A 144,179-nucleotide genomic window follows, 5' to 3' on the forward strand; every position below is an offset into this window, starting at 1 on the left:
TTCTCATCGCGGTGGTTTCTCTCATTGCAGAGCACAGGCTCCAGGCACACAGCTTCAGGAGCTGCAACTTGCTGGCTCCGGGGCATGCGGGCCTCAGCATCTGCAGCACAGGGACTCTGGAGAACGTGCTCAGTAGCTGCGGTGCACGGACTCAGTTGCCCCACAGCACGGGGAATCTTCCTGGACTAGGGATCAAACCTGTGTCCCATGTACTGGCAAGTGGAATCCTATCCACTGCACCACAAGGGAAGTCCTGGAAACCTTTTAATGAAAGCTTCATGCTCTAAAAGTCACCACAGCTAGCCAGTGTCGTCTGTCTCCTCAGAGAGCAATCTTGACAACTTCGATCCTTAAGGATTTATTATCAAGTGTTTACTCATTGGAAAAGACTCTGATGCTGGGAGGGATTGGGGGCAGGAGGAGAAGGGGACGACCGAGGATGAGATGGCTGGATGGCATCACTGACTCGATGGATGTGAGTCTGAGTGAACTCTGGGAGTTGGTGATGGACAGGGAGGCCTGGCGTGCTGCAATTCATGGGGTCGCAAAGAGTCGGACACGACTGAGCGACAACTGAACTGAACTGTGGACCAAAGGAAGGGAAAATTGCCTAATTGCTGTAAACTTGTCATTAGTGAAAACACACACAAAAAACCCTAACAAATTAATTCTATATTCTATTTGTCAGTTCTGTTTTATGAGTTTTAAAACTTTGTCAGTATTTTGGTTTAAAATGTTCTGGACTTTGGTTATAAATCAGTAAGACATATTGGTCTAAATTTCATGGTATTGGGTTATATAGGATAACAACGGAAGAGTCATCCAAGTTTATTGTCTGTTTATTTATTTCTCGATGATTTATGATAGCTTAATACAATCTTCTTTAGATCTTGAACCTTTTAAGTATTAATAAATTAAAAAATCAAGAATTATTAATTGAGCAAAATAATGATAGCATTAATTTGAACTTGAAGGTGGGAATGCATGGACAAAGTCTTAACACATGAGCATAAATCAGAGACACCAGAAACAAGAAAACTGTATGATTGTGACAGTGTTAAATTTTGATATTACTGTTGCTCAGCAATTTAGAATTGTTCATTTTGATTCATTAATCATCCCAGAAATGTTGGATTAAAGATGGCAAGAAATGCTTCAAAAAACTCCAGAAGTAGTGTCTTTGCAGCCTGTGTCTTCATTAAAATTTTCCATATAGTTAAAGATAGTGAACCTGGAAAGGATATAAAATAATTACAAGTAAATTAAAATGTATACTCATTTGCTAAAATGTTTATTTTAAATAAAATTCTATGCATTTTGGACATAAGTATATGTGTATATTACATGATAGTTATACACATAGATCTTTAAATTTGAAACTAATTGACTAGATTTTTACACAAAAAATTAATAAGAAATATAAGTAATTAACCAGAAAACTGGGAAAAGAACACATATTCAAGAAATTGTAAATTCATATAAGAGTGAAGTAGCACTTTCTACATTACACACAAGTTTTAGAAATTGCTATATGATAGTAGGTTGGAGAAAAAAGGAAACTCAATTCATTTATAACAAAAATGTAAACTTCTGAAAAATCTTTGAACACCGTTTAGCAATATATGACCTACCAACTTGAATACATTTCCTTTATGTATATTTTTTGGTAAAATAACAAATTATGGCAAGAAATGCATACATGAAGTGTCACTGTTATAGTATTTCCTGTTATATAACTTATAACAGAAAACAATGTCCACAGTTATGATGTATTCATTAACACTACATATAATTTAAACTGAATGGGTTAGATAGATCTTTCCTGATACTGCAAAACCTCCATGTAGATTTTCCAGTAAAAAGTGTGTGCAGAGCAGTGAGTATAATTTCATTTGTAGTAGCAGCATGGGTTTTATTTATTCAATTATTTGCACTGTTTTAAGTATATTTCAAATTCTATAAATTTGTACCAAGGACTGATTTTTTAAAATTGGGTGATGACCCAGGCATTCAGTTGAGTATATCTTTCCCTTTTCCCCTTGTCTTTCACTTCTCTTCTTCCCTCAGCTATCTGCAGTCTCCTCAGACAACCACTTTGCCTTCTTGCATTTCTTTTTCTTTAGGATGATTTTGGTGACTGCCTCCTGTGCAATGTTACAAACCTCAGTCCATAGTTCTTCAGGCACTCTGTCTACCAGATCTAATCCCTTGAATCTATTTGTCACCTCCACTGTATAATCATAAGGGATATGATTTAGGTCATATCACCTGAATGGCCACCTGAATGGCCTAGTGGTTTTCCCTATTTTCTTCAGTTTAACACTGAATTTTGCAATAAGGAGCTCATGATCTGAGCCACAGTCAGCTCCAGGTCTTATTTTTGCTGACTGTATAGAGCTTCTCCATCTTTGACTGCAAAGAACATAATCAATCCGATTTTGGTATTGATCATCCGGTGATGTCCATGAGTAAAGTCATCTCTTGATTTTTTGGGAAAAGGTGTTTGCTATGATCAGCATTTTCTCTTGACAAAACTCTGTTAACCTTTGTTCTGCTTCATTTTGTACTCTAAGGCCAAACTTGCCTGTTACTCCAGTATAACAGATACTCCAGTTATCTCTTGACTTTGTACTTTTGCATTCCCAATCTCCAATGATGAAAAGGACATCCTTTCTTGTTTGTTTGTTTGTTTTAGTCCTAGAAGGTAGGTCTTCATAAAATCAGTAAACTTCAGCTTCTTGGGAATCAGTGATTGGGGCATAGATTTGGATTACTCTGATGGTGAATGATTTGCTTAGGAAATGAACTGAGAACATTGTGTCATTTTTGAGGTTGGACCCAAGTACTGCATTTCCAGTTTTGTGGTTGACCATGAGGGCTACTCCATTTCTTCTAAAGGATTTTTACCCACAGTAGTATATATAATGGTCACCTGAAATAAATTCACTCGTTCACATCCAATTTAGTTCACTGATTCCTATGATATCAATGTTCAGTCTTGCCATTGCCTGTTGACCACATACAATTTACCTTAATTCATGGACCTAACATTCCAGGTTCCTATGCAATATTGTTCTTTACAGTATCGGACGTTACTTTCACCACCAGACACATCCACAACTGAACACCATTTCTGCTTTGGCCCAACCACTTCATACTTTCTGGAGCTATTAGTAATTGCCTTCCGCTCTTCTGCAGTAACATATTGGACATCTTCCTACCTGGGGAACTCATCTTCCAGTGTCATATGTTTTTGCTTTTTCATGCTGTTCATAGGGCTCTTGTGGCAAGAATATTTGAGTGGGTTGCCATTTCCTCCTCCAGTGGACCCTGTTTTATCAGAACTCTTCACTATGACCCATCTGTCTTGGGTAGCCCTGCCTGACATGGCTTCACTGAGTTATAGAAGCCCCTTCACCATGGCAAGGCTGTGATCCAGGAAGGGGAAAATATGTGTAGTCAAGGATTAAAAGCTGATGCCATTGCAGATAGACAGGTGCTTGAGAATTTCACATAATTAAAAAAATGTTTAAAACTACATGACAATTCTTAGAATTGATTACATTCTTCATCAGTGAAATGTTAACGAGCTAATTGGAAGTCTGAAAAGTCTGCTGTTACTTATTTATGCAGTGAATTTAACTCAGATTCCTTGTGAAGAGCATCATAAAGTATCTCTGGAGACTAAAAGTTACTTAAATGATATTTTGAGAGGATTTTTGTGAATGGAAATATTTGTCTCTGTTTAATTAATTTAAGTGCTCATTTTTTAATATCACTATTTGTATTTTACTAATGCTTTGCTTTTAACATATCTGTTTTCCCTATTCTTTGCTCATTTGGAGATCCCAAGGTCTTTGGTGCTGTTACTGAATTTTGACTGTCAGTGGGAATGTGAAGCTATGACAACAGTGGATAGACAATAGTAAATACCTTGTTATGTGATATCTAAACAATTATGATATCAAGGTTTGTTTTTTTAACCATTAGTATTCCATATTTAATCTCTAAATTTTTTTTCTGGTGAAAGCAACTCAAAACCACATATTAAATTCAAAGCTAAATTTTGGTAAAATCAAATCTTGTCAAAATATTGCCGTATAGGCCTTCCCAGCTTTCAGGGACCTTCAATTCTTGATTCAGTTCTTTACCCTTTCATCTTAGGAAGATTAAGGAAGAGCCAGTTTATATGATCCAGGCCTAGAATACAATTATGCTATGTGATAATTTGACAGAGATGGCTGGGCAGATCCTAAAACACATGCATCTCCTTTCATGGAGTAGATTTGTCACACAAAACTGTTCTTAGGCAGCAATTTAATTCCTTCCCCCTGCTTGCATCCAAATATGGGATAATGTGACTAGGTCACACCAGTAGAGTATGAGATGAAGTGAAGGAATTGTCAAGACTTTCTCCAATACAGTATCTTTCTGTTGGTGAGTTGTGAATCATGTAGAGGTTGGGGGTTGGAAGAGCTAGAGATGAAAGCGTCTTCAGTCAGCATTGTACGAAGGAAAGCTGCCACTGACTGAGAACATTGCCCTGGGACCATTACTGGAGGATGCAAGAAGAGGCTTCAGTTGCAGAAGCTCATAAGGTTTGGGTTTGTTATTCTACCTAATGCAAATAAGATTTCAGAAACATATAGTTTAACATTTAGTTTGCTTTTATATCTTTTAAATCTTTCAGATTCATTTTGTTGTGTTTTAAAAATACTAATATTGGGGACTTCTGTGGCAGTCCAGTGGTTAAGACTTTGCCTTCCAATGAATGGAGTGTGGGTTTGATCCCCAGTCGGGGAGGTAGGATCCCACATGCTTCATGGCCAAAACATAAAATAGAAGCAATATTGTAACACATTCAATAAAGACTTTAAAAATGGTCTGCTCAAAAAAAAAAAGCTTTAATTTTTTTTTTAGTTTTTAAAAGTACTAATATCTTAATTACATTTTAAGTTTGGTACACTGCATAAGTGCATGTCTGGAAAACTGGGATGATGTAGTAATTCAAACTTGCAATTACAGATTTCTTTTTTTCACTCTGCTAAGAAACTCTGCAACTGAGGGGCTAAAGCAGAATACTTCTGCCATGACTAGTAAGGCTGGTGGGAGGGAACTCACATAAGTCAGTTTGCTAGTTTTGCCATGATAAGTTTTTCTTTTTTTCTAAATTTAAAAGTGACATTAAGGCTTTAAAAAAAAAATACTGTTTAACAACAACAGAAAGAATATATCTGGGTTTGTAGATGAAAAAAGTACACGAGATAGTCTGGTAGCTTCATGGGTCAGTAAGGACCTATATGGTCAGGGCCTGTAAGATGACTGCTCTCTTTCTGTCTGAGCATTGCTTGCCCTGCTCCACACTGCCTTACCCTTGTTTTACATGCATGATTGCCTCCCCTTCCTAAGCTGAAAGTTTAAACAGTAACTACATGCATGATCAGCCCAACCCTCAGTTAATGACTGTTGTAGTCCTCGGGCCAGAATGGTTCTGGTTTCTTTAAGAGTATGTGTTATGGCAACATATATCTCTGATCATCATTATTTCTTCCTTGCTCTATTCAATGCGATATTGATTAAAGGTATTGTTTATAAGCCTTTACCTGTCATGCTATCCACTTCATGAAGAAGATTTAGACCAAGCAGGACTATGTTCTGAAGGTCAGTAAAGTCGCTGATGAAGGGGGCTCTGTCCCCATCCACAAGCACTCGTGGTGGCAGGGCCTTCTGGAACTCAGATACTGTACTAAAGGTCGTGGGAAAGCTGGCTACAGCTAGATAGTCCAAAACCACGTACCAATCTTTCCCAAATCCTGCTTCTGGTTTAGAATAATATTCTAACCTAAAAGACAAGCAGAAACACGGTACAGTTATCATTTGTCACTCAGAACAGCACCCTCGTCATTTTCTTAAAAAGATCACTTTCTGTTAACAAACTAAGAATGTAATTTTTAGTTTTAGAATGCGATGGCTTGAGTGCCTGCCTTAGATGATATAGGGAACCAATTCCCAAAGATTAAATATAATATTTAATAAGAAGACGGATATTAGGAAATAAAAAGGTATAGATAAGACCAAAAATTATTTGCCATATTAAGTAGAGGTAACTTGGGATCCATGCTTACCTGTCTTCAAAAATTTTGTAACCATCTTTCAAGCTTGAGACATGAGCCTCCCACAAGTACTTCAGTAAGTCCTCGAAGCTACTAGAAGGTGACTGCAGGTGCTACAGTAAAGGAGAGAAATGTATTCATGTTTGCTCAACTGGAACAACTATTCTCACTACAAGTTCACTTTGTCCACATTTCCAATTTAGCAATAGTCTACATCACAGGTGAATTTTATTTCTATGGATCAATTTTCACAAGCCATGAGTGACGGACAATCTGTAAAGACTATAATAATGATTAGGAGCAGTTAGGAGCAGATTAAGAGTAATATTGCATATATCTATAAGAGATGAACCTCATTTTCCCCCCAAAGTCAGTATCATTTTTAATTTATTTTTTATTGAAGGATAATTACCTTACAGAATTTTGTTGTTTTCTATCAAACCCCAAGAGAATTTTATTTTTTGTTTATCAGCTGTTTTTCTGCTGCCATAGTTGAAATTTATCACAAAAGTTTAAGAAAAGGTGGAAATTACAAGAATACATAACTTAATAAAATCTTTAAAAATGAGCTAATAGTCTATAGAACTAGTAAATATCTCTTTTTGCATTGGTTTTGGTCCATGACTATGCTTAACCAATGTATTTTAGTTTGGTCATTGAATATGTGATTTTGATCGCCACGTAATAGTTTAGTTATACCTATTTGTGACCACTTATCAAATCATTTGAAAGAAGTTAACTAACTATTCTAAAACCGACCCCATAATCATATTTTTCCCAAGTGTTCTTGCTCACTTGATCTGAAGGTTCAATTTACCAGAATAATTTTTCCATTCAGTATGTGCTCTTGCATTTATGTATGGCTTGTTTAGAGTGGGATGAGTGGAGAGATTTGCTGTGAATGCTGTAAGGCTGTTAATGCTGTATTGGTTCAGAGGATGTAAATGACATGTAATGCCTTGATGTCATGGAATGAAAATGAAAGAAAGTGAAATTGGTAGTCGCTTAGTCGTGTCCAACTCTTTGCAACACCATGGACTGTAGCCTGCCAGGCTCCTCTTTCCATGGGATTCTCCAGGCAAGAATACTGGAGTGGGTAGCCATTCTCTTCTCCAGGGGATCTTCCTGACCCAGGGACAGAATCCATGTCTCTTGCATCGCAGGCAGATTCTTTACTGTGAGCCACAAGGGAAGCCCATAAAGTAATGATATTAATATAACTTGCATAAAAACTTATATTTTTATACCATATAATACACACAAAAACCTAAACAAAACATCACACATATATGTGGAATCTAGAAAAATGGCACTGATGAACCTATTTACAAGGCAGGAATAGAGGTGCAGGTGTAGAGAACGGGCTTGTAGACACAGCAGAGGATGGAGAAAGGGGGACAAATTGAGAGAACACATTGGCATTATTCACTATCGGGTGTAAAAATGTGTAGTTAGTGGGAAACTGCTGTATAGCACAAGGAGCTCAGCTCAGTGCTCTGTAATGATCTGCAAGAGTGGAATGGGGGAGGGGGGCTCAAGAGGAAGAGGATGTGTGCATAGCACGTGCATGTGCGTGAATGCTCACTTGTGTCCTTCTCTTTGTGACGCCACGGACTGTAGCCCGCCAGGCTATGACAGAGGCTCCTTTGTCCATTGAATTCCCCAGGCAGTAATACTGAAGTGGGTTGCCACTTCCTCCTCCAGGGGATCTGGAGCAGCCCAGGGACTGAACCCATGTCTCCTGTGCCTCCTGCATTGCAGGCAGATTCTTTACTCTCTGAGCCACCAGGAAAGCCTGTGTATGTATATATGTATGTGTGTATGTGTGTGTGTGTGTGTGTGTGTGTGTGTACATATGGCTGATTCACAGTGTTGTGCAGCAGAAACTAACAGAACATTGTAAAGCAATTATATTCCAATAAAAAAAGAAATTCTCTTACCACCTCCTGAGAAATTAAATAATAAAACTTGAAAAAGGCACCTTGTAAAGGGCATTCCACTTCCTCATCGTTGAAGGAAAGGAGGACTGGCAACTAGAAACACTAAGACAAAACTTTGTCTGGTCCTTGGGTGGTGGCAAAAGCAGCACCTGGTCTGATGATATCCCCATTATGCCGGAATCAACCGCAGCCAGGAAGGGCAGGGCACACAGAAAGTAATTCATATCTGTCAAAGAAGACACCTGTCATTAACACAAGCGCTGACAAATATGATAGAGGATATTTTTAAGTAATCTGTAAGCCTTTAAGCAAAAAGTCACAGATCCAGAAACATGAAAAAAAAGTCACCGCAAAATGTTGAAAATCTCCCTAAGGATCATATGCACAACTCTATCGTGTTTCTGTTAATAACCCTGCAATTAGAAATGAAGATGGGCTAAAATAGTTGAGCACTGCTGCTGCTGCCGCTCAGTGGTGTCTGACTCTCTGTGACCTTTTGGACCGTAGCCCGCCAGGCTCCTCTGTCCGTGGGATTTCCCAGGCAAGAATCTATTTCCTTCTCCAGAGGATCTTCCCAACCCAGGGATCAAACCCGTGCCTCCTGTTGTCTTTTGCACTGCAGGCACACTCTTTACCCACCGAGCCATCAGGGAAGGAAATAGTTGTCTACAACATTTTAACACACAAAAAGTAATTTTAATGAATTTGGTATCATTCATTTTTTCAAAGCATTATGTAAAAATGGAAGAAAGATATCTACTTGTGCGTAGAATGATACACTTCTGAGGTTTTACCATGAAATGTGACTTTTTTCTAAATTATCTTAATATGCTATAATAGTGTGGATATTTTGTATTTTATGTTTAATGTACAACCATGACATTGTGAAGGGCTTGTCTCACATTAAGTCTTTGAAGCAAAAATGTTGGCTAAGTGTTGGCAACAAATCTTTGGATAACTAAATTAACACTGAATTAAGATTTTTAAATTGCTCTCTAAATAGAACCCATACCAACAAATGTAGACGTACCAATCTAGTTGACTCTAAAACTTGTTGTACTGATTACCACTGGTGATGCAGAACACTTTTCAGCATAGACATGCATTCTGAATGCAGTCCTCCGCCCCAGGGTAGCAGGCTGATGTTCCAAACTATTGGAGTCCATGTGAGAAAAAAGAAGCCTAAATTCTAGATCTGTGGCCATGACAATTTCTGAGTCTTTGGAAAGACTCAATTAGGATCATACAAGAAAAATAAGTAAAGATGTATATGATGCATGTCAGTCTGCTGCTAAGTCACTTCAGTCGTGTCTGACTCTGTGCTACCCCATAGACGGCAGCCCACCAGGCTCCCCCACCCCTGGGATTCTCCAGGCAAGAACACTGGAGTGGGTTGCCATTTCCTTCTCCAGCATGTCACTCTAAGAAAGTGAAATTAACTGTGACCTTGTTTCTAATTAGTGGGAAAGATCTCAAAGAAATTGTGTGTAAATTAATTTCACCACTAACGCACAAGATAAAATTAAAGAATTAGAAAATACCTTCTGAATATTTAACTATTAAATATCTGACAGAAGCCTTACATTACTAACTGATAGAATGATTTGTGATACATTAATCTCTGACATTTTTACAAGTTTTCTAGTTAAATATATTTGGTCTGAGCAAAATGAAGAAAGAAACAAGTATTATTTTCGTGTTCTCTCCTTTTTCATCCTTCCTGGTCCTGGAGACTTCTCTGTTTAGTGGGACCTCCCATCTATCACCAGTGCTGGTCATTCAAAAGCCATTGTCCTTTGCAACCCCTTGTGCCAGTCCCTGGCTAAAATATGTCCTAAGGAATCGTTATTGAAATTGTGGCCATTAAATCCTAGAATGTGACATAAAGGCCACGAGATACATGATGAAGTGGATTCATTTTTACGGAGCAATAGTGCTGGTTTTGTTTTGTGTCCGTCCCTAAGATTTTAACTTGAATATTTTCTTTGGGGGAAGGTTATTAACCTATTTCGCTATTAAATGAACATACCAGCCCACCAACTGTCTACAGAGATGCACAAACGATCTCCAGATTCATAGCCACAGTCTGTTGTTCGGGTGGGATCAATCAATCTGCCTAGAAGAGAGAGGATACACAGATTATTTACTATGCACATTTTGAAACTTGTTATAATCATCCCTGGCCTAATTCATTTTGTTTGCAAAGAAGCACAAACATTTATCTTCTCATGGTTTGTGTTTCTCTTCCTATCACTCTTTACCTTCATTTCCCATATCAGGACCAATTTCTTTTCCTTCTTCTAACATCACAATATTCCACTTTAGAATTATCTGTTTTGAATATTATTTGCTTTTGTATTTACTCTTTTTCCTAACCTGATTGTTATTGAACAATGATCATTAAAGAACTTGCTAATCTATTCACCTGCATGAATATTAGAAGTGTGAACTTTCCTGATTGTTCCTCAGACTGCAAGGCACACACACACACACACACACACACTGCACCCAGTCACATACACTTGTGCCATGCTATTGTTCTTTACCTTACTTTTTCATACTATTGAGATAAGAGTCAAATTTCTGCTGGTGGACCTAAATTGATATTTTTGAAAATTAGGTAGTTGTTTTCAATGTGCAGCCACTCCTGAGAACCACTGTTTTTGTTCATACTTTTATTCCCTAGTAGATTTCATTTCTTTTTTCCCCAATGAAATTCGTTCACATTTCAAATTTCAATTCAGATCCATTTTTTTTTCTGATTACTCCATCTGACTCCACCGTGTCCCTTTATTTTGCACTTTAGCTTTTAACCAAGAGTTGTTATTTATTGCTCATTGTTTCATTTCTGATATCTTTTCTGTTTTAATTGCGTTGTAAGGTCTTGGATGGCAAGGAAACTGTCTGAAACACTCCCACCCCACAGCTGCTTTTAGCAAATGCTGGAGACATATAAGCCCATTATTAGGTAAGGTTAGTCAGGCTTGATCATAATATGTAAGTGTAATGAAAGAATAAGAAAAACACTAATCTACCAGCCCATTCAGCCTTCATCTACTACTGGCCCCTAGGCCCCTGAGACTGGCGTGCCTCCCATAGTGCTAATGATTTCTCCTAGATCTCCATCTTTTTGATTCTAGGAAAAGCCTGATAAAGAGCTGGTTTGAGTCTCAAGACATCACCTGACAAAAGTGGGTGAACAGCCAACTTCAGTAGCTCCACCATGTGACTCCTCCTTAGATCTCAGATAAACTATAATCTTCTCCCTATATATATATTTTTTTCATCAGAACAGAACAAATTTCCTTATCGGTAGTGTTATAGTATGGAGTGAAAGAGACACCACTCTCTTTCATAAGACTTTCTGCCAGCCAAATATCTTATAATTTAGGAATCTTTGGCCCAAACATATCTGCCTACTAAACACTAGAATGAACTTTATTTTTGAAAGGAATTGATCTTTTGCAGAGAAACATCCTCATGAACAAGGTCCCTTTCTTGCCTCTCTCCATCTACATGTATAGGTAATCATAGTTAGAACTTCAAGAAATTCAAAGTAATTTAACATCATCTGTTTTAATGCAATATCTTCTTGACTGTTTTGTTCATCACAGTGCTTAAAATAGAATCTGGCATCTAGTAGGAGTTCAAGTAGAATGCCCAATATGTTGGAAATGAAGTCTTTTTGTGTTTGGCAACTATGCTCTATGCCCCAATGCAGTTTCAAATCAAAACAGGCAACCCAGAAAGATTTATGGAGGAGAAGAGTAGAAAACTAATGGTTATAGGGGGAAAAGAGGAAAAGGAAAGAAATCGATTTTCAAAAATTGGTTTATACAGAGTTCCATTTCCCAATTACCACATGGGTAGATTGGAAAAATCATACAAGTAAAGACAAATCATTCTTACCTGTCATATACTGCCAGCTGTGCTGCAAAGGTAATCCCCATAAAAAATTTTGTTCATTATCTGGTGCGAATTTTTCAAAATAACTGGCTGTCTTGTTCAGGAGGATTTTATACATGCCCATTCTCTTAGGGTATACCCAGGGATCAATAATGTACTTTCCATTCTCCATACTGTAGTCACTGAACTGACCAGGACTCTCATTCCACAGTAGGAGATACTGATCTGAGAGACTGAAAACTTCTGCTGAAGAAACAAAAATGCAACAAGCTAGCACACAGGCCCAAGGAGCAAGAAGAGACGGCATGCTGGAGCTGGGGTCTGAGACTATGGCAGGGCTTTTGTTGGAAAGTGCAGGAAGAAGGCATGGTATTTCCTCATATCAGAGCATATCACCTTTGTTCATTTCCTTGAGATGGTAGGAAAGTCTTACCAAGGAAAATAGGCTGCTTCCTCAGATATACAGAACAAACTAATGGACACCAGAAGAGAGAGGGGAGAAGAGCGGGGGGCGTTAAACTTGCATGAGATAAATAATCAGCAATATTGCATAGCACAATTTATAAATACACATGCAAATATGGGCTTCCCCTGTGGCTCAATGGTAAAGAATCCGCCTGCAGTGCAAGAGCCCCAGGAGATGTGGGTTCAATCCCTGGGTTGGGTTAGCCCTCCTGCCTTGCATTCTTGCCCATGTTTACACAGTTTCTAATCTTACCTTCTCCCAGTGTCCTAAGAACAGCAGTTTGTTGCCATGCTATTCCCATATGCAGAGATTAGGGCTTCTCATAAAGGAACAAGAAATGCTGCTTCTTAAAGGAACAGAAGGGGCCAGAAGGAGTTTTGGCCCCCTCCTTCAGTAGCACTCTTTCCCACACCCTGCTTGCATCATAGAAATTTTCTCAGATCTACTGAGATACTGTCTCCTGGGTTCAGAGTGCTCAACATTCCCAAAGAATGTTACCAAAGAAGATAACTCTCTACTTGCAGGTTGTGACCATATTTTTCAGTCGATAGCCCTCTTGCCTTGCATTCTTGCCCTTTCCCCATGTTTACACACTTTCTAATCTTACTTTGCTTCTATCACCAGTCAACCCACAACTGGGTATTGTTTTTGCTTTGGCTCCATCCCTTCATTCTTTCTGGAGTTATTTCTCCACTGATCTCCAGTAGCATATTGGGCATGTACTGACCTGGGGAGTTCCTCTTTCAGTATCCTATCATTCTGCCTTTACATACTGTTCATGGGGTTCTCAAGGCAAGAACACTGAAGTGGTTTGCCATTCCCTTCTCTGCCGGGGTCCAGCCCCTGTGGATCCAGGGTAATTCGAAGGTGGGGACGGAGTCGGCGTCCTGGAAAAAACTTATTTAATTACAGATATAGAGGGAAATTAGAAACAGATAGTGTAGTAGAATTAGTGGAGAAAAGAGGCTGAATAACTGGTTTACATGGAATACCAATCACCACCTACGTAGGCCACAGGCGTCTTTCCATTCTCCCGAAGGAGAGGAGGCACTGAGGCCTCCTCGGTCCGATCTCAGAAGCCCAGGCAGAATGAGCAGGCTTGGGGAGTCCCCACATTCCAGAAGGGAATTCAGCCAGGAAAGCCGGGAGCAAGAAAGAAATGACACGGGGGGGTCAGTCTTTCCAGAAACTGATCCCATTTCTTTATTTTTCAGGTTTGTTTATACACCTTTTTATTATACATAGGGATGAATACAGAGTCATGCGGGGGTCAGCAGACCTGACCCTTGTCACAATCAGGTGCTTCATATAAAATTATACAAAGGTCTTATGAGTTTCATCATCTTCTAGCCATGAGGTCTGCTGACATTTTATGGCCCTTTCTGATACCGGTCAGTTAACCAGAAAACTTATTTTTCCGGGGTGATTTTTTTCTTAAATCAGGCGCCACCCTCCAAATAAAGTTGCATTCCTATAGGGTCAGGGTGTAGTGAGTTACAATCAAGAAAGGAATTTACTTAACCTAAGGTTTAACATGATTAATCTTAAAGGTTAATACTTATTTCTCCTATATGCTAGTTATATTCATTATAAGGGCAGGAATATGGAGATTTAGCAGCAAATATTGGCTCAACAAATGTAAACTATTCACCAATGTTCCCCTTAAGATCTATTTTGTCCTAAGATAGTGATAAAGTTACATTTTTACATAGCATAGTGATTTATAGTGATTTATAACAAAGTACAGTGATCTATAACAAAAGAGAAGATTCATTAATTCAAAAGTCTAGTATTGCTAACATCAAAACCCACTATATTTCCTTTTCTATATTCCAAATACATTGATTAATATATTCCCAGGTGCCTAAGGATATGGAGGCCTGATGGCAATCATTGACTCATCAATGAAAAAAGCCCTATGCTAATACTCCAAACTCTCTGTGCTGTTTATGGTTGAGAGGTTGTCACACAAGCTAGTTTGTCAGCAGAGAGGTTTGACCTGAGACATCCTTGTCACACCCAGGGCAGGGAATTAGCAGTAATTATTGGCACGACAAATGAAAAAACCCTTCACCAATATAATTTCTGATCAACCCACTATACTATACTAATGATCTTCTAACTTCTCAAAAGAGTCTGTATTTAGAACGTTTTAAAACATCCCGTGCCTCTCACAATTGGGAGGCTGTAAACAATCACCTGCAGCCGGTCGAGCCTGATCAGGCAGGCCAGAGAACCTTCAGAGTTCGTAAGTTGGAACACTCTTGTCATGCCCAGGAATTTTTATTAACTGGAGCTGCAAGTTAACTCCTTCTCTGAGAGAAATGGTTATGGGGGAGAGCTCCCTGTAAAGTACTCTGGTTTTGGGGGTAGATGCTTGGGAACAGGGGGTTTCCTGAGGCTTGATCACGCCTTTGCGTATGCCAAACTTCCTTCCTCATGACCTTTGCCATGGGCGGAGTTCCTCACGCTGGCCCCCAACACTTCTCCAGTGGACCACATTCTGTCAGACCTCTCCACCATGACCCGCCCATCTTGGGTGGCCCCACAGGCATGGCTTAGTTTCATTGAGTTAGACAAGGCTGTGATCCTAGTGTGATTAGATTGACTAGTTTTCTGTGAGTATGGTTTCAGTGTGTCTGCCCTCTGGTGCCCTCTTGCAACACCTACCATCTTACTTAGGTTTCTCTTACCTTGGACGTGGGGTATCTCTTCACGGCTGCTCCAGCAAAGCGCAGCTGCTGCTCCTTATCTTGGACAAGGGGTATCTCCTCAACGCCGCCCTTTCTGACCTTGAATGTAGAATAGCTCCTCTAGGCCCTCCTGCACCCACACAGCCTAGGAACCTGGAATGTCAGGTCCATGAATCAAGGCAAATTGGAAGTGGTCAAACAGGCGATGGCAAGAGTGAACGTCGACATTCTAGGAATCAGCGAACTAAAATGGACTAGAACGGGTGAATTTAACTCAGATGACCACTGTATCTGCTACTGTGGGCAGGAATCCCTTAGAGGAAATGGAGTAGCCATGGTCAACAAAAGAGTCCAAAATGCAGTACTTGGATGCAATCTCAAAAACAACAGAATGATCTCTGTTCGTTTCCAAGGCAAACCATTGAATATCACAGTAATCTAAGTCTATGCCCTGACCAGTAACACTGAAGAAGCTGAAGTTGAACAGTTCTATGAAGACCTCCAAGACCTTTTAGAGCTAACACCCCAAAAAGATGTCCTTTTCGTTATAGGGGACTGGAATGCAAAAGTAGGAAGTCAAGAAACACCTGGAGTAACAGGCAAATTTGGCCTTGGAGTACAGAATGAAGCAGGGCAAAAGCTAATAGAGTTTTGCCAAGAGAACGCACTGGTCATAGCAAACACCCTCTTCCAACAACACAAGAGAAGACTCTACACATGAACATCACCAGATGGTCAACACCGAAATCAGATTCATTATATTCTTTGCAGCCAAAGATGGAGAAGCTCTATACAGTCAGCAAAAACAAGACCAGGAGCTGACTGTGGCTCAGATCATGAACTCCTTATTGCCAAATTCAGACTGAAATTGAAGAAAGTAGGGAAAACCACTAGACCATTCAGGTATGACCTAAATCAAATCTCTTATGATTATACAGTGGAAGTGAGAAATAGATTTAAAGGCCTAGATCTGATAGATAGAGTGCCTGATGAACTATGGACTGAGGTTCGTGACATTGTACAGAAGACAGGGATCAAGACCAACCCCATGGGAAAGAAATGCAATAAAGCAAAATGGCTGTTTGGAGAGGCCTTACAAATAGCTGTGAAAAGAAGAGAAGTAAAAAGCAAAGGAGAAAAGGAAAGATATAAGCATCTGAATGCAGAGTTCCAAAGAACAGCAAGAAGAGATAAGAAAGCCTTCCTCAGCGATCAACACAAAGAAATAGAGGAAAACAACAGATTGGGAAAGACTAGAGATCTCTTCAAGAAAATTAGAGATACCAAGGGAACATTTCATACAAAGACGGGCTCGATAAAGGACAGAAATGGTCTGGACCTAACAGAAGCAGAAGATATTAAGAAGAGGTGGCAAGAATACACAGAAGAACTGTATAAAAAAGTTCTTCATGACCCAGGTAATCACGATGGTGTGATCACTCATCTAGAGCCAGACATCCTGGAATGTGAAGTCAAGTGGGCCTTAGAAAGCATCACTACAAACAAAACTAGTGGAGGTGATGGAATTCCAGTTGAGCTGTTTCAAATCCTGAAAAATGATGCTGTGAAAGTGCTACACTCAATATGCCAGCAAATGTGGAAAACTCAGCAGTGGCCACAAGACTGGAAAAGGTCAGTTTTCATTCCAATCCCAAAGAAAGGCAATGCCAAAGAATGCTCAAACTACCACACAATTGCATTCATCTAACACGCTAGTAAAGTAATGCTCAAAATTCTCCAAGCCGGGCTTCAGCAATACGTGAACCGTGAACTCCCATATATTCAAGATGGTTTTCAAAAAGGCAGAGGAACCAGAGATCAAATTGCCAACATCCACTAGATCATGGAAAAACCAAGAGAGTTCCAGAAAAACATATATTTCTGCTCTATTGACTAGGCCAAAGCCTTTGACTGTGTGGATCAGAATAAACTGTGGAAAATTCTGAAAGAGATGGGAATACCAGAACACCTGACCTGTCTCTTGAGAAACCTATATGCAGGTCGTGAAGAACTGGACATGGAACAACAGACTGGTTCCAAATAGCAAAAGGAGTATATCAAGGCTGTATATTGTCACCCTGCTTTTCATAAAGGAACAGGAAGGAAGGGACCAGAAGGAGTTTTGGCTCCCTCCTCTAGTAACATGACTGCCTACAACCTGCTTGCATCATGTAAGAAATTTTCTCAAGACTCTTTGTGGTCTTCTCTGTAAGAAACAATATTAAACAATATTATTTCTTGCTGTCATGCATGGCAGGTGAATGGAAAGAGGAACCTGAAAGGTGGCTCCCAGGTATTTGACTTGGCCTGAGATACATGTGGGTAGAGTCCCCAAGGTTACATTCATCCAGTCATGGAGGAAAGGTTTAACTCTTTGAGACTCATCCTTGGAATGGCAGCCACCTCCCCCTTTCCTCTTGAACTTAAGTCTTTCTCCAGCTTCACTGTCTTTTGCCTTGGGATAACAATAACTCAGAATTCAATGCAACTCATCTTTGCATAAAGGTGGATTCATACTTTTATTGTCATTATACTGTATATTGTCACACTGCTTATGATGTATGAGTACATCATACAAAATGCCAGGCTGGATGAAACATAAGCTGGAATCAAGGTTGCCAGGAGACATATCAATAACCTCAGATATGCAGATGATAACAACCCTTATGGCAGAAAGCGAAGGAGAACTAAAGAGTCTCTTGATGAAAGTGAAAGAGGAGAGTGAAAAAGTTGGCTTAAAACTCAACATTCAGAAAACTAAGATCATGGCATCCAGTCCTGTCTGGTGAGTGTATATGCCTCGGATCTGTCTCGTCACAACAAAGATTTGGAGTGATGGACATTAAAGCTCTCGGCGTGTCACAGCTCTGAACTGAACTGACTGAACAAGCTGGAGTAAAGGTCTGTTTTTACCTGAGGCAAGGATAGAATTGTAGTCAGGGGTTCCGGATGCAGATGGTGGAGTGTAGTTTATTACACTGGCGGCCCAAGGCAGAGTCTCCTCTTAGCCAAGGATCCTGATCAGTTTTTGTCAAAAGCTTATACACCCTAAGTGTAGGTGCCCAAACCCACCTCCCCAAATTACCTGAAACTAGTCTGAACAAAGGAAAAGAAAGGTACAATCTAAGTTAACCCATGATTCGTATGCCTTAAGCCTAGGTAGTTAACAGTGGACAATTATCAATAGGCCTGTGGTCATACCCCTATAAGCATAATAGAATTTATGATTTTATTCGGTTACACAGACACTTAGGATATTCTTTTAGGTGATGGAGAGTCTAGGTACGAGCCCTGGGGCTCTTCCTTCTGGGGGGTCTGGTTTTCCAGTTGGTATGTCATTTCCATAGATACTGGGCATATAGCTCAACGTCCACAGTCCAGCCCAAGATGGAGCCCTGCTTTTAAGATCAAGCCTGTTCTGTCTGCTTCCTCCTTCAGAATATTTCCATCTATCATGAAATCTAGTTGCCTGAAGAGAAGAAAATATCATGTTCAGGTGAGCTGTTTTCTCAGGATTTCTTTTCTTTTCTCCTTGTGCAGCGAACACATACACACTAAAATCTTCTGAAAGGAAAGAGGGGTGTCTATTTTAACGTTTAACCACTGTGGGGGGGGGTTTAAATTATAAGGTCTACAGAAGAGAAAAATAAAACATTTGGGGGCTAGGATTTAGTTTTCTAGCAATCTTGAATTGACAGGTAGGACATCTGCCTCATTTCTCCTCCCAGGAGACAGTGGATCATGATAGTAAGATAAGAATAGTAAGATATAAATATAAATACTTGAGATGAATGAGTTTTAAATTTTAGAACAGGAAGAAACATGAAAAAGTCATATAATCCAAAACACTGATTTTACTGGCTTAAGAAACTGAGGTCCAGTCCAGAGACATTGATTTGCCCCAAATCATATATTGCATCAAGAATAGAAATAGGCCTTTCTGCAGGGGAGGAATGGAGACGCAGATGTGCGTCAAGTCTTCATATCAAGATTTGAATGACCTCATGAAGTAACTGGAGGGTCATAAATATTAGCCTGCTTCCAGTGTTATAGAGCATGGTATGCTGAATTCTCTAAAGATATGTAAAATTTCTTCTTACACATCTAGTGCTCCAGGAACAGATTTATTGATTACCTGCACCATGAAATATCATTTCTGTAATAGAAGTTTAAGTTTATATTTAAAAGTTATCAAACGATGCTGAATTAAATATAATCTTAAAATAGTCAAGAGGTCAGTATTTTCGTGTAAGCTTTCCCTTTCCTAGAAATTTTACTGTAGTATGTAAAAATAATAAATGCTAGAATCATCCTGTTGTAAGTTTCACGTTTATAAAGTAAAGCAGCATGACTGATTGTATTAATATAGTTGGTGGCATCAGAGTGGTCACAAAGAGTAGGACACGATGTGGCTGTTGAACAAGACGATATTCAATAGGTTATAAAGCGCCATCTCGTGGTCCTCTGGAGAATTTAGCATTTAGGATCAAGCTGTCCAACCAGCTCTGTCCCCTGCGTGCGGCTCCCTCTTTCCTCTTGAAGCAAACTGTAGAGCAGCGCCTATTCCGTCCTGTCCTTTCGGGATAAAAGGCCCCTAGGACTTGTATATACCTTTTACTTAATTCATAGTAGCAACAATTTGTTTCCCAGAAACAAGACTGTCTCCTGCAAACCTTGAAGTCTGGCTCATTCTATATTGCATTTGAGAATAAATGGCTATTTTTCACAAGAGGATTTATTCCAGGTTTTCTTTTTTTTTTCGATTCAAAGTTATTGTCAACATCAGCACTAAGAAACTGGTCCAGTAAATATTAGTTGAAATGACCCTTTAGATGTGCACTGTTTTATGACTGGGCCCATAAAATACACAGATTTCTGAATGTAAATCTATGTTTCTGGCTTATGATACCTTATTAAAAATAGACAAAACTTCCTCAGTTATTAATATCACAGTGAAAAGTGAATAAAATTAAATTCTCTAGATGACCACTAGATGGTGCTATATAACCTACTGAATATTTTCTTGTGACCACCCCACTCCACCGTCTCCGGGGGGCGCCCCCCCCCCCCCCGCCCGCCACGGATTGCAGCACTCCAGGCCTCCCTGTCCCTCACCATCTCCCAGAGTTTGCCCAAGTTCATTTCCACTGAATTGGTGATGCCATCCAATCATCTTATCCTCTGTTGCCTTCTTCTGCCTTCAATCTTTCCCAGCTTCAGGGGCTTTTCCAATGAGTGGGCTCTTCGCATCAGGTAGCCAAAGTATTGGAGCTTCAGCTTCAGCATCAGTCTTTCCAATGAATACTCAGGGTTGATGTCCTTTAGGATTGACTGGCTTGATCTCCTTGCAGTCCAAGGGACTCTTAAGAGTCTTCTCCAGCACCACAGTTCAAATACCATCTACCATCTTGTTTTTACTGCCCTGTTTCAGGCTCGTTCCAGATGGTTTTTTAATGATTGCAGGTCCAATTTGAATTAATATTTATTAATGATGTGTATAGATAGTGATCAAATAGTATTGCTATTAGTTGAATGATCTGGGACCAGTCAGCTAGCCTCCTTGTGCCTCAGTTTCCTCATCTATGAGATGAGCAGAAGGCTCCTTGCTCATGTAGGACCTCACGACATGGCCTCTTGGCCTTGGCAGAATACACCAAGGATGAGCCTGTGACCTAAAAGCAGTGACTCCAAATCCTTCTCTGCGCTTTTTTCAAAATAGAATTGGGAAAGCCAGCCAGGGCTTCCCTGAAGTGGGAGGGTCACAATGTGGGATGCAGGTACCGGGGAAGAAGGGCGGGAGCTGGCCTGAAGTAGGAAAAACTGACATTGAAAAAGCAGAGACACAGAGATAAGAGGCTGAGAGAGTCCTGCAGGGCCCATGTCCCAAGGGTCGATGAGTCCAGTTTTTTTCTCACATTTGGCAAGAGGATGTCCCTCCAATAAATACTCTTTTTTCACCCCAGCTAGTTTGACTTGGGTTATCATCACTTTAACCAAAAGAATTCTTACTAATCCAGGGACTCACTCATTCTGTTCATTCAAAAATATAGCCAAGCAGTTTAAGTCTTTACCCCATAATCCCTTCAAGTCTAACTCCCTTCGTATTTAATAATACCCAAAGAGGAAAAAGCACAAAGACAGCAAAAGACAAAATAAGGGGAAACAGTTTCAAGCTTGTGACTCATTAGAAGTAAGTTGAACCTTGAAAGGAAGTGCCTCCTCAGAAATGCTAAGCACTTTATAAATGGTTGTTACTTCTTACAACCATCAGTTCAGTTCTAAAAATCTGGATGGCTCAGCCTTCCTAAACATTCTCTTGCTGGGCAGTCCATTATCTTTTGGATGGTAAGTAAGTGGCATAAATTTATCCTGGTCCTGATTCTACCCTTTAAAACTAATGGGATAAGCATGTATTTCCCAGTACTTATATTCTCAGAAACTCAAGACTAAAGGAAACAGCAGAAGATAGTGCAGTTTCAGTGCAGAATCTCAAGGCAATAAACCAGCGTAAATCTTGACCTCTCTTTCTCGCTCTCCCTTTTTCTCCTGCTTTCTCTGCCTCAGTAGAAACATGTAGAATCTTGAGTTCTGTTATGCTCTGTGCTGCCTATGAAAGCAGAATCCTAAAGTGAGCACACGGCTCGGGGATAGGGACATGGAGGATCTGGCGACCCCTCTATTGTTTCATGGCTCTTTTAGACCCAGCAGGAACACACTCTAAATCAACCTGGAGAAGTAGAGAATCACTCCTCTCCTGATTAGTATGCAGGTCAAATACAGCTGTCTGATGTGTGGAGGAGCAGTATAAAACATAAAAAATAAAAACATGCTTTATAGTCTTTTATAACTATAAAAAAGTTCATTTTCATTCATCCTCTACATCATTGCAATGAAGAGCATTATGGGAACAGAATGATTTTTTTTAGAAAAATCTCAATAAATCATTACTCTTCCTCCATAATAGCAGTGTCATCTCTTCCAAACCTTCCCACCTTCTTTCTTGTTGAAAGTGGCCCAACAGTTTCCAGCTCTCTAAGATCACAGTATTATTGAGAATATCTGTGAAATGTCACTTCTCTCCACCCATGGTCATTAATTCAGCCAATTCACATTTGTCCCTTTGGAATTCATTACTTTTCCTCCATTTCTGTAACTGTTTTTCCCGATGCAAACAGCCAACTCATCTGAAAAGTCCCTGATGCTGGGAAAGATTGAAGGCAGAAGGAGAAGAGGGCATCAGAGGATGAGATGGTTGGATGGCATCACTGATGCAATGGACATGAACTTGAGCCAACTTTGAGAGATGATAAGGGACAGGGAGGCCTGGCGTGCTGCAGTCCATGAGGTCGCAAAGAGCTGGACATGACTGGGTGACTGAACAAAAGCTTAACTATTTTCCTAAACCGGATTCCAATGATCTCAGATTGGATTAGACAAATCCGTGTTTTACTCTCTTTGTCTTCCTTGGATTTATCCTTTCTGACCATGGGCAACCTCTCTCTACTCTCTTCTGCAAGTATCCTGAGTCTCTGTTGCTTTTTTGATCAAAGCAAAACTCTGTTTCGACATCTGAAATCTTCATGAATACTTATTTACTTACATGTTTTGTTTTTTTTTAATCTATTCAAAAAGTAAAAACATTTTTGAGTGCTTACAAAGGTCTTTTGTCCTGGGTCCTAGAGCTAGAGAAGTGAAAAAAACGAAAGCTCTACCGTCTTGGAGATTCGAAAGTGGGGAAGCAGACAGGAAAAATTCAATTTATGTGGAGTATGTTAAGTGGAGATAAGTGCTATGAAGGTGCAAAAAAGTATGGCAAGGAGGGTAGAAATTGTTGACTGGGCACAAGCTTGTATAAAGAAATCAGAATATTGTGACAGTCAAAGTAGGTGACATTTGAAAAAAGAGGAGAGGATGTGTGGAGGTGCATGAGGCAAATGGCAAGAGGGTAGAGAGTTCTTAGCAGAAGGGAAACAATGTTTCCAAAATCCGGAGTCCTGAGTGTGCAGGAAGCATTGGAGGAAAAAGCCAGACCAGGGTGTAAGGGTACAGCAAGGTGGAGACAGTAAGGGAGCCTCCTTGAACCATACGCAAACCAGGGGCTTTGCCCTTGGGAGAGCTGGCAAGCTGCTTTACGGGTTGAGCAGAGGAGCAGTGTGTTCTGACTTGAAACTATCACTCTAGTCTCCATGCGGACATTGCTACACAGGAGAGAGAGGAAGAGTATGCGCAGGGCGATCCTCTCAGGGAAGTGGTCATTTTCCTTTGGACTGTGTGTTAGTCACTCAGTCGTGTCTGACTCTCATCGATGCTATGGGCTGTAGCCCACCAGGCTCCTCCGTCCATGGGATTCTCCACGAAAGAATACTGGAGTGGGTTGCCATTCCCTTCTCCAGGGGATCTTCCCAACCCAGGGATGGAACCTGGGTCTCCTGCATTGCAGGTGGATTCTTTACCATCTGAGCCACGAGGGAAGGCCTTGGACTGTGGTAGTAGCAGTGAAAGTAGTGAGAAATGAATCTATTTGGAAATTATTTTGTATTCACAGCTAATAAGACTACCTGAATGCTTAAGGAGGTGTGCAGGGAGAAAGAAAGGAGTGAAGAAGTTTGAATTAACTAACCAGAAAGTTGGTATTATTAACTGGTCTTGAGAGTCCCTTGGACTGCAAGGAGATCCAACCAGTCCATTCTGAAGGAGCTCAGCCCTGGGATTTCTTTGGAAGGAATGATGCTAAAGCTGAAACTCCAGTACTTTGGCCACCTCATGAGAAGAGTTGACTCACTGGAAGACTCTGATGCTGGGAGGGATTGGGGGCAGGAGGAGAAGGGGACGACCGAGGATGAGATGGCTGGATGGCATCACTGACTCGATGGACGTGAGTCTGAGTGAACTCCGGGAGTTGGTGATGGACAGGGAGGCCTGGCGTGCTGCGATTCATGGGGTCACAGAGAGTCGGACACGACTGAGCGACTGAACTGAACTGAACTGGAAAACTACTGAAGATACCCGACTACTCGTTAACAGAAAGATTCTACATCTTTCACTTCAAACTCTTCGTGACCCCATGGACGGTAGTCCGCCAGGCTCCTCTGTCTATGGGATTTTCCAGGCAAGAATACTGGAGTGGATCCCCATTCCCTTCTCCAGGGGATCTCTCACCCAGCGATCCAACACAGGTCTCCCGTGTCTCCTTCATTGCAGGCGGTTCTTTACCCACTGAGCCATTGAGGAAGCCTTTCCTTGCCTTAGGCTGTAGCTTTCATTTCCTTTGCTTAAATCCCCCTTCTCTTTTGCAATATCCCCATTCAATTGAGAATATTTATGAAGTACTTATAATTTGCAAAACCCTGTTCTAAAAACTGGGAAGGATATAAAATAAGTAAGATGTGGCCCCACATATCCCAAACAATCTATTTGAGAAGAATATTACATGCATTTGTGACAATAAAGCAATACAATACAAATGTGCATATTTTGATGGCTAAATAATCATTTGTGAGCAAAGAATAGTGAATAGGTACAGAAACAGTGGAAATGTAACTGTGAACAAGACATGGCCCCTGTTCTTTATATGCTAAAAGTTCGATGAACGTCCAGTGCAAAAAAAAGGAAAGAATGACACAGAATTAAGGCAGAAATAGATCACTGTCAACCAGGGGGATTCAATAAATGGGTCAAACCTGTAATTTTTTTCAAGGCCAGCTTGAATTTTATCCTTCCATGAGATTTTCCCTGACTAAATTACCCTCTGGTAAGTTTCCTTAACGCCTACATAAAATCAGCACTCGGATTTTTGCTTAGGTTTATATTTTCTCAAAAGTATCCATTAGTTATACTATGGAACATAAACATGAGAGCAGGAACTTCATCTTATTTAATTTCCTTTAAACTTTATAAACACTAAATTTGTTAAAAAATTAGAAAATATACAAATTACTCATACTATAAAAAAATCTTATATTACTGTAAAATGCTTTTGGAAGAGGAGTGTGGAAGGGTAGGAGAGTCTTCCCGAAAGTCCAGAAAACTTCCTTTTTTGAATATATGTGTGTGTGTGTGTGTATGTGTGTATGGCATCCCAAATAGGAATAAATTAAATGCTGAAAGAATTAGTCAAATGCTTGTCCCCTAATTTTAGTTCGGAGACTTTACATCAGGCAACAGTACTATTTCCACATATTCTGAACAACTGCTGTCATCATGATGTGTGATTTTCCTTTTATCAGGCAGTGCATGTTACTTTAATTTCCTTTTTCATATTTCTGATTTAAAGCACTATCACTTTGTGAGAAAGATTAAAAGAAACAATGTATGGAAATACTATCAAGTTTGAAACATTCTGTAAAGGTAGCTTGTTTTTTAAACTTCTAATATCTGCTTTTATGGTAGTTCTGTCCATTCATGGCAAGATGATTTTGGTCAAAATGGGGAATTTCATATAGAATGGCTGACGCTAGCTTGTTGTTTTGCTAACCTTTTTTCACATTTCAGAGGTATATATTAATGTGATGTGTGTGTGTGTTCTTTAAACAAAATACTCCTTAGGTTGTCTCAGATCCTCAGTGACACTCATAGTATGAAGTTTTCGCCATTTAAAAGTGCTGAAGTTGATAAAACACAGTGAAAGAAGTCACTGCACAATGCTATTTTCACTTTGTCATGTGAAATAAAAAAGCAAAAGAAAAAAACAGCCAAGGAAAAATCATTCAAGTGAAGAAACTTGGTTCGCACACATAGTCTAGCTCAAAATCCATAAAATGTGGTGACTGTAATGGATAGTTTCAAGAAATGTTTTTGCACTTGTGTAACAATTTTATATTCTTCATTTCTAAAAGAAATTCAAAAGGCTTTCATATTCTTCATTTCTATAAAAAAAGAAAAATAGTGTATGAAAAACAATATTTACAATATCATTCAGCTACAAGGCAGAGACAAAAATCAACTAATTATAGTTTTCATACATAGCAACAAATAACTGAAAATATAGTTGAGATATACTGTTTACAATTGAAACAAATATTTTGGAATACCTGAAAATAAGGCCAAACCACAAGTGCAAGATTATAACCACAACACAAAAGAAACATTGTTAAGGAACATTTAAAATAATTCAAATCAATGGGTAGATTACATTCCCATGCAAAAATACTCTAATATTACAAAGATATGAATTTTCCCAAGTAGATGTATAAAGTTAGATAATCAGTGCAGGATTTCCAGAAAGCATGATAAACTAAAGTTCACATGAGAGAAAAATGGACATAAGGAAACAGAGAAGATTTAAATGAATAAAAGGGGACATGCCCTATCAGATGTCAATGTGGTCTATGAATTTTTTATAATTAAAGTAGCATGTGTCAGCATAGGAATAGATCAATGAAAAGAGTGGGTAATGCAGAAAAGACACCATTATTATTGGAATATGGAATACTATAAAAAAAAACCAGCATGATAATTAAGAGCATGCGCTCTGGAGCTAGCGTGCTTGGTTCAAGTCTGAGTCTGACACTAAATTGTCACTTTGGGAAAATTATTTACTCTCACTGAACGTTGATAACCGATTGTATACAATGGAGATAATAACAGTACCTACCTATTTTTAGGATTAAATTTTTAAATAATATAAATACTTGAAAAGTTGTGCTGGCTTCCTAGGTGGCTGACTGGGTAAAGAATCCACCTACAATTCAGGAGACACCAGAGATGAGGGTCCGATCCCTAGGTCAGGAAGATTCCCTGGAGAAGAGAATGGCAACTCACTCTAGCATTCTTGCCTGAAGAATCCCAGGGACAGAGGAGCCTGGCGGTCTACAGTCCATGGGGTCACAAAGAGTCAGACACAACTGAAGCATCTTCATCAGCAATCAAAAGATATTATTTATAATTATAATCATCTCAGTAAGACAAAGAACAACTACTGCTATTGATTTTAAGCCAGGGGAGAAAGGATAACTGGTTACTTGCTGAAACCACACTTAAATTACTATGGCTCATCGTTCATAAAAATAATTTCCAGATTTATTCAAAGCAGCTAATTTTTAAATTTCTAAAAATTATATTGAATTAAAACTATGCATGAAAACATATTATAACTTTGTAATGGGAAGACCTTTCTAAGCCCAAGTCTGCTGCTGCTGCTGCTAAGTCGCTTCAGTTGTGTTCGACTCTGTGCGACCCTATAGACAGCAGCCCACCAGGCTCCCCCGTCCCTGGGATTCTCCAGGCAAGAACACTGGAGTGGATTGCCATTTCCTCCTCCAATGCATGAAAGTGAAAAGTGAAAGTGAAGTCGCTCAGTCGTCTCCAACTCTAGCGACCCCATGGACTGCAGCCTACCAGGCTCCTCCGTCCATGGGATTTTCCAGGCAAGAGTACCGGAGTGGGGTGCCATTGCCTTCTCTGAAGCCAAAGTCTAACAGCTATAAGTATAATTATCGAAAAATGCATATGTGCTTTCCGCACCACCAAGACAGGAGCTCATACAGCATTGTTCTGGATTCCCGTCATAAATTAAAGGGACACTTTCACAATGTCCAAAGTCCTTGCTGTCCTGCAAATGAAGGAGAAGGATGTCCTCAAATACCTTGCTGCAGGAACCCACTTAGGTGGCCCCAACCTTGACTTCAGATGAAACGGTACATCTGCCAAAGGAAAGCTCGTGGCATGTACATCATAAGTATGACGAGAACCTGGGAGAAGCTTCTGTTGGCAGCGTGTCACTGGTGCCATTGAAAACCCAGCTGACATCAGTGTCACATTCTCCAGGAATGCCAGCCAGTCAGCTGTGCTGGAGCCCACTGCTGCCCCCGGAGCCACTCCTATTGCTGGCTGCTTTACTTCTGGGAACTTCACTAACCAGATCCAGGCAGCCTTCCAAGACTTCTGGTGGTTACTGATCCCAGGGCTGGCCACTGGCCTCGTACAGAAGCCTCTTACATTAACTCATTTAGCATTGCTCTGTGTAACACAGACTCTCCCCTGTGCTGTGTGGATATCACCATTCTGTGCAACAAGGGAGCTCACTCAGTGGGTCTGATGTAGTGGAAGTTCTGCACCTGTGTGGCACCATCTCCTGTGAACACCCATTGAAGGTCATATCTGATCTCTGCTTCTACAAAAACCCTGAAGAGACTGACAAAGAAAAGCAGGAGGCAGCTGAGAAGGCTGTGACCAGGGAGGAATTTCCAGGTGACTGGACCGCTCTAGCTCCAAAGTTCACTGCTTCCTAAGCTAAGGTGATGGGCTGGTCTGAAGGTGTATGGGTGCTTTCTGTGTCTATTCAGCTGTTCCCCACTCAAGCCTGTCAATGAAGACTGGTCTGCAGCTCCAACTGCTCAGACCACTGAATAGGTAGGAACAACCCTGGAGTGGTCTTAAGTTGTTCTTCCACAAACTCAAAATGGAAATAGGTTGACAGAAAATAAAGTTTCTTTAAAAAAAAAAAAGAAAGAAAGAATAAGAGAAATATATCCACATATTAATTAAGAATTTTGTGCAAAACACCACAAATCAGAGGGCAAAAGACAGTCTAGAGAAAATATTTACAAATATTGAAAAAGCTGTTCTAAGGGTTCACAGTGAAGTATGGGTTCAGCTCAGTTCAGTTCAGTCCTTCAGTCGTGTCTGACTCCTTGCGACCCCATGAATCACAGCATGCCAGACCTCCCTGTCCATCACCAACTCCCAGAGTTCATTCAAACTCATGTGCATCGAGTCAGTGATGCCATCCAGCCATCTCATCCTCTGTTGTCCCCTTCTCCTCCTGCCCTCAATCCCTCCCAGCATCAGGGTCTTTTCCAATGAGTCAGCTCTTTGCATGAGGTAGCCAAAGTATTGGAGTTTCAGCCTCAGCATCAGTCCTTCCAATCAACACCCAGGACTGATCTCCTTTAGAATGGACTGGTTGGATCTCCTTGCAGTCCAAGGGACTCTCAAGTCTTCTCCAACACCACAGTTCAGAAGCATCAATTCTTTGGCGCTCAACTTTCTTCACAGTCCAACTCTCGCATCCATACATGACCATAGGAAAAACCATAGCCTCGACTAGACAGACCTTTGTTGGCAAAGTAATATCTCTGCTTTTTATATGCTGTCTAGGTTGGTCATAACTTTCCTTCCAAGGAGTAAACGTCTTTTAATTTCATGGCTGCAATCACCATCTGCAGTGATTTTAGAGCCCCCAAAAATAAAGTCTGACACTGTTTCCACTGTTTCCCCATCTATTTCCCATGAAGTGATGGGACCAGATGCCATAATCTTAGTTTTCTGAATGTTGAACTTTAAGTATGGGTTGCTGCTGCTGCTGCTGCTAAGTCACTTCAGTCGTGTCTGACTCTGTGCAACCCCATAGACTCTATCCTAAATTACTTTAGGATGCCTACTATACTCACATTGAAGTGAAGTGAAGTGAAGTGAAGTCGCTCAGTCGTGTCCAACTCTTTGTGACCCCATGGACTGTAGCCTACAAAGCTCCTCTGTCCATGGAATTTTCCAGGCAAGAGTACTGGAGTGGGTTGCCATTTCCTTCTTCAGGGATCTTCCCAGTCCAGGGATTGAACCTGAATCTGCCACATTGCAGGCAGACGCTTTACCATCTGAGCCACCAGGGATGAACGAGGATTTAGGGTAGGAAGATAAAAAATTCTTAAAGCACTGATATATAAAAATTGAGAATTCTGAGCTGTTAAACTAGTAAGATTAGGGAAAATTTAATAACTTAATTAAATTTATGTATATGGAATGTATATAGAATTTAAATGTGCATAGAATCTTAAATGTATATAGAATTTATGTAATAACTACTAGACTTGTTAAAAATCTTCACTAAGATTATGATTGAAAACGAAATGGTATTAAAATCAGATGCTTGATAATATTTTGGCTATAATGAGTGGCTAGACATTGAATTATCAAGAGTAGATATTCATGAACATTTACAGAAATAGTACAACAGAAGTTTGGTATGCAATACGCAATTGCAAACTTACACAACAGCAAAAAACAAGAGTAAATAAAATACCTGTGGTAGAGTAGCAATTTCTGCCATTCACAAGTAGCAGCCTTATCCAGTATATGAATTAACCATCAGTTTTTGGTCCTCATGTTAAGTTATAACATGTGTTCACTTGGTCCAGGAGATTGTAGAACAGACCTTATTGAGATGGCTGAAATTAGGCTAAACCAAAGTATAATGTGGTTTGTAACCTGCTTAGAGATTAAAAAGATAAATGATGATGTTTACAACCCAAAGAGTCTATGATTCATCAACTATTATCTAAAATGTAATTCAGATAACATGTTTTTTTTACAGCATACATATGTCAGTCGTGGTCAAGACAATGGTACATATCCAAGCTAAATTATTCTCCAAAAACAGAGGATGGATCTGAAAACATCAGCTTTTCTCTGTCACTAGCAAATAAAATAACAAGCCAGATAAATTTCCAATTCAAAAGTTCTTGTTATGGCACGTTTACATGAGTAAAGAAGCATCTTAAACACTGCTTGCACTTAATCTTTATTATTAGCTTTAAACCCTGAATTGCATAATACTATATTATAAAATGACATGTTTAAGCACATTGGCTGTTTGATTTAAGATGCATGATAATCAATTCTTGATTTTTATTAGATGTTTTTAAAGTGACTAGTTGCATTGAAATAAATAATATCGACTAAGGAAATACTGAAATATAGATACCTAAACAGAGTACAAATTCTTCAAGAAGCAGGATGAGGTAGATTTTGTGTTCACAGACTGTGTTTATAATATCATTATTTGATTGGTAAAGATTAATCTGAAAAATGTTTTTATCCATTTTAAATCAATCTTAGTATTTCTGAAGGAAATCAAGCAAATTCCAGATAAATTGTGATTACATTTTACCTTTCTGTTTTCCCTTTATTTTTGGTATGTAGGTCAAAGTATGAACTATTCATGGTAGATATCATAGACATCCCATTTCCACCTTCCAGAGGTATTTAAAGGATTATATGGAAATCATCCCATTTCTCATCAACATGCTTGAGCCTACCCAAACAGTAACTATTTCTTGATTTTTCTTTGCACACCCAGCACCTTGGACAGTGCCGAGCATAAACCAGGCATTGATCTATTTTGGAGCAGATAAACAGACTTTGTCCTGATGCTATATTTGTCTTATATATTGCTGGAGATACTAATCACCAGGGCTTGAGCATCTTTATGTTTCACTGTAATGATACTGCTTGTATGCAAACCACTCCTAAAATGTGTTATCTCATTTTTAATGCAAGGTGTTACACTTGGAAAACAAAATGTTACACTAAAATTCATGTCAATATAAAAATTATTATTTCCAGATATCGATCCTCTTTTACATGCAAAACCAGAATATTAATGTTAGAGGAATTTAAAATAAAAATACTCTTTGTAAAGCAGCGCTTATTTTCATTCTCATCTTCAAGTTCACCAAGGAATTCCTAAGGGTAAGAAAGAGAACTTCTACTTCCCTCCACCCACTTCACCCCACCAAAACAAACAAACAAAAAAAGGAAGGAAAAAGAGAATTTTCCAGTCTTATTTTTAAATACTGTTATTTAAATACTGTTATTGTGCATCGTCAAGACATATATTCAGAAGTCCCTCCCCCCGCTCCTTTAAACTCGTATCTTATAGTAAATACACTCTTGATTCTTGTTACCCACATGCACTACTATGAAGATTATGGACCACGGTAATTGTTCCTTGTGTTCACAGTGGACACTGGAACTCAATAAAGAAGAGAATAAAATGGAGCGAAGGCAAACCCGTCTGTAAGGGATCGCTGCAAACCGGTTTTTACTCGGTTTGTACTAAATGAGTCGAGGCATAACAAGAACCCTTTGTCTGCGGGACGACGTATCTGGCGACCATTATCTCCTCGTGGAGACGACGTCTGAAGACTCCGCCCGGGCTGGGGGTGGGGAGGGTGCACCGCGTGGAGAGCTCAACCGAGAATTAAAGTGAGGGAACAAAGAGACCTCCCAGCTGCCGCCAGCCAGCGCCGCGCAGCTGCATCGAGAGACGCGGATCACACCCGGAAGGCTCTTGGAATCCGCCTCCCCGAGACCAGAGCTCAAGTAAATAATTGATGGCGATTGATCCGGCCCAGAACAAAGCTCTGCGGAAAACCAGCGCATCCAATTCCGAGCGGCTTTGGAAGCTTCTGCCAAGGAAGGGATATGCGAGTGCAGCGGGACCTGTGAGCGCCGCTCCGGGTCTTCCATCTCGGGCGTGGCTCCGGCCCTTTTTTGTCTGCCTGCCACCCGCCCCTCCGCCTTCTCTTCCCTTTTGAAAATAGCCTCTCTTTGGTTACTTCTGCCCTGTCCTCCCTTGCAATCCCGCCTCCTCCCCTGCCCAGGCCGGTGAGGTCAGCTCATGAATATCAGTGCACTTCCCGGGGAGCGTCTGGCACGGCGTGGTACCTCGCGGGTTCGCCGGCTCAGAGCCGCAGCTCCAGCACGGCCGCTGACGCCGGAGTCATTCGCTCTCCCGGCCGCTAAGTCTCCGCGTTCACTCCATTGTTTGGAGAAAGCGAGTGGGTGTGGAACTGGTGCGAACCGGCCCAGAGTGAAAGTGCTTAGCCAGACGGTCGCATATACAATACTGCGAAGTGAAACTTTCCTCGTCTCCTGAAGACACAGTAATAAATCCTGAAGTCCCCGGAAGATCAGAAGGAAAGAGCTGTCGATTGACTTCGAAAAGCATCGCCTCTGCTAAGAAGTGAGCAGTTCTGGATTTTCTAAAGGGATGGGGATGAGATACGGGGTTGGATGGGTCAGTGGGCAGATAAAGCTTGAGAGTAAAATTGTTGGTCTAGGCCGTTGCTGGGGTGCTTGCTTAGCGATTTTCGTAAGGGAAGCCTCCAAGAGAGAAAGCATCTTGTCACTTAGTGAGAACCACGTGACAGCAGCCAGGTACCTTTGATTGTGGGAGTCGAGTTCCTGGAACTCGAACTTCCTAACCTGGGTTAGAACTATATGGGGGTGAATTAAGCGTTCTCTGGTGGCTTTCAGCTTCAGAGTGGTTATGCCTAATTCAAAATAAAAATAAGGTTGCGTTGGCAGTATAACTCATCCGGGTGATCCGCCTTAGTGTGACCTGCCAAATAGCTAGACCAGGTATTCAGATATTCTGGGAGCACGTTGCTCTGGGAGAAGATGTAGAAAATAAGTTGATGGATGACTTCCTTCACCCTTCCACCATCTCTTCTTTGTTCAGTATTATTTTCCAAACCGAGTTGGTAGGAGATTCCTAAAAGAGAATGGGAAATGGAGGAGCCTTCCCAGTAATATTTCTTTATAAATTGAGGTATTACTATACATTGACTAAGTTATGGTACTTAGACAATATCAGGAATAATGCTAGTACAGTAACTAGCAAATATCTTCTCTTATAATAGGAGCTTTTTTTTTTTTTTAAAGCAGAACTTTCTGCCTAGTCATGCCCTTTTCAGTGCTTTAGGGAGAAATTATATTTCTAAGGAAAAAGCACCTAATTGAATAGCTGAGTAAGCTGAATCAGTAGGGAGAAGAACCCAGGAGGCAATGGGTTTTGAGTTGCTGTTTTCCAGATTTTAAAAGCCAGTAATGGATTTATCTTGAAAAAACAAAAAAACAAACAAACAAAAAAAAAACACAGTAGGAGTTAATTGTACCACAGTGAGGATGCCCCAGGCTTCTTGGGTGTAGGGTCATTGTCTTAATTTGACTTCATGGAAAGGACTGGGCACTTTAAAAGTATAACTTTGCCTGTTAGGTGCCATCTGAGAAGATGCTTAATAATGAAAATGCTTTCTATCTAGCAATTACCCTTAAAACTAAAACGATTCACAAAACAATGAAATTTGGATAGGTGTAGAAAAGTTACCACTTGTAATTTAAGAAATCTTGCACATTCACAATAAATTATTCAAAAAGTATTTTTAATTTATTTCTCAAAGCTAAAAATAAATAAATTAAAAGAAAAAAATCCCTTTAGGGTTGCTAATGATGAAAGCATATAGATGATTTTAATGCCGTATTTTCTTGAAACTGAATTTGATTTGAAGCCATTCATTATTTCTACTTTCTTTCAGTTCTAGTCTACAGGAAGGAAAATGGGTGCATTTCTCTAATTAAAAGCAACAATAAGGGTTAGATCAGTTTGAGAAGAGTATCTACTTATCCATAACAAATTTTCTAGGGGAAAACCTTTTTCATCTAATTGACATTTGAGAATATTAATTAAAACTTTCTCCACAAAACTAGGATTTGAAATGCAGATATGATAGTGAAGAAACCAAAGTTGAAAAATTAGGGTATTGACAATTCTAGCATATGGACATCTTTCCCTTCTGAAGCTTCTTCTTGACCTTATCTTCTTAAAAAAAAAAAGAAGAAGAAGAAGAAGAAACAAAAAAACATCCTTCCCATCAATTCCTTTTGACTCCATGCTTGCCATAACCTGCTACCGTGAGAATGTTAGGTTCAGCAGCTTTCAGATCTTCGTTTTACCGCGGTAGAGTGGGGGTGGTGATAGCGCCTCCCCGGGCGAAATGAGAATTGACAATTCTGCATCCTATTTGTAAAGTCAAGGCTTCTATAAAGCGCCTTTCAAATCTCATTTTCTAGGGCTTCTCCTGTTGAGGGGAATCAGCCTTTGCTCTGTAACAACGCAGATATGCTGTGTGCTTTCCTTCTTTTGTTTCCGTCTCAGATTATAAAGGAAGGTTGGTGGCAGTGAAGAGGGAAGCGAATGATCTGGTGATGGACTATTGTAAATTACGTCCCTTAGATTCTTCCTAGACCGCCATGAGTCAGCCACCGACGGGGGGCGCTGCCCCTGTCACAGCCGCGGCTCCTGCCGCTACCGGTGCCACTGAAGCTCGCTTGCACCCGGAGGGCAGCAGCAGAAAGCAGCAGCGTGCTCAGTCACCCGCTAGACTGAGGGACAATTCTGTCCGACAGGCAACCTCGACCACCCGGGCCCCAGTAGGGGCTGGCACTAAACTCAATTCTAGTCGACAGCAGCAGCTACAGCAGCAGCAGGGCAACAAGACCGGGAGCCGCTCAGCGCCTCCGGCCAGCGCCCGGGGAAGCGGAGGCGGAGCGGAGAAGGCCGCGCCCCCGGCGCCCAAGGGGGCGGCCTCGGGAGCTGTCCAGCCTGTAGCTGGTGCTGAAGCAGCCCTAGTGGCGACGGTGGCCCCGGTGGGTGTCAGGAGGCCTGGCCTGTCCGAGGAGCCGCTCCGGGAGCTAGAGCCCGCGTCCTCTAAACTCGGGGAACCCCCTCCGCTAGGAGAAGGAGGAGGAGGGGGTGGGGAAGGAGGAGGAGCCGTCAGTGGCTCCGGGGAAAGGGAGGGGGGCGCTCCGCTGCCACCGCCGCCGCCCAGGGGCTGGCGAGGGAAAAGCGTCCGCGCTCAGCAGAGGGGCGGCAGCGGCGGGGAGGGGGCCTCCCCTTCGCTATCCTCCTCCTCCTCTGCGGGCAAAACCCCAGGCCCCGGCAGCAGAAATTCCGGGCTTGGCGTGGTGGCGGGTGGCGGCGGTGCTGGAGGGAGCTACTGGAAGGAAGGATGTCTGCAGTCTGAGCTCATCCAATTCCATCTGAAGAAAGAGCGGGCAGCGGCGGCGGCCGCGGCTCAGATGCACGCTAAGAACGGCGGCGGCGGCAGCAGCAGCCACCGCAGCTCTCCGGTCGCCGGCGCCCCTGCTGTTTGTGAGCCCCTGGCGGTCCCTCCCGCCTCCCCAATGGCGGCGGCGGCAGAGGGCCCCCAACAGAGCGCAGAGGGCAGCGCGAGCGGCGGGGGCATGCAGGCGGCTGCGCCCCCTTCGTCGCAGCCGCACCCGCAGCAGCTCCAGGAGCAGGAAGAAATGCAGGAGGAGATGGAGAAGCTGAGGGAGGAGAACGAGACTCTCAAGGTGAGTTGGGGCGGGGGGTGGGGGGTGGACCGATTGGGGGAGGGGAGGCGTGGGCCTCGGAGGATTAGGGCGTGTCCTGGCAAAGTGAGAGGCGGCTAACCCTCTCTCACTTAAAGAAGAAGGGAAGGGGGACAGGAAACGAGAGGAGGGGGTTCCTAGGCCCTTTCCGGATCTCAGAGGGCTCGAGATCAGTAGCGTTAGGTTTTTATTTGGCTGCAAATCTGGGCCTTCGTTTCTCTGGTTATTATGGTTTGTCTCACTTTTTCATGGAGAGCACTCGAGTTAGGAGAGCGAGGGAAGGCCAAGGGCCCGTTTTCTTAGTTTCTTGTCGTTCGTTCAGCTCCGTGTCATCCCTGTCCCATGGAGAGGGGCCGCTAAAGCTGAGGATTTGGAGTTGGAATGGGGTGTACGTGCTGTGTGTCCGAGGGGTGGGGTGGTGTGGTGGGGCGAGGCCAGTTTTGATCCGCGGCCTGTCCCCGCCTCAGAACGAGATCGATGAGCTGAGAACCGAGATGGACGAAATGAGGGACACTTTCTTCGAGGAGGACGCCTGTCAACTGCAGGAAATGCGCCACGAGTTGGAGAGAGCCAACAAAAACTGCCGGATCCTGCAGTACCGCCTCCGCAAAGCAGAGCGCAAGCGGCTCCGCTACGCGCAGACGGGCGAGATCGACGGGGAGCTGCTGCGCAGCCTGGAGCAAGACCTCAAGGTCTGCGGCGGGCGCGGGGGACGGGGCGGGGGTGGGGACGCGGATCCAGGGCTCTTTGCGTCGAAAGGCCTTCAGTGGGGAGAGGCCAAGAGCTTTAGGGAAGCGGGAGTTTTCGCAGCGCCCATGACAGCAATTCAAGGTCCGGGAAGGGGAGGAGGAGAAACAGACAGGTGGATGTGAGAGTCCCGTGTGTACGAAAGGTCTTCCGGAGGGCGAGCTCGGGGTGCTCTCCTGGGAAGGAACCGTGACTCTTACCGAGGTGGGAGGAGGGCGCCTCCCTCCCCAGCGGAACATGGGCGTGGCAGAGCGCCGGCTTGGGCCTGGATCCGGCTTCCAGAGAGCCTCCTGAAGTGCAGGCCGAGTGGATGGATTCAGGCACCAGGAGCAGCGCGGTGAAGACTCCTCCGGGGGAGTTGAAGCCCAGAATAGGGACAGCTCCCGGGAAGATACTAGAGTTGAGATTTCTCTCTGAAAGCCGCCACCCCTCCCCCGCATCCCCGCCTTCTTCCAGAAGTCCTTCCTTTCTGTACTTAACCATTTCAACCACTCCCAGAAAGGAACACTATCTCGTGTGTGGTTCCTTTGGCAAAAGTAATGGGAGAGTGAGCTAAATGAAAGAACCTTGTTCTTAGTGAAGTAGCTCCTTCAGAATCTCTGCCAGTGGAGAAATTTCAGCTTGGAAACGCCAGAGTGTGGTCTGTTCATTGGGTTTGACTGTAGGCAGATTCATGGACAATGCAAATCAGATGTTATCTTGACTGTCTTGGACAACAAATGAAATGCAATTTCAGTTGTATTAATTTCATCAAGATATCAAAACTGAGTGTAATTATCTTTTGTTTAAGCTATGGGAAAACATTTTACGCAAGCTGTGTTATTTCTTTTTCCTTTTTCTGACACTTGTGGAATGTGGGTCGTGCACCAGGCACTATGGCAAGCCTTATTCCGTATATGATTATTTCACTTAGTTCTCAAGGGGGAAAAAAAAAAAACTGTAAGGTGGAGATGATTAATAACGTCATTTCATAGGTGACAAGATGACCCCTTTACAGAAGTTAAGCGCCAGCCCCTAGCCCTGGAACTTGGCTAGTAAGTGGTCAGCCTGGCTCCCTACCTAGTCTAGCTTCACTGTCTGTGTCCTAAGTCACTGAACCAAACTACTTCACTTTTGTTCCAAACCCTAAAATTTCTGAGGTAATCTTTAAACAGGAGGCAAAAAAATGCACACACTAATTTTTTTAACTTAATCTCAAAGATTAAAATGTGTCATAAAACTAAGCACCTAGAATGATAGGGTCAAAATTCAAGCCCCAGACTCTACTTGGAAAAATTGTATTTTCAAGTGTTTTAAAATAAGTGATAATGGGGGCACCTGGAATGAGAGGAGATTTGTGAAATTTCTCTACAGATAGTAAAACACAATTGCACATTTATAACCATGATATCATGTAGACATTAAGGGAACAGAGTGTAGAACCAGACTACCTGGCTGCTTGTTAGCTCTGTTACCTTGAGCATATTACTTTACCTTGATAAGCCTCAGTTTTCCTTGTCTATAAAATAGGAATAACACTCAAACCTATTTTGTGGGATTGCTGTGTGGTTAAATGGTTTATATGTGTGAATGGTTTATATGTAAAGCATCTGGAAGGATGCCTGGCATATGGTGGATACTATATACGTATTGGCTCTAATACTTTTAATGTAACTAGTCCATTTATCGTATTGTGTTTAATTATATTTTACTGGTAAAAACACTTTAATTTAGGTTGCAAAGGATGTATCTGTGAGACTTCACCATGAACTGGAAAATGTGGAAGAAAAGCGAACAACAACAGAGGATGAAAATGAGAAACTGAGGCAACAGCTTATAGAAGTTGAGATAGCAAAGCAAGCATTACAGAATGAACTGGAAAAAATGAAGGAGGTTAGTAATTGATTATCTCATGGCATGTCTAATATATATTTAGCTCTTCATAGAGAGTGCCAAAGACTAATATGACTGTTAATTCCATTTTCATGATTGTAGGACAGTTTGTTGTTCTCATCCAATATAGTAACAGATACAAGCTTTCATACTAATAAATAAGTAGCAAAGAAATAATTCTGACCTCTGCCCTGCTTCTGACTTGACATATATGAACCGTGACTGATGCTTTCTTTGTGTGTGTCATCTAAATGGATGTTAGTGAAATAAATTACACAGCTATGCCAAACACAAAGGGCATCACAAGTATGAAGGCTTGAGCCTTCAGTTAGTTGAGGGGGAAGGGCTAATCCTGTGAGATTTCTACAGAATTCATAGAACCACAGACTTTTAGGATGAAAAAGACCATCGAGGCCATTCAATCTGATCTAATTGTTGCTTGACTCCTCCTTATAACACAATCCCCAAATGGTCTAATACTTAGAGGACCACCAGCACCTAGCCCTTAAGATCTCTGGTGGTTTAGTTGCTAAGTCGTGTCCAACTCTTACAACCCCATGGACTGTAGCCTGCTAGGCAACTCTGTCCATGGGATTTTCCAGGCAGGAATACTGGAGTAGGTTTCCATTTCTTAATTTTGTCACAGCATAACTCTGTTTAAGATTTTCTTTCGAGTTGAAATTTATTTACTAGTAAGTTTAATACATTCATCTTAGTCCTTCTCGTTTAAGTAGAAGAATCAGAGTTCTCTTCCACATTAGCTGCTAGAGGATTCCTAGCAAGTTTCCCCTGAATCTTCTCAAAGAACAAAATCAGTAATAAGAAAATAACTAGAGAGTAAAAGAAACAGAAAAGATGTATCAAGAAATAATTAGCTTTGTGGTAACAATTTGAAATAAAATAATATTCTTCCTTGAAAGCTTCCTGAAAACGTATGGTGCAACTTGTGAAAAGCATTATTGAAAATTAGCAAATGCATATGTGGTTCTCTGAACATGTAAATGAAAATCCTGATCTTTCCATAGACTAATTGAGATATTGCACTTTCCATTACTGTGCTTATCTCGAAGTGGTATAAAAATGTAACTACACCCAGGTAAGTGTGTTATTTGCTCGGTTGAGTCTGGCTCTTTGTGACCCTGTGGATGGTAACCGGTTGGGCTCCTCTGTCTGTGGAATTCTTCAAGTGGAAATGCTGAAGTGGGTGGTCATTCCCTTCTCCAGGCCATCTTCCTGACCCAGGGATCGAACCTGGGTCTCCCTCATTGCAGGCAGATTCTTTACCATCTGAGCCACCAGGGGAAGCCCTGAGGGACCCAGAGTGAAGAAAAAACTGACATTCTTTAACAATGTACAGCTCATTCCCTAGATGTTTACAGTGAAATTCCTTTGGAATGTACATGGTGTGTAGTATCTTCCCAATAAAACTTCTCATTTAGCTTTTACTAGAATTTCTTTTAGAAACAAAGGATGGATAGCAAAGATTAAATAACATAGAACCTCCTTTCCAAATAAAACCAATACTTTAAGAAAAGCCCAAGTCTGTTTCAGGATTAAAACCCTTAAATGTTTCTTGCTCTGATATCATTCAAAGTGAGTCTTATTGGTGAGTGAATAGCTTCCATGAGGCAACCATTTTCCACACAGATCACCAACTCCCAATTTCCTTAGCAGTGACCTCAACTTGCCTCCAAATTTAACTGTACATGTCTAACCTCGAGGGCAGCTTCTCCAGCAAAACCCAGGTTGTCCTTATTTTGCTTTCTAAAGCAATGTATGTATTGTAACTGGTTCATGATGATGGTGATTATTATATTAATAAAGCTATTGTTCCCTGGGGGAAATAAATGCAAATACAATATAACAATGAAAATATCAGTAGTCAAGAATATGTGGCAGGAATTTGTAGAAACTGTTTCAGTGGGATAAACTATTTTATGGTCAAAGTTTCTACTTATTTTATATTATCATGTAAGCACTTTTAACATGACAAATTAGAGCAAAATCATTGTATTGATACGTGATTTTTAGCTAATACCTGAGGGTGGCTTTGTGCTACGGTAGAGAAACTGGGAGCCACAGGGCTGTCTTCATCAATAACTAATTGGGTGACTTAAAAGTTCTCCAACTTCTATTTGCCTCAGTGCATTCAGTTGTAAAATGTTATTTTCAGGGATTTCAGTGAGTCTCAGCACCTTCTACAGTGATCAAGCCTTTTATTGTAAAATCTGGGACATTGTCATTTAATATTTTTTTTCTAAATTTGAGAGATCAAATATTAACATAGGTATAAAGATGTTTCTTTGATAATAATCTACAGGTGAAGTTTGAGAAAAATGGAAAGTTTGATTGCCAGGAAAATGGAAAGCTTGATTTCCTTACTTTTAAAATTAAGGAAGTAGCCGGGGCTGTCGTAACAGAATACTGCAGAGTGGCTTAAATATATTTTCTAAATAAATAGGTCCAAAAATCAAGGTGCTAGCAGGGCTGGTTTCTTCTGAGGGCTGTGAAGGAAGGATCTATTCCAAGCCTCTCTCCTTGGCTCATAAATTGGATCTTCATGTAGACAAGGCATTCACTTTGTCTGTGATCAAATTTCCCCTTCTTATAAGACACGAGTCAAAATAGATTAGGACCTATTGCAATGACTTTTTAAAGGCTTGATTGTCTCAGTAAAGACCCTCTCCGAATGTCGCATTCTGAGATACTTGCTTGGGCTAGGATTTCAACATGTAAATTGGGGCAAGGGGTACAATCCAGCCCATAAGAGTAGCTATTAAATATCTTCTTAGTGACAAGCAAAAAGAAAGCTCATTGTCACATACATAAGGCTTCATTCCTTATTCAGACCTCACTTGCATTCTTCTGTATTCTTTGTCTAGGCAATTAAAAATTTTCAAGTCAAAACAAACTTCACTAATTACAAGGGATGCAAAAGAAATGCCTTGTGATTTGGTATTATATGAATGTTTTTCAAGTGACTATCTGAAAAGTTGGGTTTAAGAATGGCATAAGAGCTTTATGATTTTCATCCTGTGTCTGGGAAGGGGGAAGATTCCTGTAAACTGGCCATAAGCCAGAGAGATGGGCCCTCTTCTGTCTTAAAAGTCAAAATAATCTTACTGCCAACAACAGAAAAATGACAGAAACCTGAAGATATCCTCATTGTAAAAATGCATTTCATTGATTCTGTTTCCCATACTTTTTTCTTATAACCATTTCTTCCTTCAGGATTCTAACTCTGTGTTGGGAAAATACTCTTGCCGCCTTAGGCAGTGTGGGTATATGTTCCTGCCAAAAAGGAAATTCTCATGCACCTGGGACGAATAAAAGCCAAACCCAACCTGGGTTCGCTCCCTGGGTTGGGAAGATCCCCTGGAGAACAGAATGGCAACCCACATCAGTATTCTTGCCTGGAGAATCCCATGGACAGAGGAGCCTGGTGGGCTATAATCCATGAGGTCGCAAAAAGTTGGGCACAACCAAGCAACACTTTCACTTTCATCAGGACATCAGCTTTTAAAGTAACCTTTTATTTTTAAAATGGGCTCTAAAATAGCATTCAGTTTGGGAATTTGAGTGGTGGTAGGGAAAAGAAATGGAAATAAAGAGGAAGGGAGAGAAAGCAGAAAAATATCTGAAGGATTCTAAATATTGTTCTAAAGAGGAAATGAAAAATATTCTGGCAGGAAAGTTTTGTAGTCATATGAAGGTTAGTTGAGGTTGACCTTCATAATGTTGTAAAGTATCAAAAATAGAAAAAGTAGTTTTAAAATATGTTTAAAAATCAGAAATGTTTCATTAAAATAAGATTTTTGTAATGGCGATTTTGTTAGCTTCTTAAAAGATAAATATAAAAACTGAGGTGCAATCATAACTGGCTTACTTTGTGTGGTAGAGGTCATGAGTTTGGAGCTGACTTGTCCCCCATCTGATTGCAACAACTTCAGTTAATTATCTGCTTTTTTGGGTGTAAAACAGAAACATTTTTCAAGTCTTTGGTGAGTGTTAATCACGCAATTGTTATCCCTTTGTGGTGTCCTACCAGTGGAGTAAATAGAACCAGGCCAAGCTTTCCATTATGAAGGAAATGTACTAGTTATGGAGTAAAATCATAAAATGTCAAACAGAATATACTAGAGAGAAGCAGTCTTCCAACTCACAGAGTTTGGTTACTTGTATGGAGTCATATAGATGTTGAACAGCACAGCAGGGACCAATAGGCCATCTGCCAGAGTTTGCAAACCATTTACTGAGAGTTTAACTGGCTTCGAGGGTGCTGACCGATTCCTCTCAGGGTTGGTGGCTGTACAAGGTCCCATGCACCTGCTCACATCCATCTGCTTATCTTCTTCCCCTGAGAACACAGAGTAGGCACCAGGGGTTAAGAAGAGTTGAGTAGAGGCAGGATGGAGGTAATTAGCTGATTTTACTGCTACTCGTTGCCTGTATTGAAACAGCTGATGTTCTGCCAACTGCAAACAAGAGAGACCTCTCAGGATGCTGGCTTGAAATCTTAATTGCATTCTCATCGCAATTATAAAACATTGATAGAGACTGGCAATATGCTTTCTTGCAGCAGAAAAATGCCATTACCTTTATGTAACTTACTAAAACTGATATTCTGTCTTTCAGCTTCACAATCAGTGAGATAGAGGATTTTTTAAAAGTTATTTTATGGAACCAACAATCAACCTTTGGAATTCCGGGTTGGGTTACTGCACCTATAGCATGAAAGGAGAATATAGAGGGATCAGGGACTTCCCTGGTGGTCCAGTGGTTGAGACTCTGTGTTTCTGATGCAGGGGGTGCTGGTTCCATCCCTGGTCAGGGAAGTAAGACCCCACATGCCAAGCATTGTGGCAGGAAAGGAAAAAAAAATAAAAAAGAATATAGAGGAGGCTATTTATAGTATGGAGAAGGCTCTGTGAGGCGTGAGTCTCTGCTACAGTTAAGTGAAGGTCACTGACCTTCATGAAGTCTTACTTCTGTAGAAACCACCTTGATTTTCAAAGCTTTGAAAGCCCTGTGCTCTTCAGAATGAAGGGGTCTTCTCATGTCACCTGTAAAGTCTGGCACTTGGAAAAGCATTGGTGATAGATGTTTGAGAAATGAATGAACCAAGAGAAGTTCTTTAAAGACCTTTTGTCTTTGAACATAAAAAAGGAGAAAAAGAGTAAATAAGATGATGATGATGAGAATGTTTATTAGATCTTTTTAATTTCAAAATCTGTACTCTTTGTATTGTCTCATCCCCAATCCCAACCCAAAAATCTTAAAATAAATTAATTTTCTTAACTTTTTCTGGCTGTTGCTCTAGGGAGCTCTAAACTGGCCTACTGCAATAGCACCATCTATCTTGGGACTTTTTATTTTCTGTGCACTTGGTTAATATATCCTACCTGTTGCCGTGAACTTTCACTTTAGAACACAACAATAATTAGTACTATAAATTTCAACAGTAGTGTCTTTTTAAAATTTTTATAGGGTACGTAGAGATTATAGCTCTTTACTCAGACTCTCTGTACAGACAGAACACTTTAATAAACAAATGCTTTTCCTGTATGTTTACAGTTACCTACTTATTTTCTTATAAAAGATAAAGAGCTGATGGTAACCATGTTTGGTTTTGATTGGGCATGTTTAAGTTATAAGGTGCCACAAGAAATTCTGAGTGATAAATCAGCAAAGAAACAGCCCTAAAGACGTTAAGTGGGGAATTTCTTTGGCATCCAAGTTATTTCCCCCTGGTCCTGGTAGTTAACTTATGATCTGAAAAATGGAATAGTAGTCATTGATCTTTATGGTGAAATTACCATAAATATTTTGAAATGCATCAATTAAATACATGGCTGTAGTCTCATCTCAGAGGCCTTAGTTTGTTGAGTAACATAGGCAGGAATAAAAGAAACTAAAGTAAAAGCAAAGCATATTGTGGCACCTAAGCATAGGAAAGCTTGTCTTCAAGGTTACCAATCATTGGATTTGTAAAGATGTATTAATTTATGAATTGTAAGCTTTGTTGGATTTTTTTAAAAAATGAAATCACATTTGCAGTTGTCTGCACTTTGAAGTGATTCCCAAGGCTCATTTGGGTAAATGGCCCTTTTCTTTTACCCACATGCCAAGCTCTCAGTAAAAGCAAAGTGGTTCACAGATCAGAACATGCCTATTGGTGAAACATACTGATTTTTTTATTATAAATTTCAAATTTATGTTTTTCTCCACATCAGCAGTACACACCCTATATAATGGATCAGATTACAGTTCCTTTCTTGGCTGGAATTTCGAACTTTATATTCTTGAAACAGTAAGGCACTGAACAGATGATGAATTCTTAAATAATGGACTAAGCCTCTGCCCCTTGAGTACACATGCAGTTCCCAAGGCTTCATAGAAATTGTTCAATAAATGTATGTTGAAACATTTATTGGAATATTCAATAAATGTATGTTCTGTTTGCTGATAAACCATATCTGTGGGAACTAAGTCTCTTCTCTGGACTCTGCCAGAGTAACAGAGGCTCTAGGGGCTTCCCTCATAGTTCTGTTGGTAAGGAATCCACCTGCAATGCAGGAGACCCTGGTTCAATTCCTGGGTGGGGAAGATCCGCTGAAGAAGGGACAGGCTACCCACTCCAGTATTCTTGGGCTTCCCTTGTGGCTTAGCTGGTAAAGAATCTGCCTGCAATGTGGGAGACCTGGGTTCAATCCCTGGGTTGGGAGGATCCCCTGGAGAAGGACAAGGCTATGCACTCCCAATATTCTGGCCTGGAGAATTCCATGGACTATACAGTCCATGGGGTCACGAAGCCAGACACGACTCAGCGACTTTCACTGGGGCTCTAGACTGAACTTTGAGTGGCCTGAGCAGCTGACCTGTGTTTCAGTGCATTCGTGGAAGCATGTTACCTACATAGTTAGCGAAGAGTAGCTTGCTTCTCTGACTTCTGTATCTAACCTACCTTAAAAAGGGATTTGAATGGTTCTCAGTCAATTGAGCGAAACTGTTGTTGCTAAAGTTCAGGGCTGCTCACTGAAATAAAGAGTTTAAAAATTTGGTCACAGAAGAATTCTGGGACCATGAAGGAAAACTTAATCCATAGATGTACACTATTAATCTAAGTTCAGTAGCAATCAAGGAAGAGGGAGAAATATTGGAAGAAATTCTCACCTAGCTGTGATCAGATATAAAGGCAACCCCAGGCCTCATGTGAGGCCTCTAGAGCAACCATGAAGAAAATCAATTCTAAACAGACTTTATATATGTTGATGGATGGCAGCCAATGGCCGGATGAGCCTTTGTTACAATTGTCAGTTCTCATCTATGCAATCAATAAATTAGGAATTTAAATTTTGCTGAAAATAAAGTTAAGACATTTTGTCATTAGCTGTGAATTTTAGGGTGATTTATTTAAAAAAAAAAAAAAAACAACGTCATATGTCATGGAGTCTAGAAACTGGCTTTGCCTCATCTCTCATTCCCTATGTGGCTGGTAAGTTGCTTCAGTCATGTGTGATTCTGTGTGACCCCATAGACGGCAGCCCACCAGGCTCCCCTGTCCCTGGGATTCTCCAGGCAAAAACACTGGAGTGGGTTGCCATTTCCTTCTCTAACTCATTCCCTATCATGTTGAACAATAATTTGAAAGGTGTAGGCCTTAGTTTCTTTACTCATAAATGTAGAAATTAAACTGAATACTCTCAAGAAAAGTGTTATTTTCTCCTTGATAAAATTATCCATCTCTGTGTTCGCTGAAAATTCTATTTGTAGTCAGGATGCCATTTCATTTCACTGCTGTTATTTTATTACTGTAATTATTTTTTCATTTATACAATCAACAATATTTACTGACTGGTAATTTAGCACCTGCTATAATGTGGCCCTGGGTCCAGTCCCTGGGTTGAGAAGATCCCCTGGAGGAGGGCACGGCAACCCACTTCAGTAGTCTTGGCTGGAGAATCCCCATAGATGGAGGAGCCTGGCGGGCTACAGTCCATGGGGTCGTAAAGAGTCAGACATGACTGAGCGATTAAGCACAGCACAGTACATAATGTGGCCACATGGATGGCCCTGGAGGAGGAAATGGCAACCCACTCCAGTATTCTTGGCTGGCGAACTCCATGGACAGAGGCTCCCCTGTCTACAGGCTACAGTCCGTGGGGTTGCACAGAGCTGGACACGACTGAGTGACTAACACACTACACTTTCTCGATGCCACAGAGGCTGCCGAGATGCAGACAGCAGAATGTTGCATTAAACTGTGAGTGTGCACTCACGGAGGGCTCTGCTGAAGCGTTTTAACCACAGGGACCTACCATGCTCTCTCTGGTTGTTGCTACTATTCAGCATCTAAGGAGCTGGTTTACTGTGGAAATCAGAACTGAAGACGCGATGTGAGGGGCTAAGAACAAGCGAAGCTTTCTGAATAATCTGTTGTTCAGTCACTCAGTCCTGTCCGACTGTGCGATCCTATGAGCTGCAGCACATCAGGCTTTCCTGTCCTTCGCCAACTCCCAGCGTTGGCTCAAACTCATGTCCATTGAGTCCATGATGCCACCCAACCTTCTCATCCTCTGTCACCCCTTTCTTCTCTGGGGGGCCCTCAGTCTTTCCCAGCATCAGGGTCTTTTCCAATGAGTCGACCCTCCGCATCAGGTGGCCGAAGTACTGGAGCTTCAGCTTCAGCATCAGTCCTTCCAGTGAATATTCAGGGTTGAGTTCCTTTAGGATGGACTGGTTGGATCTCCTTGCTGAGCCCCGCTCAGAGTATCCAGTAGTTTCAGTGCACCAGTGGCCTCAGGAGGCCACTAAGATGCCATGGTAACTAAAGAATTCACCATCTTTTCCAGTTAGTAACAAACCACAGTATGGAATGATAGCACCTAGATAGTCTGAGTTTTTAACTGTAATTCTCTGCAGTGAAATCTGCCCTGGAAGGCTGCCCGGTTCTCACCCTAAGGTGTTTGGCAGGAGTTAATGCATGCTGGTCATTAGCTAAACATCCAAATGTTTGTTTTATGCTATTATTGAAATAATATGAGACTTCTCTGATGCTTTTTGTTCTATTTATTTTTTTATTGAAGGACAATTTCTTTACAGAATTTTGTTGTTTTCTGTCGAACCTCAACATGAATCAGCCATAGGTGTATACATACATCCCCTCCCTTTTGGACCTCCCTCCCCTCTCCCTCCCCATCCCACCCCTCTAGGTTGATACAGAGCCCCTGTTTGAGTTTCCTGAGCCATACAGCAAATTCCCATTGGCTATCCATTTTACATATGGTAATGTAAGTTTCCCTGTTACTCTTTCCATCTCACCCTCTCCTCCCTTCTCTTCCCATGTCTCTAAGTCTGTTCTCTATGTCTTTTTCTCCATTGCTGCCCTGTAAATAAATTCTTCAGTACTATTTTTCTAGATTCCAAGTATGTGCATTAGAATATGATGTTTATCTCTCTCTTTCTGATGTACTTCACTCTGTATAATAGGTTCTAGGTTCATCCACCTCATCAGAACTGACTCAAATGTATTCCTTCTTATGGCTGAGTAATATTCCACTGTGTTCATGTATCACAACTTCTTTATCCACTCGTCTGTCGATGGACGTCTAGGTTGCTTCCATGTTCTACCTGTTGTAAATAGTGCTGCAATGAACAATGGGATACATGTGTCTTTTTCAATTTTGGTCTCCTCAGGGTATATGCCGAGGAGTGGGATTGCTGGATCATATGGTGGTTTTATTCTTAGTTTTTTAAGGAATCTCCATACCATCTTCCATAGTGGTTGTATTAATTTACATTCCCACCAACAGTGCAAGAGCGTTCCCTTTTCTTCACACCCTCTCCAGCATTTATTGTTTGTAGACTTTTTGATGATGACCATTCTGACTGATGTGAGGTGATATCTCACTGTAGTTTTGATTTGCATTTCTCTAATAATGAGTGATGTTGAGCATCTTTTCATGTGTTTGCTAGCCATCTGTATGTCTTCTTTGGAGAAATGGCTGTTTAGGTCTTTTCTCCACTTTTTGATTGGGTTGTTTGTTCTTCTGGCATTGAGTTGTATGACCTGCTTGTATATTTTGGGAGTTAATCCTTTGTAAGTTGTTTCATTTGTGTTTATTTTTTCCTGTTCTGAGGGTTGTCTTTTCATCTTGCTTATAGTTTCCTTTGCTGTGTTCTCTGATGCTTTTTAAAGGTGAAAGTCTTTATGTTTCCAAGTGTGAAATAATTATTTTGAGATGGCTTGGCTTGTGTGTGTATGTGTGTGTTTGTGTGTGACAGACAAAAGTCTCATGTAGATCCAGTCCTCATTTAACAATCTAGTCCATTCCTTACTCAGGGGTGTAGCTGTACCTGACTTCTCCTTGTGGTGCGTTAGGCTTTGGGATCTAAATCACTAACACTGTTCTCTACCACTGCCCTCTACCCGTGGCCACTCTTGGCTGCCTGAGAATGGCTCTGCCTCTAGCAGTGGCATGCAATGCTAGTGGCTGTTCTCTGTCTCAGCCTTTTCCTTGAGCCTAGAATCCCCAAACTTTGATCTGACTTTAATTTAGCAAGTATTTTTAAACATTTACTGAGTGTGTACATATAGTGTATATAAGGGAATAACAGTTAATGTCATCATGAGAGTAGTCCCTGGACTCAAGTTAATTACTTTCTGATGGAAAAGATGGTCTTGTAGAGGTTTTATTTGACAGCAAAGTATTTGCATTCCTGTACTGAATACTTCTGGGCTTCCCAGGTTGATGCTAGTGGTAAAGAACCCGCCTTCCGATGTAGGAGACATGAGAGATGTGGGTTAAACCTTGGTGGGGAAGATTCCCCTGGAAGAGGGCACGGCAACCCACTCCAGCATTCTTGCCTGGAGAATCCCCATGGACAGAGGAGTCTGGCAGGCTACAGTCTGATAGGGTCACAAAGAGTCGGACTTGGCTAAAGCTGCTCAGCATGCACACTGGTGTTTGTTGTCTCAACGGTGAGCACTGTGAAGACAGGGCCCCACCTACTGTGATCACTGTCACACTCCATCCAGCTCAGTGCCTGGCTTGTAGTCAGTTAGACCCTGTGCTTCTGTAATATTGTAACAACTGATATTTCATATTTCACTTGTCTGTAACTTTTTCCTGCACTAGAGTCTCAATTCCCTGAGGGTAAGGACTGAGTCTGTCTTATTCACCATTGTATCCACAATAACCGGAAGTTGTTGACAACATTTGACAAGCAATAAACAATTTTTAATGAGCGGATGAATGGAAATTAGGAAAGCTGTTTCAGGCCCTCTTTTGCAGAGAGGACAGGAAACTGACTCAGAATCAGGGCTCTTTCTATGGTTGCTGAGACTGTACAAACAAGATGAGAAGGAAGTAGATGACTAACTCCAGCACCACCCACTTCCAGTATTAGAGGTCTCTTGAGACTTTCCTGCCTCCTAGAAATTTCCATGCCTTTACCTTGCTTCCTGAAAACCCCAATTATTCCCCAGAAGCAGCAAGTCTTCCCTGAAACAAGATTTCATTGGCTTCTTGGAAGGGGAGATGATATTGACATCCTGGACATCAAATCTGCAGTTGAACTTCCATGTTCTTTGGTGAGAAAGCGTGAACTGCAGGTTTAGAGAAGGAAGGTTTAGGAAGAAGACTGCAGATCCTTTCATTCTCAAAGGCTATCTAAATTTACTTTAAATGGTCAATGTTTGGGACATTCAATTCAGCAGTTAATTTGGCCTGGGAGATGTGGAAAATCACCCCAGGGCTGCAATTGTTCAATAGCCATCAGTGTTGAGTGTTAATTATAAGCCAGTCACTTTTATGTATCATTGTGTTAATAGTTTCATTTTAGAGATGAACACTTAATGCTCAGAAAGTAGGCCAGGTCCACATCAGTCCATCTACCTCCAAACTCATGTCTCCATTGGCCAGCCTGGCCTCAGTGCAGAGTCTCGGGCTGCCGCTTCCATCTTTTTCCTGACCCCACAAATGACCTGTCCTCTATAGGGACCTCAGTACTTCTGGAATCTTCAAGGTCTGCATCTCCAGCACACATTTAGGGAATGCTCTGGGCAAGCATTAAGAGAATACTTTCAAGATGTCTATAAGAAAAATCTCTTTTATCTCACAAAAAAGGGAATCTTTGAAGAAAAAAAAAAACTAAGAACATAAAGCTAGAAAAATGTTTTCAGGTCTGTTGATCTTGCCTGTTCTTTTTACAGGCTTAATACCTGTTTTCTTTCAGATACATTTGTTAATGGCTAACTCTTGTTCAGTCACTAAGTCATGTCTGTTTTGTGACCCCATTGTCTATAGCCCACCAAGCTCTTCTGTCCATGGGATTTCCCAGGCAAGAAGACTGGAGTGGGTTGTGGTTTCCTTCTCCAGGGGATCCTCTGAACCAGGTATCAAACCTGCATCTCCTGAATTGGCAGGCAGATTCTTTACCACTGAGCTACCAGGAAAGCCCGACTCTCAGTTTAATCACTGAGAGTGATTTTCCTTTGATTTATTAAAGGAAATAATTAAAATAAATAATTTTAATTTATTAAAGGAAATAATAAAAAACATTAAAGGAAATAATTTATTAAAGGCAATATAAAGTGATTTTTAAAGGAAAATAAGTATGTTCCCTGTCCAATCTGTTCACAAGGATAACAGGAGATAACATGTGAAAGTGCTTGAAAAACTGTCAGGGTTGATGTAGACATCAGATTTTGTTGTTAATATAATAATAATAATAATAATATCACATAGCTCTAGATTAGCCAATTAAGACAACTCCTAGGAAGAATTAAGTCCATGTAGTTGAAATTTTAGGTCTTTCTAGGACTCCAATTCTTTTATGTAGCCCTTTGAAACTCTTTTGCTTTCTGTTTTCCCATGAATGTCTGCTACTTTCTGAAGCTCCCAATGACATCTAACTTCACTATAAAACCATTCTGTCTGTCCCGAGGCAGGAAGCAGGAGGTATGTCCTTAGTCCTTGCTGCTTTGCCATCCATTAGCTCACATTTGCAAAGGTTTGAGGGGACCCACTTACAATGAGGCTGCCCTGCCTGTCCCTGCAACCATCAACAGGGCTGACAGCGCTCATCTGTCTGGATAAATGTTTCTCTCCTACCTCTGCTGCTCAATGAATATTATTCTTAAAGAGAAACATCTTAGCAGAGAGAAGAGGCTCTTGTATTCAAGCACAAGATACTTTTGATCATTTTGTAGCTTTTATTGACTCCACAGCTAAAGTCTATGCTCTCTGAATTCAAGAATCATATTTCATTTAACTCACACAGACTGTTAAACATGCAAAAGCTATCAATAAATGCACAGGCAAGGGAAGACGTGTTTAAGAAGATATTGACTGCTGTCAGAGGAGCCCAGCTTTAGCTCCTAAAATTAGAATTTACTCGGTTCCTTTGTTTTCCAGTACTTGTGTTACATTTGAGTAAACATAACATGCAGTTTCACTGTATATTAGGAAATGTTTTCCAAACTGAAAATTCAGTCATATCTTGAATATTTTATACTTGATTGCATTTTAATGGAAATGCAGCCACTTATTTGATGTCTGTTCTAATTCCATTTTTACACTTCAGGGTCAGTTAAACTGATCTTTATCCAGATGGTAAACGACATTTGAAGATGTCATTTAGCTACTCTCCAGACATTTTCCATTTTATACTTAAATATTTCACTTAATAAGGCCATTTATATTCAGCATGATTCAACTCAGAAGTGCTTAAAATTAAAAATTCAAGTGTTCTATATTTGTTGTCTGGCTAGCTCAGTTATTTCTAATTTGTCTAGCCAGTTAATCATAGTGGTAAATAAAATTAGCTACATTATTTTTCTTTCCTTCACAAAGTAAGCATTCTTCAGTTGGCCAAGAGCCTTGACTAATAGTAGAAATAATTAGACAGCCCAACTGATTATTGCCTTCAAGTGCATAATGAGTGTCTAATATGTTGGTATGTGATTATATCCATTGCCTCTTTACACACGGAAGAAAGCATTTTCATAGAACTTCATGAAATGTTAGCCGTCTGCTTGTATTTAGGAGAATCTGTTATATGGAAAGCATTGTCCTTCAAGGGTAAAATGCAATGATTGAATTCATTTACTTAGAGATACGGCTAAATTAGAATAATTATGTTCTATAATGATTCCGAAGATAACTTTTAAAAAATATACTTTAAAGATATTTTTAAAGACATTTTAAATTCTGCTAGTTTTTTTTCCTTTTATATCTGAATATTTTTATATCTGAATATACATTTTCTTTTTAATACATGTATAAGTTTCAGTTTTCATTATTACCAAAACCAAGAATGGAACACAGAATTAAGAATTCTTTTACTTAGTACAGTCCCTTGGATTATTTTCTGTGCTGTGCTTAGTCACTCAGTCATGTCCAACTCTTTGTGACCCCATGGACTATAGCCTGCCAGGCTCCTCTGTCCATGGGGATTCTCTAGGCAAGAATACTGGAGTGGGTTGCCATGCCCTCCTCCAGGGTGACTTACCAACCCAGGAATTGAACCAAGGTCTCTCCCATTGCAGGAGAATTCTTTACCATCTGAACCACCTACTGTCTCTATTTGTTAATTTAAAATGGGATTATAGAATGAGATTACTATTAAAGTATTCATTGTTGCAGTATCAAGTTTCAGTTTAAAGAATGTCTGTGCTTCCTGTGTAATTATATAGTCACAGAAACAATTCTGTGTATTCAATCTCAGTACTCATTGTCAATGATTTTAAACCACAACTTCTACGTTTCTGAGACCTCAACTGTGTATCATCTTAAGTTGATTAGATAATGATCTTGACTTTTTTTTCAAGGAAAGTTTGTAGATGTTTTATTTTCTGAGACTTTGCACTTCTGAAAATAGCATTTGCTTGACTTCACATAGGAATGGCAGAATGAAATTTTTAAGTCAAAATTTTTTTCCATGTTATGTGTGAATTTTTTTCACATTCATATTACATATTTTGTTCCATTAGCTTCTGTCATTTGTCTTGCAGTGGAGAAGTGTGAGATTGATCTTGATTTTGATTCCTCTGTATATCAAATTACTTTCTCTCTGCATGTTTCTGGGTATTTTTTCTTTACCCTTTGTATCAATCAGTGTGCTTCAGTAGGAAATAAAATTTGCCCTAGATGGCGCAAATGAATAGGATTACTCACAGTGGTGTGGGTAGGACTGAGGGAACATACTCTTAATTTGGGGCTTCCCCGATGGTTCAGCAGGTAAAGAATCCACCTGCAACGTAGGAGATGCAAGAGACATGGGTGGGGAAGATCCCCTGGAGGAGGAAATGGCAACCCAGTCCAGTATTCTCACCTGGAGAATCCAATGGACAGAGAAGCCTGGCACGCTACAGTCCTTGGAGTTGCAAAGAGTCCAGCACAGCTGAGTGACTGAGCATGCACACATTCTTAATTTAAGCTGGCTAGGCATTCAGAGAAGACTACAACACTTGGAAACCATCAACACCTCTAGAGATAGGCTCCTCAATGGGGGAGGGTTCCAATTTAACACCATCCTCACCAACGTTTATTTTCTATCTTTTTTATTATAGCTATTTTATTAAACATTGAACGTGAGATTTAGGTGTCTAAATTCATCTTTTTGCACATGGAGTTCCAACTGCACCAGCCCTGTTCATGGGAAAAACTCTCCTCTACCTGTTGACATGTCTTCATCCCATACACTTTCATCTCTTTTTCTAATTTTTGTTTCTTTTTAAAAAAGTGTTATCACTGAATATCAAATTTTTTTTGTATATGCCATCATGGCTCAAGACACTGTGTAACTTTTCCGTAGTCCTTCTCACTGCCAGTACTCAGATCCAAAGCTGTGGTGAACTTGATATGCACAACTCCAACCCAATTTCTGGCAGCTAGTAGACGTTTCATTATTATACAGAGTGGCCAGTATCAGAGTAAAGTAAGTAAGTGTGTCAGTTGCTCGGTCATGCCTGACTCTTTGCACCCCATGGACTGCAGTCCACCACCCTCCTCTGTCCATGCAGTTCTCCAGGAAGGAATACTGGAGTGGGTAGATATCCCCTTCTTGAGAGGATCTTCCCTGGTGGCTCAGTGGTAAGGAATCCGCCTACAGTGCAGGAGCTGCAGTAGCTGTGGGTTCGATTCTTGGGTCGGAAAGATCCTCTGGAGGAGGGCATGGCAACCCACCCGAGTATTCTTGCCTGGAGAATCCCATGGACAGAGGAGCCTGCTCGGTTACAGTCTATAGGATCTCAAAGAGCTGGACACAACTGAAGTGACTTAGCATGCGCAGTAGATATTCGTCTTTTTGGCCTATTCCAAAAGAATATAAGAAATATAAATATTTTCACATTATTTCAACTGCATCTCTAGTAAATATCTATTATACTCGAATAAAAGAATATGTAGGCAGCACCCTCTTGTAGCTATCAAGGAAAATACAGGTAAGGAAAGAATAAAAAATTGTTAATATCCTAGAGTAATAAACCCAAATTAATAATGAAACAATATGAATAAATGTGATCTTACCATTTGATTTTTTAAATTTCTACAAATACAAAAAAAAAAAGAGAGAAATATATTCATAGCTATTTACACAAAGAAAAGTTTAGGGAGTTAAGCTGACCGTAAACTAGACGTGAAATCATGTCCTATGATGAAGAACTGGGCAGTACATGGAGCTTCCCTGGTGGTCCAGGCAGTAAAGAATCTGCCTGCAGTGCAGGAGGTCTGGGTTTGATCCCTGGGTCGGGAAGATCCCCTGGAGAAGGGAATGGCAACCCACTCTGGTATTCTTGCCTGGAGAATCGCATGGCAGGCTGCAATCCATAGGGTCACAAAGAGTCAGACATGACTGAGCAACTAACACACTTCGGGCAGTATATGATAGCCTCCCAGGTGCGCTAGTGGTAGAGAACCCACCTGCCAATGCAGGCGATGAGAGACACATGGTTCGATCCCAGGTCAGGAAAATTCCCGGAAGAGGGCAAGGCAACCCACTCCAGTATTCTTGCCTGGAGAATCCCATGGACCCAGGAGCCTGACAGGCTACAGTTCATAGGGTTTCCAAGAGTCAGACATGACTGAACTGACTTAACATGCGTGCATGAGCAGTATATTCAGCCTAGAGAAGAAAATACTTGAGATGTGATCACTTTCTTCTAAGTGAAAGGATATAGTATAGAAGATAAAGTGGATTTATTTTTTGAATTGCTTTAAGTGATTTCTACTTTAAATAGATTTGAGATAAAAATAAAGGTATTTTATCCATTAGAGTCCTTTGTGAAGGGATTGTATTGCCTTCTATAGAAGCAAACGACTAGAAAAGTACAGGCAGGGTCTAGGCTGAGTTTCTTGGGCTCCTTCCACATATGTGACCTTAGCATTCCAGGGCAGACTTTGAACTTTTCTCTGTTACTAGGGGTCAAACAGGTTATATGAATGAGTGAAGTTGTCTGTGGTAAGAGTGATGGGACTAATTGGATATTGTGTGTATGTCTCAATATTTGGTTCCAGCCCATGGTTGCCCCTCCATAATCAAGGCCCAACTTTACCAGGTCTTCTAATTTTTCAACTGAAACTGGAAATCTTCATTTTTAAAATGGAAACTGTCCACAATTTAAAATTTATCAACTAATTCCAAAATTTTTAAAGCACAATTGTGGGCTATCACTTTTTTAATCTCAACCAGGAATTACCCTAGAACCTTGCTTCTGCTCCCCTGAAGTGCATTTCAGGAGTTACTGAATACTCTGACCTTTGAAGTGCTTCCCAGGTGGCTCTGACAGTAAAGAATTTTCCTGCAATGCAGGAGACCTGGGTTCTATCCCTGGGACAGTAAGATCCTCTGGAGGAGGGAATGGCAACCCATTTCAGTATTCTTGCCTGGAGAATTCCACGGACAGAGGAGCCTGGCTGGCTATAGTCCATGGGGTTGCAAAGAGTGGGACATGACTGAGTGACTAACCACAACACACACACTGACCTTTGAAATGTTATCACGAAATATCTAAATGTGTGATTGTGTAAAGAACAATTTTAAAGCACCTGTGCAATACCACCCTTAGCATCCTGTCATCTTAATGGTACTTCAAGCATGTTTCTTACAAGACTCTAAAGTTGATACAAAATGATGTTAAACTCAAACTACATGAAGTAGAAGCTGGTGGATACACAATATAAAAACTGGAAAAATTGTTATTTTAATTTACAAATGCTGGCTGCAATTTTTTTCTTTGCCCTATTAGAGAGAAAAGCCATAGGAAACTGCCTTCACTGCCCAGCTATAATTTGCTAAATGAATTTTAATTGCTAAATGCAGCAGTGCTTAGAACTCAATTCATTAATGAGAGCAGTTTAGAAGGGAATATAAATCTCTGCATTTGATGATGACTTTCATAGCTTAGTAATCATACATTTACAGTGGATCAAGTACCTAAGATATAAAATAATTTTTTAATGATTATTATTTCAAAAGTCATTAACCCGGCTCTCCGGTTTGGAAAAAAGTCTCAAATGAGAAAGCTTCCAGTCCTGTATCTGTTTGATTGTGTGGGACTTTCTTAGACCTTTTTAAGGTCTACCTGTCCAAGTGTAATATGGGATATGTGTATCAGAGAATAATAATCAACACTATTATCATGTTGACTTTGCTTTTTTAATGCAAGGTGATCTTGCTTTGGGATCAGTTTATTGCTGTATTAATAACTTGGAAGACCCTCTAAGAACCTATACCCTGCATCAAAAGAGGATTTCTTCAATGATGTATGAGATTTTAGTACCAGAAAATCTCTCACCAGTAGCCTTGAGCCCTTTGAATGTCCTCAAGTAGCTTAGAGAATATAGACACTAATTCCCCCTAAGGATCTGGGAGATAGTTTGATCATATGATAGAAAGCACAATACAATGGAAAGCAGGCAATTACTGAGTCCAAACTTAACTTTTTAAAGGGATGTTTTTCACAGAGGTTTTATAAGCCCCCACTATTACAGTATTATCTCCAGTTTCCTCCCAATTTCGTTTCCTCTAGTTCTGTAGTAAGCACATCCCATTAATAAGAGAAATATTCGTTTTTCTTTTTTTTCCCTTTTGATAGTCCATGTTCCTTCAGATCTTCTGAATTTTCTGGAATTGAGTTCAGTATTTTGCTTTTCAAGTTTCTGCCTTACCTAAATTTCACTGTGCTAATTATGGAAAGTGGGTTCCAATCTAACAACATTTAAGCACTAATAACAAGCAATATGCTAGGAAGGGAGTAGAAGAGATCTAAAGTGATGATGACTGGCAACAAAGAATGACTTTTATAAAAGGAAAGACGCTATGCAAATCTAGAGCCATTCAAAGCCATGTGGCCCTGAAGAGATAACCCCGATTCCCATTTAGGCAAAGGTTCAAATGTTTTCCCTTTCATTGGTGGTCCAGTTTGATAGCATGTTCTACAAAGCTCATGCATTGATGTTCCTTGGCAATAAAGAATTTTTACTTCTCTACGGCCAATCTGACCTCTGCTGTAAATATCTACAGGAGCACAAAGGGAGAAGGATGAAGGAACCAAGGAAAAGAAAATTCACTGGATTATTTTATTAAAAAAAAACAAACAATAGATAACGAATAGATAGCTATTGAGAACCTACTGCACAGCACAGGGATCTCTGCTCTGTGCTCTGTGGTGACCTCAACAGGAAGGAAATCTCAAAAAGAGGGAATACATGTATGCAAGTATGGATTATGCATAACTGATTCACTTTTCTGTACCACAAAAACTAACACAACATTGTAAAGCAACTATACTCCAATAAAATTTTTAAAAATTAAAAGAAAGCCTTAAAATAGCAAAGAATATGCATGATCCCATGATCCTAGCTATTTGAATTTGGCTTTGGTTTGAAGTAGTTAGAGCAGAAAGCTAACATTTCCAGCTTTTAAAAGGGTTTATTTAGGCATTCACTGGAGGTAAGGAAAAAATAAGTTTGGAAGCCTAATAACTCAGAAGATAGGAATGGGGCCTAGACTTATGGGACAGAAGAAAATAAGTAACCTTCCGACAGAAGAGGGTAGATTCATTCTTGCAGATGCGGAGCTCTGCCTCTGTGACACACACTTCCGTATCCAGATACACCTCTCCACTGTGACACGTACCTCTGATAATATTCAGATCACCATGTTCATCAAGAATGAAAAGTTCCATATTTTATTTATTGTTTTTTTTTCTGGGAACAAATCTCAGATTTAAATTGTTGATTAGCTTTCTTTCCCAAACCTTCCAAAGTTTTTTCTCAGAATATATCAATTTCTTTTTCTCTCTTCTCTATTCTATTCTTTCCTAAATTATGGCCTTTGAAAATAGCAAGCAGTAGAAGTTTGGGAAATCTAATCCTTAAAATTTGGAGAAGGAAATGGCAACCCACTCCAGTGTTCTTGCCTAGAGAATCCCAGGGACGGGGGAGCCTGGTGGGCTGCTGTCTACGGAGTTGCACAGAGTCTGACATAACTGAAGCGACTTAGCAGCAGCAGCTGCAGTCCTTAAAATACAATTGAGAATTTTCTCAGTACAGCTTTCCTTGAATTTTTTTATGTTTCAACTCTGTATATTGACTTAATTAGGACATCTTGCAAGATTTCTTTTCTTGCCTTGCCTAAGAAGACGATAGAAACAAAAGGACAAATAAAAGTGACAGATATAAATTAGAAACCTGAATCCAGGGAAGCACTGTAAAGATATATACATCATTTCTTTAAAAAGAAGAATAAAAACTAAGTTCAAATAGAAGTATTTCAAAAATATGCTGAGCCAGACCCTGTGTTAAGCTTGACTGTTAGGATGAACTTTATTAGCATTTAACTTGTATCACACCTTTGGTGCTAATTAAACACCTTCTTTTATGAAAAGAAGCATCTTAAGAGAAGTATCTGCATTTTCAAACTGGAAGGTGAGCTTTTATGATAATTTATCTAAAACTCAGTTTTATTAAAAAATATTTTATGAAATCAAAATACTGACACAAGTAGGGGGAAAGTAAGCACAAAGAAAGTATATTGAGTTTTATTTTTTCCTATGTTTTTTGACCTTCCCTTCAACTTTTTTTCTGGCTGCTTACATGTCTTTTGCTTTTCTGGGGTTTGAATAAAGGATTTGTTTTTTTTAAACTTAACTGAATCATTTTTCAATTTCAATGGTGAAAAACATTTGGTAAATGAAATAGCTTTTTATATGCAACAAATTATCACAAAACTTAGTGGCATTAAACAACCATCATTTATTTGCCCAATTATTTTTGCTCACTGTATAGATTATTCTGGTCTCAGTTGGGTCTCCGAACATATTTGTGGTCAGCTGCCAGTCAGTTGTGGGGTTCTGCTTCTGGGAGTTGGCTGGATATTGACTAGGACCATGGAAAATAACTGGGCCATGTGACTCTTTCCATCTAGCACATTATCCCAGACTGTCATGAGACAGCGTGAAACCAACAGAAAATGAGCAGAAATGAGCAAGATCTCTTGAGGGTAGAGTCAGAATTAGCTTGTCATCTTTTCTACCACATTTTATTCCTACCATATTTTATTGGTCAAAGCAGGTCACAAGGCCAACCTGGTTTGAACAGGTATAGAAAGACTCTGCCTCTTAAAGGGGACACATTGCAAATGGGCTGTCTACTGGGAAGGGAAAAATAGTCAGCTTTGTAAACGTTTTTACTGTGGAAAGCTTTCATCACTAATAAAGTCTTAGATCTGATGTATAAGAGACACTGGTTGGAGCCCAAAGGTAGGTTCCTTTATGCCCATCATATCCAGGTTATGTTTTGTAAAACCCTGGTGAATTATATTACATGGAAACCAACTTAGTTCACATCAGAATTACCACATTGCTGTTTCCCCAAGGCTAGGGCAAGTGAAAGAGTCAGGAGAGTCATTAACTTGGTTCCTTGCATGACTGAGGGCAAAGGTCACTTAAGAAAGCAATTTGGGGACTTCCCTGGTCGTCCAGGGGTTAAGACTCCATCCTTCCACTGCAGGGGCGTGCAGATTGGATCCCTGGTCTGGAACAAAGATCCTGCAGGGCATGCCACATGGCCAAAAAAAAAAAAGAATGGAGTTTGGAGAAGGGTGTCAAGACTCTGGGGACTTCCAGGGCCAGGGATAGAAGAGAAACTGTTGAAAAGGTGCTGATAAGTAGAAGCCATAAGGGCAGATAGGCCATTAAAGAGTGTTGGGACCAAACAAGCTTTACAAAATGATTTCAAGACCTAGAATCTTAATGTATCACTCTGGAAAAGTGAATTGGTAAAAAAAAATTTTTTTAGAAGTATTAGAACAAAGGTGTATCTAATATGTCCCATTTTAAATACTTTTCAGCTCATACATATTTTTGCTCTTCAGTCTTTTGTTGAAGAAGTAGAGACATTTTGCTTTTCTAAGCTTTGCTGTTTTTCTTTTTTTATTATTTATTTTTTGGCTGTGCTGGGTCTTGGGTGCTGCTTGGGTTTTCCTCTAGCTGCAGTGTGTGGCTTCTCCTGTTGTGGAGCACAGGCCCTAGGGCTTCAGTATTTGGCACATGTGGGCTCAATAGTTGAGATTGCTGGGCTCTCGTGCACAGGCTCAATAGTTGTGGCACACAGGTTTAGTTGCTCCGCACATATGGGATCTTCCTGGACCAGGTAAACCCATGTCTCCTAGACTGACAGCTTCTTTATCACTGAGTGACCAGGGAAGCCCTGCCAAGCTTTAAATGGCATTTTTAAAGTGAACTTTCATTTATTATTTTGCTTTAACCTACCAACTTCTTGGTGGTGTGCGTGCATGCTCAGTGTCTAAGTTGTGTCTGACTCTTTGCGACTCCGTGGACTGTAGCCCACCAGGCTCCTCTGTCCATGAGATTTCCCAGGTAAGAGTGCTGGAGTGGGTAGCCATTCCCTTCTCCAGGGGATCTTCCTGACCCAGGGACTGAACCCAAGTCTCCTCCGTTACAAGTGGCTTCTTTACCGCTGAGCCACCAGGGAAGCCCCAGAAAGCTTAGGACCCTGCCTCATTTGTTTAGGGGAGCGAGGGGAGGATGTGGTCTTAGGCAAGATCTCTGGGTAGTCTCACCTGCCTCTCCTCTGCCAGGTGTCAAGGATGCACTGCAAGGGAGGCAGGAGGACTTCTCGTGACCTGAGCCACACCTGTTTCCCTCCAAACGGTGTTGCTGTGAAAAATACCACAGGCTGGTTGACTTGGTTAGCTTATAAAAAGCAGAAATTTATTTCTCACAGTCTGGGATGCTGGAAGTCCAAGATCAGGGTGGCAGCGCGGCCGGGTGAGAACCCTCTTCCCGGTCACAAACCAGGATACTCACATGACTGAAGAGGCTAGAGAGCTCTGTGGGGTCTCTTTTTCTGTCTGCATTTGTCTTTGTGCATGCTCAGTCACGTCCAGCCCTTTTGAGACCCCATGGACTGCAGCCCACCAGGCTCTTCTGTCCATGGAATTCTCCAGGCAAGAACACTGGAGTTGGTTGCCATTTTCTTCTCCAGGGGATCTTCCCAACCCAGGGATCGAACCCAGGTCTCTTGCATCTCCTGCTTTGGCAGGCGGATTCTTTACCACTGAACTACCTGGGAAGCCCGAAGTCTTTTTCATAAGGGCACTCTTGAAGGCTCCACCTTCATGATCTGGGCACCTCCCAAAGGCCCCACCTCCTGTCACCGCCATCTTAGGCTTTAGGATTTCAAGATAGGAATTTTGAGGAGACACAAACATTCAGACTGTAGAAGAGACAGACTTCCTGCCGCTTTCAGTTTTCCTTAGATTTTAGTCAGAAATCCTCGTGCCTCACTTCCGATGTTGCCCTGAAGTCACAAGCATTTACGAGATGACTGTGAGAACGATTGGGTGTATATGTCACTTTTGCCGACTCCTACGTTGAAAATAAATAGGAAAATACATTGCTCCTGTGTAATCTCTATAGACCAGTGCCCCAAACCCCTGGCAGCTGGAGCCGTGGTGTAATAGCATGCAGAAGGATATGCCCAGAAATAATATAACTCTGTATTTTAATTCTTTTGGAGTAGCAGTGGGATGTAATGTATTTGTTCAGAGCGAGAGTTGTGAGCTGGATAACGTACATCCTGGCTGTAACACAAGCTGAGAGATTTATCTCTTGTTTGCTTCAGATGATGGTGGCAAATTCCTAAGATGGGTAAGATTAAATGAGTGGGAACATATCAAGTATTTGGAGAAGAATGTGGCACACATTTAGTGCTCCATAAATCCTGTATTGGGTTTCCCTGGTGGCTCAGATGGTAAAGAATCTGCCTGCAGTGCAAAAGACCTGGGTTTAATCCCTGAAATGGGAAGATCCCCTGGAGAAGGGAATGACAACCCACTCTGGTATTCCTGCCGGGAAAAGTCCATGGACAGAGGAGCCTGGGCAGCCCTCCCGAAGGTGGGCGGCAGTCCATAGGGTCGCAAAGAGTAGGACACCACTGAGTAACTAACACACACACGAATACTATATAATACACTTAAGGTTTCCTTCTTAATTTAATTGCTATGCAAACGGACCTCTCTTTAATTTAATTTAAAAACACGAAATTTTTATACATGTAATATGTATAAAAATACGTATATGTATAAAAATACATATAACATGTATAAAAATACATGTTTATACATATAACATGTATAAAAATAGAATTTTAGACAAGTTCTTCTCTGTTGTTTAATATCCTAAAAACACAAAGATGCCACATATTAAGAAATGACCCAAATTTTAATTGCTGAAGGAAGTCAGTCTCAAAACAGTTTAGAACACAGGTCCAAATTATATAATTGCAATGCAAACAATTTTTGGTAAAACTCTCTAATTCTTGGCCTTGACATGGATAAAAAGAATTTCAGTCTTTTGGATAGCTGAGGATGGGAATGCAAAGAATTATGATGTGGAGAAGACATGATTTCAGTACATTTCTCTAGAGAGTCACCTGAAGTGCCTACTTTGAGAACCAATATGAGATTTAGCTCTAGCTTCCCAAACTGGTCCCCTTATAGAGGTTCCTAGATTTAGTACATGAAGATGGGAAAGGATGATGGGGGGTGGAGGGAGGTGACAAAATGTTATCCTCATAGGAAAGAGACTGTTTAGACTTGACTTATTTTTCCAGCTTTCTGTACCCAAGTGAATCTCTTGTCTTTGTTTCACTGGACTCAGGAAGTTAATAAAAAACTTACTGGAATATGAAAAGATGGTCAAATATTTATTGAAAATTTAAATGTGCTACTTAAAGTTATCTGTGGCCCTAGACGTGCCTTAAAGGCAATATATTTTTATTCAGGGGGAAACCTTTACTCAGAATTCTATTTGAGTTTGACATCCCACTTGAGTGATATTTAAATAAAAGTAAAATAGAAAATGCCTCTTAGGAAAAGATGGGCTAGTTTCAGCATTTCTCCTGTATTAATTCAGAAGGCTCATTTTAACATTGACCACAGGATAAAGTGTGAATTTCTTACTTCCACATGCTGACCTCAATCCCTGAAGCATTATACTTCAACTCTCCAGTGTCTCTACCTCCATCACTTCCTTTCAGAAGTCAGCAAATCTATAAAGCACATTTGTTTCTCCACATCTTTGCCCTTGTTGCTTACTTGGTTTTATTTCTGTTGAAATGTCATGTATCCTTCAAATATCAGCCCTCTTGGGTGATTTTCTCTGATTTCCCCAGATCTGGAGTCATATTGAATTCCCTGGAGGTCCAGTGGGCAAGGCTTTGTGCTTTTACTCCCAAGGGCCTAGGTTCAATCCCTGGCTGGAAACTAAGATCCTACAAGCTGAGCTATGCTTAGCTGCTCAGTTGTGTCTGACTTTTTGCGACCCCATGGACTGTAGCCTGCCAGGCTCCTCTGTCCATTGGATTCTCCAGGCAAGAATACTGGAGTGGGTTGCCATGCCTTCCTCCAGGGGATCGTCCCAACCCAGGGATCAAACCCGGGTCATTGCAGGTGGATTCTTTACCATCTGAGCCACCAGGGGAGCTGTACAAGCTGAGGGACACAGCCAAAAACAGGAGAAAAAAAAAAAAAAGAGAGAGAGAGAGAATCATAGCTGTTTTTTCCCTCTCTCCATCTTTTATTTGTTCTTCATTAATAAATGGAGTTAATTCTGTCTACCGATTTAGTTAATCACCTGCATTCTTTTGGCCATCATAAATAGTTAGTCCTTTGGTGGGAGAGTGAAATATTTCCCAGTCCTATTTGTATAACCATGTAGTACCATATGAGGACTTCCCTGGTGGCTCGGACGGTACAGTGTCTGACTACAATGCGGGAGACCCGGGTTCAGTCCCTGGGTGGGGAAGATCCCCTGTATGTCCCGTGCCTGCATGCACAGTCGCTTAGTTGTGTCCAGCTCTTTTCGACCCCATGGACTATAGCCTGCCAGGCTCCTCTATCCATGGCATTTTCCAGGCAAGAATACTGGAATGGGTTGCCATTTCCTTCTCCAGTATATGAGGCTAGAAGTCAACAAATATTATATCTATGTAGTGAATGAAAAACAAAGACCGCCCCACTCCCCCCACCAAAAGTTCTCAGAACTAGAGCATGCTTTCCCTCATTTCCCTTGCATGTCATCCCTTTACTTCATGGTCATTTGGACTGCTTCCTTTGTGTCTTTGTATTTCTTCTATGACAGTCTGATTGTGGACACTCCTTTAAAAGACTAATAACTTGATTTAACAATTAAATTCAGTTAACCTAATAATGTCATTTAATCAATGAATTATTCTAATTTACTAATGAAATGTAATAAATTTATGATTAGACCTCTTAATTGTCCTAATTGACCTCAAGACAATAGTTTGACCTTCCTGAAATAAAATCGAAGCTTTATTCAATGTCCTTCAAGATCTGATAGTAAATCCCATGTCACCCTCTTCTCACACTTTGTTACAGCCATCCCAAATATCTTTGTCCCAGCAATGGTCTTTCTACATGGAATGCTTTGTTCTTTCCTCTCCCCTCCATCGTCGGCTGTGTTGCTGCTGTTGCTGCTAAGTCGCTTCAGTCGTGTCCGACTCTGTGCGACCCCATAGAGGGCAGCCCACTAGGCTCCCCCATCCCTGGGATTCTCCAGGCAAGAACACTGGAATGGGTTGCCATTTCCTTCTCCAATCCATGAAAGTGAAAAGTGAAAGTGAAGTCTCTTAGTCGTGTCTGACTCTTCGCAACCCCATGGACTGCAGCCCACCAGGCTCCTCCATCCGTGGGATTTTCCAGGCAAGAGTGCTAGAGTGGGGTGCCATGCTGTATTACTCCTCATCTACCAGAGTCAAGATAAGATTCTACTTCCTTCTGGAAATCATCTCTAGCTCCCCATTCCATCTCCAGCCCTAGGCTGGATTAAGCCTTTCTTCTTTGTGATCTAGTAAATAATAATAAAGATCAGAATCAAGCTTGCTGGAATCAAGATTTCTGGGAGAAACATCAACAACCTCGGAAAATGCAGAGCATACCACTCTTATGGTAGAAAGTGAAAAGGAACTAAAGAGCCTCTTGATGAGAGTGAAAGAGGAGAGTGAAAAAGCTGTCTTAAAACTCAACAGTCAGAAAACTAAGATCATGGCATCTGGTCCCATCACTTCGTGATGAACAGAAGGGGAAAAAGTAGAAGCAGGGACAGATTTTATTTTCTTGGGCTCCAAAATCACCATGGATGGTGATCACAGCCATGAAATTAAAAGATGCTTGCTCCTTAGAAGGAAAGCTATGATAAAACCAGACAGCATATTAAAAAAGCAAAGACATCACTTTGCCGACAAAGGTCCATATAGTCAAACCTCTGGTTTTTCTAGTAGTCATGTATGGAGGTGAGAGTTAGACCATAAAAAAGGCTGAGCACCAAAGAATTGATGCTTTTGAATTATAGTACTGGAGAAGACTCTTCAGAGTCCCCTGGGCTGCAAGGAGGTCAAACCAGTCAAAATCAAAGGAAATCATCCCTGAATACTCACTGGAAGGACTGATGCTGAAGCTGAAGCTCCAGTACCTTGGCCACCTGATGCAAAGAGCTGACTCATTGGAAAAGGCCCTGAAGCTAGGAAAGACTGAAGAAAAAGGAGAAGGGGGCAACAGATGATGAGATGGTTAGATAGCATCACCAACTCAATGGACATGAGTTTGAGCAAACTCCAGGAGTTAGTGAAGGACAGGGAAGCCTGGGGTGCGGAGTCACAAAGAGTTGGACACGACTTGGTGATTGAACAACAACAGGAACAAAAGATCAGAAAAACTTGGGTCAAGGCCTGATTTTGCTACTTACCAAGCAGTGACTTTAGACTAGTGCTTCTCAAACTTTATCATGCATCAGCATCATCCGGAGAGCTGGCTAAACCATGGCTCACTGGTCCCCATCTCTTGACTTTCTGATTCAGTAGCTCTGGGATGGGTCCTGAGAATTTTACACATATAACAAGTTTCCAAGTGACACTGATGATGTTACTGTGGGGACCATACTTGGAGAACCACTGCTTTAAATAATCTAGTTAACCTCTCTCAGCTTTATTTTTACCATCTATGTTCGTGCTAAGATGCTTCAGTCATGCAGTGACTCTGGGTTGCACGACTCTGCAATCCTGTGAACCATAGCCTCCCAGGCTCCCCTGTCCAGGGATTCTCCAGGCAAGAATACTGGAGTGGGTTGCTCTCCAGGGGATCTTCTCAACCCAGGGACTGAACCCATATCTCATAGTTTCATGCATTGGCAGGCAAGTTCTTTACCACTAGTGCCATCTGGGAAGCCCCTTTTCATTTACAACTTAAAAAATTGTGTTTGATATGACTAGTGCTCAATGCCAGTTAATATTGCTTCTGCATTATCATTGCTTTACCACACTACTAAATTGCAGACTGAACAGACCATTTGTCAAGTAAATCAGGAAAATCATAATGAGCAGAGACTGTGTTAGTGTTATTATTGTACGTTAAAAAGTACATTAGTAAGCACTAGATAAACATAAAATGGAATAAATTCAAACTAAGAGCATTCCATAAATATTTAATAAAATGAACTTAGGCACATCTTCATAGATAGCCCCTATACAGATGGTTCCATGAGTCCTGAGTGATGGCTCACTGTATTCCTGGTTTTCTTGAGACAGTTTTTGCTGCTTCATTCCTAAATCACTTTTGGTTATGGTGAATCAGTCCCCACAGCTTCTAAGAAAATTATACAAGCAACATGGAGAATTTCTGTAAAAGAGAAATAAGTAACCACGTAGACTATTCATTTGGCTCTGTAGTTACCGTTTTATACTGAATGAAAGCAGTTGCAGCCTGAACATATGCCTGTGTTTAACTGGAAATGGGTTAGAAATTAGCATGTGAGGAATTTAACTTGCAGTTCTTGGCAAATTCATGAAGCCTGTTCTTTTGAGAAACCGAGCCTGCCTTTACTGTCAGCCTGTACCGCCATCCTCCTCTTTGACCTCAGAATCTCATATTTCTCATTCACTCATTAGCTCAGCAAATATTTTGTTTCAACATCTGCTATGTGGCAACCATTATTCTCATGGTGGAGATGCCACACTGAGACAAAGTCCCTTCTTTACAGAACCTAAAGCATGGCATCTGCCAACTTGTACTAAATTGTGTTTGTATCTCTGTTTTCCTCGCCAGGTTGTGAACTTACTGATGGTGGGTACATTATATGTTTGATCCTTGTGTGTCCAGCTCAATATTTGGTACATGATAGATTTTCATACATAGGGATTATTACTCATACAGAACGACTTTATTTTACTGGTGGTGAGAAGTGGAACCGAGCACCAGAGATCAAACACTGCCAGTCTCAGAGGATTTGCCACTCGATGTGTGTTTTTTTTTGACCTGCAAAGTGTTGTTTGTTAGAATTTCAGTTAAGTAAAACATGGAAGACTATATAACTATCTAAATCTCCAGCTTCTTTTGAAAAAGCCTACCTTTCTAATTCCTTCTCATCATCCTGCTCCTTTAGAAAGAGCATGACGCCTCCATTTCAGTGTAACCCCTACCACTCCCAACTGTATTACACATGTGTAAGTGTGGATATGAACATGGGTATCGTGTTTGTTTACATGAGCGAGTGATTAGGAAAGAGTGAGATTCTTCAAATTCTACATAAATCCACTGAGTTGGTCTTGATAATCTTATAACAACCTTAAGTCCAACCAGAAATAATACTTTCTTCTTTTTTTTTCCTTCAATGATGTAGAATGAAAACAAGGATTTGCTTTCATTTACAATATAAGTATATTAAGTTATTGATCTAAATTTTCTCCAAGTTGCTTTCTTGCATTTTTACAGTAGGTTTCCTATATTTCTCAGATCAACATGATAATTGCCAGCTATTCTCCTATTGTGATATAGACACCCATCCAAAGTAAAATATATATGGCTTGGGTTTTTTCCCTCTCTTATGATTATTGAACTTTTTATTTGGCTTGGTTTTTTTTTTCATCATAAGAGATTAGAACTCTTAAAACTAAAATTGAATTTAAGGTGTAGTTTATCAAACTAAACATATTCATGCTTTGTTTCAGCTATCTTTAAAGAGAAGAGGAAGCAAAGATTTGCCAAAATCTGAAAAAAAGTCTCAGCAGACTCCCACAGAGGTATGTAGAAATAAAATTTCAACTAGTACATCAAACAACTCTAAATGTACATAATGATAGGCTACATCTATATGTAGACATAATAACGAGACATACTTGTGTAAAACAGAATTGAATTATGTGTATCCATTATGTAGCTGTAAATGCAGGAGGCAATATAAAACATTCAGTATCTTTGCTTAAAAAACTAGCACTAACATCCCTGTTACTATTGCTTTTGTATTGCAATCACATAGCAAAATGTCATTAGTCTTTTATGCATTGCTGCATTTAAGAACCATACCCATGGTGCTAATCTTGTTCACCCATAATTAATAAGGACATTACAATAGCTGTTCCTATAGTATCAGGAGAGGAGAAAGAAAGGAATGTTGTAGGAAAGATGGCAGAGGGAAAAGAGAGACTCATGTTGGTTTTGGAGAGTCCCAGAATGAAGTAATTCTCTCTACCATGATTGGGGGAGCCAAGAAAAGAAATGAAGGAATAAAAATAAAACTTAAAACATGTCCCCAACACGGGCATGTTAAGAACCTTAGAAACACAGCCACAGTAAAGACTAGCTTTTATGGTGAGCAGAGGTGCTGGTGGATGTAATAAAGGAGATTTTAAAACAGAAGATGAGATATTTAGGGGCAGCTATGACATTATGGCTCACTAAAAATACTTGGCTAAATATTTATTTTTAAAGGTGTAAACTGGGATCTATAATACTATAGCATATGTATTTTTTTTTCATTCTTACAAGGTATTTTCTCATTTGGTAATAATTTTAACTAAAGCAATGTTTAAATATTCAAATTTGAAAAAGTTGATCTCACTCTTTTTTAAAAGCATAACAGTAATTGTTAAGTTTCCTGTTCTCTCTCGCCGCTCTCTGTTCATTTTCCCCTTGGTACTGACATGAACATTTATAGGCCTCAGCAGTTCTAGAATGCCAAGTCTTCTACCAAAGTCATCTCCCTTTTGTAACTGTCTTGTGCATGCATGCTAAGTTACTTAAGTCGTGTCCAGCTCTTTGCAAACCCATGGACTATAGCCCACCAGGCTGCTCTGTCCGTGGGATTTCCCTGGCAGGAATACTTGAGTAGGTAGCCATTCCCTTTTCCGGGGCATCTTTCCAACCCAGGGATCAAACCCAGGTCTCCTGCATTGCAGGTGGATTCTTTACAATCTGTACCTGTCTCATCCTCCCTTAATAAGTTCATATATGTTCTGCAACCACAACTCTCTAACTCTCTCTTGCCATAATTTTATACATCAATTTTCTTCCCCAACCTCATTTAGGGAGAAGGTGCTTTACACTCCCTACTTTAAAGTCTTAAGTCAGCTTTAACCTACAGTTTTTTTTTTTAACTTATGTTTGTCCTATTCTTATACTTTCCATGTTAAAGTTTATTTATTCTTTTCACCTGTATTCTCTAATCCAGGAATCCTTAAGTGCTTGTTCCTGGCTCTGTGGACCCCTACTCCATGTGCGTGTAGGCACTTTTCTCCAAAAGACACATGCAGCTTTCATTAGCTTTTCACTGGGACCTGGGGCCTGCCTTGCAGGCAGGTTCTTCACCCTCTGAGCCACCAGGGAAGCCCCCATGCTGTAGCCAGGGACCGTCCTCTTCAGCTTGTGCTCATCAGTGTGTAATGTCTGGCACTCTGGAGTAGGGTCAATACACACTTTTGAATACTTCCATGTACCCCTTTTCTAGATGAGCCATCTGAAATTGCCAACATGCTGTTGATTGTGACCTATACAAATGGCAATTTCATATGGTTCAACCTGCTGCTATTGGACAGCTTTGTATTTCATTTTGTTCACTTTCTTTTATGTATTCCCCACATATTCCTCCAGCGGCACAGTGACTTTATATACTGAGAAATGGTCTTGCAGAGCAGTTAAAAACAGTAACTTTAGGACTGGGTTGCCTACATGGAAATCTCTGCCACAAACCAGCTACATGACCTTAGACAAGTTATTCTTTCTATGCCTGTGTTTCCTCGTCCTTAAAATGGGGTCATAATAGAGAGTTGTTGCACAGATTAAATGAGTTACTGTTGTTCAGTCACTCAGTTGTGTCTGACTCTTTGCGACCCCATGGACTATACAGCACACCAGGCTTTCCTGTCCTTCGGTGTCTCCCGGAGTTTGCTCAAACTCAAGTCCATCGAGTCAGTGATGCCATCCGACCATCTCATCCTCTGTCGTCCCCTTCTCCTCCTGCCCTCAGTCTTTCCCAGCATCAAGGTCTTTTCCAATGAGTTAATTTATTAGAGTGCAGTTTAGCTCTAGAAATGGCTAAGGTAAAGCTCAGCTCAGCCCTCTTCTTTGGGCCCTCATCATCTTAGTGTTCCCCTTCCTCTTATGGTTGTATCTTCTTAAGAGTGAGTCCTTACCATACAAAACAAAAAAAGAGATAACTTGCTTTGCATCTCAAAGCATTGTAACGTTTCTTGACTGCCATTAGTTGTGGAAAATAGAAGCAAGCATTTCTGATCAGTTACATTTCAACCAGGCACTTTCCATACAATGTCTGATTTAATGATTTCACATTTACGTATTGGATGTCCCTGCCCAGTTCCAAATGGTTACAGGATGAGGATACAAGGTACCTTGACGCAAGGCACATTGACATACAGGATTCATGACTTTGCTACATGCAATGCATGTCCAACTCATAACATACTTTTAATGTTTTCATTCCTTTGGACAGGAGAGTTTACATATACACAAATGGGATATCCTCCTCTTTTATATTTGCTTGTCATTCTGTTCCAATCTATGACTTATATATTAAACTTTGTTGCTGCTTTAGTTAGATTCAAACTGCAGTATTATGTGAACTTTTTTTTTTTTAAACTAGCAACTAAAGGCCTTCCTTGCAGTCAAGGACTTTGACAGAACATGGAGCCTAGCTGGTTTCCCCATCTCACCCACTCTTACTTCCTGACAGAACCTAGTCTAGAAAAAAGCATATTCGGCATGCATATTGTTGGCCACCTTTCTATTCAAGCATTATTTCTAATTCTCGGCGTTAATGACTTTGTCCTGCTCCGGGCTCCAACTTTTGATCATTTCTTTTTAGTCTCCCTTTCTTTTCTTCTCCCCTTTGATTGCCTCTGAAGCCACTGCAATAGCCTCAGCCATCACCTCTGTGCATCTCATCCTCATGTCCTCCTCTCTGGGCCCAAGCTGTCTCCAGGTCCAGGGCTGTAATCTTGCTAATCGTGGGCCTGAGATTCCTATTGATAGATGTTTCTACGATGTTTCTACTGCGTATCCCTCTGCGGACACACCTCAAAGGCACCATTTTAATATACTTAAACCCATATTCTTCCCCTAAAAGCTGATCCTCTTTGTTCAGTCTCTGTTCCTGTTATTGGCAACACAATCCATCAAGACACCTAAGCTCAAAAACATCAGGGTTATCTTTGACTCTTCTGCTGATGTGATATTAGACACTGTGATATGTCCTTAGGCTTGTGCTTCAGATGGTAAAGAGTCCACCTGCAATGCAGAAGACCTGGGTACAACACCTGGATTGGGAAGATCCCCTGGAGGAGGGCTTGGCCATCCACTTCAATATTCTTGCCTGGAGACCCTTGTGGACAGAGGAGCCTGGGGGTCTACAGTCCATGGGATCGCATAGAGTCGGACATGACTGAGTGACTAACACACACAACATGTCCTTGGTTTCATTCTCACTGAATTAGTCCAGGGGACCCCCACAAATAGTCTCTTGCAAGGCAGCCTCTTTCTTTCCTGGTGAAATGGATTCTCATATCTAATCTTCCTGTGACATATATTCTTAATCCCTTTCTCTCACTGTGCTCCTGGGGTTCTCTCATCTCTCTGGGTTTCTCTCCTTTCTTGTGAACCCCTTCTAGAGGGAAGCATACAAGCCAACACATCTGATTTTGTTATTTTAACTCATCGTCCTGCTTTTTTCCTCTTGCACATCATTTCTAGAGGCATCATGTGCAGTGGAAAAACATGATTTTGAGAATCAGTCTGAATACAGATGTACCCTGTCACACTAACTTGGGCTCTTCCGTGAAGCTGCCCTATCTGTAAAGTAGATACTGTATATCACCTTCCTCGTGGGTCTAGTGTGAAGATGTAATGATATAAAGAAGGTAACATTAAGGCTCTGCACACTCCACAGCTCTCAGACCTTCATACTAGTTCTCATTAGTGGATGGGAGCATAAGAGCCCTGTGCCCTACTCTCCCTCTCATCCATCTGGAAAGCTCTGGCCTGTATTTACTGGGCATCCCTGGCAGAAGCTCGTTATTCTCCTCACCTTCACCTTCCGTGGTTGCTACATTTTTACCAGAATTCATCTCAAACACAGCTGACTCAGTGCTGGAAAAGAAAGGCATTTTTATTCCTATTTTTTGAAATGAAGAAATCAGAGTCCACCAAAGTCACAAGATATGCCCAAAGTGCCTGCTTAAAAGAGAATTTGGGGAAATCATCCTTGGGAAATATGTCTGCGAACATTATAATATGCATTTATATTAGCTCTCAGAGAAAGAGTTGATTTCTATTTTTCTGTTTGTAATTTTCCATTTAGTTAATGATTAGGGTTTGAAGGGTGCCTACGAATGTGTGAGAAGAACTTCTATAGCAGCAGTCCCCAACCTTCTTGGCACCAGGGACCAGTTTTCATGAAAAGTGAAAGTGAAAGTCACTCAGTTGTGTCTGACTCTTTGCGACCCCATGGACTATACAGTCCATGGAATTCCCCAGGCCAGAATACTGCAGTGGGTAGCCTTTCCCTCCTCCAGGGGATCTTCCCAACCCAGGGGTCAAACCCAGGTCTCCCGCATTGCAGGTGGATTCTTTACCATCTGAGTCATAAGGGAAGCCCAAGAATACTGGAGTGGGTAGCCTGTCCCTTCTCCAGAGGATCTTCCTGACTCAGGAATCAAACCAGGTCTCCTGCATTGCAGGCAGATTCTTTTACCAAGTGAGCTATCAGAGAAACCAGTTTTCATGGAAGACAATTTTTTCCACAGACAAGGGCATAGTGGGCGAGGATGATTTCAGAATGATTCAAATGCATAACATCTATTGCACTTTATTTCTATTATTATTACATCAGCTCCACCTCAGATAATCAAGCATTAGATCCCAGAGGTTGGGGACCCCTGTTCTGTAAGATCTACTCCATCATTCTTTCATCAGGCAGAACCAGTTCTAGCCATTTTGGACTTATGGGAATACATCCCATTTTAAAAGTGATCTAGGTGGAACCAGTTTCTTCTTGGATGGACCATTCCTGTGTTAAACTTTACCTATTTTAAAGGCTTTAAAAACAATTCTCCATTGAATAAAGATGGAGGATAGATTATTTTCTGTATGGCTCTGTGATCATGTACCTAACTGAGCCTTCATGTCAGAACTGAATTCAAATTTCACCTTGGTCCTCTGCTACTTAATAGCAGTGTAACCTTGAACAATTTGATGAACATCTTTAAAGCAGTTGTTGTAATACCTACTCCTAAATTTACTCTACACATTAAATTAGGTCATATATGTTGAGAACTTTATAGACTCTGGCTAAGAGTCAGAGCTCAATAAATGGCAGGGAGTGCATACCAATCACATCTTCCTTCCAGGGAATGTTTTTCATATTTACTACAGTCCGGGGAATTCAAACCCCAAGAAAAACAAAACAAAGTGAACATTGTTGAAAATGACAGTCAAAACCAGCTGTACGCATTGGGAACATATAATTTTGTGAACAGAGATGACCACAGTTTTTCTCTTCTTATATTCCCTTCTCTTTTTGTTTTCAGGATATAATGTTGTCCTGATCTTTTATTTGCCAAAGAATTTAAATGATTTGAAGAAAACATACACCATCTATGTCTCTGTCTCTCCCTCTGTCTCATTAAATCTTAAATTACAAGGAAAGGGAATGATTTCCACAGGTGTCCCTTTCTGGTTGTTTTCTTTCTTGACATGAAAAATGAGCTCCTATCCCCTTCCTTTTCTTTCTCCCAATTGAGGAGGACAATGAAGATCTGAAATGCCAGTTGCAGTTCGTGAAGGAAGAAGCCGCTCTGATGAGAAAGAAAATGGCCAAGATTGACAAAGAAAAGGACAGATTCGAACACGAGCTCCAGAAGTACCGATCCTTTTACGGGGATCTGGACAGTCCTTTGCCCAAAGGAGAAGCCGGGGGTCCGCCCAGCACCAGAGAAGCCGAGCTCAAGCTGCGGCTGAGGCTGGTGGAGGAAGAAGCCAACATCCTGGGCAGAAAGATCGTGGAACTGGAAGTGGAGAACCGAGGCCTGAAGGCGGAACTGGACGACCTGCGGGGCGACGACTTCAACGGCTCGGCCAACCCCCTGATGAGGGAGCAGAGCGAATCGCTGTCGGAGCTGCGGCAGCACCTGCAGCTGGTGGAGGACGAGACGGAGCTGCTGCGCAGGAACGTGGCCGACCTGGAGGAGCAAAACAAGCGCATCACGGCGGAGCTCAACAAGTACAAATACAAGTCCGGGGGCCACGAGAGCGCGCGGCACCACGACGGCGCCAAGACCGAGGCCCTGCAGGAGGAGCTGAAGGCGGCGCGCCTGCAGATCAACGAGCTCAGCGGCAAGGTCATGCAGCTGCAGTACGAGAACCGCGTGCTCATGTCCAACATGCAGCGCTACGACCTGGCCTCGCACCTGGGCATCCGCGGCAGCCCGCGGGACAGCGACGCCGAGAGCGACGCGGGCAAAAAGGAGAGTGACGACGACTCACGGCCGCCGCATCGCAAGCGAGAAGGGCCCATCGGCGGCGAGAGCGACTCGGAGGAGGTGCGCAACATCCGCTGCCTCACGCCCACCCGCTCCTTCTACCCCGCGCCGCCGCCGGGGCCCTGGCCCAAGAGCTTCTCCGACCGGCAGCAGATGAAGGACATCCGCTCGGAGGCCGAGCGCCTGGGCAAGACCATCGACCGCCTCATCGCCGACACCAGCACCATCATCACCGAGGCGCGCATCTACGTGGCCAACGGGGACCTGTTCGGACTCATGGACGAGGAGGACGACGGCAGCCGCATCCGCGAGCACGAGCTGCTCTACCGCATCAACGCGCAGATGAAGGCCTTCCGCAAGGAGCTGCAGACCTTCATCGACCGCCTCGAGGTGCCCAAGTCCGCCGACGACGCCGGCGCCGAGGAGCCCATATCCGTGAGTCAGGTACAGTTCTGCCTATTGCGAGCCACGGCGCTGGCGAGGCTGGTCCGCGGAGCCGCGGCCCCCGGAGGGGCGACTCCGCGCACCCACCTCCACGCCCCGCTTTAGGGAAACCCCAGCTCAGAGCCTCTCTGGGCTTGGAAGCTCCACGGCGCAATTGTTCTTTCACCCTGCCCTTCTTCAGGCCTGAGGTTTTCGTCATCCAATCGCTTACAAGTTAATTGTTCCCTCTCTGATCTGTTTCAGACAGAGATATACCCACCTCTCCCTTCTCTCAGTTTTTGCATAAAGATGAAAGGATTTCTAAGATACATTATTATTGAAGGTCGACATTTTCAGTGTTAACTCTACTGATTCTAAAAGATTTTGCCGCAGGAAGATCCCAAATAGAAATCTTCAATTGCTGGTCTGTGGTTTTTGAGCCGAGATTCAAATTAAGCTTAATGTATTTTTAAATCACTAAATGATCAGTATTGATGCATAACTTCTGGTGGTGGTGGTGGTGGTTTCGTCGCTCAGTCGTGTCCGACTCTATGTGACCCCATGGACTGTAGCCCGCCTGGCTCCTCTGTCCATGGGATTTCCCAGGCAAGAATACTGGAGTGGAGTGCCACTTCCTTCTCCAGGGGATCTTCCCAATCCAGGGATTGAACCTGTGTCTCTTGCATTGGCAGGCGGATTCTTTACCGCTGAGCCACCAGGGAACCAGCGGTAAAGAGAGATGCTTTTGTGTCTGGAGCCCTCTCTACAAGAGGAGCAAATAGAAGCCACTGTTGTACCTACCACCAGTCAAAGTAACATGATATTTATTTCTAGAGAAAATCACTGTTCTATAGAAGACCCTCAGGCTGGGGAAGGAGTGTTACACTTTAGCCTCAAGGCAACACTAATTCAGAGAAATAGTAATAACTATTCCCGAACAGGGAAAACCAGCATTTTTCCTTCATCCTAATTGTAGAGGCACATCTGATGAATTGGACTGATCTCCTCTAGCCAGGTATGGTGGCCAAAAACCAATGCATTTTGTCAGAGTTGACCACATAAAAGAGAGTTTACAAAGCAAACAGGCAGTACTACCCTTCTGGCAAGCCTGGTATCTTGTATCCATTGGAGTACCCACAGAAGAGCAACAGTATGCATGGCTTTTAAGGCACGCAAGAGGTTTAAATCTAAAAATCAGTTTATACACAGAAGCATGATATTACATTAACTGCCTGTTAGTCACAACTAGAAAAATCCCAACCCTATGGCTTATTTATCTTGCATGCTGCTTTGCTTTGCTATTTAAAAAAATAAAAAGTTTTATGATAAAACTTGTTGAATTTTGAAATGCTAATGATTTTTTCTCTATGTATTATATCAAATAGTTGGTTTTTAATTTCCTTGTTGCAGATTTTGAATACTTTGCGCATGTGTTTTTTCAATTATACTCTCAGAAAGAAATAGCAATCAGAGTAAGAGAAAGTATGTATATAACAGTAGGCTTTCAGACTTTGTAAGTATATATCAGGGAGGGGTCTTTATTTTAAGTTGAATGGATATGTAGATTAGTTGATATAAACTTGTTTTAAAAATTATTATTAATTAATTCTTCTTTCTGTCTTTGCATTTACCTTCCCAGATGTTCCAGCCTATCATTTTACTTATTCTCATTCTTGTATTATTTTCATCACTTTCTTACACAACAATATTTAAACTTGTCTTCCTTTTTACACTGTTTTTTGTACTGTAAACCTTTCATCATTTACCATTCATTGTAGTATTTCAGTTTGTTTGTTTTGTTCACGCTTCAAGACAAGAAGTAAAAGAAGTATAATTTCTGTAGTAACCAATGCTAAAAACACTGAAGACTGCTTATTCTTTAAAAAGACACATCTTCCCACTACCAAATTCAGTAAGAAGCCTGAGCATTAAATATTTCAGGTAAGGGTGTAAGTATGACTTCTCTTTTTATAAATCATTTTCATTTTTACTACTTTCTTTTACATTTTGATTTGTACTCTTCTTAAATCACTGTAAGAATGACTGTGAACATTTCCCAAGTCTCTCAATTATTTCTCAGTATTTGACTATTATGATAAGTCAAAAGCTGGACATTCACAAGTTGGTCACACCTTAGAAAATGTATAGATTTATAAAATGCTTTTGCTAAACTGTATTAGATTAACAAAATAACTTTGATAACCAATAAGTATCAGGAAAAATTATGGTGAAGAAATAAAATGTGACCATCACGGAAACTAAACAAGTCATTGTGATGCTGATGGTGTCTTGTCTACGTGTTTGGAAGCATGAGAGTGGGTCATGCCTTAGTTCACTGAGAAAGGAATTATCTTTGTCCTCTGCATTTGACCAGTTTCAACCATTCCGACCAAACCAACCGTATCTGTGTTTACTTATTATGTGTGTGCGTGTTCAGTCACTTCCGTCGTGTCCAACTCTTTGCGCCTCCTGGGACTGCAGCCCGCCAGGCTCCTCTGTCCATGGGATTCTCCAGGCAAGCACGCTGGAGTGGGTTGCCATGCTCTCCTCCAGGGGATCTTCTCAACCCGGGGATCGAACCCACATGTCCTGCATCTTCTGCGTCGAAGGCGGATTCATTATTGCTGAGCCCCCAGGGAAACCTTTCCACCTGTTACACTCGAGCCGTATGTTGCTAATCAAGTTTGTGGCCTGGCATCCTGTCCTCTGTAATAGGTTACCATGTAGAACTGCTTCTGTAGCAGGAAATATGCTCCAAATGCAGTATACGGAGTATTCTGAGTAGGGAAAAAATAGTCATTCTGTAGAATTTCATGAAATCACAGTCCAAAGCCAGTAGCATAGTTCCAGTGGGAGTTGCTCTGTAGACAAATTTACTTTGGTGAATCTCTGCACGGCCCTTTCTCCTCCTACCTAAAGTGGTCTGGATAGGTTTCCTGTAGCCAAAAGGTCCTATGCCGTCCGCCTCACTGGCAATTTACAGAGTAGAAAACTGGGCTCAGTCATGCTGAGTCATGCTGATTGAGTGATTGAGAGCACTTACTGAAGTCACCTACTTAGAAATACTGGTGAGTTGGTAGATAGATGTGAAAATCTGTTAACAAAATGAAGTATCTTGCCCCCAACATAAAGAATGATATATGGAAAATCTTTGCTCCAGTACAGAAGTTGGTGCAGGCCACAGTCTTTTGAGTCCTCGTCCCTCAGCACGTAAATTTCCCTTTCAGTGTTAATTTAGTAAAAAGAAAAACTACATAATAATTAAAAATTGAGTTTATAATGCGCTTAGTTGCTCAGTTGTGTCCAACTCTTCCCCAGGCCCCTCTGTCCATGGGATTCTCCAGGCAAGAATACTGGAATGGGTTGCCATGCCCTCCTCCAGGGGATCTTCCCAACCCAGGGATCGAACCCAGGTCTCCCGCATTGCAGGTGGATTCTTTACCGTCTGAGCCATCAGGGATACCTACTCTTAATGTACCTGATTTTTAATTTAGTTTTAGTTTTTGCTTTGTTTGGGGGAAAAAAGAAACTGGGAGTGAGGAGTGGTTAACTAGCAGTTAGAATCTGTCAGTACGTACTTCCCAGCTTTTCATCTTAAGATTTCAAGTGGTTACATAGAACTTCATGACAAGAACAAATGAAATAGCATAAATGCTATAGGTAATCAATTATACAAATGTTACTTTAAAAAATATTTCATCTCAAGGAAAGCAACCACTTTAAAAATAAAAAATTAATTAAAAATCAGAATTTGACTGTTAGAACCTTGATTAACCCCCAGATTGCCATCTTGGGGGCTTCCCAGGTGGTATAGATGGTAAAGAATCTGCCTGCAATGCAGGAGACCTGGTTTTAATCCCCAGATTGGGAAGATCCCCTGGAGAAGGGAATGGCTACCCACTTGAGTATTCTTGCCTGGAGAATTCCATGGACAGAGGAGCCTGCTGGGTTACAATCCATGGGGTCGTACTACTGAGCAACTTTCACTTTTGCTATCTCAGAGGAATCATTTTGGCAATGAAAGTGGAACTAAAAGTAAATGTTTGAGGCAGAAATTTATATGAAATGCTTATTGCCTTTGGACTGGAATACAGTCAGCTAAGTGATGACTCTCTCATCTACCTATGACGCATTTGGTAGTTATTGGAGGTGTTTCAGGTTCCAGTCACAGTGACTGAAAGCTCTACTGGCATTTAGAGGAAAAGGGCCAGAACCTCAAATACGTGTCATTCCCAGATTCCTAGCTTTGTTCCTATGAGGAAGCATGGTGTGCAGTGCACTTGTTCACTTCAGAAATGTCATAGATATTCAGTATCATGTGTGGCTTTAAGAAACTGGCTTTGGAATTGAAATTATCTTTACCACGAGAAGAACCAAAAACTAAATATTTACATTACTGGTTTTCAATCCTAGCTGCACATCAGAATTCCTGGCTTGTTTTTAGAATTGAGATGCTACTTCACATTAATTGAAATCCAATACATGAACCCAAGCAGATATATATATATATATATTTTTTAACTCCCAAGAACCACTTCTTTAGATGTTTGAATTATTAAAATATGTATATAATGTATATACAACATATATACCAATGTCACAGCAAACTGTGTGATACTAGCTATATAGAATCATCGGTTGTCTAGAATTTAGTAGACCTTAAAATTCCACGCATTTAATGAACGTCTGTATCCTCTTTATAGAGCATGCCTACCTTTGTCATATGGCCTTTGCCAGAAGACCTGTAATGACAAAGCAACTCTGTTTCCATACTGGGAATAGTGTTAGAAAATTCCCCCTTTCATTCAAACAGGTTTTTGAAAGAAACAAAGCTAGAGAAGACAAATCAGAATAATACGTGTCAGAAAGGAGAACCACGGTGAATATTGTGTGTGTCAGGGTCACACACACACCTGGAAATAATGGTGCACGTGAACGCTGAATTAAAACCTCAAGATAATCCCCACCAACACACCAAAACAAACCACCACTTTGTCATTACACAATCATCTCTGCCACAAAGCTTCCCCATGTGATCCACAGAGAGGATATGGTGTCCCACAAATCCACCAGGGATAACGGATGCTAACTGACTCTACCCTCCAAACCCAAAAGAGAAAGCATACGTAAGAGATGTGAGCAAAAAGAGCATGGATCCTTTGTTTATTTAACACACATTTTGAAGTATTGGCTGTGTTAAGTATAGAAAAAATTGAGGTTCAGTTTCTACGTTTTCACAGCTTTCAACTGGCTGATTGACAAGGACAGAGATGTAGACAGCTAACTCTGACTTGTATTCTTACCGAAGTACAAAAAACAGATTTGTGGTTGCAATTTATTCTTTATCGCATACCTGATAGCATGTTAGATTTCCCTAAGAGAACACAGCAAAAGCCCAAGGCATTCTTGGATGGAAGAATATAGAAATCAATGCAAGGGTAGGCTTCCCACGTGGCGCTAGTGGTAAAGAACCTGCCTGCCAATGCAGGAGACTCAAGGGATGTGGGTTTGATCCCTGGGTTGGGAAGATCCCCTGGAGGAGGGCATGGCAACCCACTCCAGTATTCTTGCCTGGAGAATCCCATGGACAGCGGAGCCTGGTGGGCTACAGTCCATAAGGGTCACAGAGAGTCGGACACGACTGAAGAGACTTAGCATGCGTGCAGGACATATATCAATATCTTGTGACCTGAACAAGAAAGGAGAGGCTAACCAAGAGAGGTCCAGGCTATCCAAAACATCAGCCTTGTCCTCAGATCTCTTGTGAAGCATTAAATTCTTCCTGGCAACAGTGTTATTAACCTTACCTGTGGATCCTTAAGCCATTGACTTTATAGAAGAATTTCATGAGAAATTTGAACTCCATCCAGGCTCTTTGTGTATGAACCCCAGTAAGAAAAAGATGGGGGGAAATAGGACTGACTTGGAGGCTCTTTCCGGCTCTGCCCCACCCACTGAAGAACTGGTTACCCAGTTTGTGCCTGTGTGTGCACACATCTGTATACATTGTGATGTACAATAGGAAATGCATCCAGTGTCAGGGAATTCAGGCCTGACTCTTATCTCAGGGCACTGCTGGGGGCCAGTAACTGGAAGGTGGTCTCAGCAAACTGCCAACAGATGGAAGTTAACCTTGTCCCTTGCCTTCTTCTCCTTGGAACATGAGGCTGTTCTGTGAGCACCCAGGATCTAGGGTGGATGTCTTCCTTACACTGCAGGATATAGACATGGGAAGAAAAGTTAACAGAGATGACTCCCAAGACCTCAGAAAGGAAGTCTACTATCTCCCTTCCCCTCCCCTTTGATTCTGTTCCTTGCATGGTCTTTGTCGTATAAAGCTAGTTCTAAGAGAGGAACATCCAGGCTCCTTTGTTCATGAAGAAAATACAGTCCTCCAATTATTGAAACAGGGACTCTTCTCCTATTGGCGCCTTTGAAAACTGTGCTATTTAAACATCACCCTGAAAATAAATTCAAACAAACAAAAATTCCATTGCTTGCACATTCTTGGGCGTAGGAAGGAGTGTCTTTGGTAATTTGGCTGAGATTTAAGAAAAAAAAGAATTCAGTTGGCTATTTTTAAGCAGAACAGGCTCAAACTCAAAACAAGGGAAAATTCAGTGCTGAGCCTGGAATGTGTATTGGCCTGCATTCCCTAGCCTTCATTTCATTCTGTGTGGTAGAGTGGGATACGATTATTTCCTCAGCTGCCAGTGAACTGTGGAATGTCAGTCTGGTCGCTAAGCCTTAACTCCAGATATTCATGTGATATTGGTAGCTATATTCCCATAGCTCATTTTCATCTGGCAGTCATGCTCCAGGTCAGATGCTCTAATGTAAAGTCAGGATTGAAAGTGAGAAAAGTTGACACTTTTAGGGACCATTTTCAAGTAGAGCACTGTTACAGCCTCGCTTGATCAGAGAATAGGGCCAGCAAAGGCAACACTCAGCTCTTAAAAACAAGGAAGAGTCTCCACCTTTCACTTCCTGCTGTCAAACCAGGTGGTGTTGTCTCGAAGGACCTATTCTTATGTTATAGCTCAGATGTTTCTGTTTAATAAGCTTAAATATGTTGACATTTCCTGATTATTTTATTTCATTGTTACAATCATAAAAGGTTTTTTAGTTCACACTTGTATGGGTTTCTCTATAGCTAAATAGCGTACCATCCACATCCAGCATCTGAAAATAAAATTGTAAGATTTTACGAATTCACAACATTTACTATGCATGTGTGCTAAGCCACTTCAGTTGTGTCTGACTCTGTGAGACGCTGTGGATGGTAGCCTGCCAGGCTCCTCTGTCCATGAGATTCTCCAGGCAAGAATACTGGAGTGGGTTGCTGTGCCCTCTGTGAGGGGATCTTCCTGGCCCAGGGATCAAACCCACGTCTCTTGTATCTCCTCTGTTGGCAGCCAGGTTCTTTATCACTTAGCGCCACCTGAGAAGCCCTAAAATTTACTATACACAGGCTTCCCTGGTAGCTCAGAGGTTAAAGCGTCTGCCTGCAATGCAGGAGACCTGGGTTCGATCCCACGGTTGGGAAGATCCCCTGGAGAAGGAAATGGCAACCCACTCCAGTATTCTTGCCTGGAGAATCCCATGGATGGAGGAGCCTGGTGGGCTACAGTCCACGGGGTCGCAAAGAGTCGGACACGACTGAGCGACTTCAATTTCAATTTCATATAATCAATGGTGTTTAGCAGTTTTTGATCCTTTCAGAAAATATTCATGTAACGCTTTTGACTTGAGAATGAGAATATTTGTTTGAATGTTGTTGAAAACAAATTTCCTGTTGAGGGTTTTTCAAGTTCAGATCATAATATTTTACTTGTTTTGATTGTTTTCCTTTTAAGTTATTGATGCATTATTAGACATATTAAATAAATAATCTTAAGTTTTATCTTGTACCAAGATAAATGTCTTATACCACAGTAAAGGATCTGAAGTATGACTGGGGGCCTCCCTTTCTGAACCTTCATCTCCAGATCCTTTAGCGTGGTCTCCTCAGGTCATGATGCCACATTTTCTTTGCACCTGGGTATCAAGACCTCTCACATTAGCCCCTCAATATCTAGCACCACTCATTCAGTTCTTCTTTCTAATCTTCTGTCTGTCTCTCTCTCTGCTCTACAGCCGTTTCCCAGGCTCTTATCCAAACTTTGACTGTTCCTTCCAGCCCTTTTTGTGTGTTAGCTGTTCTCCTTTTCTTTTAGATGGGTTTGTAATCATGGCAATTGAGTTATCTATTTTCCATTGGTTCCTCTTTATAGTTTCTAATTCCTTGTTACAGTGCTCTGTGCTTCTATTAATCATCTTTCTTAAATCCTTTAGCATTTTTGTTACCTCCTTTTTGAACTAGGAGTCAAGTAGACTAGAGAGATGGGTTGTTCTTTTGGAGGATTTCTCGTGTTCTTTTAATTGGTTCTCCTTTTCTGAACAAAGTTGTGACTAGCCAATAATCGCTTCCTCTGTCAGTAGCATTTTATCAGACAGTTACTTAAAATGTAATGCTGTCACTTAATGGTGATAAATCTAACATTTTTGGTGGAAGATAAAGGTGGGGTGGAAATATCCTGGGATGGGGCAGGGTGAGGAGCATACAAATTAATTCCTGTGTCCTTCAAGTTATTACACCCTTTCAATGGCCTCTTAGCCCTGCTCTGTCGCTGGAACTGCCTAAATGAAGTGTCTCAGGGTGGCCCTCTTGTGGTGGACAGGCATTCCCAAGGCCCTTTTCTGGAATGAAATGAGAGGTAGCCCCAGAAGAGTGCCTGTGTCACTTAGCTTTTATTGTCATCACTATCAACATTATCATTATCTTCAGTATCAACATTTCCCAAGTCAAGAATCTGGAAATAAAATAGTGAGATAAAAACAAATAATAATATAATAACAAAACAATTTAATATAGTGAGATGCCAGAAACAAATTGGAAAATTGTCAGCAAGATCTGTCTCTAGTCCTAAAGAACTAAACATGTTTTAAAAATGTTTTGTTTCTTCAAAATATAGACCAGTACTTAAAAAATAAAGCAGATAGTTTGAAACTCTTTCCTTTGAATATTTCTGTCATCTGGAAATGCCTGTACATAAACCCCATGACAGATTTGCTTGGCTAACATATTTGACACGTCGCCATCCGTCAGAGTAGAGGAGACAGCCAGCATCCCATGATTTTAAGGGAAAAACATTCAGCACTGGGAAAACAGCACATTAGCTGGAACATGACAATCTAAACATGTAACTCCATGGAAAATAAGTCACCCCAAACAGATTCTAGTAAGTATCGACATCATATTTCTTTTACTAACACAAGAGTCTAGAGTCCTTCTATGGCTCATATAACACAGGACCAAACGTGACAGAATCATGTAGAACATGATAAAAATTAAGAAACCTGGGCCTCATCACTGGATGGTCTGGTACAAAAAGTCTCTGGAGGAGAATTTTTAAAGTATTTCTTTGAGTGATTGCAGTGTACAGCAAGGTCTGAAAGTAATACTGAATGGTGCTCCCGGTGGCAGAATGCTGTGGGGACTACCAAGAGAGGTGCTCCGTATTTGTTCATTTGTTTCAAGGAATACTCAGAAAGTGAGTAGTCATGCTGCAGTTGCTATTGCAGGGATCTTCAGAGGTGATGGAGCTCGTTGACGACAAAGATTTGCTTTATTCTTGCAGTCCTCAGAATCCAACCCTACACCTGACCCAGAGTTGGTGCTCACAAATATTCATTAAGTGGAATGTTAAGAGTACCCAAGACCTCTCCTTAAGAATGGAAGATTAAGATTCAAGAGAGTTCTACTAAACAACTGAGATGTTTCATGAAGCACTTTATTTTTATTAAGTAGATATAATTTGTTAAAATTTATAATTTTCAAATTAGCAGACTTTTTAAGCAGTTTTGGTTTTAGAAAAATGCAGAAAGTCCTAAGAGTTCCCATATAAAGCATTTTAAAAATTGCAAAGGGCAGATACTATACTGTAAGGAAGGATTATTTAAGATTTGGCACGTGTAATAGCTTCTAAATTTTAATATGCTATGAGTTCAGTTTTTCAAAGTCATCCCTTCCAATTTTTTCCATCTCTTTATAATAAAAATAGAAAAACAGTACCCCTTTAGCTGGCAAATATGTTTAAAGAGTAAAGGAAGAAGGGCCTGAAAAACTATATAAGCAAGAAATCAGAAGCTACCCAATCTAATATACGGCCATAGCTGTTATAGCATAAAGAGATGAAATAAATAACCACTTTGTGGTGCTTCAAAATCATTCTTCAGATAGAGAACTGTAAATGAAATGTGCAATATATGCTAAAGACAAAGTTGGTGCTTTAATCCCCAGGTTTTTTACGATCACTCAGTTAAAATTCTTTTGTCTTCATATTCTGACCAAGGACTTATATTATTGAACGATACAAACTTTTCAAGATAAATAGTTATAAAGATAATACTGTCTTATATGACTCCTGCATCATACTTGGAAGATGAAATATTAGTATTAGCCCCCTCATTTGGACTTAGAAAAAATGAATTTAAGATTTGGCAAGGCTAGAAGTCAGTGTCTCATGCCCAAAACTCTTATCCCTGGGTGCTATTCCTTACCTTGAGCTCATTGGAATTTTAAACTTTGAGGCGCTCCCCCAGGAATTAGCAGACCTGGATTCTGTTCCTGACATTGCTAGTAAATGGCTTTGTGACCCTGAGTAAATAACATCAAGGCCTCTTCCCTCAGCTGTAAAATGAGAAGCTTGACTGGACAGTTTCAGTTCTTTCTGGCTATAAAATTCTATAAGTCTGGAAACACTTCCTAGTGACATGTATGCTCTCAATATTCCTCTTTCCCCCTTTCCAAAATGTTTTAGTTTGTGGCTTAATATCATCATTTATACAGATCATTTCAAACCCTTTCCAGGATTTTCTGTTTTTCTTTCTTGACAGCAGCTTGTGTTTCTACATTTACTTTAAGTATTATTATATGCATTTCTTTACATATTTGTTATATGTCGAAATAGGATTAGTATGACATCAGATACAAATGATTCTTCCAAATTCTCTCCAATGTATAGAGCAATAATTTGAGTCAGTTTCACGTTTGAAGGTTTAAATATTTATATGGATTCAAAGTAACCTGTATTATGCAACAAACTGCACTTTTTCTATAAGGTTTTCAGCCATTATGACTCCTGCTTGAAAATGTCAGGAACTTCTAAATGTCTGAGTATTACTCTATGGCTGGGCATACTGGCATCAGTCTTTAAAATCCATTTGTTTTGTGTATATAACAGCAGGAGCTTTTCTTAAAACAAACTTCCTTAAAATTTTTAGTGGGAAGGTTCAGAAATACCTGTGCGGAATATTTATTGCCTTTGTATGCTGTCATCTGATTGTATTACTTTATTTCTTTAAGGTATGAAATATAGCTTGGAAATATTAGCTAATACACATAAAATTATACAACAGAAAAGGTTGATAAATACTAGAATAAATGGTAGACTTGGGTGAAATTCCATCAGTTTTTCATCCCTCATTTTTTATTCTATATATAATTTAAGGTCAACTTTATCATGACAAGATGCAGATGAAACAACTGCAAAAAATAATTACTGGAACATCCATCAAAAATTACATTGAAATAAGTACTATTGAGTGAAGTACCAGAGGAGAGAGCAATATAATTCTTTCTGTAATTAGCTACATATTATCTGAAGTTCTGATAGGGTGTGGAAAACTGTCTGAATTTGATTTACAAAAGACACATTGAAATTAAGAGGTCTGGAGTGACAGAGAGGGTAGGAGAAACAATTTCATCAGATAATTCTGTAGAGATGCCTTGGGGATATTCCTTTCCCCACAACTCCCACCTCCACCCGCGTGCCAAGATCTTCCTTCTGTCCTGATAAGGATGGAGGCAGAATGAGCTAACATTTCCTTGTACCTGGTACTGTAAGTCCTCCCCTCACTGCCCCCCATACTCTTAAAACATCCTTAACAGGTAAATTATCCCTTTACAGAAGTAACAAACTTGAAGTTCACACAGATAAGTGGTAGCAGTAATTTGAAACCAATATCTCTGTGACAAAATTCCAGGGTCCTCAATTAGAGAATCCAGTTCTAAGACCTACTCCTCTGATGTAGTCAAGCTTCTGTGAATTTCAGCAAGATACTTGGCCTCTTTGAGCCCTGATTTTATCATTAAAATTGGATTAATATCTACAGACACATTTTCTGCAAGAGTGAACTAAAATGAAGATACATTAGCTACTAGAAGTACTTAGCACAGAGCTGTGCAGAGTTGTCTCTCCAAGAATCATCACTGTTATTACTATAACTACTATTGTTGTTAATTGCTTTTGAGATTATGATGCTGGGCTTTGAAAACACAGAGTATGATTCCATTTAATTGTCCTACATATATTAAAGTCCTACTATGAGCAGGTTATACTTAGTAAACATTTTAGCTCCCCATGAACCATTTATCTGGAAGCAGGCAAAATACTGTGACAGTGAATATGTAGTGCCTTAAGGACCACACAGACTTTGGACTTGAGGATAAGCCCTTATTATTTAAAGTTTTATCTAGCATATTTGCTGAATTAAGCTGCAGCACGCCTTAACTGAAAACAAGTATCTCATTGTTTTTTTTTTCCCTTCCCACAATAAATATCGTTTCCCATGGTATCTAATTTCCTCTAGCAGAAAGACATCACCATCACTATAGATATAGGCAGCAAGCTACCAATGAATCACAAAGAACAAGGAGGCTGGTCTTTATATGCCATTTCTACCTTATTTCAAGACAGAAGTTTGATACATCTTCACAAATCTTTTGAGATTACATATATGAAATTTCTGCCACATAAAACACCAGCTTCCAAAGGCACCAAAAAGTGAAGTTCTGAAAGGGGGGAAGAGAGAGGTAGGCAAGATGATTCTTGCCTGTAAACAAGGAGTTAACTTGTCCAAATAAGTGAAATCTAAAATTGGCCATTGTCATCGTGTGATATTAACACCAGCTCTTTTGGCAAGTTTAGAAATACTGGGCTCCCTTATAAAAGTTAAAAATGTCCTGGACCTGGAGTTGTTTACCCAGAGTAGGAGCTGCTCTAAAGTTACAGAGCTCTGGTTGGAAGAGGTGACTCGAAGGCCGCCTCCGAGCAACTGACGTCACAGTAGTCTCAGCTGCTGCTGTGACACTGGGCTGAGCAGCTTTTTGATTTGTGAAAGTGGTAGAGGTTTCAAAGGGATTTGTCAGTACTTCTCTGTTGAATGGTGGGACTGATTTTACATTCCCATTTCATGCAAAGAAGCAAGATTCACTGCTCCAAGACGTCAAAGACTTTTCACTCTAAAACAGCCAGCTGTCCTCCCATTGCTAGTTTGACCGGTAGTTGGACCTCCATAGGATTTCTCCCCAGTGCAAAAAGGTATGTTTGTTTTCTGACAGTTTGAAAGCAAGTGAGTAATTGTGGCAAAATATAGAGAGGAGTTGCCGCTGACATGTTTAAAGCTGTGGATACCGTTTAAGTGGAGAGTGGTTTCAACATCTGCTTGATTCAGCATCAGTGCCTGGGTTTCAAAACAGTGGGGCGGGGTGCGTAACGGATTTTACTGACTCCCAGGGAAGAAAGGGTTCAGCTGCCGTGAGTGGATTTCCTGACTCTGGACTGATGGTGCCATCCGCTCTGTGAGACGGTTTTTCAAACACTGCTTCTCAGAACTTTGAAGACCGCTTTCCCTGCTGTAGGATTTCACTAAATTTATTTATTTGAAAACTAGTTTCATTAGGAGGAAGACTTTTTAACATTTACCGAGTGAAGTTCACAGTCTTTGAAATTGTTGGCATTGGAAAATGGCAGGGAAAAATAAATCAGTGTGGTTTCATCCAAGATGATGGTTTACTCACTGCATGAGAAATGTTTCTGTAATTTGAGTTGAAGTGCATAACATTCATAATGGTTCATCTGCAGTTAGGAGGGGACCTTAATCTACGGCTTCTACTGTTTAAGCTGGTTAAGTTTAGGCATCTGTTTATCCAAGCCAAATGTATTTTTCAAAGCTTTTATCAGTTAAGTAAAATCAGTGTGCCTGTAGGTTGGATATTTTCTAGGTTGAATATATAACTCAAGAGATAACAAGAATATATAACAAGAAGATAATGGAAAGGCAAAATTGATTTTTCAGAATTGTGTGTGGTAATATTCCTTTGACTCTATTGAAAGATAAAGAACATGTTGAAATAGCCAGTTTTAAAAATTCCCTTTTGCCTTGTAACAGAATCAAGTCATGGTTTTCTTTGGAAAGATGCCTTTGCCAGTGAACACTATGGGAGGAATAAGGTCTGTTAATCAGCTGAAATGTTGCAAGTGATTCCTAATAGCCTGGAGACAGGGCTGGAGAATCCTGGAAGCAAATGGTGTGTAACTTTGATGGGTATAGTCAAGGGAATTCCTGATTCCTCAAAGTTAAGAGGAAGCAAAGCATCTCCAAGGCAAACAGTTGTTCTAGGAATTGTGCGATTGACAGTACCTACTGTTTGTGGCATTCCTCTTGGAATGTGTAACCTCCTACAAATGAAAATGTCTCCATGATATGAAAAGTAGCATGTTTAGGGGAAGGGAATCAGAGAATAGGAAACAAACTGTGAACACAACTTTCCAAAGGGAGAAGTTGTGGTGGAGTCTCCTCTCCTAACATTGTTTCATTTCTTTGGCTAAAATCCAGTTTTTAGTGGGGAAGATGAAGGTTGAAGTGGTAATGATGAAGGTGTAGTTAAGAGTGGGGCATCCCTCAGATGAAGAAGTGAGCCTAACATGGGAAATGGAACTGATTTATTGTGAAATCCCTGTGTTGCTCCTAAATTTTGCTTCCTAGTAGGGCCGGAAGGTTAGCAGAACTTATTTTCCTCTCATCATCAAATTTATGCAACCCACTCACAACTCTTCTACAAATTTGGCTTCCGGCCTTGGGGAGGGAGAAGTGGGTTAAAATGGATTATGTAATGCTCACTTAGAGCTGTTGGGGGAAGAATGTGTGTGCATAACTGAGTAATGCAACTCCCTCTGATACTTTACATGTGCGCTTACACATTTTTATTCTGAATGAAATTCTGGAGAGAGTGAAGTGAAATGGAGAGTCAAGGAGACCTGGGGAGGGGTGTAGATAGCAGAAATTCTTCTTTCTCTCCCACGGAGATACCGGTATCTGTGGGCGAAAAAGAGTGACAGCTAGGAACAAAGAGAACTTTTATATTTGCCTCCGCAGAAAGCACTGAAATTGAGTTTTTGAATCGGTTGAGCCATTTTACCCCATAACTTTCCATTTCAGAACATTATGTCCCTACAGAATTGCTCTATTTAGTTGGTTTTTTTTTTTTTTTTAACATTTAGGGAGAATTATAACAAGAGCAGTTTTATATAAGATTCGTCTACTTAGATTTTTACTAACAATAAAAAAATTCCTAAATCTTTAACTTGCCTTCTGTTCTTAAAATACTTGAAAAACACTGAAGGCAAAGGAAAACCATTAAAACTATGAGTCCACACAATTACACTTGCTTCTGTGAATTTTCTAATTAAATCAAAATCATAGTTTTATCTAGAGGAAAATAGATTAAAGAAAGAAGGGTGCAGGGGAAGACCAAAAAAAGAGAGAGGGAGAAAGGAGAGAGGGAGAACGGATAGAGGAAGAAAGCAGCCCTTTATTGAGCACCCAGTATGATCCGAAACAGTGTTAGGTGCTTGGATTAAGCGTTCTCTTTCTTGCATATTTAATCCTCACAAAATGCTTTGGACCCCACTTTATTTTTGGAGGAGAAAGCAATATGTTCAGCTCTATTATATTTGACATTTATGACAAGACATAGGCAGTGGAAAGTACAATAAACCCACAGAAATTGACACAGACATTGCTCTATAGGAATTTTCTCTCAAAGGCTTGTTTTTGATCCATAACCATTGGGTTTTGTGGCACTAGATATGGCTCTAGTCTTGGAAAGGAGAAGATTGGTCCTTCTCCATATTAAGTGATGTGTTTGGCTGTTTGCAGTTAAGTGCAGGGTTCTGTCTGCTTCAGGAACATTACCTGGATTCATGGGTAGCCCTGTTACCAGGCGCAAGCCTGATTGAAGGTTCTCCTGGATGATGTTCTTCAAGTAGGTAAAAAAGAAAAGGGTCTGTTGCCCTTTAACCCTGATTTGAAAGTGGTTCAAGAATTTGAAAAGAAAAATTGAAGCCACTTGCTACATAATTGTAGGAGACGCTTTATGTTGATTTCTGTACATTCAGTGTTTAAAGACGGAATGAAACAGGGACCGTCATGGCACCTCTTTTCTAGTAGCTCGAAATTAGTCTGCTCTCTTTCTATAACTTGATTGGTTAAATGTGCGACTTTCTATTGATATCTTAAACCATTCCACTCTTCCTAAGAAGTTTTAATGTTAAATGCCTGCTAGTCTGCAAGATAGTTTTAGCTCATAATTAATTACATATAGTAAAGCAGTCTGTATTCTCTGAAAATTAGCACTGTCTTCATTTCCTGTGAATTAGGTGAACCTACAAGATTAGTAGGTAATCAAAATCAGTAACAGATTCACTAAGACAAAATTCCATGTATTCTTTACTCTCTTCATTATGTTGTGTTTTCATCGACACATTATTTTGGGGCAGCTTCCATTTGCTGTGGCACGCACCTCTGATCACTGTCTCATAGGGCTGGACGGTAGCAAAAGGAGGGAAGGGGGACAGAGAGGATGGAAAATGAGATTAGAAAAACTGGATAAAATAAGACACGGTAGTGTTTTTAATGGCTAAATCTGAACTTACTTCTTTTTCTTGGCTGAATTAGTCACAGTAGAGTGCCAAAGAAGTAGGTAAGAATGATCAAAGTATCTGTAATAAATTTATTGAGAGAAGAATAACCATATAGGTCCTAACATTATTGGGGTGTTTTTTGAGGGTGGAGCCCTGCATATTCTTTGACTCTTATTAGTCTATTATAATTCATTAATAGATTGCAGCTCAAAAGTGTATGTTTGGCACCATTTAGCACATGATATGCACATTCAGGACAGCCTGACCAAAAAAAAAAAAAAAATCAAATGTCTTCAATGTTTATATTTGGGATATGAAATATGTGGCCTTCTTCTATGACTGCAGACTGAGGCTTGCTGCCTGGTTTTGTGGGCTTCATTTGACAATGCCAGCACCCAGGCAGCTGCGACTCTTGAGAATTAGCTCAAAAGTAGCATCATCTGCCACCTGGTAAGTTAAGGCACTTTGGTCGTGGCCTAAAAAGTCAGAGTTAAAGACTTCTTTTAGGCATGATTATCTTAGATGGAGATTTGAACATTTTAAGCATGCTTTTCTACCCATTAAAAATGTATCTGGCTTTACTAAAAAAAATACTTTCAGTGGAAGTCAGCACAAGATTTTTTTTTTTTAAACAAGAAACAGGAAATTGTATCTTTCTCAAATCTTTTTTTTATTCATGTCATTTAATCTTTATAATAACCCTGTGGATATCCCCCATTCTAATGTAAGTAAACAAATCTCAGAAATTTTAGGTGTGTTATAAAAGAGTTACCAATCAGGTATTTTAAAGTGCATCTTAAAATCCTGAGTACACATGCCCTAAATGCTAGAAATCTAATTTCAGTCAGTGCTTAGTATGATCAAAGATTTCCCTGCAAAGTGATCAAAACATTTTCATTAATACTCTAAATTCATTATGAGAACATACATTCTGATATCTAGTCTATTCAGTTCAGTTCAGTTCAGTTCAGTTCAGTCTCTCAGTCATGTCTGACTCTTTGTGACCCCATGAATCACAGCATGCCAGGCCTCCCTGTCCATCACTAACTCCTGGAGTTCACCCAAACTCAACTGCATCGAGTCAGTGATGCCATCCAGCCATCTCATCCTCTGTTGTCTCCTTCTCCTCCTGCCCCCAATCCCTCCGAGCATTAGAGTCTTTTCCAATGAGTCAACTCTTCGCACGAGATGACCAAAGTACTGGAGTTTCAGCTTTAGCATCAGTCCTTCCAATGAACACCCAGGACTGATCTCCTTCAGAATGGACTGGTTGGATCTTCTTTCTGTCTAAGGGACTCTCAAGAGTCTTCTCCAACACCACAGTTCAAAAGCATCAATTCTTCGGTGCTCAGCCTTCTTCACAGTCCAACTTTCACATCCATACATGACTGCTGGAAAAACCATGGCCTTGACTAGATGGACCTTTGGTCTCTGCTTTTGAATATGCTATCTAGGTTGGTTATAACTTTCCTTCCAAGGAGTAAGCGTCTTTTAATTTCATGGCTGCAATCACCATCTGCAGTGATTTGGGAGCCCCAAAAAATAAAGTCTGACACTGTTTCCACTGTTTCCCCATCTATTTCCCATGAAGTGATGGGACCAGATGCCATGATCTTCATTTTCTGAATGTTGAGCTTTAAGCCAACTTTTTCACTCTCCTCTTTCACTTTCATCAGGAGGCTTTTTAGTTCCTCTTCACTTTCTGCCATAAGGGTGATGTCATTTGCATATCTGAGGTTATTGATATTTCTCCAGGCAATCTTGATTCCAGCTTGTGCTTCTTCCAGTCCAGCGTTTCTCATGATGTACTCTGCATAGAAGTTAAATAAGCAGGGTGACAATAGACAGCCTTGACGTACTCCTTTTCCTATTTGGAAGCAGTCTGTTGTTCCATGTCCAGTTCTAACTGTTGCTTCCTGACCTGCATATAGGTTTCTCAAGAGGCAGGTCAGGTGGTCTGGTATTCCCATCTCTTTCAGAATTTTCCACAGTTTCTTGTGATCCACACAGTCAAAGGCTTTGGCGTAGTCAATAAAGCAGAAATCGATGTTTTTCTGGAACTCTCTTGCTTTTTCCATGATCCAGCAGATGTTGGCAATTTGATCTCTGGTTCCTCTGCCTTTTCTAAAACCAGCTTGAACATCTGGAAGTTCATAGTTCATGTATTGCTGAAGCCTGGCTTGGAGAATTTTGAGCATTACTTTACTAGCGTGTGAGATGAGTGCAATTGTGCGGTAGTTTTAGCATTCTTTGGCATTGCCTTTCTTTGGGATTGGAATGAAAACTGACCTTTTCCAGTCCTGTAGCCACTGCTGGCTTTCCAAATTTGCTATTAGAAGGAAAAAAGAGCACGGATAAGTTCTAACATGATTTTCAGAATAATTTTGCTGTTTTAGTATTTTACTTGATGAAATAAAATAATGACAATATTTTTCCATGCTTTAGTTTGGTTTCTTGCTGATACTATCAGTCCCAGATTGACTACCAACATTGGGGTCTTATTGATATGGTAACTACATTTGCCACAAGATTGAACTCTTCAGTGTACAATGAAGACTGTAGCACAGCACCATCTCAGGACTTTAAAAATCATAAAATTATATAATCTGGTTGCATCAGAACAGAAGGAGTAATTCTACTGCAGAAGAATCTACTGCAGTTGTATAGCTGTGACTATCCAGTTGAATTTCATACTTCCACTCTTAAATTCATCAAAAATTCTATCTTTAGATTAGGCGGTTAGTTTAAGGAATAGTTACATCTCACACATGCATTTAACCATCCTGTCCACTGTAATTTTGCTGTCTGGTTTCAGAAAGAGGAAGAAAAAAACCTGGATGATACTTTTTTTGTTTGTTTTTGATTGTGCTAGTCTCTTCTTAAGCAGATATTTTTGTCATCTCGTCTTTTGAGTCCAATTTTCCTATGGTTTGTTTATGTCAATGGCTCTTGACAATCTGATAACATGTTTCCAGAAAGCACACGGATTTGGAACTCTCTCTTGTTATGTTTATATTAGGCTTTGTTTTAAAGGCAAGTGAGACCGCTTCAAATAAAACAGCTCCAAGCTTCCAAGAAACAGTTAAGAGAAGGCAGAGACGAACAGAAATACCCCTTCACTAACACTCACACGGTTGCCATGGACCTGCACAAGCAGTGGGAGAACACAGAGAGTAACTGGTACAAGGAAAAAATGGAATTACTGGACCAGTTTGACAATGAAAGAAAGGAATGGGAAAGTCAATGGACGATAATGCAGAAGAAGATAGAAGAGGTATGTGTTGATTTGTTTGAATACTTTGGAAACTTACAACTCAGAATGAAAATCCTTTTGGTTTGTTTTGTATTGGAAACTGCTTTTACTTTCCAGTTCTACCTGAATCATGTTTCACTGGTACTTACTAGACCGAAAATAGCATAACCTAACCCACTGGTAGTGTAGGGACTGTACTTATTTTATAACTTTGCATGAAAACTCTAAAATATGTCAGTTTACTCTTTTCTGACTAAAATGCTGATGGTATCAAAAGTGAGGTATGTATTTTGCATGAGTTTTCAAGTGCCGAGCTCAGTGTGAAAATAAAAGAAAAACATAATTAGTGGAACATACCTTCAGATTATTACAATTGGGCATTAAAATCGATCTTTTCTGAGGTAATTTATGAATAACAGCTACTAAAGGGAATTATGTACTCGATAATTCAGTATAACCAAAAGGAGTGTCGTATATCAGAAAGAAAATGACGGTGGGCATGATATTCATCCTGGCAAAGTGCACCACGTTTGCTGCTGCTGCTGCTAAGCCGCTTCAGTCGTGTCCGACTCTGTGCGACCCCATAGACGGCAGCCCACCAGGCTCCCCCGTCCCTGGGATTCTCCAGGCAAGAACACTGGAGTGGGTTGCCATTGCCTTCTCCAATGCATGAAAGTGAAAAGTGAAAGTGAAGTCGCTCAGTCGTGTCCTACTCTTAGCGACCCCATGGACCACGTTTATTGGCACATTTATTAGAAAAGAGTTTATGAAAAATGACATGCCCAGAATCTGATACAAATAGTAGTTTTATCCTATCAGCCTGCTGGACCTTGAATATTTCCTTTATTATCTGCATTGATGTATATTCAGGCTTGTTCCAACTGAAAATTATTTATACTTATCTTGCTTTCTTGTAACATCCCTGCTGTTGACTTACATGGTTTGTGCACATTGTCAAGACAGTTATTTTAACAGACTCCTTGGCCTTCATTCACAGGCAATCAAAGCTAATGCTTTGTTTATAGTGCAAATTTTCTTATTAACAGCCATGTAATTGGTTATGAATAAAATACAAATTGGCATGCTAAAAGGAAAAATAAAAAAAGAATAGCCATTACTTTATTAGAGAATTCCATGGATAGGCCATGGGGTCGCAAAGAGTCAGACATGACTGAGTGACTAACACAAAGCCATTAGACTATTCTTGGAAAATCCAGCTGAGAAGTCAGGCATGTAGTAGATGATTGCAGATTGAAAGGAGAATTTACTTCATGTCCTTCTATAGTTTGGAAAATGCATTTTGCTTCCTCTGTTAACTCCTCCACCCAGAGTTCAACTGGATCAAAAAGGAGACAGCTAAATCAGAGTCTACAATGCCAGTTTGAAACCTGAACTCATAGGTCACTGGCTTCTCAAGGTTTGGAAAATCCATTAAATAATAGTCTCAGATAATTCTAGCATCTGAGCAAACTAATTAAGGGAGTCAGGATTAGTCTAGCCAGTTGTTTAAGCCACGTAGCTTAAGATGGTAGCTAAGATAGTCTGCTGTCTGCTTAAATTTGTTATTGTCAAATAATTATTCTGACAGCTCTGCAGATTCCATCTATAGAAGATATGAGCCTTATCAGTTAGCAGGCATTAAACATACTTGGAACTTAGGTGATAGTCCATAAAAATACTGACAGAAGGAATGGAATATTTTTTCTTTATCTTGGATAGTAGCTGTGGTGCTATTTATGTCATGATGCCTGCATTGTACAGCACCATACCTGAGAATATGTTTGAATAATGTGCTTACCCAGACTACCCAGCCAGAGAGGATGCTGTACAATACCTGAAGACTAGCATTGTGTCCCCCTTGTCATAACAATATAGTTGTCCCTCAGTAGACACAGGAAATGGCTCCAGGAGACCCCATGGATACCAAAATTCATGGATACTCTCAAGTTCCTTATGTAAAATGGCAGAGTATGTATGTATTCTTTTCCACTCCCAGTATTTGTACCTGTAATAATGTACCTTTAGTATCTTCCTGCTTAGAAGCTACAAAGCTGGGTTAGAAAAGATTGGGCAAAACAGGAAATTGTCGTCACATGTCATAGAAAGTCAAGACAATATTGTTAACTAAAATTAAGTCTACACTTGGAAAAATGTAAGATACCACAAGCCTGTGCATGTGTGCCCGCTAGTCACTTCAGTCATGTCTGACTCTCGCGACCCTGTGGACTGTAGCCCACCAGGCTCCTCTGTCCATAAGATTCTCCAGGCAAGAATATGGAGTGCATTGCCACGTCCTCCTCCAGGGGATCTTCCCAACCCAGGCATCGAACTTGTGTCTCTTATGTCTCCTGCGTTGGCAGGCAGGTTCTTTACTAGTAGCACCACCCTAAGAGACTGTATTTCTTTCTTACTTATCACGAATTCTGTATTTTAAATCAGACACAACTTATTAAGTCATATGCTAGAAACTTTGACATTTTTAGGTGCATGCTTATAACTTCTGTGATTCCAAGTAAATATATCTTTAGTTAGAGGATCAGTATTGGGTATTAAGATGCTAATGATTCTTTATTCAGCCACTATCCACAGTCATTGCATTTGCTGTTACAAAGTGAAGACGTAGATACTTGGATCTTTGAAACCTAGACTGATCCAGATAGTTACTCTTAACAGAGTTAATAGACAGCTGGGAATTTTTCTTTTTTTTTTTTTTAATCACTTTGCCATCTTTCCTGCCTGTGTCCTTTGTTTGAATGATCAGATACCCATTGAAAACAGCTGAGTGCCAAGTAACAGATTTCCTTACACAAAATAAATGGTTTCCCATCAATAATATAATGTTTTTTGTTTTTTTCATACATCACCTAAGTCCCCAAGAGAATTTAAGATGGCAAATAGAATTCTGTGTACATTAAAGTATTTCAGAACGAGACGAGAAGAGAAAGGAGAAATGAAGACAAGAGGAAGGATCCCTTGCAAAATGCATGCAGCAGGTCCGTCTTTCTAGCAAGTAACAAAAAATTATCAGATGCATATTTCTCAATATTCAGGAAACAAAAGCAGACTAATTTTCCAGAAATAGTACTTTGGTCCCTAATTTTACATTGAAGCAAATTTGTTTTCACCCATGACTCCTCTAAAAGAGGACAGTGCCACCAAGAAGATCCTTAGATTTAGCCTGGTGCTTTTGAGGGTTGCTTCTTATTATGCCCCTCAAGGTCAGCCAAAATTATAATGCCCACAGCAGTTCAGTACAGATAACTTTACAGGAGCCAAAATGGATGATTCATGATGGCAATTTCATGCTATCCTGACTTCATCCAATGACAAATTTATGACTAGGGCAGTAAATGCATTGCGTATCCTTCAGGCATTAACCATGTTCTAGTGCTTCTCTCTGAGATTTGCGTAAATACTGAGCAGAAATTAATCTGTTATTATATTCTTTGATTAATAGATCTCATGCAGATATAGGATGTGGCTGTAAAATGTGGAGTCATTTGCTTTGATAGTTCTCTGACAGTCTTTGGAATTTGACAAGCTTTCCCAGAACTCAAGCCTGAAGAGAAAGTCACTAATTGCCTGCAGGTTAAACTAAATCCTCAAGAACTAATTTGGGGCAATTAATAAACTAATAGATGATCAAAGCCTTAGAGTTCAATTGTATTACATAGGACAGGCTCACACCTGTTTTAATTAGGACAAAGGAAGAAACTTTTTTTGAATGTATATAGCCTTGGAAGTTAAAAAAAAAAAAACAAGTCTGAGAATTACCTACCCGTCACCCACGTAACTTCCTAAGGAAACATCTTTTGATGATGAAATAACTACTTAAGGGACAGAATGAGCTGAGTTACTATGTGAGATTGTCAGTCGTTTAGACAGTTCAATGTTGACTTACAAGTAGGATCATGTATTTTTAAAATATGGCCTTAATGTTGGTTAAATTAGAGCACATTGCCAGCAATTGGGAGAAGGCAATGGCAACCCATTCCAGTACTCTTGCCTGGAAGATCCCATGGATGGAGGAGCCTGGTAGGCTGCAGTCCATGGGGTCGCCAGGAGTTGGACACGACTGAACAACTTCACTTTCAATTTTCACTTTTCACTTTCATGCACTGGAGAAGGAAATGGCAACCCACTCCAGTGTTCTTGCCTGGAGAATCCCAGGGACGGGGGAGCCTGGTGGGCTGCTGTCTATGGGGTCGCACAGAATCGGACACAACTGAAGTGACTTAGCAGCAACAGCAGCAGCCAGTAACTGATCGAGGTCCTTCCAATTTTGTTAACAGTGCTTCTGTATCATTATGACATCTATATATAAATGCAGGTTTCTGTCATTTTTGAATGAATTGATTTATACTCAGAAAAATAGAAATTACCTTCTTTGCCCTACTACATGTAGTCTTTATGGTTCATCAAAAGTTGCTCCAGCTAATCCAGATTTTAGAAGCATGATTTGGAAGCATAAGCATTAGTGCCCTGGAGCAGTCTATGTATGCATGTGTGCTAAGTAGCTTAAGTCATGTCTGACCCTAGGGACTGTAGCTCACCAGGCTCCCCGTCCATGGGATTCTTTAGGCAAGAATACTGGAGTGGGTTGCCATTTCCTTCTCCAAGGAATCTTCCTGACTTAGGGATCAAACCCAAGTCTCTTATATTTCTGCAATGGCAAGTGGGTTCTTTACCATTAGTGCCACCTGGGGAGACCCACTATATAGTAATATGGCCAAGAGAACTCAGAACACTGTGTTTAGGGTCAAAACTATTGAGAAAGTAGGTTAGGGGGAAAATTTTATCTTTGTTTTCCTTATAGCTCTGCCATGAAGTAAAGCGTCGGAGGAAAATCAACATGAGTGAACGTGCTAAGGTCATTGATTTTGATTGTGAGAAGGCCATTGGAGATAAAATGGAATCTTCTGCAGATTACCCCAATTCAGGACAATGTAAATTTACAGGGATACATCCCAGGGACATTCTGGGAAAAAAAGATAAAACAGAGCAGAGTTTACTCAGGGAAAGAAATCAAGTGTGCAAGGAACAAAAAACAATCAAAAAATCAAAAGTAGGGTATATGGATTCTGAAGCCAGAGACAACCATAAAGAACGTGGGGCCCGGCCTGACCTGAGGACTTCTGAGGCAGAGAAGAAGAGCTGCTCTGGCGCCCTCAACACAGTAAGTAAGACGGGATTGGCCTTGGACTGTTTCTAAAGAAATATTTACATTTCAAAGGGCTAACATGCTATTGCTTATATGTATAAAGGCTCTTGAAGAACTTGCCAAAGTTAGTGAAGAATTATGCAACTTTCAAGAGGAAATTCGAAAGCGGTCTAACCACAGAAGGTAGGCTGGTACATCTATGATGACTTTTATGTTGAAAAATCAAGACGGATGTTGTTTTAAGTTAATGAGTCCAAATTACCTTTCACATTTAACACTTTGTTAGCAAGAATTAGTAATGTTACTAAAATCTGCTGTTTTAGGAGATAAAAGCTTAAATTGTACATTTCTTTGATCATTAATTCTTAAAGTAAATCTCCTGGTTTTCTTTATAATTTGACTGTTAGGTGTACTTCACTTTTTATTGATGTTTAGCTTAGTTATGCTTGCCATTGTGCTCAGTCACTCTGTCGTGTCTGACTCTCTGTGACCCTAGGAACTGTATAGCCCACCAGGCTCCTCCATCCACGGGATTCTCCAGGCAAGAATACTGGAGTGGGTTCCCGCACCCTCCTCCAGGGGATCTTCCCGACCCGGGGATCAAACCCGCGTCTCCTGTGCCTTCTGCATTGGCAGGTGGATTCCTTCCCACTGAGCCACCTGGAAAACCCCAACACTCACCATAATAAATAGTAAATTAACAAGTGTATACAATGGCATTCTTTTTGTTTTGAGTATTTGGCCAGTGGAACAGTATGCTGGGTTAACCTAGTTAAATACATCTTTCAGTTCAGTTCAGTCGCTCAGTCATGTCTGACTCTTTGTGACCCCATGAATTGCAGCACACCAGGCCTCCCTGTCCATCATCAGCTCCTGGAGTTCACTCAAACTCAAGTCCATCGAGTCCGTGATGCCATCCAGCCAGCTCATCCTCTGTCGTCCCCTTTTCCTCCTGCCCTCAATCCCTCCCAGCATCAGGGTCTTTCCCAATGAGTCAACTCTTCACATGAGGTGGCCAAAGTATTGGAGTTTCAGCTTTAGCATCATTCCTTCCAAAGAACACCCAGGGCTGATCTCCTTTAGAATGGACTGGTTTGATCTCCTTGCAGTCCAAGGGACTCTCAAGAGTATTCTCCAACACCACAGTTCAAAACCATCAATTCTTCGGTGCTCAGCTTTCTTCACAGTCCAACTCTCACATCCATACATGACCACTGGAAAAACCATAGCCTTGACTAGACTGACCTTTGTCGGCAAAGTAATATCTCTGCTTTTCAATATGCTATCTAGGTTGGTTATAACTTTCCTTCCAAGGAGTAAGCGTCTTTTAATTTCATGACTGCAGTCACCATCTGCAGTGATTTGGGAACCCAGAAAAATAAAGTCTGACACTGTTTCTACTGTTTCCCCATCTATTTCCCATGAAGTTATGGGACCGGATGCCATGATCTTCGTTTTCTGAATGTTGAGCTTTAGGCCAACTTTTTCACTCTCCTCTTTTACTTTCATCAAGAGGCTTTTTAGTTCCTCTTCACTTTCTGCCATAAGGGTGGTGTCATCTGCATATCTGAGGTTATTGATATTTCTTCTGGCAACCTTGATTCCAGCTTGTGCTTCTTCCAGCCCTGTGTCAAATTTAACAATGTGGTGTTTTAATTTTATAATGATGTTCTGCTGAAATATTCTGAATTATTTATTTCTCTACATTTATTATGTATATAATGAAAGCATTCATAATTTTCAGACAACATACTGTAAATACATACACACATATGTATTTACACAATGCAGTAAAAATGCTGTTTCAGTTCAGAAACACCTATATAATTCTAAGGGTAAGTTTTAGCCAAATTGAAAAATAAATTGGATTCTCTGCAAGTTGCAATTGCTCTATAATCACCATTTATCTCCTTGTGGAACAGCGTACTTCTCTTAGAAGCTATAGCAATGTGAACCTTTATTTTTCTTCATCTCTTTGGAAGCTCAAAGAGAATTTTTTTACTGACTTACAACAGATTTTACTTACCCAACCATGTTTTATACATAATTTTGCCTTCCGCTTTTCCCATTTAGCTTTTGCCTAGTAGGTATTCATCTGTGCTTTATTATAAGCTATCTCATAATGGAAATTAAATAGGTATAAATGTGGCTTCTATTTATCAATATGATTAATTAATGTTAATTTGTAAACCCACATTATTGCTACATTTAGGTTTTTATTTTGATAATTCAGAAAATTCTTAATTTCCAATTTGCTTTTACAAACCATCCCTCGTGGTATAAAGTTCTCACTGTGACTTCATGGCCTTTAGAAAAAAAGCTCAAAATTCTTAATATGTAATTCAAAGTTATTGCAATTTGACCTAGCATTTCTCTCTTATTTGTCAACATTCTTTCCCACTCTGTTTAATATTCCATCTATGCCAGATTACTCACTGTAGCTTGAACAGCCACATGATTTTTACTGCAGCTTTTTAAAAAAAAAAATATGTCCTTTACTCATCAGAAAAAAAAAAAAGCTCACTTTTCTTTCTTGTCTAAATAACACCTCCCATTTGGTATTGCTCATGTCTCTTTGTGCTTTGATTCAGATTTCTGGAATGAAATAGAATGTTATTTCATTAATTTCTTAGAATGTTATTTCAAATTCGAGAGGAGGAGATTGAGCTCAGACGACATTATGAATAGGAATTCAGTAGGCCAAGCTGACATAAGGAAATGGCAAGAGAAAACCTATGGAAATGGGAACTCCAACAGGAGACACCCAAGAGACTACACGAAGTGGAGTCTGAGTGTAGGTAAAGTTTCAGGTAATAGAAGAAAATGAGAGACAGTTAAAAAGACAGTTTGGGTCAGACTATGTATATAGTCTTGAATACAACACTGAGTGGTGGTCTTTATCCTATAGTAAAAGTGACTTGAAGTTTTGTACTAGGAAATTTATATAAAAATATTGTTTAAGGAAGTTATGACTCCTTTTCCTATAACAGAATCCATTGTTTTAGGCCCAGTATCTTTTAAGAGCTTATCATAAACAAAGACATCACTAATATAGCATGTTTTATAATTTTTAGGATGAAGTCAGATTCTTTTCTCCAGGAAACACCAAATATAACGAATACTCCTCATGGAGGTCACATGATCAACAACAGCCAGTGCATTCCTTCAACCAGTTTAGAAAACGAGAAGTGGAAAAACAGAAAAAATCTGAGCTGTACCAATGTTTTCCAGAACAATTCCAAGAAAAAAGATGGAATTGATATAACCGATCTGAAAAGAAGTGAAACCCCACCAATTCCTCCTCCAAGAAGCACATCTCGAAATTTTCCCAGCTCATATTCTGCACAAGCCCATGAAAGTTGGAAGGAATGTTTAGACCACAGCAGCTGGGTGGCCCAAGAGGGTCAAGGTGAAAAGAACAGCCACCCTCATTTCCTTTGGAAGCATGATGAGATGTCTCTGCTGGGTCTAAATGAAGGGAGGACTCTGAATGATGGTATCACGTGTCCTTCTTTGGCACCAGAAGCCAAAGTAGATAACAAGCCTTCATGTAATGAAAATGTTGGACTTAGCATGTGGTTATGCAACCCTGGGGTTTGTGCAAAAAATAGCCCCTCTACACTGTGGTTTCAGAAAGCCTGCTCTACTCCAGATGAGCCAAAATATGAAAAGGTAATTCCAGATCACTCTGCTAAATCTCCTCCTGATCTTCATATAAGCAATGACTGTAGCTCCTTAGCGTCACAGAGCAGCGGCCCACTGAGAAGTTTCAGTTATGGCTTTGAAAAGACTACTGGGAATGAAAAGCTGGCAAAAAAGACTGATGAATTTAACAGGATTGTATTTAGAACAGATAGAAATTGTCATGCTGTACAACAAAGTCAAAGCTGCTCAGAACGATCCGAAGATCTTCAGCGCTGCGAGACCTTGGCTGCGTGCACAGGCAACGTCTCAGTCAGTGACAGTGTTTCTGACGTTCTGAAAGCCAGTGCCCCCATGCCTGTGCCCAGGGAAAATGTGCCTGATAATTCCACCAAAAACCCCACACCAGGCCAGTTCACACAAACACGGGAGCCCATAAGCCCTAGCAGTTACCGGAATATGCTTCACGAGCATGACTGGAGACCAAGTAGTTTGTCTGGCCGGCCAAGGTCCGCGGACCCCAGGTCAAATTATGGTGTGGTGGAAAAGCTGCTGAAAACCTATGAGACATCTGCGGGGTCTGCATTGCAGAATTCTAGATGCTTCCAGGCCAACTGGACCAAATGTAGTTCTGATGTCAGTGGTGGAGCCACATTAGGTCAGCATTTAGAAAAGCTCCACATAGAACAAGAGCTTGAGCACAAGACATCAATGCATGGAGCACAGCACGTGAAGCAAGGGGTAGATCGGAAAAAGGCAACTGAGGTGAGAAAGCAGTCTAACATATTTGATGGTACTGCATCCATGTTTAGCAATGGCTCAGAGTTCAGTTGTTTGCCCATTCATATAAATAGAACATAGGCAAATGTTTTGACATCTTCTTAGTTCTTTGACCCTTCATTTGTGAATGAATATAAACCTTAGGATTGTAACTCAGCACGAACTTTTAAAAGTTTAGTTTTTAAGTCTGGGTTTGGTACATTACAGCTTTTATTTAAATTCTGAAATAGCAGAAAATATAATGTAATAAATGGGCTCTGTTGTGTTTCTTTCTTGAAGAATATTCTGAATGTGAATTTGTTCATTTATAGAACTTTATCCTATTAAAGTGTTTATATATTTTAAAGTATATGGAAAGTATTTTAAAAATAACTTGTATTTTTCTGTTATTAGCTATGATTGGTTCAGTCATTTCCAGAATTTGATTTGTGTTCTTCATGGGATTATTCACATGAATATGAGTTTGGTTAAAAAAACCATCATTTAAAATAGTGCCTCATAAAGTTCTCTTATTGTGGAGCTAAAAGGCAGTATATGAAAAAAAAAATGATAGTATAGCATAAAAACTTTAAAGTCATTATTATAGGTATAATAATGTGTGGAAATTGTCCCCCCAAAATGGATATTTAAATAAACTCACCTTTTTTATTACAGTGTGCTTGCAAAAGAGTGTAATCTTAGAGGGGAGAAAGGAGGTTGAAGAGATCTGTATTCACAATGAAGAGCTATCCATCAGTACCTTATACAGATAATTTATTAAAAGTTACAAGGTGGCATATTGTTATAATTAGGCAATACTTTGAAAATCCTAGTTTTACAAACCACAGTGTGTATGCAGCATAGTTTTAAAGGATGCTAGTTGCCTCCTTCTGGTGTGAGAAATTTTTATGTGGTTTTCAAGTCCTACAAAAATATCAGTTTACATCCAGTTGATCAGAAACTTTGTCTGTTTGCCCAAAGTGCAAATAACTATCCTGCTTTTGTATGAGTGTTGTTTAGTTGTGCCCATAAATACCTGTAAGGCTTCAGATGGAAGGGCATGGATGTGGAAGCATGTGTACAATAATCAGCCAAAAATTCTCATTAACAAATATTATTAAATATTTCCCATTTTTGCAATGACTGGAGGTTTGAGAAGGGTCCTCTACTGTAGATCCTTAAGAGCAGTTCTTATATTTGGGACACCCCTGGTGGTGTGGTTGAGTCCAGCTTCCAATACAGGGGACATGGGTCTGATATGTGGTCAGAGAACTAAGATCTCACATGCCCAAGGGGCTACTAACCCCAAGCGCCACATCTAGAGAGATGCCTCCTTACACATGGTAACTGAGAGCCCGCCCACTCGGCAACAAAAGATCCCACATGCCCCAATTAAGACCCAGCACAGCCAAAAGTAAATATTTTAAAAAAGAACAAAGTTCTATTTTAAAGTCTTTTAAAGATAATTTTGAAGCTTTTAAAAGACTGATAGTAAGAGTGGTTCTTAGTGAACAACAATAAAAAAAACATTAGACAAATCATTTGGTGATTTGTGTCCTTTTTGTTTATGATCTCTAAAAGTGTCAATAACTTGACATAAAATAACCAGACACAAATTAATTCTTCTTTAAATTATTATCTTTAAAAAACTGAAATATCTTAACACTCCACTAAGGAAAATCTTTAGTTCCATCATATCAGTGTTACCTGACATAAACTTTGAGTTCTAACATAAGAGTAACTTACATAGTTAGTTCTAAAAAGAAATTAGTTGTATTAAAACTTAGTACAACGAGATCCACAAGATTAGCAAATGCCATATTCATATTCAAAGTGAGCTGTTTTGATTAAAACATCCCAGACCACAAATATTAGACAAAGAGCTTCTTTAATTTTTCTTGCTTGTAAACTTGGTAATACATTAATCCTACAGTTGGGATCCATAATATATTAAGCTCTTTGCTGATGGTTCCTGAATGGTGAGGTGAAAGTCTTCTTTTGTGTCTTAGGAATCCATGGCAGTGAAATCCTCACCTGGAAAAGGATTTTCCCGACCTGCTAGACCAGCAAATCGCCGTCTCCCATCCAGATGGGCATCTAGATCTCCTTCAGCACCTCCTGCCTTGCGGAGAACTGCCCACAACTTCCCCATTCCTCTGCGATCAGAAGCATCGATGGTCTAAGTCTCTGGCCTGGATTGCTAGACTATGAGAGTCCCGATTGCCAAACAGAGTGTTCCGAGTGTTTACAACCAATTCTGTCTCTTCTGTACCTTTCAAGATTACTGGGACAATTTAAACCTTAACTTCCCATCAGTCTTCAGTGTTTTTAATCTATGGAATAATTATCTTCCTCTATTTTGATTTCCTAGATCAGAATTTTTTAATGCCATCCTCATTAATTTGCCAATATGATTTAAGTCAAAACAGTGTACTATATTGTATATTCTGACTTTCTTGCAAGTGGCAGAAAGCAAGGTTATGCGCATGGCTATGTATTTTGTAGGTGCATGTGCTGATACAGGAAATGTCAGTATGTATTTAGAGAAGTAAAACTGATGTGCTAGTGTTGACTTTGAAATTATAACATATATACCTATATATGCTTTGTGTTTATTTAAAATTTTTTAAAACACACAGTATTATTTATATTTTTTGTACCTTTTAATAGGTATCCACTTAAGGCGTTTGAGGTACATATATTAACTAACCACTTCCTTGGCCCCAACTACATAGAAAACTAACTGTACATATACCTAAGGTTAGTAGGTTTCTACAGCCAACTCAGTTCCTTAACCCATATAAGGATAGACTAATACCGTTGATCTCCTCGTTTATTCTTTTAAATATTAATAAATAAAAAGTTTAAATAGGTTGAAACAGATCAGCCTTCTAAAACAAACATAAAATGTCCACAAAAATTTTATATATCATTCAGCAGTCTGTTATGGCTTTTGCTGTATACTTGATCCTCAGAGCCAGCATAAGACTGCTTTATAAACAACATAACTAAACAATTAATTTATTTTGACAACTTCAGTAACAAACATACCTTAAATATGGTTTAAAAAAAAATTCAGTTAGGCTGAATCCTAATTTGGGCTAAATTTTAGTAAGCTTTTTTTCAGCATTTGGAGCAATACATATTGTGAGAGGTAAGTTATTCACTTTTTCCTTTTTTAACCTTTTCCCTGAAATTAGTAGATAAGAGACTATTTCAAATTTTTATTAACAAAGAAAATCAGGAACGATATTTCATTGAGAGCTGAATTGTTTTTCTTGTAGTGTGCTACATTCAAAAAGCCTTAAACTAACCTTTGGCATCCGTGGATAGCATAAGGGGCAGAAACTTTTTTGGTGGTCACAATTTGCCAACAGCAAATATCCATATACTCAGAGCTGACAGAAATATGAACGTTGAGGTGCCCGAAATTCTACATGAATGATCTTAGGAGCAATTTTGCTGTCCACTGTCTCTGTATAAAGCCAACTACATTATTAGATAGTAATTCTATTTAAGCTTTAAAGCTTAACGAATTCTTGTTACAAAGATATTCAAAGAGCCATCTCCTTGTGATACATTCTAACAATTTAGAAAAAGTCACTTCCCACCATGATTTGAGGCACAGTAATTAAGTTTTGAATCCCAGACTGCCTTCAAGGCTCAAGACTGTTGCATATTTGCCGATAAGAAGAGTTTCCAGGAGTTGAGCAGAATTAAACTTCTAGAACATGAGGTTGGAGCAGATGGTAAGAAAGGGCTACAGATCCAGTCTTTTAATTCTTGTTTGTTTCAAGAATATCCTTTTCCATAGGAAGACTGTAAGAGAAAGTTCGCTAGATATCAAGTGATGTCACTCATATAATATGCTTTTCATCTAAAAGGGAGAAGACACTGGGGAGGCGGGAAACTATGGCATAGGATGATGAACCTGGTAGGAAGATCCTGCTGTGTAACCATGGAGCACAAGCCTGCCCAAGGGCTGTGTGACATAGCTCCTCCTCTCCTTGCCTGTATCCCAGGTAGTCTGATGTGGGTCTGTGGTCCTAACTTGAATTACAAGTCAAATATTGAGGGTTGTTTTTTAATTCTTGGCCTCACCCCATAATTACTAAAAGAGAACTTCCAGGGGTGGGGAGGGAATTTTGAGTCTTAATAACACAGAACAAAATATTTGCTAATTAGGGAGATTTGGAAGCAGTGGCATTCATTGATACCCTAATGATGTGTATCATTGGATACTCATGTTACTTCTCTGGGACTTCCTTATCTGTAAATTAAAAGGGTGATATTGTCACACATCACAATTTTGTGCCACTTGTTCTAACCATCTGAATGAAACAGTGGGATACATTTTAACATCCTATGTTGACAAAAATCACAGAATATTAGAGCTGGGAAAAAAACTTAGCATCTACTCCAACTCCTTGATTGTAAAGTTGGAAAAACTAAAACAAATATTATTTGCATATTGTCTTCTCTTTTAAATATTTTATAATTTTTAATGGAAAAACCTATCAGTTAAATGGAAATTATCCTTGAAAATACATTTTTGATGTATTGTGACATTTAGCCAGTAGTTTTTCTACTTTGGATGGGCATTTTCTTCCCCCCAAACTTACCTTTATTATACCATCATTACTGGATTTTAGGGGGTTATAGACATTTCAGAGGCACTTGATTAGAAGTTTTCCCTGGCAGACTTTTGAAGGGAAAAAAATCTTATATTATTTCAATAGAGTTACGTTGAGTTTCAATGACGTTGTAGATTGATCTCAGAAAGGAAGAAGAATGAGGCAGAGAAGAGTGTTTGAGATGCTGTGCCTGTGTGCCTGTATGTGTGTGTGTGTGTGTGTGCACACGTGCACAACCCTTGCCCATGCTCCCTATGTTGCTTTATGATCAAAGCCAAATACAAATGATGTTGTATAATTCACTTTATTAAAAATTATTCATAACTTTTATTTATTTTTACATAGACAATGACAATGACCACATATTATCATGCACAAAACACGATTACTTCTACACAGAGGATTTAGCCAGTCTCCACGTCATCCTAAGAAAACATTTGGACCTAAAACCCAGAATCTGCTTTCCCATACAGACTTTTAAAAATGGCTTTTAGTCACACTTGCTGACAAACAGCTACTCAATAATGAAATCTCTTTCAATCATTGGAAACTATCAAGTAAAATACGTGTGGAAACACTTGTGGCGGCATGTGCATACATGAGGAAGAACATTTATATTTTCCTCTTTTACTGGTGAAACTCCAGCTGAGAGCTAAACTCAAATATGTACACAGTTCAACCTAGCTTCTCCTAAAATATCTCAAGATGGTAGTCTAAAGACCAAGCCTGCTTGAACTCCTGCACCCAGTCATATGCAAACACATCTAGCTTCTCATGTACTGACACCATTTTGTGTCTATTTATCTGCTCATTAAGTCTGATTAAGTTTGTTTTAAAAAGAAATACTCCTCTGAAATTTGCTCTTACCTTATGAAATCAGTTAAATTATTTTTAGACATACACAGATTTCTTGTTATTGTTGTTTTAGTTGCTAAGTTGCGCCTGACTCTTTTCAACCCCATGGACTGTAGCCTGCCAGTCTCCTCTGTCCGTGGGATTTCCCAGGCAAGAATGTTGGAGTGGGTTGCCATGTCCTTCTGCAGGGAATCTTCCCCACCCAGGGATTGAAACTGCACCTCCTGCTTAGCAAGTGGGTTCTTCACCACTGAGCCACCCGGAAAGCCCCACAGATTTCTAGTAGAGTGCTATTTTGCTTCAAATTCTGCACATTTCTTAAGTAGCAAGTATTTAATCAGAGGGACTTCTCTGCCAGCTCAGCAGTGAAGAATCCATGTGCAATCCACATGCAGGGGCTGCAGGAGACGTGGGTTCGATCCCTGGGTTGGGAAAATCCCCTGGAGGAGGGCATGCAACCCACTCCAGTATTCTTGCCTGGAGAATCTCATGGACAGAGGAGCCTGGCAGGCTACAGTCCATAGGGCTGCAAAGAGTTGGACACGACTGAAGCGACTTAGTATGCAGGCACCGTTATCAGAATCTGGACCCATGGCCTTCATTTTATTACAGCTCAGAAAATAAGCCTCTCCACAAATGAGCTTCATAAAGTAAAAGCAAACAAAAAAATTGCAGGAGGAGTTTTAAGGCAAGTGCCTAGCCAACATTTTTTATTGTGGGAATTCTTATCATAGAAAATAATCTTTGTCTCAGTGGGAAAAAAATCATAAGACTTAAAATCTGATACATATTACAATGATCTCATGAATCCAACAGGTAAGATTGGCAGCTTCTGGAAAGAAAAATGATTCAATTTTTTTAAATCTATGATGGAGTCTAGAAATGAGAGAAGAAGCTAGAGTAGGAAGGACCTTAGAAATCACACAGAGCCATCTCATCTGACTTTAAAAGACAGGCAAGGGTGGTGCGTGTAGACTGATAGTCTCTTCTTTCTACCTTCCTTTTATTGTCATCTAAAATTTTATCTAGATAAACCCATAAATAAAATCAGCCATCTATATCTTCATATAATAGACCATAAGAGCAAAATTAGATACCCCAGAAACTGAACGTGACATTTTTCTTCAATAAAAAACAGAAATAGGCACAACAACAAAGAGTAAGACCATGTCCAGAAGAACTTAGAAAATGACTGTATATATGACGTGGAAAAGCATAGGGAACACCCATATTGCATCTGGAAATAAAATATAGTCTAAGGGAAAAAGAAGTGCAGTGATATTATCACTAAAGAAGGTGAAGCTTAATCAGCTTCTCTGAGCTCTGTCCTGAATGAAAAGGAGGTGAGCTGCATGGAGCAGAGGAAAAGATACTTGAGAGCAAGAGTATTCACTGTTGATCTACTGCCATCCAGTTAAACAAACAGAAAGGCCAGGGCCTGGGAACATGAAATTTCTGCCCATAGTACTACTCCATTCTGTCTCTGGAGGAGGAGGTTCCCGCAGACTGTCTGTGCCCCACAAGTCTGTGCCAAAGGGTCACCCAGTTCCATCAGCTCACTTTTCCCACACTCACTCAAGTACTGTTCTGATTCTCAAATTAACGACTTGTTTAGAGAAATAAGAGAGTATCAAGACCAGTGTTTTTCTTTTTTTAAAATATTTCCAGGAAGTTTTCTCTAATAGTAAAAAAAAATAACTACCCAAAGTCTCTGTCTATAGAGAGCTTTCTCCATCCTTGGCTGCAAAGAACATAATCTGATTTCAGTATTTACCATCTAGTGATGTCCATGTGTAGAGTCATCTCTTGTGTTGTCGGAATAAGTTGTTTGCTATGACCAGCGTGTTCTCTTTACAAAACTAATCTGTTAGACTTTGCCCTGCTTCATTTTGTAATCCAAGGCCAAGCTTGCCTATTATTCCTACTTTTTTGCATTCCAGTCCTCTAGGATGAAAAGGACAATCTGTTTTTGATGTTAGTTCTAGGTGTTGTAGGTCTTCATAGAACTGGTCAGCGTTAGCTTCTTCAGCATTACTAGTTGGGGCATAGACTTGAATTATTGTGATGTTGAATGGTTTGCCTTGGAAATGAACAGAGATCATTCTATCATGTTTGAGATTGCACTCAAGTACTGCATTTTGGACTCTTTTGTTGACTATGAGGACTACTCCATTTCTTCTAAGGGATTCTTACCCACAGTAGTAGATAAAATGGTCATCTCAATTAAATACACCCATTCTCATCCATTTTAGTTTGCTGATTCCTAAAGATGTTGATGTTCAGTCTTGCCATCTCTTGTTGACCACTTCCAATTTACCTTGATTCATGGACCTAACATTCCAGGTCCCTTTGCAGTATTATTCTTTATAGCATCAGACTTTACTTTCACCACCAGACACATCCACAACAGCATCAATTCCACTTTGGCCCATCCACTTCATTCTTTCTGGAGCTACTAGTAATTGCCCTCCGCTCTTCCCCGGTAGCATGCTGGACACCTTCTGACCTGGGAGACTCATCTTTCAGTGTCCTCTCTTTTTGCCTTTTCATATTGTTCATAGGGTTCTCAAGGCAAGAATACTGGAGTGGTTTGCCATTCCTTCCTCCAGTGGACCATGTTTTGTCAGAACTCTTCACTATGACCCATCCGTCTTGGGTGACCCTGCATGGCATGGCTTGTAGTTCATTGACTTATACAAGCCCCTTTGCTACAACAAGGCTTTGATCCATGAAGGGTGGTGTCTAAAATCATTTCATTTAGAGTAGCTATAACTTGAAAATTTTTACAGTCCTTAAACAAGCCAGAATTTTGTTTGCTTTGTTCAGTTACTGTGCTAAGTGCTTAGGAAAGTGCCAGCAGAGAGTAAGCTCAATAAATATTTGTTGAATAAATTTTTAAAAAATTGTTGTTAACAGTTTAACAATAACAAAATGTTTTAATCATTTGTTATCAGGAAAATCAAAACAGGTTTTCCTCTCTGCTTTCTTATTTAATTACCACAGGCTGAAATTATTTATTTCCCAAAATTGAGCCAGCTGAATTTACTTTGTATAGTAATTTCTCTTCTTGACGGTGTCACCATATTTTCAGCACTTAAAATGTACCTACAAATAGAGATCATTTGTTTTCACTGTTTTGTAAACTTCATAAGCATAATCATTGGCATAAAATGACAAGAATACTACCAACGAGATAGTATTCTTGAATGTTTGAATTGACTGCTGGTAGAAATTTAAGTATCTTTTAGCTGAAAAGTCAGTGTGCTATGTGAAATATTGTAAGGCTCTCTTTTTTATTATCTGAGGAGAAACATGGTTGAAGGGCTTTTGTGAAGACAAAGAAATAACAGTATAGGAGTAACGTTTACCACATGTCATTGAATTAAAATTTCCAAAATTTCATGGTCGATGTCAGCTCTTCACAGCTCTCACATTTTAACTGCTGTCTTATGACACCCAGTGAAAGCTTTCACAGATAATTCAATCTTAAAATGTTTTTGCTAAATAAGCCAACTTTGAGAACTACTGTCTGCCGTTAGATAAAGCAGTGATTCATCATGTTAACCCATATTTTAGCCATTTTTACAAGTTTTTAATTTTCCTCTTAAGTAGTTTTACTAAATTGAGAATCTTTTTTAAATTGTTACTTATTTATTTTTGGCTATGCTTGGTCTTGGTTGCTGTGCAGGGACTTTCTCTAGTTGCAGAGAGTGGGGCTACTCTCTTGTTACAGAGCACAGGCTCTAGAGTCCGTGGGCTTCAGTAGTCGCAGTAAGCCTATGCAGCATGTGAAATCTTCCTGGACTAGGATCAAACCCATGTTCCCTGCATTGGCAGGGGGATTCTTTAACCACTGGACCACCAGGGAGGGCCCTAATTTCATCAGCAGTTTTCTCTGCCTAAACCAGCACATATACGTGTCAAAGAGCAGATTTTCAAACTCATTTCCCATTTCTTTATAAATTTGTCTAAAAGATAAGCATCTAAATAATTATTTCTGTTAATTTTTAACAAAATTCAGCATTTATGTCCAGCCCATTAATCCACAAAGGAAACCCAAAAACAAATTCTTTGAGAGGGGATATTATTGATGCACCACCCCAGGGCCGCTGATTCATGCAGAATATAAAAGGGTGACCCCTTTTGTCAACATCATAGATTCATTTCTCTGCAAACACTCATCAATGGGCATTTTCATTAATTAAGAAGAAATCTCACATATAGTTTAAAAATCATTTTCTGTAATTTCAATCTGTATAAATTAGGATAAAGATTTTTAAATTACCAAATTATCAGTGTCCATGCTTTCCAACTTAAAGAGCAAGGTTAGGGTTCATCTTTCAATCAGTCATTCTAGAATATACTTCTTGTGTGTTAGAACTATCAAACATCATTTAATAATTGTATCTTTTTCATCCTGTTGGTTTCTTTTTAATCTCCAAACAGATATAATCATAACTATAGCATGGAGCTTCACCAAGATTGGGGTTATTTTCTTTAAACAGATTTTAATAATCAGGCAATTTTGTCTTTTCAGTTGTGCTTTTCACTCCTAGCTAATATTTGTTTTCCTCTGTTGGTGCAATATTTTCTGCTCCTTTGAACAGTTTATTTTAATGTTAACCACAAGACCAGTGATGGTTTATGCTGTTATTCTCAGAGTTTTATCCACTGAAAGATATAAACAACCACACCTTTGGCAGTTCCACCATATTATAGCTTATATTTCAAATATGCCTCTAAGTACATCTTACTATTTTTAGATGGCAGCTACCTAGTACCAGTTCAGTAGTAAAAAGAATGGTCTATGACCTTTCCATCATTATTTCATTGGTAAAACTCATCTCTCTAACTTTTGCTGATTTCTGGAAGTACTAAGAAGTTTAAATTATCTGTTTTATTTTACTCAATATTCAGCTTGGGACCCAAACTTCCTTTTTAAATGACATAATATATTTCCTGAGGAAATACAGTTTTAAAACTGTTGTTGTTGTTCAGTTCCTTCAGTTCAGTTCAGTTCAGTTCATTTCAGTCGCTCAGTCGTGTCCGACTCTTTGCAACCCCATGAATCGCAGCACACCAGGCCTCCCTGTCCATCACCAACCCCTGGAGTTCACTCAGATTCACATCCATCGAGTCTGTGATGCCATCCAGCCATCTCATCCTCGGTCGTCCTGTTCTCCTCCTGCCCCCAATCCCTCCCAGCATCAAAGTCTTTTCCAATGAGTCAACTCTTCGCATGAGGTGGCCAAAGTACTGGAGTTTCAGCTTTAGCATCATTCCTTCCAAAGCAATCCCAGGGCTGATCTTCAGAATGGACTGGTTGGATCTCCTTGCAGTCCAAGGGACTCTCAAGAGTCTTCTCCAATACCACAGTTCAAAAGCATTAATTCTTCGGCTCTCAGCCTTCTTGCTTAGTTGTGCCCAACTCTTTGTGACCCCAAGGACTGCAGCACGCCTGGCTTCCCTGTCCTTCACCATCTCCCAGAGTTTGCTCAAATTCATGTCCATTGGGTCAGTGATGCCACCCATCCATCTCATCCTCTGTCACCCCCCCCTTCTTCTCCTGCCCTCAATCTTTCCCAGAATCAGGGGCTTTTCAGAAAATGATAACACAACATGCAATGCAGCTTATTTTAAAATACTTATTTGCTATTGGCAGGAAGTAGAACTTAGAAGGAATCAAGCACTTGTAAACAAAATACATAATCACAGTAACTGTTAGAAACTCTTAAATTCCATTTTGCAATCAATGACTTTCTGTGGCATGTAATCTAAAGGTTAAAAACCCTGATTCTTTCTTTTTCAATAGTAAAAGATGTGTATCAGTTTTCACAGTCAATAGCCAGACAAAAAATAAAAGATGATCATAATTGCAAGCCGTGTTGGGAACATGATTAACTTAGCAATATAAAATAATTACATAGAATTTGGGGGGGGGGTCAAGCAGAGTGATGTGGTAAGTGAAAGTGCATACATGGATGTGTTTTCATCCACCCAGCCAGTTTATGTCTTTTGGTTGGTGCATTTAATCCATTTACATCTAAGGTAATTATCATCCAGATCTCCTTCCAGTACCAAAGGGGCCTAGAAGATACAGTGTAGTCTCACAGCCCTCGTCATACACAGCAGAGTCTAAAAGGGAAGTGGGAAAATCCAAAATATTTCTGCAGAACTTAATCTAAAATGAAACACTTGACTTAACATTAATGCCTTAAACAAAAGGAAAAATGATCAAAGATGGCACCTGTTGGCCAACTTTTTGCTTTCTCCAGCATTTTAGAGCAAAATGAAATTATCACTAGTATGTAGCAGGATTGTTTACTTATGGATCTCAGTAAGATCAGCAAAGACAGTTTACAGGCTCAAATTGGTAGAGAGTACTACCTGGAAATTTCAAACTTCTAGTAAGAGAATAAAGGAATTTATGGAGTTTTATTTCCCCAAAATTGTACTTCAGATATTAACTTATTTTGGTGAAGAAGAACATGGAATAAGTCTTTCACATAAAAGTATTCAATCTGTTTTTAAAGTAAAGATGATTAACAAATCACTGAGGATCATTCTTTAAACTACAGTTTACATTTGTGCCCCAAGCAAGCACCTCTTACCCAGATCATCCTAAATCAATTTACAAAACCTGAAAATATATTAATTCACCTGGTATCTCTTCTCTAACTCTGAAATTTGCACTCTAGAATTGTTAGGGGAAGCACACGAACTGAAACCGCCCACCCTGGCCAGGCCCTTTAGTAACCATTCGGATGAGTTGTTCCATGACAGGAGATCCTGGTAAGGAATACAGAACTAATAAGCCACCACCAACCAGAAGAGTTCGGGAAAGGTCAAAAGGAGACACCATATGTCCATCCACTTCCCAGAATCCCTCTCGCTAGCATCCATCTTGGCTGGGTGATGCGTGTGCCACCAGGAAAGACTCTGAATTAGAATAATTGGCCAAAGACCACCCGGAAACTAATCCCATCACCATAAAACGCAAGACTGCGAGCCACGCGGCAGAGCAGTTCTCCTGGGTTCCCTTACCCTGCTGCTCTCCACCCGGGTGCCCTTTCCCAATAAAATCTCTTGCTTTGTCAGCACATTTGTCTCCTCGGACAATTCATTTCCAAGTGTTAGACAAGAGCCCAGTTTCGGGCCCTGTAAGGGGTCCCCTTTCCTGCAACAGAATGTTCAGGATTATTCAACAAAGCTTCCAAAATTATTTAAATCTTAAGTCCATTTCAAGAAAAGAAAAAAATATGGTACTGGCAAAACCTAATTGAAAATCTTGACCTTTTCAAATATTTCTTTTCCTTAGCAGTTCTAATTTCTGAAATATTATAAAGCGCAAAGGGAAATTTTCAGAATGGAATGAAGAATGGCTTTGATTTTCTGTTTTCACTCTGGGGTCGGGGTCTACGCCCTTTAGGTTTCATAAACCACAATGAAAAGACAGATCTGATTCTAAACTACCTGACTGTTATGGCCTCCGGAAATTCAACCAGTCCATTCTGAAGGAGATCAGCCCTGGGATTTCTTTGGAAGGAATGATGCTAAAGCTGAAACTCCAGTACTTCGGCCACCTCATGCGAAGAGTTGACTCATTGGAAAAGACTCTGATGCTGGGAGGGATTGGGGGCAGGAGGAGAAGGGGATGACAGAGGATGAGATGGCTGGATGGCATCACGGACTCGATGGACATGAGTCTGAGTGAACTCCGGGAGTTGGTGATGGACAGGGAGGCCTGGTGTGCTGCGATTCATGGGGTCGCAAAGAATCGGACACGACTGAGCGACTGAAATGAACTGAACTGAACTGATGGTCCCCCAATTCAGAAAGTACGCATGCAATGAGGGCAAAGAAACATACAACATTAGCAACCAGAAGTAAAGTGAATGCTTTGGGAAAACATACAGTCAGGGAAAACAGCAAGGCAAAGCCATTCCACTGCCCTGCATATCCTGTGTAGCTCTTTGCAGGGCTGTGGGGGCGTGTGGGGGGCAAGCTGAGGAGGGAGAATAGGAAATGTCAGAGGAAGACCTCACCAGATACTACTTTAGAGGACTTAGTAGCAAATAGGCACTTACCTACTCTTTTGACTACAAGGAAAAAAATTTGCTATATTGTAGAAGGCAATGGCAGCCCACTCCAGTACTCTTGCCTGGAAAATCCCATGGATGGAGGAGCCTGGTGGGCTGCAGTCCATGGGGTCACTAAGAGTGGGACGTGACTGAGTGACTTCACTTTCACTTTTCACTTTCCTGCATTGGAGAAGGAAATGGCAACCCACTCCAGTGTTCTTGCCTGGAGAATCCCAGGGACGGGGGAGCCTGGTGGGCTGCCGTCTATGGGGTCGCACAGAGTCGGACATGACTGAAGCGACTTAGCAGCAGCAGCAGGAGAGTGGGAAAAAAAAGTAGTGGGATCTCATTTGTGTATAGCAAAATACTTTTGTATTTTCTACTTAAAATTTTACAGAAACATATTTGTAAAGAGGAAACAAATTTTAAAATCTATAAACAAAATATGATTTCCTTTATTTACTCTTTCAAATGATGCTTATCTCCCAGTATCCTAATTGGAAAATTAATTTCCCCTAAAGAATAGGAGAAATCTTTTTATCTGATAAATAAGTCACTTTCTACTCATTTAAATTATGTTTTCTGTTAGCTTCATTGTGTCTAATCTATTAACTTATTTTAAATAATAGACTATAAAATTACCCTGACCTAGGTAAAGAAATGATCATCTGGAGGAAAATGGTTCCAATAAGCATATTTATGATGATCATACATGTGAGGTTTCTATATTTAAAATTATGAATACATGATGCCCAGTTAAATTTGTACTTCAGATAAACAATAATCAGTTTATAATAACACTATTGGTTTATTCTACTCTGAATCGATTGTTAACACAAAGATAGATAGATGATGATAAGTAAACAGAAGATAGATAGAATACAATATATGGGACATCCTTACAGTAAAATATTTTTTGTTGTTTTCTGATTCTCAATAGAGGAAAGAAAGAAAAAAAGAAATATTTTGAAGGCAGAGCCCAGAGGAAGGCTAACCAGACTAACAATAAATTGGTTGCTTTGAAAAGCAGAGGAGGTTTTAAGCCGATCTCCATGAGAGATAATGGAGCTCCTAGCTGCAACAATATATTAAATAGGTATTTCCCAGGCTTAACACCCTACAACATGCAGCTCAGAAGAAAATGGAACAGTCAAAAGAATTCTTTTGACCCGGAAAAGTCGATCTAGAACTAAGAACAGTTTATAGCTTAGAGCAGGATACACAAATAAAGTGGTTATTAACTGACAGTTAATAAAAAAAGATTAAGAAATCAATTACAAAAATAGAAACTAATTATAAAATAAAATATTTTCCCATTGTATTCATAATGATACTCATTATATAAAAGTTGAAATCATTAGAGAAATATAATTAAAAACACAATGCTTTCCCAACCCAAAAAAGATAATAAAGACAGTACTTTTATTTTTGAATAAGCACTAAACCAGACTATAATGCACATCACAGGTAATCTGCTAGGAGACTGTAAAGATAGAAAGGAGTTTTACCCTCTTATATACCAAAGCTGATAGAGTCCATTGCATGCTAAGTCGCTTCAGTCATGTCCGACTCCTTGTGACCCTGTGGACAGTAGCCCACCAGGCTCCTCTGCCCATGGGATTCTCTAGGCAAGAAAACTGGAGTGGGTTGCCATGCTCTTCTCCAGGGAATTTTCCCTACCCAGGGATAGAACCCACATCTCATATGTCTTCTGCATTGGCAGGCAGGTTCTCTACTGCTAGCTCCATCTAGGAAGCCCAATACATACCTATTTTCAAGATAATAATAACTAATCCTCAGGTGGGAGGAGTGGGCAGCACCATCAGTCATACAGAATTCATCCTAAATTCAGCTGGTAATTCAGTGACCATCTATGCTAGGTAACTGAACTAGCCAGAGGGAAAAGACCCTTTTCTTATTTTTATGACAGAAAGTAGTTTCATACCTTGGAGTGAGGTGCCCATTCAAGTTAAGGCTTCTGTCCTCCCACAGAGACTGGGAGACTGTCTCCTTTAATGTTTGCATTGCCTTTTATGTGTGGTGGGGCCAGGGCTGGAGTAGGGATGGGGCAGAGGGGCTCAAACAAACATATCCTTCTCACAGCTCCGAAGGCTGTGCTGTACTGTGCTTAGTCGTTTAGTCATGTCCAGCTTTTTGTGACCCACTGGACTGCAGCCCGCCAGACTCCTTTGTCCATGGGGATTCTCCAGGAGGGAATACTGGAGTGGGTTGCCATGCCCTCCTCCAGGGGATCTTCCCCACCCAGGGGTCCAACCCAGGTCTTTCGCATTGCAGGTGGATTCTTTACCACCTGAGCCACTAAGGAAGCCCTGCTGCTAAGTGGCTTCAGTCGTGTCAGACTCTGTGCGACCCCATAGACGGCAGCCCACCAGGCTCCCCCGTCCCTGGGATTCTCCAGGCAAGAACACTGGAGTGGGTTGCCATTTCCTTCTCCAGTGCATGAAAGTGAAAAGTGAAAGTGAAGTCGTTCAGTCGTATCTGACTCTCAGTGACCCCATGGACTGCAGCCTTCCAGGCTCCTCCGTCCATGGGGTTTTCCAGGCAAGAGCACTGGAGTGGGCTGCCATCGCCTTCTGCTGCTGCTGCTGCCGCCAAGTCGGAAGTCCAAAATCAAGGCGAACTGAACAGATTAGATGTCTTGTGAGGATGTTTCCTAGGTGGCGCTGGTGGTAAAGAAACCGCCTGCCAGTGTATGAGACTGAGACAGGGGGTTTGATCCCGGGGTCACGAAGATCCCCTGGAGAAGAGCATAACAACCCACTCCAGTATTCTTGCCTGGAGAATCCCATGGACAGAGGAGCCTGGAGGGCTACAGTCCACAGGGTCACAAAGAGTCAACAGGAGTGCCTTAGCACTGTACTCACACTCACAAGGACGCTTCCCGGTTCACAGACTTCCTGGTTCATTCTGTCCGCGGGGTCCTCATAGGGAAGAGAGTTTGATGTTTGCATTTCAAAGAGATAGTTCCCAGATCCTTAAGGGAAATGTTCCTAGTTCATGAAGCTGACAAAGGCCTATCTAGTTTCCAAAAGGGTTTCAGTTCAGTTCAGTCGCTCAGTCGTGTCCGACTCTCTGCGACCCCATGAATCGCAGCACGCCAGGCCTCCCTGTCCATCACCAACTCCCGGAGTTCACTCAGACTCACGTCCATCGAGTCAGTGATGCCATCCAGCCAGCTCATCCTCTGTCGTCCCCTTCTCCTCCTGCCCCCAATCCCTCCCAGCAGCAGAGTCTTTTCCAATGAGTCAACTCTTCACATGAGGTGGCCAAAGTACTGGAGTTTCAGCTTTAGCATCAGTCCTTCCAAAGAAATCCCAGGGCTGATCTCCTTCAGGATGGACTGGTTGGATCTCCTTGCAGTCCAAGGGACTCTCAAGAGTCTTCTCCAACACCACAGTTCAAAAGCATCAATTCTTCAGCGCTCAGCCTTCTTCACAGTCCAACTCTCACATCCATACATGACTACTGGAAAAACCATAGCCTTGACTAGACGGACCTTAGTCGGCAAAGTAATGTCTCTGCTTTTGAATATGCTATCTAGGTTGGTCATAACTTTTCTTCCAAGGAGTAAGCGTCTTTTAATTTCATGGCTGCAGTCACCATCTGCAGTGATTTTGGAGCCCCCAAAATAAAGTCTGACACTGTTTCCGCTGTTTACCCATCTATTTCCCATGAAGTGATAAATAGACTTTATTCTCAGGGACGTTGAAAATATCCTGAGGCAAAGTGTTGTTTATTTAAAGTCTTGAGATACCAGGAAACTGGGAGGAAGCATGCCAGAGAGGAAGTGAAGGGCAGAATCATAACATGGGTTTGGGTTAGACTTGAAGAGAGCCAAGAGATTCTGATCTAGAATTAGGGGACATTTGTTTGTGCTTCTTTTCCAGGTTGGAGCTGACTCGCTTCCATCTTGCAATGGAATAAAGGTGTACACCACTAGTACTCTCTCCACCACAACTTTGCCCCTCTTCTAAAACTCCTTGTCAGTGAAGCATAGGAAAAACCTATGAGTCTGAAAAATTCACTAAAATTGTTCTTATGAATACTATACCAATTAATTTTATAACACTATACGGAGGCAAGACACATCAAGATGAATAAGATTAATTAGCATTCTGAAAATGTTCTCAGTGCATAAATAAACTGGAGATAAATGTGAAGCAGTATAATAGAAAGTTATTCTTTCACTTACTCCTTTTCTCCTACTCTCTGATTCCACATATCTTGATATTTTAAAAACATGCAGGATTTATTTGTTCATATGTAGCTCTTGAATAGCTTGGTATAATTGATACCCACGGATTATTTGTTCATATGTAGCTCTTGAATAGCTTGGTATAATTGATACCCATGGATTATTTGTTCATATGTAGCTCTTGAATAGTTTAGTTTAATTGTGATTATAATTTATGGCATTATTTAACTTTCAGAATTAAAGGACAGTTATCACTGCACCATAAATATGAGTCAACCTGTACTTTATTGAGCCTTTGCACACACCACCATTTTAGATGTCATAGTCACCTGGATCATTGATCTCAAGTATTAAAACGTGGTTATAGAGAAAAATATACATGCTTTGAAGCATTTCCTAAATTAGCAGTCAGTAAGCATAAAACAATACTGTAACAGCACAAATTAAATGCACACATGTAACATAGAATCAGGGTGGAAATGACAGAATAGGCAGATAGAGTAATAATTTTTCTGACCATAGATGGTGCCTGTATCCCATCCAGCAGATGGAGATTTTTTTTTTCCAGCTTTTCATGATTTGCTAAACCCCATTCTATGACCTACAAAAAATAGGCCATTCTTGTTCAGTCCAAGTAAAACCCTGATGACATGGCTTTTCCTCCTGAATGAAAAAACAAAAAGGAGGCTTCTAACAGTGTAATCCAAAATACTCAGGGGGATAAAGAAATTTCTCTAGATTCATAGAAATCCATAAGAAGGTTAACAGTTACTTTAATTAGACAAAAGACCTAAAGCAATGCTAATGCACAATCTTCTAAGAATAAAAGATCCCACTTATTTCATTCAACAAATATTAATTGATCATCTTCACATATTAGGCATTGTTGTAGGTCTGGGTGAATACAAGTTGACCAAATCCCTTCCTTTGGTGCTTACGGCCTATTGAAAGAAGAAAGACCAAGAAAAAACTTACAAAGGTAAGATTTTGAATGCCAGGTGGGGAGTAGGGTGTTGGAAAATGAACTAGAAAGAAGAGAGAATATGCTGGAATGGACATTCAATTTAAATACAGTGATTAGTGAGGGCTCATTGAGAAGAGGATGTTTGAGCCAGGATGATAAGAAGGTGGGCTTCTGAGGTGGTGTTAGTGGTAAAGAACTTGACTGCCCATCCAGGAGAAACAAAAGACTTGATTCAATCTCTGGGTGGGGAAGATCCCCTAGAAGAGGGCATGGCAACCCACTCCAGTATTCTTGCTTGGAGAATCCCATGGACAGAGGAGCCTGATGAGCTACGGTCCATAGGGTTGCAAAGAGTTGGACACAACTGAAGTGAGTTTGTTCTTGTTGTTTACCCCCTCAGTTGTATCTGACTCTTGCAATCTCATGGACTAGAGCACACCTAGCTCCTCTGCTCATGGGATTTCTCAAGCAAGAATACTGGAATGGGTTGTATTTCCTCCTCCAGGGGAATCTTCCTGACCCAGGGATCAAACTTCCAACTCCTGCATTGCAGACAGAGTCTTCACCTGCTGAGCCAAGGTGAGGGACTGAACTCTGTAGGTATCTGGGGGAAATATGCTCAGGTACTAGGATTAACAAGACCAAACATCCTGAGGCAGGGAGATATCTGGTGAGTGAAAGGCCCAGCCAGGAGGCCAGGGTGGCTGGAGAATGGGGAACAAGAGAGATAAATAGAAGAGACTGGAAAGGTCATGAGGAACTAGATTGTGTAAAGCTGGCAGAGATGTTTCAAGGGCTTAGAGTGCCACTCCAAGGAGAACAAAATTCCTGGCAGGGCTTTAAGCAAAGGAATGATAAGATATTATGCATGTTTTAAAGGCATGGATCTGATGCCTTGTTGAGAATTTAAAAGAAAAATCCAAACAAATAGTTCTCCTTTACCTTAAAAACAGTCTGTAAAGTAGTATCTATCAATTGAAAAAAGAAATGCCTTGTCCTTTATACAAAAATGTGGCTTCTTTTTTCTGGCATTTGGCAGAAAAATGGTCAATTTGGAACTAATGTATCCATCCTCTCTAACCTGGGTTCTCCTGCCCAGTGGTACTCTCAGAGCAGCCAGCTGGCTGGGATTAGAGGCTTCCTGCCCACCCCAGGGGAATGAAGGAAGTTCGTGGGCCTTGGGGGTTATCATTGGCAAGTGTAAGTTGAGCGACTTTTCTCCCTGCTCCTGCTCCTACTAAGATGAAGACCAGCTTCATCTCAAGAGGAAATAAACAGTATTTTTATGCATAGAAATAAAGTTTCTTTACTTCAATTACTTTCTCCCTAAAAAAATATATATATATATACAGCATGCAAACTATCAGAGTAATACACAAGATCTCAAAGCTGACATCGGAGGCTTCATCACCAAAGCCCTGCTCTTTCCCACATGTTCTATTTTTTTCTGAATGCAATGAGCTTTAGCCAACCCGAAGAGCTATTTTCTGTTTCTTTTCTCATGCCATTTCTGTTTCTTTGCTCATGCTATGTGTTCTGCCTGAAACACTTCCCTGACACCCATTTCTCCAGGTCCAAAATGAAGCTACAAAGTGGAAGGAGTGAGGAGCCCTGGCTGAAATTGTTAAACTTTGACGCCAGGAACTTAAACTTTCTCAGCCTATTTCCTTATTTGCCTCACAGAGGATGTTATGTACCAATTAGAAAACAGAAGTGAAAGTCTTTATAGATTATAAAATAAAAACATCACATTTATTTAGTCAATAAATACTGATATCTATTTCACTGAAGGAGACAGATTGAGGGGAATAGAGGGAAGATGGGAAGATATTTGGGAATAAGAAAGCTCAGTGGTAAGTGCTGCTCAAGGAGGCTCTCCTCCACTGCACCTGGTCATACAGTGGAGGGAAAGTAGTCAGTGCCACCTCTAACATTCACTGGGTTTGGGACAAGAGCACAAAATGAGTCCCATGTCACATACTTCATAACAAAAAAATTGCAAAATACCAGTAAAAGTATGGTTTTCACACAACTTGAAAGTCTGAAAAACATCAGAGTTAGCTGAATTTAATTGCTGTTACACAGATTCACTGTTCTATTTATAGACTGGTGTTGTAACAAGTAATAAGATAAAGACAAACCTAGTTCATAAATAATCATGCATTCAATTAAATTTATTTTTATTGTCTTCATTTTGCAAAGCCACTAAATGAGGTTGCTATCGGTATAAAATGGGCTTCCCTGGGGGCTCAGTCAGTTAAGAATCTGCCTGCAATGCAGGAGACCTGGGTTCCACCCCTGGGTTGGGAAGATCCCCTGGAGGAGGACATAGTAACCCACTCCAGTATTCTTGCCTGGAGAATCCCCATGGACAGAGGACCCTGGTAAGCTGCAGTCCATGGGGTCACAAAGAGTTGGACACGATTGAATGACTAAGCACAGCACATAAGTATAAAATACACACAGAATTGGAAGACTTGCTACCCCTCGAAAGAAAGTAAAATAGCTCATGAATTTTTGTGTTGATTAAATATTGACATGATAATATTTTATAAGGATTGGATTAAGCAAAACATCATTGAACTTTAAAAAACCATATATAGCACATGTTGACTTTTATATATTTTAGATAAAGCTAGGCACTGAGCAGTCTCATGCTAATTTGGGATAAACCTTTCATTGTATTTCTGAGGCAGGGAAGATGATGGAACATTTCCATGATCTCTGTTCTTTCAACTCTTTCCCTGAATAGACATAAGAACACATCAGGAGTAAGGGCTGCAGCTCCAGAAGCTGACTTAGTCTAAGTCCAACTTTGGCCATGCTGTGCCCCAGGTCTCCCTACCTAGAGAGTAATTATGAGCCTGAGTATTACAAGGAGGGAAGGTGAGGGAGGACTCTGAAAAACACTGGCCCTGTGAACAGGAAGAGTCTGTACACCTGGAGGGCTGCATGATCTCACAACTCCCAGAAAAACTCCCTTCCTCACAGAAACTTGAAATCCTGGAAAGAATTTCTTTCTAAAGTCACAGGAGGAAAGGGACAGCATCCAAACTGTGTGTGTGTGTGTTAGTCGCTCAGTCATGACTGACTCTTTGTGAGCCCTGGACTGCAGCCTGACAGGCTCCTCTGTCCATGGAATTCTCCAGGCAAGAATACTGGAGTGTGTTGCCATTCCCTTCTCCAGGGGATCTTCCCAACCCAGGGATCAAACCTAAATCTTCCACATTGCGGGAAGATTCTTTGTTGTCTGAGCCACCAGGGAAGCGCAGCATCCAAACTACCTCCCATAAACCTGTATTTCATGTTTTATGTCAGTCAAATTGTATCTGTGAAATCAAGGACTTCAGAGCTCCCAGAAATAACCTTGAAAAGTACTTGTAAATGACTTACAGTCTGACAGACGCATTCTGTACCTTTAAGCATGGCATTGGTATGAATTATTACCCAGATAATTTAAATAAAAGCAGATTCAGGTAACTCTAGCTTGACATTTGTAAACATTTCCCATTTAATCTGGACTCTTTAGGTGTGGCAGTAACCCAGGGATTTAGAACATTCAAGATGTGTGTGCATAGGATAGGGTTTGGAGCTTGCTCACAGGGGCAGGGAATTGGATTTCTTCCCACCAGAAATGGAGAGTTGGAGAAAAGATGTGAGGTTGGCACATCCCATTGGATAGTCCAGGAAGAATGGAGAAAAAGATTCAACGTGCACTTCTTAACGTGACTTGGAGCAGAACAACAGGCCAGGAAGCCAAGCAGGCAAAGATGTGCCAGATAGACGAAGACAGAGAGGAAAAAGAGCCTGTTAATGTTGGGTAGCTAAGCAGCTGCTGTCAGAGAATGTTGTTCATCCCAGTGGGATACAAAAAAACAATGTAACTGGTCTTCTAGCAGGTGGGATACAGCTCTCCTCTTCCTGAGCAGTTTACTTCCAAGTGTAATTGGCTTTAGACAGGTAGAAAGGTAAGTGAGAGAAAAAGGATCAGCTCAGGAAGGACTGAAGCATCTCATTTAAACTGAGGTTAAATGTAATTAACCTTATTAATTAATTACATTATTAATTACATAAGTATATTAATTAAATGTGATTAATAATGATATCAGGGCTCAGATGGATATTAACTTAGAGAAAGGCAGGGCGAACTTCCTCCCTGAAATTTTTTTATGTTTTCGGATGTACATTTTAGTGCTTGTAACCATCAGAGGCAGCCTGTTTGTGACTCTTCTTTCTGGAGGGCAGATATGCAGATGAACATTGATGTTTACTTTTTTTCATTCTTTAGTCAACAAATATTCACTGGCCTTTTTCTTCTGGTTACAGCACAATGAAAAATGAAAACAGGAAACTTTCTAATCTTTTGACTCATATCTTTTTATGATATAATTTAAAAATAATTTTTCTAATTAAACATTTCTCAAAGAGGTGATGTTTGAATGAGCACTTTATAGATTTTGAACATGGAATAGTTACTTTAGTTTTTCTTCTAGTCCAACAATTTCTTTCGGTCCAAAACTGCTTTTCCAGCAATTTTGAAAACTGCAAAAAACTTTTACTTACAAGATCATATCTGGGCAAAAGATACTTGATAATGATTAAACTGGCTACAAGAAAGGATTGAGATTAAAAAGATAGGCCATTCTGCATATTATTAAAAGGAGGGCAGGGAACAAGGGCACCTGCCAGTCATTTTCAGTAAAGTATTTTGAATCTAAATTTCCCACATGCCTGAGACATAATTTTATCATTATAAAAGGTTATTTTTAATTAAAATATATATATACCTTTTTATAGATTCACTGGTTTTCATTACATAAACAATAAAATCATACATTCAAAAATGTAAATAATTATACTAAAGTGCTACTGGTATGTGTGTTCATGTGATGAGATGCGTTCTTCCCTCATTCTCCTGCTTTCTAACTTTTAGACTTTCTTCTATGATTTAAGTAACATATTAGGAGCCCCAAGGAGGAGCTTCCCTGGCCACTCAGTGGTAAAGAATCCACCTGCAATGCAGGAGCCGCGGGAGACACAGGTTCAATCCCTGGATCAGGAAGATCCCCTGGAGGAGGGCACGGCAACTCACTCCAGTATTCCTGCCTGGAGAATCCCATGGTCAGAGGAGCCCGGAGGGCTACCGTCCATAGGATTGCAAAGAGTCCTACACGACTGAGCATGCACAGGAGGAGGGGGAGGTACTTGCACCTAGTCATGATATTCTCCTGGGAAAATCTCAGATCTATATCAATCTGTTGGCTTCTTCTCTCATCTACTGATCAAGCTGGAGGAAATTCTAAGCCTCTAAAGGTTAGTGTGTCTCCCCAAGGGGCTGCTGCTGCTGCTAAGTCACTTCAGTCGTGTCCCACTCTGTGTGACCCCGTAGACAGCAGGCCACCAGGCTCCCCCATCTCTAGGATTCTCCAGGCAAGAACACTGGAGTGGGTTGCCATTTCCTTCTCCAATGCATGAAAGTGAAAAGTGAAAGGGAAGTCGCTCAGTCGTGTCCCACTCTGTGTGACCCTGTAGACAGCAGCCCACCAGGCTCCCCCGTCCCTGGGATTCTCCAGGCAAGAACACTGGAGTGGGTTGCCATTTCCTTCTCCAATGCAGGAAAGTGAAAAGTGAAAGGGAAGTCGCTCAGTCATGTCCGACTCTTAGCGACCCCATGGACTGCAGCCCACCAGGCTCCTCCGTCCATGGGGTTTTCCAGGCAAGAGTGCTGGAGTGGGGCGCCATCGCCTTCTCCGCCCCAAGGGGCTACTATCAAGCTTATCAGGACCTCAATGCCAGCCACTTTTTTACTTCTCCCAGCCTCTCTCTCCTTCTGCCTGAGGGTCATTTCAGTCCTACACTTTCCCAAAACCCTCTGTTTCATATGCCCTCTTTGTTTTGAACAGTTTACCTTGTCTTATGTTTAACTGAAGGGAAAGAAAAATAGAGATCTGTCTGCACGAACTGTGTCAGCTTTCTTCACATACTCACATGACACCATCACTCCCTCCTCTCAAAGATTGGCTCTTTCTCCTTCTGCGGTAACAACCTCTTTCAGTCTGTACCCTGTTCTAGACAAGGGGGACAGTAGAGCTTATACTCTACTAGAAAGGTCATTGTTGGCAATTCCAACCCTGAGTAAATCTAGGGTCATCTGTTCCCAGATATGAGGAATACCTTCAGTAAACAGTCACCGGACCAGAAAAGGGCCTCAATGGTTACAACAGTTTCATGTTACTCATTTATTTATTTAACAAATATTGAATGTCCACCAAACTCTTTACCATCAAGAGGGAGCACACATATTAAACCAGTAATTGCACAGATCATTAGTTAATTATATTCTATGAAATGCCCAGAAGGAAGGATACAGGATATTGACAGCATATAACTAGGGCACCTTGCATAAACTAGCACATTAAAAAAAAGCCTTCCCTAAGAAAATGTCAGTTAATTGAGAAGTGGAGAATGAGTAGGTGTTTGTTAAGCAAACCAACAGGGAAAAGGCCTTCCAGGCAAAGTGATCATAAAGCCTTGCATGAAACTGGGAAGGTATAAAGATTGAAAGTAGGTCAGGGTGGCTACAGTTTATTGACCAAGGACAAGAAAAGGTAAAAAAGAAGTTTCATAGGTATGCTGGCACCAGATCTTTGAGGAGCCTGGTCTTTTCCTATGATCTTATCCTATGACTTGGGCTTCCACGGTGGGTCAGAGGGTGAAGAATCTGCCAGCAATGCAGGAGACCCGGATTCAATCCCTGGGTTGGGAATATCCCCTGGAGAAGGAAACGGCTACCCACTCCAGGACTTTTTCCTGGAGAATTCCATGGACAGAAGAGCCTGGCAGGCTAGAGTACATGTGTTCGCAAAGAGTTGGACACAACTGAGTGACTAACACTTTGACTTTCACTTTATCCTATGAGCAGTGGAAATGCACTGAAGGATTTAAATCAAGACTGACCTCATTTGCTTTGTTTTTAAAAGTTAATTTCAGATTTTTTGTTACCAACACCAACTAAAACACTGATTTAATTCATAAAAAACTCTAACAAATTACAAGAATGCGTACCTCTTGACTTTCCTTTCTGGATATCTAAATCCCACTTCATTGGACACTCAGTTCACCATTACTTCCACAAAGTCTTCTTTGAGCATTTCAGGGCTGAGTTGTTTACAATTTTGTGACTTCTTAGAGCCATTGCAGCCTTGTTGTCCCCCTACCAGAATGTTAACTTCTGGAGGACAGGAATTACTATCTACTGTCTTCACTGATCTATCCCTATCACATAAAACAGGACCTGGCCATGGGCTGGTGTTCCACTCAGTTCAATTCACTTTAGTTCAGCTCAGTCACTCAGTCGTGTCTGACTCTTTGTGACCCCATGGGCTGCAGCATGCCAGGCTTTCCTCTCCATCCCCAAATCCTGGAGTTTACTCAAAATCATGTTCATTGTGTTGGTGACGCCATCCAACCTTCTCATCCTCTGTCATCCACTTCTCCTCCCACCTTCAACCTTTACCAGCATCAGGGTCTTTTGCAGTGAGTCAGTTCTTCACATCAGGTGGCCAGAGTATTGGAGTTTCAGCTTCAACATCAGTCCTTCCAATGAATATTCAGGACTGATTTCCTTTAGGACAGACTGGTTGGATTTCCTTGCAGTCCAAGGGACTTTCAAGAGTCTTCTCCAATACCACAGTTCAAAAGTTTCAATTCTTTGGTGCTCAGCTTTCTTTATAGTCCAACTCTCACATCTATACAAGACCACTGGAAAAACTATAGCCTTGACTAGATGGACCTTGTTGGCAAAGTAATGTCTCTACTTTTAATATGCTGTTTCAGTTCAGTGCAGTTCAGTCGCTCAGTCGTGTCCGACTCTTTGTGACCCCATGAATTGCAGCATGCCAGGCCTCCCTATCCATCACCAACTCCCGGAGTTCACTCAGACTCACGTCCATCAAGTCCGTGATGCCATCCAGCCATCTCATCCTCGGTCGACCCCTTCTCCTCCTGCCCCCAATCCCTCCCAGCATCAGAGTCTTTTCCAATGAGTCAACTCTTTGCATGAGGTGGCCAAAGTACTGGAGTTGCAACTTTAGCATCATTCCTTCCAAAGAATTCCCAGGGTTGATCTCCTTCAGAATGGACTGGTTGCATCTCCTTGCAGTCCAAGGGACTCTCAAGAGTCTTCTCCAACACCACAGTTCAAAAGCATCAGTTCTTCAGTGCTCAGCCTTCTTCACAGTCCAACTCTCACATCCATACATGACCACAGGAAAAACCATAGCCTTGACTAGATGGACCTGAGTCAGCAAAGTAATGTCTCTGCTTTTGAATATGCTATCTAGGTTGGTCATAACTTTTCTTCCAAGGAGTAAGCATCTTTTAATTTCATGGCTGTGGTCACCATCTGCAGTGATTTTGGAGCCCTAAAAAATAAAGTCTGACACTGTTTCCACTGTTTCTCCATCTATTTCCCATGAAGTGATCGGACCGGATGCCGTGATCTTCGTTTTCTGAATGTTGAGATTTAAGCCAACTTTTTCTCTCTCCTCTTTCACTTTCATCAAGAGGCTTTTTAGCTCCTCTTCACTTTCTGCCATAAGGGTGGTGTCATCTGCATATCTGAGGTTATTGATATTTCTCCCAGCAATCTGGATTCCAGCTTGCATTTCTTCCAGTCCAGCGTTCCTCATGATGTACTCTGCATAGAAGTTAAATAAGCAGGGTGACAATGTACAGCCTTGACGTACTCCTTTTCCTATTTGGAACCAGTCTGTTGTTCCATGTCCAGTTCTAACTGTTGCTTCCTGACCTGCATACAGATTTCTCAAGAGGCATGTTAGGTGGTCTGGTATTCCAGAATTTTCCACAGTTTCTTGTGATCCACACAGTCAAAAGCTTTGGCATAGTCAATAAAGCAGAAATAGATGTTTTTCTGGAACTCTCTTGCTTTTTCCATGATCCAGCAGATGTTGGCAATTTGATCTCTGGTTCCTCTGCCTTTTCTAAAACAAGTTTGAACATCAGGGAGTTCACGGTTCACGTATTGCTGAAGCCTGGCTTGGAGAATTTTGAGTATTACTTTACTAGCATGTGAGATGAGTGCAATTGTGCGGTAGTTTGAGCATTCTTTGGCATTGCCTTTCTTTGGGACTGGAATGAAAACTGACCTTTTCCAGTCCTGTGTCCACTGCTGAGTTTTCCAAATTTGCTGGCATATTGAGTGCAGCACTTTCATAGCATCATCTTTTCAGGATTTGAAATAGCTCCACTGGAATTCCATCACCTCCACTAGCTTTGTTCATAGTGATGCTTTCTAAGGCCCACTTGACTTCACATTCCAAGATGTCTGGCTCTAGATTAGTGATCACATCATCATGATTGTCTGGGTCGTGAAGATCTTTTTTGTACAGTTCTTCCATGTATTCTTGCCACCTCTTCTTAATACCTTCTGCTTCTGTTAGGTCCAGACCATTTCTGTTCTTTATCAAGCCCATCTTTGCATGAAATGTTCCCTTGGTATCTCTAATTTTCTTAAAGAGATCTCTAGTCTTTCCCATTCTGTTGTTTTCCTCTATTTCTTTGCATTGATCGCTGAAGAAGGCTTTCTTATCTCTTCTTGCTATTCTTTGGAACTCTGCATTCAGATGCTTATATCTTTCCTTTTCTCCTTTGCTTTTCGCTTCTCTTCTTTTCACAGCTATTTGTAAGGCCTCCCCAGACAGCCATTTTGCTTTTTTGCATTTCTTTTCCGTGGCGATGGTCTTGATCCCTGTCTCCTGCACAATGTCACGAACCTCATTCCATAGTTCATCAGGCACTCTGTCTATCAGATCTAGGCCCTTAAATCTATTTCTCACTTCCACTGTATAATCAAATATGCTGTTTAGGTTGGTCATAACTTTTCTTTCAAGGAGAAAGTCTCTTTTAATTTCATGGCTGCAGTCACCATCTGCAATGATTTTGGAGCCCCAAAAAATAAAGTCTGACACTGTTTCCACTATTTCCCCACTTATTTGCCATTAAGTGATGGGACGGATGGCATGATCTTAGTTTTCTGAATGTTGAGCTTTAACCCAACTTTTTCACTCTCCTCTTTCACTTTCTTCAAGAGGCCCTTTAGTTCCTCTTCAATTTCTGCCATAGGGTGGTGTCATCTGCATATCTGAGGTGATTGATATTTCTCCTGGCAATCTGGATTCCAGCTTGTGCTTCTTCCAGTCCAGCGTTTCTCATGATGTACTCTGCATAGAAGTTAAATAAGCAAGGTGACAATATATAGCCTTGATGTACTCCTTTTCCTATTTGACCCGTCTGTTGTTCCATGTCCAGTTCTAACTGTTGCTTCCTGACCTGCATACAGCTTTCTCAAGAGGCAGGTCAGGTGGTCTGGTATTTCCATCTCTCTCAGAATTTTCCACAGTTTATTGTGATCCACACAGTCAAAGGCTTTGGCATAGTCAATAAAGCAGAAATAGATGTTTTTCTGGAACTCTCTTGCTTTTTCCATGATCCAGTGGATGTTGGCAATTTGATCTCTGATTCCTCTGCCTTTTCTAAAACCAGCTTGAACATCAGGAAGTTCACGGTTCATGTATTGCTGAAGCCTGGCTTGGAGAATTTTGAGCATTACTTTACTAGCGTGTGAGATGAGTGCAATTGTGCGGTAGTTTGAGCATTCTTTGGCATTGCCTTTCTTTGGGATTGGAATGAAAATGGACCTTTTCCAGTCCTGTGGCCACTGCTGAGTTTTCCAGATTTGTTGGCATATTGATTGCAGCACTTTCATAGCATCATCTTTTAGGATTTGAAAGAGCTCAACTGAATTCCATCACCACCACTAGCTTTGTTCATAGTGATGCTTCCTAAGGCCCACTTGACTTCACATTCCAGAATGTCTGGTTCTAGGTGAGTGATTACACCATTGTAATTATCTGGGTCATGATTCTTTGTATAGTTTTGTATAGTTCTTCTGTGTATTCTTGCCACCTCTTAATATCTTTTGCTTCTGTTAGGTACATACCATTTCTGTCCTTTATTTTGCCCATCTTTGCATGAAAAGTTCCCTTGGAATCTCTAATTTTCTTGAAGAGATCTCTAGTCTTTCCTGTTCTATTGTTTTCCTCTATTTCTTTGCACTGATCACTGAGAAAGGCTATCTTTTCTCTCCTTCCTATTCTTTGGAACTCTGCATTCAAATGGGTATAGCTTTCCTTTTCTCCTTTGCTTTTCACTTCTCTTCTTTTCACAGCTATTTTTAAGGCCTCCTCAGACAGCCATTTAGCATTTTTGCATTTATTTTTCTTGGGGATGATCTTGATACCTGTCTCCTGTGTAATGTCACGAACCTCCATCCATAGTTCATCAGGCACTCTATCAGATCTAGTCCCTTAAATCTATTTCTCACTTCCACTGTATATCATAAGGGATTTATTTGGTTTAGGTCATACCTGAATGGTCTAGTGGTTTTCCCTCTTTTCTTTTCTTTAAATTTAAATTCATTTATTTTAATTGGAGGCTAATTACTTTACCATATTGTATTGGTTTTGTCATACATCAACAGGAATCCACCACGGGTGTACACATGTTCCCAATCCTAAGCCCCCCTCCCACTTCCCTCCCCATACCAAATTCTTCTATATCAGTCTGAATTTGACAATAAAGAGTTCATGATCTGAGCCACAGTCAGCTCCTGGTCTTGTTTTTGCTGACTGTATAGAGCTTCTCCATCTTTGGCTGCAAAGAATATAATCAATCTGCTTTTGGTATTGACCATCTGGTGATGTCCATGTGTAGAGTCTTCTCTTGTGTTGTTGGAAGAGGGTGTTTGCTATGACCAATGCGTTCTCTTGGCAAAACTCTATTAGCCTTTGCCCTGCTTCATTCTGTACTCCAAGGCCAAATTTGCCTGTTACTCCAGGTATTTCTTGACTTCCTAGTTTTGCATTCCAGTCCCCTATAATGAAAAGGACATCTGTTTTGGGTATTAGTTCTAGAAGGTCTTGTAGGTCTTCACAAAACCATTCAACTTCAGCTTCTTCAGCATTACTCATTGGGGCAGAGACTTGGATTACCATGATATTGAATGGTTTGCCTTGGAAACGAACAGAGATCATTCTGTCATTTTTGAGATTACATCCAAGTACTGCATTTCGGACTCTTGTTTACTATGATGGCTACTCCATTTCTTCTAAGAGATTGTCACCTACAGTAGTAGATAAAATGGTCATCTCAGTTAAATTTACCCATTCCTGTCCATTTTAGTTTGCTGATTCCTAAAATGTCAGTGTTCACTCTTGCCATCTCCTGTTTGACCACTTCCAATTTGTCTTGATTCATGGACCTAACATTCCAGCTTCCTATGCAATATTGTTCTTTACAGCATCGGATCTTGTTCCCATCACCAGTCACATCCACAACTGGGTGTTGTTTTTGCTTTGGCTCTGTCTCTTCATTCTTTCTGGAATTATTTCTCCACTGATCTCCAGTAGCATATTGGGCACCTACGAATCTTAAGGGTTCATCTTTCAGTGTCCTATTTTTTGTGTTTTCTTACTGTTCATGGGGTTCTCAAGGCAAGAATGCTGAAGTGGTTTGCCATTCCCTTCTCCAGTGGAATTTTGTCAAGCGGTGGCTGCGCAGTCCTGGAACGAGTGGCTGTGAGGAGATACCCCATGTCCAAGGTCAGAGAAACCCCAGCAAGATGGTATGTGATGGAACGGCTGTGAGGAGATACCCCATGCCCAAGGGCAAAGGAGAAGCCCCAGCAAGATGGTAGGAGTGGTGAATTCACGTTTCAAATTGGACCCCATTCCCGCCAGAGAAGTTCAAGGGCTTGGGCAGGCCTTGTGCACACCGGGACCCAGGGACCCCACAGAGACTGGACAGAACTGTGTTTGAGTGTCTCCTGTGGAGGTATGAGTCAGCAGTGGACTGCCGCAGGGACAGGGGTTCTGGGTGCAGCAGACTTGAGTAAGTCATAAGTCCTCTTGGAGGAGGTCGCCATTGACCCCACTGTAGAGCTGCCAAAGATTACTCAGGACTGGGAAGTAGACTCTTTGAGGGCACAGGGGGAACCTTGTGTATGCCAGGACCCAGGAGAGGGGAGCAGTGACCCCATGGGAGACTGACCCAGCCTTGCCCATGAGTGTCCAAGAGTCTCCAGTGGAGGTGTGGATCGGTGGTGGCCCGCTGCAGGGCTATGTACACTGAGTGTAGCCTTGCATGCATGGGATCTTTTGAAGGAGGTCACCATTGTCTTCACTACCGCCATCATAGCTTGTCCACAGGTAAATAGCAAGGAGGGAACACAACTCCACCCATCAACAGAAATTTGGATTAAAGATTTATTGAGCATGACCCTGCCCATCAGAACAAGACCCAGTTTCCCCCTCAGTCAGTCTTTACCATCAGGAAGCTTCCATAAGCCTCTTATCTTTCTCCATCAAAAGGTGAAAAAGTGGAAAGTGAACTTGCTCAGTCCTGTCCCACTCTTTGCGACCCCATGGACTGTAGCCTACCAGGCTCGTCCCTCCATGGGATTTTCCAGGCAAGAGTACTGGAGTGGGTTGCCATTTTCCTTCTCCAGGGGATCTTCCCAACCCAGGGATCAAACCCTGGACTCTCACATTCCAGGCAGACGCGTTAACATCTGAGCCACCAAGAAAGCCCCAAAACCACAATCACAGAAAACTAACCAATGTAATCACATAGACCACAGCCTTGTCTAACTCAGTGAAACTATGAGCCATGGCGTGTTGGGCCACCCAGGACGGATGGGTCATGGTGGAGAGTTTTGACAAAATGTGATCCACAAAATGTGGTATTCAGCCAGTAGTTGTTAAATGAAAGACTGTACTGCCCTCAGTAAGGTTTTGGGATTCAGGACTTGTTATATTTTGTTTTGAAGTAAGCTATATTAATTTCTTATTAAGTCTATTTGGGCTAGAAAAAAAATTCTGGCAAAATAAAAAAAAATACACATTTGTTTGTGATATGTATGTTATCTTCATAAATATCCTGCTTCACATATCATTTATATATCCTATAGTAAGTTATACATGGGCTTCCCAGGTGGCTCAGTGGCAAAGAACCCACCTGCCAATGCAGGAGACACAGGTTTGATTCCTGGATCAGGAAGATCCCCTGGAGAAGGAAATGGCAACCCACTCCAGTATTGTTGCTTGGGAAATCCCATGGACAGCCTGGCAGGGACAAACCCTACCGTCCATGTTGTCGCACAGTCAAATGCAATTTAGCAATTGAGCACGCAAGCAAATCATACATATTATTAAATAAATATGTTTATGCAAAGCAGAACATTTTAAAAGATACAAACAGTATTGAAGAAAATGCTGAGCAATAAGATTCCAAGCAATGAAAGAACCAGGGTGTCTCTGGGAATCTCAACCACAGACACTCTCAATGGTCTTTCTAGGGTCCGGCCTTCTGTGTTTGTGTCACTTCATTTCAGACAGATTTTTAAGAGATGACAGCACAGTGTGGAATACATGCATTGTTTGCCCTTCACCTCCTTTGAATTGGGATGAAGGAAGGAAAACTTCCAAAAAGAAAAGTGAGGTGCTGTTAACAGGCACTGGAACAGCTGATAAGGGAGCCTCTGCAATAAACCGCACACAGCTGACCCTCCAAACTCACATCCTCTGATTCAAAACTATTTAGAAAAAAACATTACAGAAGATTTCCAAAAGCAGAACTTCATACTGCCAGATCCTGACAACTATTTAATTATCATTTACATTCTATCACATATAGTATAGTATTATTATATATTAATAACCCATTTAGAGGTGAATTAACATGTACAGAAGGATGTACAAAGGATATATGCAAATACATCATTTCATATAGGGTACTTGAGCTTCCTTGAATTTTAGTATCTGTGGGCAGGAGGGAGGGTGGTAGGTCCTAGAACCAATCCCCAGTGGAAACAGAAGAATGACCGTGTTCACTTGACCATGATGCAGCGTCTCTTCCTTTAGTTCCTATACCTTCCAAGGTATAGGGCTTCCCAAGTGGTGCTAGAGGTAGAGAACTTGCCTGCCAGTGCTAGAAACTTAATGAGACACGGGTTCAATCCTGGTCAGGAAGATCCCCTGGAGGAGGGCATGGCAACCCACTCCAGTTCTTGCCTGGAGAGTCCCATGGACAGAGGAGCCTGGCAGGCTGAAGTCCATAGGGTCACAAAGAGTTGGACACAACTGAAGCGACTTAGCAGGTATGAAGAGGCTTCAGTTCCTGAAAACATAAAACACTATGGAACTATCATCTGCATTTGTATTAACAATTATAATTAATAATTTATCATTAATTATATTATTAATAATTTATTATTATAATTAATAATTTATTTATAATTTTATATTATTCATATTAAGATGTAGGTGAATTCTAAAAATGACCACAAACTCTTTCTCTCCCTGAACCCATGTCCTTGCAATCTGATTTTACAAGTCCTCCCATTATAGGTGGAATCTGTTTTATCACCTTTGATTTGAGCATTAGCAAAGGAGACATGAGCAACAGAAGCTTGAGAAAAACTTGCACATTGGAGCTTGCCCATGTGAACAAGCACACAGATTTAGTCAAGACAAGGATGATAAATTTGCATAGAGAGCCATATCAGAGCAGCCTCCAGCCAACCTGACTTGACGCCAGACCCACATGAGTAAAACCTGAAGACTCAGACCAGTGGAGCCCACACATTTCATGTGCCAAATAAATATTGCATGCGTGCTAAGCCACTTTAATCGTGTCTGACTCTGTGAGGCAATCCATGAGGGAAGATAAGGGCAAGAATTCTCCAGGCAAGAATACTGCAGTGGGTTGCCATTATCTTCCCAACCCAGGGATTGAGCTCAGATCTCCTGCACTGCAGGCAGATTCTTTCCCCTCAATAGTACTCACAGAAAAACCCAAGAGCACTAATTTCAAAACTGTTTCTTTGTCTGTTACAAAATTTCATCAGAAGTTGCATTACTTAAAGAGCTATGATAAGATCTCTATCACCTGCATACTGCACCAAAGAAATGAACTGGGTCAGATTGCAGTTTCATTGTTCAATAGAATCAGGGTCTATTACTCTATTCCCAAATTTACCCAATCTTTGTATTCTAATTATTTACTGATATTTTACTTAATCTGTCTTTGAAAAGCTGTTCTACTGTTTTTCTGTTTTCTTAAACTAAAACATTGTCACACACTTGTCATTGTAGTAGCATGTTCTCAGAATAACCATATGACTGCATTCCTAAAAGTTATGTTTTGTAACCTAGCACCTTTGAATAAAGGATCCTTGCATTTTAAAAAATAAGTACTCAAGTGTTCAGAGAAGTTAAGTGACTGGCTCAGGGTAAAATCAGCCTAATTTCCAGACCCACATGCTATTGCACCATTCTGTTCCTCTAGAATCCATGGCTACAGTGGAAAAACTCATCAACCCTGCTGATGTAATCAGTAATTTTAGATTTGCGTTTTTAGCAGTGGAGCCCTTCAAACAAAATCATGTTCAGAAGTCCAATGTATAAAGCCACTGCTCTAGCTAAAAGAGCAGTACAGAAGCTCTCATCCCTATAGCAGTTCCTGAGACACTAGCAAGAACCAAATTTTGAATTAACTTATACATTAGATAATAGTTGAGAGTTGGTTTTATCAAATTTTCATCCTAAAATGGTTTGAACTAGGCCAATGAAATGAAGAGCGTGTTTCCCCAGAGCTGTGGATTTTGAACTGAATTTTATTCTTTAATTTCTCTTAAAAACTTTTAAATCAAATTTTGATCTCCCCAACACACTATGATTTCTGTCCCTGGCACAGTACTGTTTCTATCACTGAAAAAGACTGTTAAGATCTCGAATGTGAACTATAAAGGCACTTTGACCTCCATACACTTAAGTTTTAAGATTCAACTCTAAGAAATAGTTCCATAGATATTCCTTGAAAGGATTATGCTTACTATTAATTTTTCTAATTACCTAAATCCTTTATCCATTTGCAATTTATCCTGCCTCAGGCTATTAACAGTGTTGGTCTGTTTTAAAATGGTCTATGCCTTTTTTTCTCTCATCTTAATGAAAATATCTGGTTCAGTTGCTCAGTCATGTCCTATTCTTTGTGACCTCATGGACTGCAGCACACCAGGCTTCCCTGTCCATCACCAACTCCCGGAGCTTGCTTAGACCCATGTCCATTGAGTCAGTGAAAACATGTAAATACACTTTTTATTTGGAGAATACTGAGAGCACACCATATGGGGACATATGGGGAAAGTCTGACATATGGGGAAAATATCTTGAATAGTGGAAAGGAAGGCTGCTATTGCAAAACCAACCATGTAAAGGCCCATGTCTAAACACTGTGGGCTAAAATAAGAGAGTTGGGAAAGAAAAGAGATTTAGGGTCAGATACCTTACCATATCATGGACTTGAGGATAAAGTACTTGTTTTTGATGTTCAGTGTAACCTTTGAGTCATTAGAAAATAAAATTTGAGTTTATACTTTTAAAGACCTAGATTCAACAATAGCTAATAAAGACTGACAAAACTAAGTTAATGATACAGGACCCAGTATTAAGTATTTTGGTAGATTCAAAAATGAATCTGATACCTAGTCCACCTACAATTTCTAATCAAGTAGAGATGGCATTGTTACAATTAATTGTTATATAACAGAATGTTAAAAGGGAAAGATTATTTCCAACTGAGGAACCTTGGAGGCCATTGTATGCACACAATTTGAACTCAGCTTTGAAGATTGATTATGATTTGAGCATATGGAAATTGATTCAGAAATTATTCCACCAGTGTTTCCCATATGGTAGCACTATTTAAGATGATAGGGATGCAAAAATTAGATGTAGTCTAATCTTCTAGGAATTCTCAGCCTATAGGAACATCAGAAGCCTAAATAAATAAATTGCAGTATAACATTGTCAGTGCTTTATCAGAAATTATGTAGAAATTGCCATTAGAATACAGAAATGGAAATTATTAACTCTGCCTTTTACAATTTATAGCAATGATAAAGTTTGAGCTGAATCTTGAAAGCCTAGTAGGAATATACCAGGTAGAATGAACAAACTAAATAGAAGAAAGAGCATACATAAAATATATGTATGTGTGGTTTGAGCAGCTGTTAATAACAGAGTATGACTTGATCTTGGGATTTAGATGGGAGAAACAGTAAGAAACAATGTTACATTGGGACCAGACTATGAAAGATACTTTGTTCACTACTAAAGAGTTACAAGAGGTGTAGGAAATGGAAAACCAAAGGAAATATGTCTACTAGCATAATGAGTTGGACAGGACTGAGCGACTTCCCTTTCACTTTTTACTTTTATGCATTGGAGAAGGAAATGGCAACCCACTCCAGTATTATTGCCTGGAGAATCCCAGGGACAGGGAAGCCTGGTGGGCTGCCATCTATGGGGTCGCACAGAGTCGGACACGACTGAAGTGACTTAGCAGCAGCAGCAGTATGCTGAGAAGCAGAAAATCATGATTAAATCATGTGATAGAAAGATCACATTAAGAAAAACAACAGGTGGTGCTCCAAATTGTTTAAAAATCAGTGATGAAAGCCAATTTCAACAGCTGATGGTGGTGGCAGGTGCTAAGCTACATCACCAGAACAGTTGGGTGTACGAGCTAACAAGCCACAGATGTCCGGCAGAAAAATGAAGACACCACAGTTGCTCCCATAATGTGAGCAATATATAACTGTGTGATTATCACCTTAGTCCTGCTAACATGCTCTAGAGGCCAAGGAAAGTATTCTAATCCAGCATGATATTCTCTGATTTACAAGTTCTATCAGAGATTTCTTAATGATTTTTTAAAATCATTGATTGAATCATTGGTTGATTTTTTTTTTTAATCCACCAAAGTGTGATGATATTTTAAAACGAGCTGCACATTTGTTAAAAAGAGAGCACTTTAGTATTTTTCCTTAGTGGCAGAGCAAGCAATAATGAGGAATAGATCCAGAATGCCAGAGTAAATCTTTCATTTATGTTTTGAATGTTAAAAAGTAAAATGTTTCAAATGGCTCCGTGTGGGCTAAATCCATTCAGTCATGTCCTACTCCTTGCAACCCTATTGACCCTGTCAGGCTCCTCTGTCCATGGGATTCTCCAGGCAAGAATACTGGAGTGGATTGCCAGTCCCTTCTCCAGGGGATCTTCCTGACCCAGGGATTGAAACTAAGTCTCTTCCTTCTCTTGCATTGGCAGGTGGGTTCTTTACCACTAGCACCACCTGGGAAGCCCCAAATGGCTCCATAGAGCTGATAAAATATGAGTTAACTGATTGCAGAGCTGGG

The 144,179-nt window shown here is 40.5% G+C and overlaps 3 protein-coding genes and 1 pseudogene across 5 annotated transcripts; 3 read left to right on the plus strand and 1 right to left on the minus strand.

Moving 5' to 3' along the window:
• Positions 1-821: 821 nt before the first annotated feature.
• CUNH6orf58 (chromosome unknown C6orf58 homolog) lies at positions 822-12,280 on the minus strand. The gene is made up of 6 exons (XM_040238967.1): positions 11,963-12,280; positions 10,083-10,169; positions 8,095-8,279; positions 6,126-6,226; positions 5,604-5,842; positions 822-1,231 (listed from the first exon to the last, which is right to left on the minus strand). The coding sequence occupies exons 1-6, from the start codon at positions 12,264-12,266 to the stop codon at positions 1,116-1,118; spliced, it is 1,032 nt and encodes a 343-aa protein (XP_040094901.1). The 5' UTR covers positions 12,267-12,280; the 3' UTR covers positions 822-1,115.
• A 15,367-nt stretch (positions 12,281-27,647) lies between these two features.
• On the plus strand, positions 27,648-28,563 carry LOC120862844 (annotated as a pseudogene).
• Positions 28,564-31,503: 2,940 nt separating this feature from the next.
• Positions 31,504-108,690, plus strand: SOGA3 (SOGA family member 3). Of its 2 annotated transcripts, XM_040238968.1 has the most exons (11): positions 31,504-36,034; positions 36,520-36,744; positions 38,513-38,671; positions 69,226-69,297; positions 75,307-76,488; positions 78,107-78,408; positions 96,295-96,549; positions 101,345-101,704; positions 101,793-101,872; positions 104,764-106,096; positions 108,100-108,690. In XM_040238968.1, exons 1-6 carry the CDS (start codon positions 34,931-34,933, stop codon positions 78,215-78,217), a joined length of 2,853 nt encoding a protein of 950 aa, XP_040094902.1. In that variant the 5' UTR covers positions 31,504-34,930; the 3' UTR covers positions 78,218-78,408; positions 96,295-96,549; positions 101,345-101,704; positions 101,793-101,872; positions 104,764-106,096; positions 108,100-108,690. The 2 variants fall into 2 exon arrangements, with proteins under 2 accessions (XP_040094902.1, XP_040094903.1); XM_040238969.1 differs by lacking the exon at positions 104,764-106,096.
• On the plus strand, positions 77,790-111,026 carry KIAA0408 (KIAA0408 ortholog). Of its 2 annotated transcripts, none has more exons than XM_040238971.1 (6): positions 77,790-78,408; positions 96,295-96,549; positions 101,345-101,704; positions 101,793-101,872; positions 104,764-106,096; positions 108,100-111,026. In XM_040238971.1, exons 2-6 carry the CDS (start codon positions 96,415-96,417, stop codon positions 108,271-108,273), a joined length of 2,082 nt encoding a protein of 693 aa, XP_040094905.1. In that variant the 5' UTR covers positions 77,790-78,408; positions 96,295-96,414; the 3' UTR covers positions 108,274-111,026. The 2 variants fall into 2 exon arrangements, with proteins under 2 accessions (XP_040094905.1, XP_040094906.1); XM_040238972.1 differs by lacking the exon at positions 77,790-78,408 and adding an exon at positions 89,647-89,891.
• Positions 111,027-144,179: the final 33,153 nt, after the last annotated feature.

Source organism: Oryx dammah, unplaced genomic scaffold (genome assembly GCF_014754425.2).
Source record: "Oryx dammah isolate SB20612 unplaced genomic scaffold, SCBI_Odam_1.1 HiC_scaffold_4, whole genome shotgun sequence".
Taxonomy (NCBI): domain Eukaryota; kingdom Metazoa; phylum Chordata; class Mammalia; order Artiodactyla; family Bovidae; genus Oryx; species Oryx dammah.

Excerpts from the sequence above, each read along its gene's own strand:
- CUNH6orf58 (XM_040238967.1), bottom strand. The coding sequence starts at position 12,266 with ATGCCGTCTCTTCTTGCTCCTTGGGCCTGTGTGCTAGCTTGTTGCATT. Across the intron at positions 10,170-11,962 it reads CAGCTGGCAGTATATGACAG|GCAGATTGATTGATCCCACC; the intron begins GTAAGAATGATT and ends TCTCTCTTCTAG. Across the intron at positions 8,280-10,082 it reads TGTAGACAGTTGGTGGGCTG|ATATGAATTACTTTCTGTGT; the intron begins GTATGTTCATTT and ends CTTCTTTGACAG.
- SOGA3 (XM_040238968.1), top strand. The coding sequence starts at position 34,931 with ATGAGTCAGCCACCGACGGGGGGCGCTGCCCCTGTCACAGCCGCGGCT. Across the intron at positions 36,035-36,519 it reads AGGAGAACGAGACTCTCAAG|AACGAGATCGATGAGCTGAG; the intron begins GTGAGTTGGGGC and ends TCCCCGCCTCAG. Across the intron at positions 69,298-75,306 it reads CTCAGCAGACTCCCACAGAG|GAGGACAATGAAGATCTGAA; the intron begins GTATGTAGAAAT and ends CTCCCAATTGAG.
- KIAA0408 (XM_040238971.1), top strand. The coding sequence starts at position 96,415 with ATGGACCTGCACAAGCAGTGGGAGAACACAGAGAGTAACTGGTACAAG. Across the intron at positions 101,705-101,792 it reads GCTCTGGCGCCCTCAACACA|GCTCTTGAAGAACTTGCCAA; the intron begins GTAAGTAAGACG and ends ATATGTATAAAG. Across the intron at positions 101,873-104,763 it reads AAGCGGTCTAACCACAGAAG|GATGAAGTCAGATTCTTTTC; the intron begins GTAGGCTGGTAC and ends TATAATTTTTAG.